A 144,179-nucleotide genomic window follows, 5' to 3' on the forward strand; every position below is an offset into this window, starting at 1 on the left:
GTTTTTGAATGCACCAAGAAGCTCATGTTACAAACGTGTGACACGCTGATGAATCATGTCAGTGATTGGGTGGAAGTCCTGAGAGCTGCCGTAATGACTAATGAATTGGCCATATCTCTCTGCTTTCTGTAGGTCCTGGAATTGTGTAGACATTATATGGATAGACTGAACTGCTTTGAAAATATACTATTTTAATGCATTTAACAAAACAATGATGGCTATACATTGGTTTAATGTTAAACATGTTTTGTTTATTGTTCACTTATCTCTTTATTATGACAGCGGTGCCAATGTTTATGTATATTTAATATAAATACAAATAGTTTTATTTAATGAAATAACTTGACTTGTTTTGTCTTATATGCAGTGATGTGTGAGTTTGCCTTCAAAAGAATTGCTGATGAATGGCTTTAGTGTTTTGTATGGAATTTAATATTTTAGATTCTTGGGGATTCGGCCTGCCAGGAATGTCCCTATGGAGCGACGGAGTCTATTGTACTGCCTATATTGTATTCAACAAGAGCTATATTATATGAAACGAAGCCTACATGCCTCGTTTTCTTCACACGCAGTTAGAATTTCTTGTAAAATGTCTTCCTCCCTTTCGCCTCAATATTTGCTGAATCTTTGAATCATTTCCCTTTATTATCTTCAACTCCTTTCACTCACTTTGTCCTCTGATTATTTCACTCTTCTGATGAGTGGCATTTTCTCTGAGCATTTTGTCTCCTGCTGACTTGCTCTGCTTCTTTCTCGGTCCCAAAAGAAGCAAGTGCGCGTGTCCGTTGATTTGTATTGCTCACTGGTTCAGAGGGAGCTGTAAAAACATGGCTTTTTCTTTTCTTTTTGATTACTTTTTTTCAATTTTGTAATTTTACTCCTTTTACTCACTAATCTGTTTCATTGTGTCTGGCTGGTGGGAAAATTCAGCTTTTTAGTGTTGAATTTGTGATATTCACAACATGAATGCCATGAACATCATTGCAGCCGTTTGTCTTCCATTACCGTGTAAATGCATTATGCAGGCATAGAAATACAGAAGCTTTAGCTGGCTTTAGGGCCCTTTGATCACATCTTGTTCCCTCTGACTGAAGAGCAAATGCTCAATAAGAAGAAAGTCTACTTTAATCAAATACACATTCAGGCTCTCTGCGTCTTCAAGTCGGGTAAACGCTGTGGCTTTGCCACCTGCTATATTTACAATAAACACATTAGTGAGGCAACTCCTTGTTTTCATTGATTGGTCAAGAAACAATGAAGAAAAATTGAGTGTTAACACAAGGGCCTTCCGTTGCTATGAGGATCGATAACACCGAGGAAGGAGATTTGTTCTCTTTTATAAAATGCATCAACTCAGAGTACATATTTATTATATACTCGGTTAGTAATTAATTGGGTTTGTTGTTTTATTTACCAACTGGATGATATTCCCTTTTTAAGTTAATGAACTCTGTTGATAATTATATATTTGATCAAGTATTTTCAGTTACACTCAAAAGAAAGTATTGTTAGACTCCGGGTTGGTTGAATGGTTGATGGATTGACTGACTGACTGACTGATGGTTGGTTGGTTGGATGATTGATTCCCTTATTCTAGATTCTTCTGGGCTTTTTGTTTTTGGTTGACTGGTTTCAATTGATAGTTGCAGCCTTGAATCATTAACAGTGTACACGTCTTTGAAGTTGCTTTTCCCCCCAATCTAATGACAATTCTTTGGCAAATCCAACCTTTATGAAGACTTGAAGGATTGTCAGAGGTTTAATCATATTGTAGCAGCTGATTGGTTCATGAATGCAACATGCATCCTGTCAAGAAACACAAAGAGACTGTCAAGAGCGCGTGTGTGGCTTTGTTTCCAGAAACGATCTACAAATAAACATTTGTCAACACTGAAGACATCCTGAACTTTTGCCGTGCCTAATATAAATTATTATCATAGGCATAGCAGAGCTTTTAATGTTAAGTCCAGTCAATGTTTTTATATAGCACGTTATAAAAAAAAACAAAAAAACAACCAAGGTTGAACAAAGTGCTTTACAGTTCTAAATGGAAAAGACATCATCTGTGAGGAAATATACAGTGAGATAAACAACACCACATATCAAGGTGTCAGCACTCAACTAGAATTGTATATTATATTTGTCTTCAGTAGGCACTAGAAGGTATCGAGAGACCGAGTGGTTCTAATTTGAACAGGTATGCGCTTCCACAGACTAAACCACAGAAAAGGTACGGCCACCTCTATTTCTGAGTCTGGATCTGGGAACTTTAAGCGCCATCATGTTAGCCGACCTCAGCGATTTAACTGGAGCATGGACATCATGTAAAAGCTCTGTAACGTGACTATGACATCAGGCAAAATCACTGACTTTGAGATATTTAAAACAAAATGTTATGATGAATTTGAATTATTTGACTTCAAGGAAAGTGTAATGTTCTGTGTTTGGGGATAATTGTGTTGTAAATTTACAGTCACTAACCTTACACTAGGGTGGCATAGCTCAGTTGGTAGAGAGGTCCTTCCCTATCGGAATGGTGTGTGAATATGATGACCTATGTAAGCCATTTGGAGGCTGCTCACAGTGCAGAAAGGCCCTATATAAGTGATCACCATGTGGCTTTGTATTGTTTTATTTTAGATTTAGACCACAGCATTTTTCTACAATACTACAATACAAAATATAAATCAAATTAATATGCAACTTCATCCTCATAAGAGGTTATTCATTCATTCATTCATCCATCCATTCATATCCAAATTCACTGACCTGTGTTTATGAATGGAAGAACCATGTCTGTGAAGCATTAGCTGTTCTTGACATTGTTTCTTTTTTCAGTTTTACATTAACCAAGTTGAATAAACACACTTTTATATTTCTTCCACTGAATACATATAAAAACATTATTTCACCTTTGGGTGGCTTCTTTTGTTGTCCTTTATCTAATTGCTTTTTAACTCTCACTTGGACAGAAATAAATCAATATAGATAAAGTTGATTGAAATACATATTCCTAAGGTCTTAGATGAAGTGTGGTAACTACCAAACGTGTTGTAAAATAGTTTACATCTATTCAGCAGCTCTTCAATTAAGAATAATACCATGAGTGAAATCACATGCACACTGGGGTTCATGTTGGCCTTTTGAATATAAATGTATTCCATGAAAGACCTGTGTATGCAAATATAAACTGCAATACTTACCAAACATTGTGCAGCACAATATGGACATTATAGTTTGAATCCAATGATTTGCCCAGTTATACTATTTAAAAGATTGAAGCACCTCACCGAGAGCCTTGCATTTACTCGTCAGGAGTGCAGTCAAGGGCAGTCAGCTCAATCCTTAAACTTCGAGCATGGGATCGTATAGCACTAAAGGCCAATTGTACCTTCCATAATGATCCCTGCTTTTATTGGAAACATGGCCCTTAAATCACTAACAGAGGAAACCTGTGCCCACGGTATAATGAGCTCAGATGAGAGGAGAGGAGAATGGCAGCCACCATTCATGATGGGAAAAGTGATGATTGGACCCATATTTCAAACCTTTGCCATACCAAGATATGCTTGAAGCACATTTGAGAAGCGTTCCATATGAAGTATGGTGTACATTAAATAGATGACGAGATAGAGAGGGAAGTAGCTAAAAATATCACAATGGTCTGAATGACGTACTATATAAATTATTTCAAAATGAAAAAAAAAGTGAAATGGTACCATAACAAATGCCCACCAACACTAGGTTTAACTCACCATAATAACTCGCTCTGATCTACTTTTAGCCACTCATTTGTCTTGATACGTATGTAAGAAACATTAAAGCACAGATATAAACCCTTTTTCTGTCCTTGTTTTTGGAACACAGCAAATGTGTCCTCTATTTCTGCATTTTAATTCTGATTCCAAAATTGTGAATCTGCATCCATGTAATATTAAAGTCTGACTGACAACACCAGTAGAAATTGTCAAATATCAGTGACTCACCTCCTGTATGTGTCTTTTATTTTTTTTATTTTGAATAATCTTTTGGACTGCTATGAAACATTTGGTTGAAAGGAACTTGGATGCAGGATTTGTAATTTTGAGTCACATCTTTTTTGGCTGCCTTTTGACTGTGATGCTGTGTGGGACTAAGCATGTCAGTTTTTCTTTTTAGTTTTTTTTTTTTAGACAAGTGTGTGTTGGAAGGCCTGCTTCAAACAAGTAGAAGGGGTGAGGTGGGGTTGGGTTTGGCAAACAACTGTCAAGTTGGAGACTGCAGTGACATCTCAACAGTGAGCATTTAAAGGGCATTAAATTGTCATTCAAACAACTACAACGGTCTCATCTAAATAGCGACGCAGCTTGCATCTGTTTCTCTTGTGTTATTAGTTCTTTTTAGCAATGTGGAAGTCAAGCATGCCACCGCCGTGCTCACACACAGAGACCTGGAGTCAGGGCTTTCCAAAACCATTGCTTTTATTTAAGTAAATGAAAATACACACAAAACGCTCACTTGCAGACTCTGCAGTCCTGCATGTCTCTTCCTTTTATGGGCAAAGATGTGAGGCAGCACACCTGATTCTCTGCCACAAGCAACAAGCATTGAAGTGACTGATCATTATTATATGTTTCAATAGCAAAGAAAAAACTTTTCATGGTTGAATAAAATCAAAAACACCCATCTTCTAAGTAAGCCTCAATGTCTGAAATCACACAATTGTGCTGTACATTTACAATGTAAACATGCAGGCTGGGCTGGTGGAGGGATTACTCAAATAAAGGATGGGTACATTTAAGCCCCTGTTACTATCACGTTCTGCTAAATAAATGCATTAAAGACACATTACAATAAAGGCACCATAAAATTGAGTGAGGCAAGGTGAAGGGTGGATGTTGCAGAAAGCCGGAGCATAGAGAGCATGACATCGAAATTGAAACATAAAAGTTAAGATGGGGACTTGAGAGAGGAAGGCTTTGAGATAGATGATTATGATGAAAGCAAGCGAGTAAAAGTGAAAGCAACATTAGAGAGGGTGCTATTAACGATAAGGATTGCATCCTCTATAGGAAACATGCTTCATAAATAAAGGTTTGAATGAGGATGAGCATAGACGCCGGCAGGAAGCCAAAGAAAACAACAGAAAGAAATGTTGTTCAAGGTAATGATGTCCATCAGGAATTATCAAAGTGTATGACGATGAGCCTGCTATGTTTCACAATTTGGTAGTTCCTTTAGGGAGCTATAGATCATTTCATAGTTACTTGTTTTATATAGTCTGCATCTGTCACACTTAAACCTTATTTTACCATATGAATTATTACACTCACTTTAAAATCACTTTTAAAGTGAATGATTTATTATAATGATAAATGATTTTACTTTCTGTCTTCAAGCATGATTTTGTAAATGATTTAAAGAGGAAAGAATATATGGTAAAAGGCATGCCCATGACTCCCAGATTTCTCTCCACTCTCCTGATGGGAGGCTTGCCCCCGACTTTGAAATAAGGTGTTCTTGTGTGCATTCTTAAGGTAGTACAATAAAGAAACATTTGTGATTATTTGCTTGGTTTTTCCAAGAAAAAAAGGGATTTATTGTAGTCGGGAGGGTTATGGTTAGGGTTAGCGCGAGCGCGAGCGCAAACTCATATGGGATACCATGGAGATGGCTAAAAAAAGAAAAATGCACAATGGGAAATTACTGGTCACAATCTTGGGAACAGAAGAGATTCAGAAAAGTTGTCTATACTTACTAAATAAAGCTGCGGGGAGGCAGCTGAGGAAGTAACTTTTGTCACCACAGTACCAGCTTTACAAAAGCTCCAGCCGATCACCACCTATTTAAATACTTTAGAAACAACACCAAGGAATTCTGACTTTGTCAATCACATAGAATACACTCATCCTAGTATTTTGCCAGGTCTGTTACACACACACACTCCCAACATTCTATTTTAATAATTAAAGGAAACATGCTTAATAAATGGTGTCTGTTACTTTCTGTCAAACACAATCCTCAGCGTGACCCATTAATAGATCAGCTGTGTGTGCAGTGCCATGTTTTGATTCTATTTGCATAGATTAAACCCTTGGTGTGTAGTGTCCTGGAAGAATATCACAGCTGCTCAGTATAACTTTGTGAATCAATGGTATTACCCCCCACTATTAACAATAAAGTAAAGCGTCATGTCGCGTTCTCAGAATTTGCTGTAATGGCACCACCTGGTGCTGACACTTACAGAAACGGCTACTTCTCTGTGTTGTTATCAGTGTTTCGCAAACAAAAGAGGAGAGTTTAAAGATCCCAGGCTAACAAGTCCATCTTGCCACTCGAAGGTGGAGGTTACACTAAATCTAAAATAGTCGTTTTGGGTCACGACTGTAAAAGTCCCACATTGTACAGATAGGCAGCCATTATAAATGTGACACTTTAAGTGCCACTTTGGCGGCACTCATCAGAGATGAGTAGACAGGTGTCAACCAATGCTGAGCGAAGAAGTCACTGTACAGATGGGGTGTAAGAGCTGCAAATTGGACAGAGGAGATTTTTGTCAGGTTTTATTTTTTATTTTATTTTTTTATGAAGACTGTGCTAAACTGTGTGTTTCCCCTGTGTGCTGAAAATATCACTGTCCCAAGCATTATTGGCTTTTGGCATTGCAGACTAAAATGAAATGAGCACAGAGCAAGACTTTTTTTTTTTATCTCACGATAGTGCATCATTGGCTGTACGAAGTGAAATTAAGGCAACACAAGTGAGTCATATGCGTACGCTTGGGTTTGACAAAATGTGACACATTTTGAGTCACAGAGCACAAACATTGTGGATGAAAGACAAAAGTCACAGGATTACTCATATCACACATGTTTTTTTTAATATTAAAGCCGCCAATACATTGTCTTCCAGACAGGCTGTGGGTCCAACCCCAATCTCACTTTGCCCATGTGACTTTGTATGTTTAATCAAGGCAACTGAACCCAAAATAGCACAATCCCAATGGAGGTTGAGTCCCTTGCATGGCAGCTGTCACCATTAGTTTGTGTGTGTGTGTGTGTGTGTGTGTGTGTGTGTGTGTGTGTGTGTGTGTGTGTGTGTGTGTGTGTGTGTGTGTGTGTGTGTGTGTGTGTGTGTGTGTGTGTGTGTGTGTGTGGGTGTGTGTGTAACTAACAATGTAAAGCGCTTTGGGAGGACTATAACAGTGAAAATAATGCCATATAAGTGAAATATGTCATTTATTGATGCACAATGCAAACCAAAGTGGAGATCGTGACATTAAAATCCTATGTCACAAAAATATTTGAATCAAAAATCGAGAGAAAACTCAAGCAAGCTTTAGGAAAATGCCAACTCAGTATTACCCTTGCATACTGATGGAGGCTTTTATGAGCCAACAGGATTATAAGAGTCAGTCACAGCTTGGGAGTAGAAAGATCACACTCACTTTTTTCTCAGTGTCATTGTTCAAAATAAAACTTTTTGCTCAATGGAGATAGAGAGCTGTATCTTTAGGGTGACATTTATTCCCAAGCCTGTTATTTTCCATGTCATTTCTGAGATGAAATCATAATAAAAATGAAAGAGTGGTAAAACTATGAATTACTTTCCTGACACAGATTTGTTAAGCTGGATGTATTGTGTTAGAATGACACCAGTCCCAGGCTACATGTGAAGCCAGACCGTGTCGCTCGGGTCCTGCACTTCATTTCGCACTAGTATTTCATCAGGATGAGTATAAGTGTGCCACAGTTTAAAAGTTGATGGATTCCCCAAGCTACCAAAGACATTGTTCATGTTGGTTTTCTTGAGAGAAATATATTTTGTGCCCATACCCGCCACATCTGTGACTGATGCGGTCCCACGTAGTTCAGAGGTCCGGCCTCATTTGCCATGTCCTGACAGCTTCTCCGATAACGAAAGTGTTGTCTCCACTTTAAATGACGGCTCTTTTGTCTCTGTCTTCCAGTGGTCCTGCTCCCAGTGGAGGATAATGGAACGGCTGTGGTTCTCTTTGCTGTTGCTGGCAGCAGCGTGCAGGGGACAGCCGTGTCCGAAACGCTGCATGTGCCAGAGCCTTTCTCCGTCGCTCGCTATCCTGTGCTCCAAGACGGGCTTGCTGTTTGTTCCCACCGCCATCGATCGACGCACCGTGGAGTTACGGCTTCAAGAGAATTTCATCACAGGTACTTGACAGTGTGTTTTATATTACAGTAAAATCAAGAAAAAGAAGAAAAAAAAAAAAAAAACCTGCAGATTTTAAAATGCTGCATTGACGGCACATGTCTTACGTAGCGTGTATGCTTGGGTTGGTTGTTTACAGGGAAACAAACTCCTGTCTTGAAGATAATTGGCAGCATATTTACCTTATTTCACAGTGCTCGTAACTTCGACAGTTTGTTAGCAGTGAATAGAAATGTTGGTTGGAGTGAAAACATTTCTTTGTTATTTTCTGCCTGACAATAAGCAATGTCTCTATTTTTTAATGTTCGGTTCAGCCTAACAAATCTCATTTATCATTCATTCTCTTCTCATATCAAAGCGCTGTCTTTGTTACTTTGAAACACACTTATTTCTAAGAGCTGAAGTGAATGTTTATCCTTTTATTGTAATCTGGATTCCCATTAGTTCTCTGTCCCACTGTTCACCAGAAACAAACCACACACAGGACATGCAAATCTAAAGATTATCAACCGCTTTTGAGCTGCCATTTGATACAATTCAAAATGTAGGTACCATTCTGAATGCATGATGCCTAAACATTAAATCAGAATATACATTTACATAAAACATATTATGTCTGCCACAACTGCTCAACAGCACATTACACGTAGTAGCACTTTGTTTAATACTTCAGGAATATTTTGTGTTCTGAGAACCCAAAACTACAAAATGGATCATGTCCTTTTTGCATCCAATGCCATTGAGGTAAACGTGTACAAACTAATGTGATTTAGGACAACTCCCTTTCCATAAATAGACCTTTAAAGCTTTTTAGTTGATCACATTTGCTTTAATCAAACCTTTGAAGTTGTCATTTGCAGTGATGAAGCATAAAAGTCTACATTGTGTCCTCAAGTTTATAAAGTGGAAAAGCTTCTCTATTTGGAATAAGTTGAAAATTAATATGGCTTGAAAACCTTTCCAATATAGCTTTAGTGGCATGATTCCAGTCTGAAGTAGTCGGTATCTTTCAACATCAGTCCAAGGAAGGAAACGCTGTGAAAGCAGAGACTTGGTTTATGGATGGCCAAGGCAGCTTGATGCAAGTGGGAAACGAAGGCTGGCATGTGTGGTCCAATTGAACAGATGAGCTACTGTAGCTCATGATATTTCTGATTAAATCACATCAGAATGTACAGGGATGTATGCAAATCTGCAATACAATACAAATCTAAACCATCTGAAATGTTCTCGAGGCACTGGTGTTATAAAGCATTGATGCTCTTCTCTTTTTTCACTGACTGATCTAATGTTATGTATAAAATCATTTGTATCCTGATGTTGTTGGGACTGACATGATAATTTTTCTACTTTTTCTGTGAACCCACAGCTGTCCGAAGAAAGGACTTTGCCAACATGACCAGTTTGTTGCACCTCACCCTGTCCAGGAACACCATCAGCCAGATCCTTCCCTCAGCGTTCAGTGATCTGCGGCGACTGCGGGCTTTACACCTAGATTCTAATAGATTAACTGTGATCAAGGTAAGATGAGTGGATTGACAAATCAATATCTAGGTGAAAAGACCGATGGATTAAAAGACGGAGAGATGAACCCATGTTTGTGACAAGAAATTGATAGTCGATTAGATCGCACACCTGACAAAATGTTCCTGTTTCTATATTGACCAATCCTCTCTACCTACCCAACCACCAGGATGACCATTTCAAAGGTCTGACCAACCTTCGCCATCTGATCCTGGCTAATAACCAGCTCCACTCCATGTCTCCCCATGCGTTTGACGATTTCCTGTCCACACTGGAGGATTTAGACCTCAGTTACAACAACCTTGACAACGTTCCCTGGGACACAATTGGGCGCCTCACAAACGTCAATACCCTTAATATGGATCATAACCTCATAGAAAATGTTCCTCAAGGGGTTTTTACCAACCTGCACAAACTGGCCAGGTAAGAGCACAAGACTGTGAGACCATATATCATTTTTCTTAGGTGCATCAGTACCTATACTGTTTGGCTGAAACATGCTCTCTCTTCCCTTTTTTATTTTCTTCTCTATTCCTTTGATTCCCCTTTACTTTGTCTGGAACCAGGTTAGACATGACATCCAACAAGCTGAAGAAAATTCCCCCAGACCCACTCTTCCTGAGAATCCCAGTTTATGCAAAGTCCAAAGGCTCCCCGCTCTCCTCCCTTGTGTTGAGTTTTGGTGGCAACCCCCTTCACTGCAACTGTGAACTACTGTGGTTGAGAAGGCTGACAAGAGAAGACGACCTTGAAACATGCGCCTCTCCCCCTGACCTCAGTGCCAAGTATTTTTGGACGATACCTGAAGAGGTGACCATTTTTTGTGTCCTTTGTGAATTGTTTAAAAAAAAAAAAAAAATAAACCATACATTAAAGCAGGGTGGCATTATCTGTTTTGCTTCGTAGGAGTTTATTTGTGACCCACCAGTTCTGACACGGAAATCACCTCATACTATGGCTATGGAAGGACAACCTGCAAGTCTGAAATGCAAAGCGAATGGCGATCCAGAGCCTGAAGTCCACTGGATTAGCCCTGAAGGACGACTTATATCCAATGGATCCAGGTATCGTTGTGCTCTACTTTTTTATCCCTGTGCCGTTAAATTGCACAACATCAATTGCAAATTACAGCTAATGTAGGGAAGATGTCCACCCAGGGAATTACATTCAGTAATGTGAGAAAACTGGCAAACTGACTGTGCGGGAGATTTAGTGTTTACATATTCTCTTATGCTCTGGTTCATTTAAGCGCTGCGTGTTGAGTGTAAAGTCAGACAGTAGAATCTCTCACATTCTTTTTGTCTTGGTTATATCATTTGGGTGTTGGAGCTTGACTTGTGTGGGCTAACTATGGAAGTGCATTCAAAGATTGTTGTTGAGGTCAAAATGTCCTCACCAATGACACATGTTTTCATCCTGTAACCTAGTTGGCACACTCAGATATGACTTTCTAGTTTTGCATAAACAACATCCGCAATAAAGTCACTGAAGATATGTTCAATTCCTTCCATTTATCCATCCTGAGTTCTATTCGGGAATACCCTCGTTGTAAATCAACAGTGCTAAACACTGCTCCACCTTGCCTCGGTCATTTGACTCTGCAAATATTTAAACAGGAGAGGCTAGAGACAGTTAACAACATAACTTTGATACAGAGCAAAGCCTGGGTTCATGGTTTTGTTGAAGGCTGACACTAGCATCAAGTGCTTGACACAGAAAACTACACGGACGAATGAATTGACTTTTGAGGTCACCCTGCAGTGAGCAAGTGGCTGTTGTGTTGGTGACAAAGAATAAAAGCATTATGTGACTTTGAAGTGCAGAGTCTTATTGGGTTTTTTTTTCGTTTTTTTTCTTTTTTCTTATCTTTCCTATCTGGGACCACAATCAAGCCTTTTTTTTAACGTTTTTATGGGTGTTTGAGTCAATTCAACTAGTGAAAATCATGATAGTTTGGTATTTGGGGGACTGAGAGCTGCTACGTGAAGTACAACATGGCTTGCTTATAACAACAACAAAAAAAAAGCACAATAAGGAAGAGAGTATTGGAAAAAGAAATAATTTAAAGTTGTAACTTTTTTAAAGTTCATTGAATGTTTTTCTCGTAACATTCCAATTAATCATTGATTTTTCTTTTTCTTTTTCAATAACTTTTTATCACATTGTCTGTTTTTTTTGTTTGTTTTTTTTTTTCAGAACTTTAGTCTTCCCCAATGGAAGCCTAGAGATTAATGTAACTTCCCCGAAGGACTCTGGGAACTTCACCTGCATCGCTTCAAATGCTGCAGGTGAATCAACAGGAAGGGTGGAGTTAGTCATCACAGCGATGCCCCATCTGGCAAACAGCACAAGCCGCACCAGGGATCCCTCTGAACCTGCACCTTCTGACATCCTTACCTCCAACAAGGTTGCACTGCCTAATAATGAGACAAGAGGGGCAGACAGGAGAGTTTCATTGGTGGAGCTGATGGGAAACTCTGCCCTCATTAGATGGAGCAGTCAAACTGCTCCATCTGGAGTCAGGATGTTCCAGGTCCAGTACAACAGCTCCGGAGATGACACTCTGGTTTACAGGTATGTCTCTCTGCATCATGTCTGCTGCATGTTTTTGGCTGTCTGTCATGTCTGTGCTGACTTTCAGGATTTTTGTTTTAGGGTTTGTTACATGGCGTGTGTGTGAGAATATTTGTGTGCAACTGTGTATAAGCTGTACTAGAGACGTCAACTGCGACTGCAAGGATGAGAGCAGATGATAGATGATACAAGTGGAGATTCGTGCCATCCAGTCAAAAATGTCTAATCAACTGAAATTATAAAGACATCTGTAGCTGAACAGAGCCATTGCCAGGATCGCAGACTAATTGAAGGCAGGGGCCAAATGTGAGGAATGTGTGTTGAGCAAGTTTTAATGATTGCCTACTCATTTGCAATATTGCTCTGCTAATGTTTCCATCACGTGCTATCATTGCTGGTATTTACATGATGGCTTTTTAACTGAGATACTCTGTGTTTGGTGAGCTTTCTTTGATTCTGACTTGACAAGGGGAAAGGTCGACATTACATTATTGTCAGATGTGAGAGTAATCGGCTATTTGACGAACAGTCAAAATGTAAGTCTCAGTTAAAAACTTTGTCTCAGGAAAAATGTACTCATGTATCAGTATAACCAGTTTCCAAAACAAATAAGCAAGTAACAACATACTCTCGCACATACATTAAACTGCCAGGCCATGTCTAATTGAAATGAGAGTGGGCAGGAATACAAGTGAGGAAGGCCATTTTGCAGTTAATCATTTGAGAGCCATTATAAAATGATGTGGGCCCTTGCATCTGACTCAGTGAACTCAAACAAATGATGAATAGCTTCAGAATGAATTATATTCCCACAACAGAGATGATATATTCAATAAACCATCATTGCACTCATATGGAGGACTTTAGCTAATCGAGGTTGTCACAGTATGACTTTGCATAGTCATGTAGAAATTGATCTGGAAAAGAAGGTTTTGAGATGCTGGACATCTGATGTATTCAACACAGAACTGAAGATACATGATGCCTAAAATTAAACAGAAAACATATGCTGATTTATTGTGACTTTCTCTGCTTGTACATGTTGCATGTAATCTGAAGTTATTGGGTCTGACTGTGACCCTTTTACCATTAAACAGACGTCACCTTCCTCAAACAGAAGAATAGGAAGGAAATACTATAGAAAACAGAAAGTATAGGGGGAAACTACTTACTAGTATTTTATACTCCAAGTCTGACTGAAGAATTGTTGGTTCAGCCTACATGTCAGTTATGTTTGTGAAACACTGTCTGCAACAATACAATAATACACTATTATATATTATTAAAAGCAAAATTATACATAATGTTTTACAATTAAATGGTAATATGTTGGCTCCAGCTCTCTGAAAGTCGAAGATGGAATAACATTTTATAGAAGTATGAGACAGCAGACCCATTTATTGTTAACTAGGGTCTGTTTCTTTTTAAATAAAAGTACAATTAAAAGATATGACTGAGTATCACCATGAAAATGTGTAGCCCTGTCTCTGAAATTATATATGAGCCTTTTATTCAAACGCTAGGCGGAATTAGTATTGTTTACCTAAAATGTCTATCTAATTATCAATATATTTTCCTATTAAAATTGTGTAGGGGTTACTTCACAATTGTATGCAAATGACACTGCATTACATATTAAGGGGAAGAATAAAAAACTACACTTGGTGTGGCTGTGGCTCAGTTGGTAGGGAAGGCCTGCTTTCAATCCCAAGGTTGATTGTTCAATTGTCCATTCCAGTCTTTCATTTTGTCAAAAGCAACACACTTAGCCTCATGTTTCTCACAATATTGTGTGAGCACCTTGCATATAGATGATCATGATTGGTGAATGAGTACATGCAAGTAACGGCAAATGTGACACGGTCTTGTAAAGCACGTTCAGGCTGCTGAGGCAGTAAAAATGCACCATGAAGGAAAGGTCATTACTCTCAATGTCCTTTTCAATTTTCTTACAAATATGCACTCATTGTACTACTTTCGCAATGATGTCACATCATACCACTGAGTCGGTTACTGACTGATTAAGTGATTCGAAGTCTCTTCCTGTTGCAAGAGCAAAAAATGTTCTGACACCGAAGGCTTTCAATCACATAATATTGTTAGCCCAAGCCGCCCAACAGGACAAGGGGAGGAGAAAAAAAATATAAAAATAAATACATAATGACTGATTCACAAATCAGATGAAACTGAAGTTTAGTCAACACCACGTGTTTGTCTTTTTCTTTTTCTTTTCTTTTTTTTTTTCTTTAGTAAAACAGAAGCAAACAGTATTAAGATATGTTAAAGCAGCACATAAACTACAAACATGCATTAGGCCTTTGTTATAAAAGTTGATTTCAGTGTTATTCTGAGTTCGCTAACTCATGGTACATTCATAGAGAAACACAAAAATCCTCCATGACCAAGTAAGGTGACCAGTTAAAAAAAAAAGAAAGAGAAAACTTTTTTTCTGTGGAAAACCTTTCTTATAGCTTTGAGGCTTTGTGCTGCTTTGGTTGGGGTTAGTGGATAAGAGGGAAAAGGGAAGGACAGAGACAGAGTGACAAACAGAAAAACGATAGCGGGCTAATCCACTCGCTACAGACTTGATGGAAGGGAGACGCACAGTGTCATTGGTTTGACATTGCTTGGTGTGACTTTACTACTGTGATGTTAGTTCATTTATACACATTTTGTGTTACTGACAGGTCAACAAAAGCAGTTGTGTAATTCCCAAAGAGGCTTCATTGATGTGGATACACATCTTTGATAATGCTAAATGCTATAGTGCTTCAAAAAAGAGTGTTTTTGATACAGTTGTTGATTTGTTTTGCACTCCTGTATTGAATGAAGCGACCATGCGGTGATGCAGTGGTTCGCTCTCTCGCCTCACAGCGAGGAGTTTGCATGTTCTCCCTGTGCATGCATGTGTTTTTCTCTGGGTACTCCTCTTTCCTCCCACTATCCAAAAAGCTGCATGTGAGGTTAGCTGGCTCCAGCGCCCCACAACCCTGCACAGCATAATGTGGTGTAGAAGATGAATGGATGTCTCGGTCTCTGTTAATGTGCATGGCAGTCGACAGTGTCTTTCTTCTGTCGCGCTCCCATCAACATCCAATAAATGTTGCAGCCGATATATTATTTTTTTCCCCAGATTTATGCATCAGTGGCTACAATAAACCAGTCAAGTTGTCTCGAAACATTTCTACTTAGAGAGAGTTTGATGTGCTGTGTTTCTGCGCAAAACAAGACCCCAAAGCGCTGGCAACGTTATTGCTTGCATATCTCTCCAACAGTCTGGGAAATCCCGGTTTATTTTCAATTCTGGAGAGTTATCATGTGTTAAGTAGTTGTCATGGTAACAGCCTAGTATCAGTTCTCATATCTTGTTATGAGTGACAGGTGGATTTAATAGTATCACATGAGTCATGCGACTATATTTATTTGTTACATTTTTGCTCTGATATGAAAAAAATATATTTCTCTGCCACCTGTGATTACCCAAGTAAATCAGAAAGGTCTTTGCTGCCCTGCAGAATTGTCTGATGAGCAATTTGGCCATATGTTTGATGAACAAATCTAATCTCTTCATGTTGATGCCAGAAACAGACACTTTGGCCTTAATTTGGCCTAGAAAAATATGTAAATTGAGGTCTGTACAGGGGGAAAATAATTAAAAATATAAATCATAACCTTATTTCTTTGCAGGAGAAGGCATGCATTTATCCAGATGATTTTACTACCAAGGAAGACTATTATCTTTTATTGCATTGTAACTCTCCATCTGCATCAGCGTGCATGCAGTTAATGATCATGAAGGTAAAAATGACAAGTTTTGACCGAAAGGTACCAAGTCAAGGGGTTTCTTGACCCACCAAAGTTAAAGTTGGAGGTGCAAAACTCTCCCAATAATGAAACACTTGGTCAGTAATCTGGAAGTCACTGTGTTACAAATGGCGGTCAAGCGAGGGGCCAGACTCAGGTGCCCTTGCCACTTCCTCTTATCACCAATGCTGGTGGAATTTCAGCAATATCGGAGGTTATAGGGTAGATTGTTTGGCAGGTGGGGAATGTCATGATTGCCCCTTTATCACATTACAATTATATCATTCCATCATCTGGCGACCATAAAGTAAGTGAGTGAACCATTAAATATTGATAAATAATGTATAATTTCATATATGGGCAGTTAAGAAAACGAGACTGATGGAGTGGTCATGCTACCATGAATGCAGAATGCACTAATAAAGCCAAGAAAATGTCAAAGATACCAAAGTTTGGGTGGTGTTTACATTCAGTTTTGAGACTAAACAATCTGTAAATTGTCACACAATTACAACAGCTGCTGTCTCCTGACACAAATGCTGACCAGAGAAGAAATAAAGGAGAAACACGGATCATTGATTGGTCCAGACCAAAACTGGAAGTCCTGCACCCATGGTGGCGAGGCTCGTTCACCCGAAGCTAATGGGGAGCGACAAACAACAGCGATATATTATCTTCAGACCAGATATCAATAAGCACCTTTTTCACTACTTCTTCATTACTTCTTCCTCACCACTTGAAATCTGCCCGTGAGATATTTTACAACTTTTTATTTCTGTGTCTGCTTCTTCTGATTAGCGGGGTTCGCTGTTTGTTTACTACCCAGAATGCATTGCACACGTCAAGTCCTCCCCCATCTCCTCACCTCACCCGCTGGAAAGATCGCTTGTGAAGGAACTACTTCCTCACTACTCCACATCTGTGAACAAGCCATTTTCCTGGAGAAAACAAATATTACACGACTCCCGCTTTCTTTTCCACATGTTTTTCATATTTGTGTACCCAAAATGCATTGCACTATACGCCACATCCTCTCAACCCTCACCCCGCCTGCTCAAGAGTCTGTTTGAAAGAGGACCCAGACCGGTGTTTTGAAGGGGACCAGATTCCCCTTGAAAAATACTGAACTGAGTTTGGGGTGCGTTCACATTTCCCAGAAAGTCCCTGAAGAGAACTCTGGTCCGCATCAAATGGGGGAATGTGAACACGCCCTTATTGTTTTGTGTTATTGGAAAAGGCTTCAGAGGCTTTGACTCAAGTCTGATTCAGTCTGGAGAGAGCAGGTATATAGAATTTGATGAATAGATGGACTAGAATACACTTAATCCACAAAGAGGCATGTGTGCGTGTGCCATTGTATGGCGAACGCAATTGTGCTCTTTTAGATTGTTGTTTAGATGATCACAGAATCAAGCGTGAAAATCAAGTTGTTTTGTGGGTTTAGTATTAGGATTTAGTATTTTCTTGTGAGACTTTTGAGAGTTTTTAGGAAGTCAGAGAGGATTCAGTAGTTAATATTAATGAAGCATTGCATTGAATAAAGAACAGGCTGTAAACACGACGCACGGCTGCATAAGTCAATCTTCTTTTTTTTTTTCCTGAGGTCAATACCTGATGATCACTGCAGATATGTTGGCCATATGAGGGTTGAAAATTCTTCAGAGGGCAGCCACCAAGGGCCTTTCTCTCCATGCTGAATGAATATTCAAATGAATTGATTCATCAGATGAACATTAAATTCTTCAGATAATTAATAACCCCTGAACTCACAAGGAGAATATTGTCCATGCTGAAATATTATTCAGCTGTTTTGAAAACTAAATTGCCTGCATATACCAAATGATAAAAATAAATCCCAATAGGAACAATTAACTCACTAAAACAATTAAAAAGGAGAGAAAAAAACTGCATCCATAAAAATCTCAATGAATTAGTGAACCTTCCACACTGAACTTTCAACCTTTGCCCCGATGGACAAGAGCCACTTGTGAGAGTTATGAGATGCAATTACTCTGCTCATCTCCATAAAGCAAGAGTTTTATGTCTGGCCATTAAAAACAGAGATGATGCTTCATATTAAATAGTAAACATTGGATTGAATAACATTGAAACTATTTTCAATCATAGTGAAATTTCATGTTCCATCCATGAATGACATTGTTTGCGTACAACAGCAGACAGCAAGGTTAAAAGCAGTGGCCGCTTGTCAGTGCTTTCATTTAGCGAGGTCTTTACTGACGGTTTGGTTTTGGTCATCCTTAAGGTCAGCACTTTCAGAGAGGAAAACTTTCAATTCTGTCATCAGTGTTTCATGAAAAGCTTTACGGTATAGATCGATTATATGCATGCAAACATGATACTTTGATGTCTGTTGAACACAGTGATGCAGGCTGCGATAGTGGTGGCATGTTGAATCTGAACCAATTAAAATGATTACAGATTACAGAATGTAATTGAGGCATGGATCAAGAGAGGTTTAGTGTTATCTGTGGGGTCAAAATCTAATGTTTTAGAACATGGCTGTAAGTCACTGAAATTAACATTGCTCGTCCTTTTTTCATTACATGATTTAAAAAAAGAAAGAAAAGCAGTCCTACAGAGTTCCAGAAGGGCCATTGCTTCACCTGAGGACTTGAATAGAATTATTCAGTGTGAAAAGCTGCTGAACGATGTAAAAAAAAAAAAAGCACTTCCTAATTTGTGGGCTCACAAGAAGCATAATGGTTCTACAGTACCAGTTCATTTTGCAGAATAGCAAAGAAAAAATCAATAGGAGCATAGATCATTGAAATAACATGACATAACAGCTATTGTGATACAATTGACAACGCTACAAGTCACATTGACCTCTTGGTCTCGTTACAGTGTTGGAGCTGCATTAAACTCATGCATGCACACTGAATGCCATTGTTTCACATGGAACAGATTTAACGTGCAAAACACGACTCTGTGATGCAAAACAAATAAACAAATGAGAAGCGCGTCTACAAATGTCAAACATGTTTTCCACAGCAGATAAGCTTTCAGTTTTGTAAAGAAACAGAAACACAAACAAAAAATATGTTAGATGTAGAGCAGCAGGTGTGATGCTGCCCACCTTCAGCTCTAGAGGCAAAATAACTATATTTGTGGTGCCCTGTGTGGCAAGGTACTTGCACCATATAGAGCATGAAATCAGATTATGGTTGCAGTTATTTCTGACTCCCTCCCTTATTCACAGTGGGTTTTTTTTGTCTGTTTGTTTGTTTTTTACCATTTTATTTTTTTTAAAAGTAAACTGCTGCGGCTGTGTATTAAACCATACTTACAGTTCCCACAGTAACGATATACTAAGATAATTTCAAACTGAAGGTTGATGAACGACAAATAAACATTTACATAAAGGTGATGATTTCAGTGCCAGTCAGTCTATATTTATAATTAAATATGATTGTTTGGATTTATAGGCAATAAAAAAATTCACTCTTTTGCTTATTAGATGTGGTTATTTGGAAATATCTGGCCAGTCTTTATGTAACATAAGGTGATTTGCACTCAAGCGTATCAACGGACTTTGATTTGTCACCATCAAATGCTTTTAATATGTATTAATAGTTGTAATAGATAATTAATTGTTCTACCCTGTCCTTGGTTGTTATTATCATGATTGAATTTGAAAAATGAAATGCCTCACATGTTGATAATCGATGCATTAGATAACACATATACATGGAATATGTGCAGCATTATAAAATAAATATAATTGAATCAATAAGCAAGTTATTATGGAAATATACCTTTAAGCTTTAAATGCATGATTATCTAGCCAGACCACAGAAGAGAGCATATTGTGAGGCTGAATGAAGTATATGTATAATGTATTATTCATCTATAAAAGTATAATTAAAGGTATACAGGAGGATTTTCAGGAATTTTAGGAAAGAACCGCCCTCTCCACCGTTTGAAAAAAATGCGCATGCGCAACGCTGTACCTGCTCCCGAGACGGAACGCCTACTAAAACGCGTGCGAGAGACATGCACGAGCCCAGTTCTCCTCGTGCACGCTCCGTTTACAAGTCACAAGTCGGCATCGCTCACACAAGCTCACTTTACAAGAAGATTTGCACCAGAGGGGGTGAAACTGTGTAAAAATGTCCGAGAATAATGCGTCGGGTCGGCCACCGGCTTGATGAGGACCGTGTGGAGTGAGCTGCGCGCAGGGACGAGCACGTACGACGGGCTTACGTCATATATCACCAGAATGATTGACAATTGGGAGGACCAGTTATTTTGATGATCCACCCGGAAGAAGAAAATCCTCTACTATACCTTTAATTATTTTGTATCGGGTAAGGATTTCTGGACCATTGAAAGCAAGGCGCGCATTTATTATTGCATTTATTATTTCAGCTGCATTTTTTTTTTTTTGTTTGTTGTTCACATTAGAATAAATCTGAATCGGGGGTTTGAGAGCATACTGCTCATACAGAATCATGAGTTCAGCATCCTTTGGAGGCTTCAGCATTGCACCAATTCTATTCTGAGTGAAAGGGAAAGAAATGAAGCAGCTATGACTGTGTGTGTATGTGTGTACGGTTTCTCTCGTCTATCTTTCTTCGGTCAATATCCATTAGAAGGAGTGAGGTATGAAGAGAGGGAGAGATGGGGGAGGATAATCAAGGGGAGGGTACAGAGCACTGAGGACTATAATGAACAGGAAATAGAAGAGAGAGCAAGCAGCAATGCATCTGCAAGGAGACATCATGAGAGCGTAGCAATCTATTTAGCTTTCCATAGGTTATATTATACAGTATTTTGTCAAACACTGCCATTAGGACCAATTGATAACGCTCTTGCTATTCCCCAGTCAATATTAGTCATTAGATCAAATAGGAAAATGGATGCAAGTGCATTATTTCTTTTGATGTTGCTTTGTAAATCAAGTATGAGATCTTCAATATAAACTGTTTTGTTTGAGTGGAGGTCTGTAAGGGATGGCCGAGAGACACACGCCTTTCTTACATACTGTATTTCTGACACGTTATGGTCACATTGTCTTCCAGTCTGTATCCATGGACCAGGGTTTTCTTTTTATGGAGGTTCTGATGGAACTCTAAACCATGAAGATGTCTCTCTGAGGCAGTCTGAAAACCTCACGAGAACTTCAGATCAATGCAATTATAGCATCAAGTGTGTATGCGTCTGTGCAGTTGTGTGTAATGCACCTGGATGATTTGGACACTAAATGACCCTATATCTAAGAAGCCTCCTCAGAACCCAACTGAAAGATTAAATCAATTCCTTTTGAAAAGCAGATAAATGAATGAAAAGACGAATGAATCATTGAGTCTTGATCTAAGTTCACTGGGCAGTTTCTATTTTTTATTCATTTCTTTTTTTTTTTCCAACATAGACCACTACAGAGTAAAATTGGTACATATTTTTTGAAAGATATTTACACTTTAATCTTCTCCACCACCTCGCCTTAAACCACGTGAAGAATGGAGAAGTTAATAAATTGAGGTGCTGCACTGACAGGCACAATTTGCAAGAGCATTTAATTGTACTTACTGATATTCACATGTGGGTATCATGTAGGAATGACTCAAATATAATATGATTTGGTGGATGGGAATTTCGAGTTCATGCCACGACTGGTCGGAGATGTTCCAGCAAAGTGTGGATTGACTCAATACTATCTTCATGTTAAGACTTGGGATGAACGATCCATGTGAATATGTTTACTTGACCAACTTAATGATCCATGGGGACAAGGTGGGGACAGCTCTTACATGACTTTACAACATGTAGTGGGGAAGAGTCTTGAAACGTGATTTCACAGAAACAAGGTTGTCCAGAGCATTGTGCAGGGCTTCTTTAACAGACAGTGAATAATATTGTGTACTTGGTGTGTAATGCAGTTTCAAGAGTCTGTACCTAAAGAGGGCAACACTGAGAACAGTTGATGGCTCTTGTGATTTGAATCATTTGTTCTTTGTGCGATCATTTCGCACGTTGGTCTGCAGAGTAAGTTTAAAAAGCTTGTCAGTCTTCAGTTTTGTAATTGAGTTTGATATTACTCCCAACATACACTCAGATACATTTTAGAATTGGGCAGGCTCCTGAACTTTTTTATGATTTAGAACTGCTACTGAAGTAAGTGATGTTTCAAATGGCTAATTTAAAGCTATAAAAAAAATGCCTCTGAACAATTTCAGGGGAATATATTAAAACCTGTTGTTCAGTTCTACTTTTACCCCAGATTGAAAGCTGACTAAACTAATAGCTCTACGAGTTGTTAAGGCATCATGTTCTCATGAATAAACTTAATTAGATATGCTCCAAAACATTTGGGCCTGTGCTGACTTGAGAGCTTGTTTTACAAATGCCCCAGTGTTGGGAGAACTGTTGAAGATTTATCATGAACTGCACAGTTTGTTTAGAACTATTAACTTATTTAATGCAGTTTCATATGTGCCATGCTTTCCTGGTACAGGGTGAATTCAACAATGGCACAGTGTCTGACTTCAGGTTTTCCTTATATTCCAAAGCCTCTTGGATATGCAGTTGAACATTATACTTGGTAGATTCATTTGGTGCCACATTTACAAGCTGAATAAATAACTAATCTACAAAGACATGTTTCTTCTTGCACCATTCCCACCTTATGTCACATTCTCTAGATTCATTGTCTCACTCCCTCGTTCCCTTGTCCTGAATTTCCCTTAATGTGTCATTCATAATTGCCTTAATCTCCATGGATTCGCAAAGATGTGTCACTGGTACTCAGTGTAATGTTTGTTTATTGGATGCATTTTCTCAGCAGAGACTGTGGTTTACTTTTTACTCTAACTGTCCCTGACACCTTTGTACTTGTAGTCTAGCAATTACCTGATTTTATTTAAAAAATATTTTCCCCTCTGCGATTTCCCTTTAAATATATAGTGCACTGCACAAGTTGTGAATGAATCAACTGTGGGGGATTTGTGGTTGACAACATAGGAGGTAATCTATCCATCACATATTGTATTTAAAGACACTTTTTTTTTAATTTTATTGTAATTTAATTGGTGTAAAGATGATAAAAAAGCAAGCTATTGTACAAAACAAGCTATAGCCACATATCTTAGGTAGAACAGGTTTGACTCATCTCATAAAAAGAATTATAAAATAAATCAGTCATTCGTTGAGATTGAATGATTTCAACGGATGCAAATGCCCTTTTCATTTCACTCTTAGACACATTCCGCACATGTTGTTGGATTTGAGAGTATTAGCAATATTTTAAGTGCAAATATGACGTTTTTAACATGAAACAATGGCTCGAACCACAAGTCACGGTGAAGGTTATAATTGAGAAAAATGATAAATCAGATCAGTGAGACACTTGGATAGTTTGTCAAGAAGGATTTAAAAACAAAAATGTTATTGTTTTTGAACAAAAATGGCTACAATGGCTTTAAAATAGGTAGAAATAGCTTAAAAACCTTCAGTTTCATGGGGGGCCACTGGCCTCCAAGGAACCCCCCCCCCCCCGGACACTACCTGAGTGTAGGCATAGATTTAAGGATTTCTCCACCTGTGTCCATCTCTGATAACTATCTGTACTGACAATGAACCTCAACCGCCACAACATTAACTTTTACTCTCAACTTTCTTATAGGAAATCCATTATGAAGCAAAGGTTTCACGACTAAGTATGAGCCTATAAGTAGGTGAGAGTTAATGGTCTGATAATGGCCGCCCTTTTTTTACTTGGAATTTGAGATATATTTATTTGATGTATTTTGTCCTCTGGTGAAGTAGCTTTAATCACTATGAGAGGGAGATGTATTTTAGCCACCTCTCCAATAAAACATCCAGCAGAGGAAGAATATGTTGTCCTTAAAGGAAGGTCGATAACTCACAGCCTCCAGACAAATCACACCCTATTATTAGTTAATTGTTCAAAGAAAGCGTGCAAAACTGGGATCCATTGTCAGTCCCTCAAAATCAGTCAACATTTGTAATACAAAACAAAGGCAACATTATGCTCGCATGAACACTTTCGCGAGTTTATTCAAAGACAAGCTGCTTCTGTGTCTGATATTATAGCATTAAGCAACACAACTTTGCACCTTTGTTTCTCTCTTTAGCTCTCACGTCTCTGTGAATTATTGTTATCTATTTATACAGGAGTTAAAAGTGTTGCAGCAAGAAAAAAAATTAAATGAATGCTGCATGAGTTTGTGTGTGTGTGTGTGTGTGTGTGTGTGTGTGTGTGTGCGTGCGTGCGTGCGTGCGTGCGTGCGTGCGTGCGTGCGTGCGTGTGTGTGTGTTCACTGTACGTCTGAGTGTCTCGCTCAGGACTGCAGAGTTGGCATTGGAATGCACTGCCTAATGGACACTGATGCTTCAGCATAGTGCATTCTGAGCAGAAACTGTCTTGATGGTACAGAGACCTGCCAATCAGATGATCCTGCCTGAGAATTAAAACCACAGCACATACTTTGACTAACTTCGAGCCATTCAACAAGCATGCAAAAACACACTGTAACCAAATGAAATGAAGGTATAGAACATAAAACATAAAACAAATTAAACGTTCCACTTCATTTTAATGTCCCATTGGAGCAACTGGCCCATTTAGACAAGAATGCCAATGAACTGTACGTCAGTGCTTGTAACAAAACGACCTATCAGTGAAAAGGACACTTAAATCTTTATGAGCTTCTAACAAGTGGAAATGGAGGTTACAATATGAACAGGTGTTTTGGGTTAACACAAGAAACAATTGGCAGTGTGTTGAATTGCTTAATTAATAGAGAGTGTAAAGAGCCCCGATCCGTGAAGCACATGTTTCCATCCATGTGCACACATGGGGGCTTATTTGAGTGCTTTGTGTATGTTACTACTACTTGCAACTTCACTTCAAATTCTGATTTTATTACACCGACATCCTGGATTTTTCTTTTCATATTTTTTTTTTAGTGTTTCTGTGTGTATGTTCACCCCATTTTTGTCTGGATCAGGCATATGAGATTGTGGCGTGTTTATGGGATTCAATTGTTGAGTGTGTCCACGTATGTTTATCCGTGTCTCTCAGGTTGATTTAGAGAATTCTATTCACCTCACATTTACCTCAACCTGGCAAGGGCGGAAAGAGGTCAGCTCTTTCACACAAGAACACCACACACGCGCACACAACGCCTGTGTGCGCGCGCACACACAAATACACAGTGCAGACACTGATCTAGATATCTTCATCACTTTTCCTTACTTGTCGTGATTTGTGGTTTTTGGAGGTGACAGATACATAAAAAAGCCATCAAACTGAGGTATTGGGGACTAAAACCTGCACTAATAGCCCTCGGATCACTTGTAATGAATTGCTGCTCTTTTGCCCGCTTTTCAGTTGCGTCTGCACTTATTCAAGGCTTATAATCCTCTGACACATTGCATGACAGCAAATTTTTTTTTCTCACAAGTGTCACAACAAACTTTGACACACATGCCTTTTTTTGTTTCTTAGTTGGAATCATCATGCCCATCAGGCGTTGCTATTTTCCCGTGCCATGGAACATTAAGTCAGAGGATCATGTTTTTTGTTTTTGGTCGACAAGAACACCTTCTATTATATTCAGAAATAACAGAATGTTTACATTGCTGTTACCCATTAAGCTACTGAGTGTTACATTAAGAGTACACTGTACTGAAATATGAATGAACTGAGATGAAATGCATGTATTAGTTGTTGACGTGTACGTAAGTGCATCTGCAGTTGTGTGGTTGTTTTTTGTCGGTACATGAGCGCACTTGTATGTTTATCTTTGTCCCACCATGTGGCCCATTTCGGTGTGGAGTTTGCATGTCCTCGCTAAGCGTGTGCGAGTGTTTTCCAAGTGCTCCAAGTGCTATTTAGTGACCCTAAATTGCCCTGAGGTGTGAATTTGAGTTTGTGATTGTCTGTCTTGATGGATGGATGGAAGATACCTTGAGGGTAAGAGTCAGGACTTTGTGGTTTTCAAGTTGACAGTCAATTTGATTTTTGATGAGGGGAAAAACAAAAGTTGACTCACACATATTTTAAGTTGTAACACCGTGACCTTCTTAATGCATTTTGACACAAAATACATTCACAAAAAAAAGATGCGTGTGTGTGTGTGTGTGCATGCGTGCTTGCATGCATGTCTTTGGGTAGCAATGTTGTTTCCACATCACTCTGGAAAGTTTGCAGTCATTTATTTATGTAGAAAACCTTGAGCAAGTCAAACCCTTTTTGCACAGGCAGCCAGTTTCCCGATCTATCACAGAGCAAATCCACAAACAGACACACTGACATGCACAACTGCAGGCAATTTAGAATCATGCGTTAACTTCAAATGCATGCTTTTAGATTGTGGGAGGGAAGAAAATTAACACACACAAGCACACACAACAACTCTATTTTAAATATTTGTTTTCTTTAGTCTTTTGATCAGTGGTCAACCTTGCATTGGATCTCTACTTGCACGCGGAACAAACAGTTTAACAGTAATTTTGTTCTGTGACAGTAAAACTGAAAATCACATGGACTGTTCTGTGGTGAATTGCATGATGTGGTTAATGAGTTTGTCTTGACTAGCCCCATTTCACACTAAATTGCAGAGTAATGAGTGAGCTCCAGCCAAATGTATATGACCTTGGAGCAGGAGATAATATATTACGTACTTCGTGAAAACAAGGGGAGATAACCCTTTACTGTTTTCCCGACTGCCAATGAGGTGAGTGAATCTCTCATCACTTAGTGTGAAACGACACTTAAATCTCCTGCTATTTTTTTTTCCTAGAATGGTCCAATGACTGTGTTCTCATGCACAAATGCAGAAATGAACATTTGACACATGGCATTTCAAAAGCCACCACTGATAACTGTGTTTTTGTGCTGACTGCTGATGGTGGTACTTATCCTGTGCTGATAATGTCACTCTTCACAGGTATGGTCTTTTTATTGCATCACCAAAATGACATGGTTTCCCCATCATAATACATCATACATCATACATAATACAACACAAATTCATATACAATCGCATGCAACTCACCATACCCTCCGGCTGCAGTGAGCTGTCAGTTTGCTGTTGGTCATTGTCAACTAATTGAATGATTCAGAGGATATGAATTAATGAGCTTACGGGGCGGCCTGACAAATGACTGCTCGGACACGTACATATCTGTGTATATGGCTGACAACGACCTGCCCGGAAACATGAAGAGACCCACAGACACACACACACACACACACACACACACATACTGTATGAACACACACTGACGCAGACACGTGCGCATATACATTTGCATTGCGGGTACCCAGCTGCTGCACTTGTGCCAATTGAATGCAGAACTAATGAGTCAGATCAGAGAGGTTAAGTTCAAAGACATTTGAAGTCATGGTCTGTTTAGTCATCTCTCTTTCTTATTCACGTCTGCAGCCTCGTTCAATTACTTCCTTTTTTTCATGGAACCATCTCCCTGGTTCTTTTGTTCTTCCCTTTCACATTTTGTGATACTTTTCTACTCAGTTTGTTTTGCCTTCATTACAATACCACAACATTTCTAAAAGTCTCTTCTTTTTTTTTTGGTCTTGGTCTGTTCCCCCTCTTTGAGTCAACTATTTTTCTCTGTCGATTTCTTATGTCATTCAGTCTTCAGTTCTACGTATTTTCTTTATCTTACCTCCTCTCCATCCTCGCCCTCTTTTGTATTCTATTCTCTAACTTGCACTCTTATCATTTCTATTCCTCCCATCCTCTATCCTTTCACCTGCTTTGCTTCCCTTTCTTCTCATATATATTTGCAGCGTTCAGCAGAATGCCGATGGCCGTCCGACCCATAATCCCCTTGTTTGGCCGTTCTCGTTGCCGTTTTCATCGTCGTCCCAAATCAATGCTTAATTACCCCGCGACACGCCTCCACCCCTCCTGTTTAGTTTCTCTTCACTGCATCATCCATCCATAACCTTGCTCCCTCACTAGCCCTCGTTCAGCCGACAGCTTCTCGTGGACAGCGGGGAGAGTAATTAAAAAGGACACATGACACCAGTGAGCAAGTGAAGGGGAGAGATGTGGAACGAGGGGAGGAGATGTAGGAGCCACAGAAGAGGGGTGAGGATGAATAAAAAAGGCAGTAGGTTAGCAGAGGCGACTGAGGGGCATGAGGAGGAGGAGGAGGAGGAGGAGGAGGAGGAGCAGGGCAAAAGAGAGTCTGGAGAGGATGAGAGGAGAGTAGAGGAGGGGATTTGGGCGGTAAGTAGGGATAAGCGACCGGAGCTGGTGGATGGATTGCATCCCATAACACTCAATGGAATATAAGTAAACAAAGTCTTCATTAATGATTGAGTTTCCGTCATGTGCTTACACCGGCTTAATATTCAAGCGTGGTTTATCTTTTTTTTAAGCTCTTTACTTGTGCTGAACTCAAGAATTTATAGTGTGACAGTGACTGGGACAATGACAACTCAGCCGAGGTAATCCAGAACACCAGATCACGTAAAGAAAAGATTATTTTCATGAGAAATGCTTCAGTTTAAGTAATTTTGGAAACACAGAGCTGAAAAATGAAACAGATTTCTTCATGTGAAGATAGCAAATTGAATACAATTGGAATTCTTTGAACACTTCATATCAGTTGACAATTGTCTTGATGGATTATCCATGTTGTTTAGTGAATTAATGAATCTCCGAGTGAAAAAGTATGAGTAAAGACATTCAGTAAAACAGTAAAACATGTATGTATACTTTTAATTTATTACCTTTTTTTAAGAATACAAACCCCGACATCCTCTGATTTTTAGGCAGGATCAGTTAAAACCAACCTCATGAGTCTCAGCGTGGACGCTTGTGGCAACCAAGATTTTAAATTGAAACACTGTAGTTAGTTCAGTTCATATTCACACCTGTTGCTGATTATCCACAAGCTCTTGGGATCACATCTTTGGATCTTGTTTCCATGATAAATGAGAATGTCGACTTAGAGCAGTGGTTCTCAATTATTTTCTGTCACGCGGTGTTCATCTGTAGTACTTCTTCTACTCTACTGGGTTGAACAGGCAGCCTGTTGATTAGTTTGAGCACTGCTGCCACCTAGTGGCTGGAGGCCCTTTTTTTTATTGTTCAAGCATGAATAAAGACACTAATACTGAAAGTCGCGCCCGCCTCGCGCCCCCCCTGACACCCCACCACGCCCCCCCAGGGGGGCGCGCCCCACCATTTGAGAAGCACTGACTTAGAGAGAGCCATGTTTATGTGTTTACCACATGGAAACAGGGAAGTGAAGAAGAATTGGGGGGGAACTTAATGGGGTTTGAACGACGGTGGCTTTTAATGGCACTGGGTTTGGAAATATTTGTGTATTTCACTCAATGCGAAATGTAGAGATTTACATGATTGGGCAGTTTTTAAAGAATATGTTGATGGACTGCAGTTACTGAATGTTGACCAAGGCACAAATCAGGGCGACATGTATATTGATCCTCCTCTATTGTGAAACTAAAGAATTGGTTAGGTTTTGCCCGTGGCTTATAAAGTATAGCTCATCCATACACAAGGCAGTTAATCTGAACCCGGGTGTTGTTGCATGCAAACCAAATAGTCCCAAACTCAAGTGGATTGATCTCAGAACAGCACAGCGGGTATCAAAGAAATAATGGATGGATAGTTTTGTTTTTGTTTTGTTTTTTTGTTTTTTCTGGCCGTATGTCATGCTAATAATTTGATGTAAAACACGAGAGCAGACAATTAACTAACTGTTTTGCACGGTAGGTTTTAATGTACAAAGTAATTATTTCACTTGCAACCAAGGTTATACACTTTATTTCAACAACATTAATTTTAGCTATTTAACAAGGGGTTGAAACTCGTTTTAATTTTGGGACCTCGATTTAATCTAAACTGGACCAAACTGGTGAAATGGTTGCATGGCTGGCCATAAATGCAGACATAGCTATAGTTCTAAATAGTAAAAGTGCAAAAGTGCTGCACTATCATCTCTATTCTTACTGAAAATTAACGACTCCCAGTGGATACGTTTGGAACTGCAGTTACATTTCTTGAAAAACATTTCCTTTTTGTTATATTAACATTTTGCGAGGTCACCCCACAGGCCAGATTGAATCCCCATGTGAACCTTTGTGACCTACATACTTAATAAATTAAAAAAAATACAGAGTTCTACCTCAGGAAATCAAATCATAATTGAGCTGAACTGGCCTGATGCCTTGCATCAGATCATGGTGGCACAGTGAGCCTGTGTGACGAGATACGACACAGATGCACCTTGACAAATGTTGCCAGCTGCCTCTCTTTAGGTTCAAACTCATGCATAAAAAGTCGCCCGTCTGTTCGCGATGCTCTGATGAAGATATGAGGCGAAGGTTGTGCATATCTGAGGTGAACAAAACCGTGTTGGCATTGACGAAGCCAAGCCGTTAACCTGCAAACTTCACATTGTTGTCGTGACGCAGGAAACTGGTTGATGAAAGGTTTCCTTTTTACATCACATCAGTGTGAAGCTGCCACCTTTTCTCTTTTCTTTTTTCCTTTGAGCTTCTGCTCCACAGCTCAAACATGCACATGGGTTTCAGCGAAAGTCGGAAATGCTAAAATTGTAATTTCCTGGTAACGCAGACTCTGGTTTGGTTTTGTTTTCCCCTCTTTGTTTATTCTATGCATGAGTGGCTCGGCTGCGAGCCTTAAACCAATAAAGCTGGGCAGGAATGAATGGATGCCGATGAACGAATGGAAAAATCAGATCACTGAAAAGAAAATGCAGCTGTAGCATTAAAACAATATGTAGTACGACAATAACGCCCTGCACAATCTATACAAGAAAATCAATGTTAAACAAGACAAGTTAACTAATTGCAGTCTAATTTAGTTCAGCCTCAATGAGACTAAACGTATGAAGCTTTTGTGACCTTGTCTTATTTGCTGCTGACTTGAAGTAACGCTAGTTCTTGTGAAATGTAACATATGCTAACCACAGTGATGAAATATGCAGTGTCATAGTTAACCAGAAACCGTTTTTTCGCTCATGACAATGGCATGGGTCATTTGAAAGTTAGAGTTAAGGTTATGGGTTATGTCTGTTTGCAAGATCGGTGAAATCTGTGATGAACCAACCTTGTATCAAATTAGATCAATAGAAAGTTGACAATTATATGTAAAGATATTTCAATCTGAAAGCACCAAACTTGAAAGCACCAAAATTGATAACAATATTTTGTAAAATGAAAAACATGAGGAGGTCTGACATTCATCCATAATGAAATAACAGAGGAAATAACATTCTGTGATATATGCAATGATACGAAATGATAAATATTGCTCTGATTGAATGAAGAGCAGTCACAGAAATGAGTTTATATTTGACTTTAGTATACAAACTGTCATCACAATGGTGCAGACCATGTTAAATTACCACATCACAACTATTACCTGTATATTTAGAGATCAATTATAAAAAAAAATAATATCACATGGAATAACTAAATAATAAGTAAAATATAGAATCCAATGTTCCTCGAATGGCCATGTAAAACCCTTTCAGGAGTGATTACCTTGGAATTTTGACTATGAAGAAACACAAGGGGAAAACATCACTGAGTTCAAATATAGAATAAATCAAACTATCCAATTAAATGAAAACCATTTTAACCTTGGTTTTTCCAACTTTGCATGCCTTAATACTTTGAATACATTGTGGGTATAAAAAAAAAATAATTATGCTGTCATGTTTTTTTTTTATTATATTAAAAACCAATTTTCTGTTATTTCCTAACACAATTTTTAAGCACTACTTCATAATCAGTGGAACTGTTTCAACCTTGAGCACTTTCCTGCTGCCGAAACCTTGTGTAGAACCTTAATGAATACTTAAAATATTTAAGATAGGATAATAAAATAGGATTTTCTGTGAGGTTTTGCATTAAGGTATTCAATAAAAACCATCCCTTCTACAAATTCGATTAAGCTATTTACTAGTCATATTTCTGCTGTTTAATTTTCTTAATCTATTTGTTGTATTTGCTGGTTTGTGTTCCATTCAGAGCAAGAACGTGGCATATGAATGCATATCGAAGAACATGCAGGTCATGTGAAACGTGCTTACAACCGAAATATTGATGTTGTGCTCTGTGGATGTGCTGGATATCACAGGAACATCCATCCTTTTTCCTGTGGTATAGGCTTGAAACACAACACCTCTTCTTGGCTCTTTTCTTATCTTTTACTGTCATTTTCCTGCTTGATCACTTCATTATTTATACCACTGGTCCCCCTCTTACTTCAGCAGGTGTCTTATTTATTTTCATACATTCTTGATTCCCACTATAAATAAACACCTGCCTCGAAATGTACGTATACAGTGACACCGGATTCTCTTGTCCTGGGCCATACATTTCTATTTTTCAAATGTGTGTGTTGTCCTATTAATACTCAGTATTGATTTTTAACAGCTATTGTATCAGCAGAGAACCCTCATTTCATCCTTTTAATTTATTAATTTATCTGACTGGGACAGTGCATATTAATGAACAGACAACCAGTGTTGTAAATATGCCAAATTTAGCTCAGAGCTAATTTCAATCTGCAGTCCCATGGCGCCAAAACATACCATACACAGAACATACATAAGTAAAGTTCTGCATTCCAAAACAAACCATACAACATACAATAAAATCACTTCTGCAATTATCCTTAAATTGCTAAAGTCAGTGCTTTATCACCCCTCTCTCTCTCTCTCTTTCTCTCTCTCTCTCTCTCTCTCTGATTCGCTCTTCTCTGATCTATGTTGATCACTTTATTTAATCCGTTTGACCTCATTAATGCACCATTGTGTAGTGACTGAACCTTTAAGAGGTTAATCTGCATTACATATGTATTTCAAAGAGTGTGGTTAATAAAATTGATGTGTATTATCTCTCCAAATATTAGAGCACAATAGAATGACTATGGACATTAATTAGTCTGACCTGAGAAACTAGAGACTTATTCAGGATTTTACTGCAGGTATTTAAGACTTCATGATACAACTTTATTTGACTTGAATAAAGATCACTTGTTGTGTAGTGGTGAATCCTTCTTTCAACCCATTTATTTGACCGTTTGCTGTCGTAGCAGCCAGAGTGCCTTAATAGTGACAAATATCTTGTCAGCCGGAGCTTTATATTGGCAGAACTTAAAAAAAATAAGTTCTAAAAAAAATTTATAAATATTGTATTATATTATATTATATTACATTATATTATATGATATACATTCAGGATAAAACATTGACCTTCTTAGACATGCGAGCATTGTACATTTGTTCCATACTTGTTAGCTGAACATTCAAGTTGAGAATCTCCAATATCTTACTATCTTTATAGCCCTAATATGCTCCTTTGGACCAAAATATGGTTTCTATTTGGAGAAGTCTTGTTTTGCTGGAAGTAGGTGAAGACAACACACTGTGTTCTAAAGGGATGAACATGAACGGCAGCATTACCCAGTCAACACCATTACCTACCTCCAGCAAATTGAGGCACTCTCCACTGATCTCACTCACTGGATATTTCCTCTCTTTCTGACAGCTCATGGCGACCATGTCTATATGTCAAAATATATTGAGTTCCTGCCAAGTGACCGACTGAAAACTCTAGTCTGATTCTTTTTTTTTTTTTGTTTTTCAGTAATGACTAATCTAAGAGTTGACTATTTCCAAACCAGTAATAAGATTGGAGTTATTTATCCAGGTTATTGTGTGTTACTATTGCAGCTACTGCCACAGCACATGTTGCTTGTCTATAAAGTTGCTTTATTACCGAACAGAACAGCCATAAATTAACTGGCTGCTCCCTCATTCATTCTCCTCCAGTCACACTCTCACACTCACACACACTCTCACACACACACACACACACACACACACACACACACACACACACACACACACACACACACACACACACACACACACACACACACACACACACACACACCCACACACACACACACACACACACACAAGCAGGCAGGATGCATCCCAATAGCCTCCTATCTCCTTTCTTATCCACTTTTCCTTAACCCCCAGAAGTGTTTAAGTGGTGGCCATGATAAGGAATGTTCAAATTATCTAAAAGCTGACGAAAGGAGGTTCAATGCTTCCGTTTTAACGTCATTTAGCCCAGGAAACACTGATGCGTCCTTTACCAAAGGAGAGGGTAAAATGCTGCCCCGCAATTCCTCGCGGCGACAACATTTAAAGGGACCTCCTCATCCGAGCGTTCAGGGAAACTTGTTTTTTCCCTATGACAGACATTCCTTACCTTCGCTGCCGTTGGATTATTATTCACCTAGTGGAAGTATTGTGGGATTCTAAAACCAACGTGAACGTCTTTCCCTAACTCCTTTAGGGAGTCTCCTCACACCTTTCCTTAACCCCGGGACATCATCCACGGCGATAAGGAAAGGAGTTAGGAGGACAATTCGGACGTCTCCTCACACTCACCTGACCCAACCCCCTTCTCCACTCTCAGCCAATCACATGCCAACTCATTTTTGCGGTGCGTTCAAGTAACACAAAAGAATAGGAACTCACAGACCGTCATCATTGAACCTTAATATTACTAAAGAAGCACAGCTGCAGAGATGCTACACTATGTTTGTAATTTCCGTTACCTTTGTACAAAGATATATTAGCAGGAGCCAGTTGGATCTGAATCCCTCAATGTCTGTTTATAGTCTGTCTCTCTTGTTAAGTTTTGCTTTGAAGTGCTTGATGGATCAGTCGAAAGTTTAAATATGACTAAGGTCACAGTGTTATATTGACAACGTAATAAGAGATCCTGAAAGATCTTGAAAGAGATCATAGTCAGCAAACACATTTGCATTTTGAAATTTGAAATTATCTTTCAAAAATTCTTGAACAAACAGGATAAACTAAAACTAAGAAATCTTATTTTCAACAGAAAAAAAGTCTATCCTGTTTCTGATGTAAATGAAATCTTGAAGTTGTCAGGATTTTCACTTAAGTCTGAAACAAGCCTTTTAGACACATTGTCTTTGGGGCCGTGTCTCATTTTGCACTCAGGCTCATTACTGGTAATGCGTATGCATTCTATATAAAGAAAAGGTGTGGTGCTCTTACTGTCTCTCTGAGTCGCAAGGTTTGCACTTTTATCTGGTAGTTTACGAGGCCATTATTGGAAAGTTGCCCTCTTAGATTAAACCCATGCTGGTTTGGTCCTCTGGAACACATCACTCTACTTTTCACCATCGACCTGGAACAATTTACACAGCACTCGAAAAATTAAATTCATTGGTGACTCTTGGTCATTTTAAACTGATTTTCTATTAATGATTTTGATATCTTATGTCCTGCCAAAAAGTACTTTTAAAGACAATTTTCAAGTCATATTACAGACATACATTATTTATTTGGACATATAAACATTACTGATGGGGTAGTTTAAACTCACATGTAAATGAGATGTTCAAACCATCCCATAAAAAGCCTCCAAACTTTTGTACAATAACTGGCAGACATACAGACATTCTCAGTTTGAGAGGTGTGTGAGCATTAATCGCAAAGTCAAAATCTGGGATCTCTGAATTACCATGCAGGCATTGTCGTCTGCTGTGCCACGATCGGTGCCTCTATCACATCGCTGCATAACAGTATGGATTTGTTTTGTTTTCTCATAACGGTAAAGTGAATGAATGTGGGAGGGGGGAAAAAACAAACTCGATAGATATAATCAATACATTTATATTGGTAATGACTTTGATGACAATGAATTATGGGAACTTGTTTTTAGCAGTTACTTAACAAAGGAACACCTTGATATGATTTTTTAATCAGTGTATGAATAATTACTGAACAGTATTACAGGGCATTAATCAGTTATTTATAACATCTGCCTAAGCCATGCGTACATGGAGATTAAGGCTGCCATAGGCAGAATTATTTCTATCAGCAGGAGCCTGAACACTGAATTAATACGTTTAAGTGAAATGGCAGTGCAGCTGCAGAGACTCTGCAACGTCTCCTCATCACAAACCAGCATGTTTTAACCAGATTGTCACTTGTACTCATTTCTCTTTTAATTTAAGATGATATCAACTCATATGTCAGTTTGTTAAAGTGCAATGAAAGAGTAATTGTTTCACAGTATATCATATTTTATGTTCAAAGACATAAAAATGTGCCCTTTCTAATTTGTCCCACAGTGATAAGTGATTTTGATATTTCATCAAAAAGAAAAGGGGAAAAAAAACCTGTGACAAACCTTTTTTTTTTTTTACTCTCACACAGATCTGCCATTATTTTTAAGTTAAAAGTGTTAACTGGAACATGGTGGTACAGTGATTAGTACTGTTGCCTTTCAGTGTCTGTGTCGAGACAGATAGATAGATAGATAGATAGATAGATAGATAGATAGATAGATGCTATTATAACAAATACAATCTGCAATCGATTTTGAAATTAACATCATTAAAACACTCTCAATAACAATAACGCTTTTTTAGAATATTTTTTATTATTATGGCATCTCCACTAAATAGATAAATAAAACGTCAATTCAGTGAAGCCATTTTGATATATTTATTTAGCTTTCCATTTCAGTAGTGGGAATAATTAACACGAGTTATGATGTTGCTGCTAATGGTGAGTTTCCAGTCTGACACTTGATGTAATTATCCAGCTGTATTCATCTCCTTTTAGTCCAAATGACATCCGGCAGACAAATATAGGCTTTCAGTGTAGTCCTCTTTGATCCCCGTTTACATAAACAGTTTTTATACATTTGGGTGAAGCTCTTATCTGCAGTGACTTACAATAACTTCAAAGAGGTGCACACATTCATTTCCATTTCACTTCCATTCATTAATTTTCATATCACTGAGATGTGAGCTAAAATGGGGTAAGAAATAGGGCAGGGGGGATGAGTGAGAAGTACGGTGGAAAGTAGAAAGTGAGAGAGAGAGAGAGAGAAAGAGAAAGCATTGAGATGGAGAGCCATGAGTAGGAGTTGCAGGTTAGAGTTGAGGACAGATGAAAGAAGATCGAGGAGAGGCGGGTAGAAGGAAGAGAAAGTAAAGAATAAAATTGAAGCAGAAAGAAAACTGTGAAGTGGTGCAGAAGGGCGAGGAGTAAGATAAGTAGGGAGAGGCCATGGAAAGAGGGGTGCGAAAGGTGGAAGGGTAGCGAAGGATAAAAGGGAGATTAAATCAAGGAAGGAAAATGGAGAGAGGGATCTCTCATTAAGAGAGAGAACACTGGCTCAGCTCCACACAGACGACCGACTGACAAGGGTCCCTGTGAAGAAGCTCTGAGACGCAACTGAGTCACCAAACAGCCAAACACACATCCACAGTCTTATTCATTCACACTGAGAGAGAAAGTCCCACAAAGCTTGAGGCAGCCTTTATGTTGTAGCTCAGTAGCTCAGTCAAACGCCTGTGATTTAAAACACATGTTGAATCTTGATCGTTGAAAGTAATGTTTACCAGTGCTACATCGAGACCACAGGTTCCACCGCCTGTTACCACTTTTAAAAACAAAACAAAAACGTTGACGCGAATCTCAACGGGGCGCATTGTGACTTGCATTTGAAAATCGAACAATCAAAAAAGCATTTTTGCCTTCTTAAATATGGCGTATTGACCACGAGTAATATCAGTCACTATTTTTGTTCTTGCAAAATACAGCTTTTCTAAAGTTTATGCTCTTAGATTCATGTCCAACCTGTGAGTTACTACATCAGAATCATCTGCCATTATTGTGATGAGAGGCATTTCTTCAGCCGGCTCAACACGACAACATGACTCGACATGATCTATGATGTATTGTACTCTCTCTACGGTGATGCATTCTGCACCTCCACCGTCTGCTTTTTACTAAACTCTGGTTTATTCAATATGTTGATACAATTTCTTCACAAGCATGTCCGACTCCATGATGTTACATTTTGTTTTGTGCTTGTGTGGTCACAGCGCTCCATCTCATCGCTCCATGGTGCAACGCAAGCAATGATGCACACACGACTCTCATTTGAATAATCCTCTATGCATGTGACGGCACTCATGGCGTTATTCTTTATTCACCTGCAAAACACATGCAGACCAAAATTAACATTTATTTCTATGAGTATGGTATTGAGCACACTTAATGGAGGCTCTTAGTAAATCAGGCCCCCAGACTGAAGCAGTATCATAATATGAATACCTATGTTTTAGTTGAATTTTGTACAGGCCTTCACGCTCTCTATTCAAGAACTGGTTAAAAAAAAGGCTCAGGTTGTGCTTTTGTTAAACATTTTTCCCAATCCTAGATTTGATCATGCGTCATCTGAGTGTTTTCATGTGTTGGCCGTTGTTATGGGCCTTATGTTTCACAACAATGTTTGGAGTATTTACCCACCACAGTTTTCTCTATTTATTTCCCTGTCCACTTTCTACCACTGGCATAACATTGTTTATGAGGCTGTTTTCGGTCTGCTTCCTTTTGTTAAAAGTCCACACAATTTTAGTGTCTGTGCCCCAAGGATTTAACTTTATTGACTCTACCCAAAGTACGTGCAGAATTTGGGAGCAAAAAAAAAGTGTTTTGTGCTGCTGGAATCAACAGCAGAAAGATCTGAATCTGAATCATTTGGTCTCTTTGGGAGTTTTTGAGGTAATCTTGAAGGATTATATACATATGTGGAGCATCGAGTTGGAAAAGTTTTTATTGATTTAATAGTTCCGCGCAATTCTGGTTGGTTTAATCTATTGTCTTCTTTTGATCCTTATTTTATTTGTTTCTAATAGAATCACTAGTGCTGTGATAAGTGTTATTCATGAGTATTTTTTTAAATGTTTGAGCTGCTGTCATGTCCAGGACTCTCTTGGAAAAGAGATTTGGAAACTCAGAGGGATTTTATTGGTGAAGCTTTGCAGATAGACAGATGCATATACATATCAAAGTTTACCTGAACTTTAGTAGACACACTCCTGGATGGATACTAATGTTGGAAATGATGAACGATGACTGGCTGCTGAGTTTTTCCTTTTTCCGGGCACTGGGATTTAACTCTGTCCTTGTGGTGTCTGTTGCTGTCTCCAGCTTTCTCCCAATGATCTGTAGCTTTGAGTTGGAGGAGTGTCAGTAGAGTAAACAATACATTTGATCCGGTGTGTTTCTTCACTGAATAACAGACAAATGAAGAGCAAGCGTGAATGTTTGTAAATAAAAGAAGCGATGTTGCTCTTCTGGGTGACCAACGCTATCGCAGAACCAGCTCTCCGTGGCTGGAAGCATGCCCAGACGATGGGCTGCCTGGTGCTCCAACAACTCCTTTGTGCCTGAGAAAGTATTGAGATTCTGCTCCTTTGAAGAAGAATGAAACAATATGACAATGTTGTTCGAGGGAGAAGAATAAACCACTTACTGGAGCTTGATGCCAAGTCAGGGTCAGAACTCTCTTCCCCAGATGGAGAGAAGATCGTCAGTCAGATCAGGATAATGGTATAAAGACACAAGAGATGTCCACGATACTCAATCTGCTGGATTGTGTTGTTGGTGATGATGTCATATCAAGCACAAATATTCTTCTGGAATAAAATGAGATCAGAGCAGAATGATCAGATTACAAGTCTTATTTTGAATATTTTTGGTTGGTTGGTTGTTGTTCAGTCTGGTTTATTGCTGTATTGTTTTAGAGGTTACTGGACAGTTATTTCTCTCTGCTTGCCAATAGATCGAGCTCTTCAGCCCAAATCAATATAACTTCTGATGTATAGAACATTAAACTTTGGTATAAATATTTATTATCACAAAAGATGACTTTGTAAAACTTTCTGTAGCACCAACATTGAATCACATTTTTTGAATTATTGAAAAGTATTACAAACAAAGGATGGATTTGCAGAATTTATGTGAACATTCATCTGAATTTCCATCATTTGCTTTCAGTTTTACAATGTCCTCTTGCTGTGCGCAATCAGAATGTTTCATTATCCTGTACTCAACACTGATTGTCAGTAATTATCAGGTGAAGTAAAATTGAAAAATAAGGAACTTTGTGACTGGATTATTTTGCTCAACAGATAGGGTGGGTGGTGAGGTGGAATCTGAGTGGGAGATGAAGAAGCTGCTTTTGTAGCGTTCGCATTCACAGAAACACTGTGGAGTCCCTCGTTTGCTCCACCGGAGTTGCTCAGGGTCACAATGCTGCTGTGCGTGTCTTTATCTGTAAGTGTGATCAGGCTATTACTGTAAGAGAAAGCTCAGTGAAGCAAACCCTGAGTGTGAACAGATCAACAAAAAATGCATACACTTTAGGGGAATATGAGTAATCCATGATTTATGTGTTAAATCAAGCTTTTTATGATTTCTATTGCTGTTCATGCATAAACGCCAATGTTAAATTCTGAGTTTCCCTTTTTGACTTGCTGTGTAAAGGTTAAAAATAAAGCATTATTGACCGATTGCTGATTAACTGATATGAACTGATTTTGATTGTTGTTTGCTCAGCATTTGGTTCCCCTTAATGTTCCTGATCTCACTACCTTTCTGCTGTTGTATAAGAATTAATATTGAAGTTGCTTCTCTGTATTTTGTTGTACTTACAAAAATAGGGTTATTGCGTAATTCCCATTACCATAGCCTGTTAACCTGGCTCATGCCTGTACGCACATGTATGAGTGAAGTTCACATGTATGGATAGCAATGAATCATATGATCTCATGCATGATCATGCGCGGGGTCAGTCATTTATTATTCAGGCAATAATGAGTATATTTCTCTAGCTGTCTTCCGCACTCACAGGCCACATTCTAGCTTTCTTCCTGTTTGTTCAGCTGCCTTCCTTTGTCACACATTTTCGTCTCTGCCTTGTCTCCATTTCCATTTACCTTTGCTTTCATTTCTGTCTCGTCTCTATTTCTTAGTTTTTTTTCCTTCACACAGCAGGAGGCTTCAGTAATGACCAACTCAAATAATCACCATATTCTTACACTCTTGCAAGGTTAGACAACAACTAGGAATGCAATTCAAGTCTCAGACACACACACACACACACACACACACACACACACACACACACACACACACACACACACAGCAAGTAGAGAGACGTGAATGTTTATGAGGTTAATAAACAAAGAGGTGGAGTGAGCAAGGACAGTAAAGTAGTGCGAGGGTGATAGATGGAGAAAAAGCTGCAGACGACAATAATCGCAATCTGCCAACCCGTCTCTGCTCTGTCAGTGCTCGTAATTTACATGCATTAATGTGCAAGCACATTTGAATGTGATCCGCTGTTTATGTATGACGTATGATGGGAGAAATAGTTATCAATTATTGAGGGGGGCTTTAGCTTTCATGCCGAGAGTGGTGTGTGTGTGTGTGTGTGTGTGTGTGTGTGTGTGTGTGTGTGTGTGTGTGTGTGTGTGTGTGTGTGTGTGTGTGTGTGTGTGTGTGTGTGTGTGTGTGTGTGTGTGTGAGAGGCACGCACACGCTGGTCCTTGATGTTGTCCGTGACGACCCGTTCTGATTTAATAGCGTTATCATATTCGCTGGCACTGCATTTACATAAGCCAAGTAGATTATTTGCAAAGACTATGTGTGAGGATGTAAACATGTAACCAAGCCAGCTCCCGTCAGTGCAAAACATCAGTATTAATGTTTCTTTCTTGCATGAAATATGCAGCTGGGTGTAAAAAAGAAAAAAAATGAAGGAAGGAAAAGTCCCCTTATACTTCATTTTTAAGTTATAGTTTCTCCATACTTCTTCATAATCGACATTGGTTTCTACTCTGTGCATCATTATTTTCTTTTTTTTTTCATTTTTCTCACATATCTATGTACTTACAGGAAACTGCTGCCTGGAAATGCATTATGTATTAATGCATTCATCACAAATTGAGACGGGGAAGAATCCTCAAAAACCCAAAAGAGGACTTGATATATTCCCAGGATGGGTCACTTATTGAAAGACTTTTGTATGCAATAAGAGAAAAGTAGATAATATAATTCACTGTCAGTCCATTGCCACTGTAGTTCTTTTACAGATTGCGTACATACCCTTTCTTCCACTTTTTCTTTGTTTGCACTTTATTTAGTTTTTTTGGTTTGTTTTGGTTTTTCAGTTCTTAAACCAAGGATGTCCTTTGTTTTTTAATGTGTACCTTAAACTCTTTTATGCACTATGTACTATATAGCAAGAATGCCTAATGTGTTTCCCTGATGAGGTAAAGACTAATTGGTCTAATGTGACTGAGCCCAAAATATAATTTGCAAAGTTTGATTTAAATGTTAAAAGTTCATTGGTTTATTATCTATATCCATTATTGTTATAGCTCTTCCAACAATGATGACAAAAATATATTATTGGAAAGGAGCCAATGAATCCGCAATGTATTAACATTTCCTATTGCCTTGTCATTAGCAAGTGCCTTGTTTATAGTGAAAGTAATACAGCGTGCAAGTGTTTTCATTTAGCAGCAGCTTTAAAACTGAAGCGCTCAGCAAGAATTGAAACACTGAAGTGAGAACATGTTTTTCCTGAGCCTCTAAAACCTCCATCGTGTATCAAGCACAACTTGTCATTGAACTCAAAGTCTATCCCAGCCCTTACAAGACTCTTAAGCCATTAACAAGCACCAGCCGTGGCCTCTCTCTCTCTCTCTCTCTCTCTCTCTCTCTCTCTCTCTCTCTCTCTCTCTCTCTCTCTCTCTCTCTCTCTCTCTCTCTCTCTCTCTCTCTCTCTCTCTCTCTGGCCCACTTAGATGGATGTAAAATTAGGCTTTAATCCTCCAACTGAACTAAATACATGCTCCCCAGTGTCAACACTTCCCATTCCATAATATCCCATCTCTCTTGCTTTCTCTCTCTTACATTTACGTTCCTTTCTTTTATGTTTCTCATTTCTTATTTCCCCCCCTTCCTGGATTTCCTCTCTGATTGATGTTCTAAATATAGTACATGGCCCCCACTGTCATCGCTGCTCTTGAAATTAATTTAATCTCCTCTTTCTATCTCATGAGTCTTTGTATCTGTTTCTCTCTCGAGTTCCTCTCCGTGGCTCACGGGCCATGGGTGGTTTGCGGATCAATAGTTTTGATAAATGGGAGGAAATCCACCAATTGCTCTTGGAAATCTAACCTATTAGAGCTAGTTCAGTGGCTAACTGGTTAAGAGTCTGTGTCTGTATTTGTGTGAGCACGTATGTGCCAAAATTACTGAGAAAAAAAGAGACGAGAGAAGCAGCAGATCGACGGGAGGTACTTACTGAGGTGTTCAGCTGTGAGCTGGAAGAACGATACAATACACACTCCCTGCGAATACCAATACCATGTGGACACTGCCCAGCATAACAGAAAGCCAATTTGATATATATATATATATATATATATATATATCGTTCAGATTACTGTTATTACTGTTGTTTATTCACAATATTTCCTATCATTGAGTCACAGTCACACATTTCCAGCATTCATTCATTTCACACCACCAGGCAAAATCACCAAATTGTAAGAGATGAGAGAAATGCTCCCTGCAATTACTTTACAAAGGCAAAACACCGGCATCTTGCAGCTTCCTGATTTGCATGCAACCCCCATACTCTTGCTCAATTTTGAGTGTTTCAAGGTCAGAAAAATACCAACACGTTGCACCATTTCTTATCAAAGTTAAAAGAAAAGAAGAAAAATGAACAAAACCCTCACAGGGATGTCGGCATGCTGAGCGTAAAAGAGTGATGGTACACACATGGGTGCCTGTGAGCTTCTAGAAACTGTCAATGGCTTTACATCGCCCCAAAACATTTCCATTGTTTATGATTTTGTCTATTTTTATTTTGGTTTTTTTCTGCCAAATTCTGTCTCCAATGTTTGATCACTTCCTCCACCAGCGCATCTAATTCCATGAAATAAGATTTCATGTTATGCTTGTAGGGACCCCATCCAATCAATCCATTGCAAATGATTGAACAGATTTGGAAACAATAACACAATCGTCTTATACATGCAAAACACTCATCACCTGCAAAATGCAGGCAAACCAAAAGTGCAATCGATTTGTGTGGGTATGCAATCGTGCATGTTTTTTACAGATTTTTGGGGGAAATCAGGCCCATCGACTTTTGCTAAAATAACACGCTGCATGGAATATGTCTGTTCATGCATCCTGCCTGGAAAATACAGTAGATGTTGTTGGAACCCGGCCTTGGGCTGCTGGTTCCTCCCGGTCCTTTGATCCAGAACTTGGTTGTCTGAAAAAGTCTCAAGACAACAAGATAAGTTATCATTCATTTGAGTAAATGTAGCCAAATGTAATGAGCAGTGTGTCGAACTTCCCGGCACTGACAGTTTTCTCCTCACCCCGACTTTGGGTTGGTCTTTTCGTAATCGGTCAATTTGTTTTTGACGTCTGTTACCAAGCGAAATCAGATGTTGCATGTTCGATGAAGCCGTGTGTGTGTGAGATATTACGTCCGGAGAAGCTAACGAGGCAAAATAATGAGTCTAAAGTTCTTCAGTCGTTCTTAGCTCAAGGACACCGTGACTCCCTAGCAAGTGTCTCCTGCAGGTGTTTCACATAACTGGTACGGATGTCTCCGTGACTCCCTGGCTCAGGATTTGCAGTTGTTCAAACATAGGGTATCGTTGTAGTTCAGAAAGATAGAAACCCAAAGATAAAAACTCACTGAAAAAAAACTACTGAACTCTGCAGTCCACTATTAGTCTATGGAGTTTCTGAATTGAACATAAATGTCAGTCATGAGTCACTCACTCACTCACTCACTCACTCACTCAGCAGAACAGCTTTTTAAAATAAGCTTTCAGGTCAGTTTTGATCAATTTGCCATATTGAAGCAGCATTTTTCTCTTGTTTGTGTGAAAAATCCAGTTTTAATTCTAAATGTTTATTTAATTTTTAGAATACACATCGCATGGCATGTGATGACATAATTTAACATGTTAGTGTTTAATAATACCTGTTGTAAAAATATGCTACAGTGTTTGTAAGTCTGATTTTTTCAAAATGTCTTAAATCATATAAAGTATAATCTGAAAAGCAAATTGAAACAAAATGTCAGATTTCCTGATAGTGTATACCTTCAATGAGTTAATTTCATTAACTTAACTTTCAACAAATCAAATCAACATAAAACAAATGTTTACTTGAAGTAAATACAGTTGTGCTTCTAAATTCCAATAAGAAAATTATGTACAACATAGCATTGTGGATTGGGATTTTAATTAAAGAGGAATTGTCTCACCATCATAACATGGGTAGATCGACGGTTTCACAGAGACATTATAATACATTGGCCATACATTGCAATCAGTAATATATCCACTGTGAGATAAAACCAAAACATTCCAACTAATATAGATGTTTTTAAATAAAGAACTCAAGACATTAATCATTGGAAGTAATCTCAAAAGAAAGCTGTTAAGTCATCCTCTCAGAGGACAAGAGGAACTCCCTGAAGGACTTGTGCAAGAGAGAGAGAGAAGCACGACCCACATTTGGGGGGGTGTACAAAGACATAGCGCCATTTCACAGCAGGAAGTGGAAAAAGACCTATTTCGTGAGGAATCTCAGCTCAGTGTTATTGCTGGAGAATGTTGTACAAGAGAAGCGGTGGAGAGAGAATGATGCCACAGCACATAAAAACCAAAAGGAAATGTGATTATGGGAATATATCCCAGTCTTGTGGGTTTTGCCTGGACCCGAGGTGCACACCTGGATGGCTCAACTGCATCCCGACCGATTAGAAACATTACTCTGCTCTTTAGAGACACGCTACACAATCCGCTGCGTATCGTTGCGGGAAATAACTCATTTGTAAGCTGGAAAACTTGTGTCATATACACAAAGACTGAGTTCCGGCTGTAGACCAGTGGTTTCCTAGGAAGTCTAGGAAATGCCCCATGGTTTTATGCTGAAGGTTCCTGGTTTTGTATGTTTGTGGGAGTGTGTGTGCATACCAATGTTTGGATTCACTGCAATGTTTTGGCAAAACGGAGATCATAGAGAGGGTATATAGTTTTTTAAGAGAAAATCAGGGAATTAAAGAAACAAGGTTGGGTACTATGACAACATTATTGTGCTGCTTTTACTGGTGCTTAAATGTCCCAATCTCGCTAACATCCATCTCCAAACTTACAAAGGCGAGCAGTGCTGGCATTAGTCTGCTTATAAAATGTTGAATAATACTCAACCAAATTGAATTCATGATGCTTTTCATCGCCGCGGCTTGTGTCGTTGAGATGCTCTGAACAGCCTTGGAGCTGCACTCGCTCGGGTTTGGGAGTGATTAGAGAAACACAAGTACGTGTGTATGGAAAGTCTCTCGACCTTGACGTTTGATCACTTTTGGATAATAAATATATTTTTCAAACAATTTCTTTTTCACATTGTCATCACTGTATTACTACAGTGTTGTAGTTGCTTGTCACTACTTCAGCATAAGTGAAGCAACAATCACCAGAAAAATTTCAATACTAAAACCATTCAGAACAATCAGTTATCCACTTTGAGAAATCTTTTTACCCATTTTCGTACTGCTTTCTATTATCTTTTTTTTTTTTTTTTTTTTTTAATACCAGTTCTTGGTAATGCCCAATTCAGTGTGTAACATGCATATTGTGATTGGCCAAGGGCTGATGAAGGCATCTGTGGTCAAATCTGCTGAATATTTTTTTTTCTCACTTGAGGAAAAAAGGCATACAGTACAACATTACATTGAAAATAATCATGCCGCTACCACCCCCCCGCCCCTTTGTTTCTTCACAAATACGATTGTATGTCTGTTACTGTCAAATTGTTACTCCTAATCCATTTTTGTCTTGCTTGGGCGTGCAAGTTCACAGCCTGTTAAAATCTACACGCAGTTCTGGTGTCCAAGCTTTCTTTCCATAAGAAAGCTTTTGTTCATCTGGGTGTTTTTTGCACAGCAATTTTCTTTCTCCGTCATTTCCATTCAAATGTACAGTTTTGCAGTCGTAACAGATAAAATGCAGATAGTGACAGGTTATGCTTGTCAAGCTGATTTGCATTGATACGCTTGCTGACAAAAACAATGTGTGTTAAAAACACTTCAATAGTTTATACGTGATGTTTTGTCTATTTATAGAATATACCGTGAAAGACTTGTCCTACTTTGCTGCAGCCAAAACAGTACAGTATCTTAGACATTTGAGTTATATGGTGTTGTAGCGGTTAGTGCTCTTGCCTCACAGAGAGAACCTCCTTGGTTTCATTCCAAGGCTTTTTGGTGTAGAGGTGTACATTCACCCTGTGTGTGCATACATACTTTGGTTTTGTCCCACAGTGGAGCATGAGGGTGAAGTTACGTGGTGTGAAGTGTGTATTTTCACCATGATGGACTCCAGATTTGCCTTCACCAGGAATCAGCTGGGATGGGATCCTGCAACCAGTATGGACATTGGGCCCAAGGCACAAAGGAAAATGAAACTTGCGACTTTGGTCTTCCCCTAATAGCCACCCAAAGCAGATCTACATCACCCAATTAGCGGGAATCATTCAGCCTGCTGAGCATGACATTTTATTAATATTCATAACGACTTTATTTCTGTTTGTCTGTCGCACTAGCTTGAACCGAATAAGAGATATGACATGGGACAGAGAGGAAGAGAGATAAGAGTGAAGGATGTGTTCATAATTCAGTGAGGTAGAATGGTGGACAGAAGGCCATCTGGGCAAGACTGCACTCTGTAATCCACTGCTGGTCTGCACAGACTGTTGGTCGCTTACTTGAATGTCCTTTCAGCAATGTTTGTGTGCTTATGTAAATGATCAGACAGAAACTCACATTAACAGCAACAGACACTTTTAATTTACAGATAAATAGCTGCAAACAGCTAACAACACAAGCGAAGGCAGCCTGCATTACAGATGGACTGAACAAAGTGCTCAGAGTATAATAATAACACCGACTGTAACCTCCACACACCCACCCAGCCTCAGCGGCTGTGCTGTTTCATTTATTCATGCATTATGTATATTCACAGCAACATTCCCATTATTGATTTTGAAATGTTACATTTTTTTATATTCTCAGGGTGAATGCTGCAGAACTTTATGGCTTTCTAACTGCCTCTGGGTTGCACCTCAAACACTCCAAACAACATCACCATCAGTAACTTTAAATCTGGCTGTAATCAAGACAGATAGAAATACCTCTCTTCGAAATCCAGTGTCAGAAAGCCATTTTCCTGGACAATGCTAATGTGGGGCCATGTCGCCACTGTATCGATACCAAAGCTGTTCTTTGAACTATGGACCCTGTGTGTGTGTGTGTGTGTGTGTGTGTGTGTGTGTGTGTGTGTGTGTGTGTGTGTGTGTGTGTGTGTGTGTGTGTGTGTGTGTGTGTGTGTGTGTGTGTGTGTTGGGGGGGGGGGGGGGGGGGGGGTCATGGTGGGGACGGTTGAAGAAGGGATTCGATATTGACTGTGTTTGTGTGGGTCTAAATCCCTAACAGAGCTCGCTGACCTCAGGGCGGATGCAGAGGAATGAGTTCATCCTCAAGATAAACACACACACAGACACTCTCCATCCAACACACACATATCCAGACTTTTCCGTCTGTCAATCTCCCCTCTCTCCTCTCCACACACACATGCACGCCGTTTGGCTGAATAATGGCCCAGTGAGTGGTGTGCCTATGGGGAAAGCTGTCAGTTTAATTGAATCCAGTATTCTCTATTCTCCCTGCCTGCTAATTGATTCTGTCGGGCTCTTCTGCTTGACAAAGAGACTGACATTTCCCCCTGCATGGTTGTGACTGTCACAGTATGAGTGGCTGCATGTGTATGCGTCTTTGGCCTTGCACATTATTTACCTAGTGCTACAGAAGCCTGTGTGCAAGAGCATCTATTTGTGTGTTTGAGGAACATTAATAATTTAAGAGAAAAGAGGACAATCCAGCTGGCCAAGTGTGCATATTTGTGAATGTTGCATGACCTCATGCTGTGTGCTCATGGGTATAAATTAAAAGCGTATTATCTAGGAGCACTGGCTGTAATAATGTGTTTATAGTTGTTAAATTTTCTACAGATTTTCTATGCCCTTGTTTGTTATGCCTGTAACATTTTCTTTTCCCCCATATAAAAAAAGCATCGAAATGCAACCGGGACTTGGGCAGGGGACATTTTTAGTATGATCCTAGAGTCCTGAGCACTACATCACGGTGCAAACAGAAAATACATTCTTATTCATATTGTTCATATGGTCATTCAAACTACATTCACACTTACAGATGTTTTAGATACTTTCCAGATAAAACAAAACATTTCATGTTTCATATGTTCTTTATATTTTTTTCTCATAAGTCTTATCGCTCTCAAAATATAAGAATTTTTTTTTTTTTTTATTAATTTCAGACACGCCAAAAACATGTGTGCAAGCAAGTACACTCACATCTGCACCTATATTCATATACACAAGTACATAAACCTATCCCTATATAAACACCTTATAGATAATCTATATAAATAATTCAATTTGTATATAGTCACACAAAATACATAATCTAAATCTGAGTACACCCACATACATACGTACATACATACGTACACACATAAGTCATATATGTAATTTAACATGCTTGAAAAGGGGTTGGAAGAAGTAAAACTATATATATATATATAGTTGGTTTTCAGTGAATGAGGTTAGTGCTCACACTATGTATACTGACCTTTTTTCCGTGTCTATCTTTGTTTGATGGTCTATCTTTATGGGCTAGGGAGCATTTTACTATAGCGTCAACAGGGCCTGCATCATTTTTATTTCATTACATGTCAGCAGTTGATGTATTGCATTCACTTGAGTTCAGACACTCCAGGCCCTCTTCGCTGCCCTTTCAAACAATATAAGATTGGAAGTGGAGAAAAAAATGAAAACACACTCCCCAACTAACATGCATACATGACAAACAGCAGGTTTTGACCAGAAAGCAACCTGGAAATGTCAAGTTGAAGGCTGGTGTATTAAAAAAAAAAGAAAAGACAAAAAAAGGTTTGAATAATTACTGAAACTGTTGTTGAAGAGTCAATGTCAGAGAAAAGCTGTGGAAACGGTCATCAGTTTCTCACTGAAAACTGAGACAGTAGCTTCCAGACAAAGGAGGTGTAGTGAATTACTCTTTAGTGATGCAAGGCAAACTGTCCGGATATATCAAAGACAGAATGAAGAACAAATTCACTTGAGATTCAACTGTTTCTGTCTCAAAGACACCAAAACTCAGGATGTCTACTGACACCAGAGACCAGTTCAAAATCTAAAAAATGACATCAGCTACATCATGAAACTCTGTTGTGTTTACAGAGGTGGCAAAAATGCCTTCTGTAATTGAATGAAGGTAAAGAAAAGCCAATTTACCTTTTAAGTAGAAGTACTCACTAATGAATTCAGTTTTGGATGCTGTATGTAAAATATGATATACTGAATGTAAGTACAACACGATAAAAGCTATAACCTTAATCTAAAGATCTAAATCTACCAGGTAAGACCATCATAAGGGAGCCAAAGACGCACATCTACGAAAGACAATGATGTTATTGCCCCACTCCCCAACACTGCTATATGCGATGTCACCTAATAAACACAACAATGGTGGACTTCATGCTTCAGGTCGAGCTGCAGAAGCTACTGATACTAGTTGGTTTAATAAGGTGATATATTGGATTGCTTGAGTCGGCTTTTATATTTCTAAGTACTCGGTATATTCTGCTTTAGTTCATCCTAGCACCCCTAAAGGCCTGGCATATGTACTACATGCCTTTAGGAATTGTGTTGAGCCGTGTTCATAGCGATGTGTAGACAGAATTTTTTTTTTTTAGAACGCCGAGAAAAACATATAATTTTAGCTAGTGTGGACGTGGCTGAAAGTAAGAGATGATAATACCACTGAAGACACAACAGTGACACCGAGTACTCTGTACATATTCTTTCTTTCTCTGGTTGCTATTGTGAGGTTGATACTATGTCAGTACAGCAGATAACCACTCTTCACTTATGCATGCTCCAACGCAATGAAAGCCTTATGAAATATGTAGCATACACACTGTACTGTTTGCTCTGTCTACACATTGAGAACATGTAATGATAAAAGGGTCAGCACACTACCTCAGGTGCAGCACAGGTCAAAGCACACAGACAGGATATGTTATGTTTAAATGACTGCCAGCCAGCTGGACAGCCTCGCAGCCATTTCCGACAGGTCCACATTTTAGTGTCTGTCTTGTGCCTCCTTGTCTATTTGGTTTTCCTCTTTCTGTCAAGCTGTCCGTCACTCAGTTTGTCCTCGGATCTGCAGACCGTGTCTCTGTATCTTGCTTAAATCCGTCCTTACCTCCTTCCATTCATCATCTGACTCCGTGTTGCCACTAAATCTGGCTCTTCCACCACAGCAGACGCATACACACACACACACACACACACACACACACACACACACACACACACACGCACACACACGCACACGCACACACTACATACAGTAGACACTAATCTCACAATAATCTCTGCTCAGATTATCTTTCTGTTTGCAGGGGTGACAGAATGGGAGGCAGTGCAGACGGAGAGAGGAGGAGAGATTAGAGTTATGGGTCACTGACTTCTATCTGCAGTTCATGCAGGCAGAAGATGTTCTCAGTTGGGTTAACTGTGCTGTGGTTGAGAAGGAGCGGCACAAGGCGTTATTAGGGAACATCCTGTGATCACCATGGCTCTCTCTGACTTAGTGTACAAATTCATTGGTGCTGTGTGTCCACGGTGGAAAGAAAAATATATCTCCCTTTATTGAGTATTGCTGTGGTTTAAAGGAATGCGCGCGCGCACACACACACACACACACACACATACACACACACCATTTGGAGTAACTTTTGGTTCATTTTCCTTAACTTTTAGAGGGTAAACAAAACAATTAAACCATTGACTTTTTTTTGTTGTTGTTTTCCAGCAGCACAGCAAATATTTAATGACATTGTTAAAGACAACCCTCCTCAGTCACTAAAAATGTCTTTATTCACTCATGAGCTAAAATCACTGTCACTCAAATGTATTTTATTATGTCTCAGATATGCCTTTTTAATAAAATATGGTTTGGTTTGAGTCTATTTATTGACTCTACAAAAGGCAATAAAAAAACTATTATTATTATTATTTTTATTTTTTTGTTTTTTAATTATTGTGGTGACATTCCTATTGCTAGGATTTCCAATAACTCTTTTTCAATTGTATTTATAATTGTATTTTCTTTTTTTTTCTTTTTTTATCTGCTTTATAGAAACTACTGGAATGGATTTAAAATATGATTGGCCGAGGTAATCCCAATCTATCTCAATTTGACTATTGATCATAACTTCATTCAGGATTAACTTCTGAAAAATGCAGATTTACATGTCGTCTATTAATCACCCTGAGCAAAAAGGAAAAGTAAATCTCAGTAATAGAAAATTGATTCAGAAGTGACAATCTATAGACATTTTTAATCATCAAATAGATGGAACGACGAGTGGCATTGTGTCTTGCTTCACTTGTTGACGTGTTATTATACGTGCAAGCTAATGCATAACTTACTTTCAAAGAGATTAGAGGGCTGCATGGTGGTGTAGTGGTTAGTAGGATTCTACCCTCAGCTTGATTCTCTCTGCAGTTTGCCTATGCTTATGGTGATTTCCCCTCACAGTTCAATCACATAAACACTAAGTTAACTGGTGACTCCAAACTGGTGGTGGACATGACAACATGGTTTTCTGTCTCACTTTGTTTGCCCTGTGATGAACTGCAACTGTACAGTATTTAGTGTGCCTTGAAAAAATGTTTTTTCCCAGCTCATTCCCCTATATGTAATCATTGTAAAGTGCTATTTTATTCGATTTTATAGAAACATCCTGCTCAAGCTTTAAGTCTCTAAGTCATTGAAATGTTCTCATCTGTTCTCAAAGTGAAGCATTACATAAGTCCTATATGTCTGTGTTTTTGTAACAGATTACTTCCCCTGTAGGACATTCGATACCATAACTGAGTAGTAAGGATGAAGAATTTAACCTGAATGACGACGAGTAGTGAAGAATGGGGATTATCCCTGACTTTTATCTGATGTTGATTATCCTTTGACCTTTGGCTCAATGAGAAGGTCAGACCTCACCCTTTACAGCAATATGTATTATTGATTGATTTGATGTTAAAGGACTCCCTGTACATATGGAAGATTAACTTGGTTCAATGAGGAAGCACAGAGACAGAAAATCTATGCATTGTCATTTTATAGGACCAATTTCCCAGCCACCTTTTGGGGATTGAGTGTCAGTGGAGGGGAGAGCACCATTGCACCATTTAATAAACTGACCTACTTATGGCTGTGCTGAAGTGCTCTTTGTAGAAGCCGCCCCTGTGCCTGCGCTTCCACTGGGCCAAGAGATACGTCAGCATCAGTTCCAGATCCAGACGTCACTCATCCAGCTGCCAAACCTTCCACCCCTCAATCACTCTGCATTGTGCCTCCCACAAACAACCTGCCCCCCAAGATATGTTCCATATTAAGGAGCAGGATGTCATGCTCAACTCCTGTCTGCCACAGAAGGAGGTTATTTCCTTTTCCCATGCATCCCATATTCAGCACATGGTGTACCCTCACTCGGTGAGGAACAGATTATTCGACTCTATGTCTGTTCATAACTCTGTGTGATGATAATCATCTCGTTCACTCAGAAATCATTTTGGTTTCTGAGGGCTCAGTGCAATGTTCTCAGCAGAGAACTAAGGCTGCTGTGACCTTTTCTGGTGAAAATACTACAGACAAAAATGGCACTTACATTGAGGTAATTCTTTGTGAATCAATGCTGGTTTTGTAGATTCACCAATTATCTTATTATAAGTCAGACACTATAATCTTTTTGGCATGATGGGTGAAATGAAAGGAATATAATGTTCCAGTAATGTTTTAGGTGACTACATGCCACCAGCAACATTGCTATACATTTCCAGCAACAAGTACCAATTCCAATATCTGGTGATGATGGTTGAGACAAAGCAGGAGGTCTGATGACTTTGTAATGTGTAAAAATTACCAAGAGGACTTTAAGGTGCATTAAGTAAATCATAAGTAATGTACAGTAGGTGTCAGGTTTGAGTTACTGTCGCATCCAATTAGTATTTACCTATAGTTAACCTCATGTGAGCAGGAACTGAGGAAGAAATTGTACATAGCACTGTCCTGGCACTGTTGCACTCTGAATATTGTAAATATTACTATGAGCATTTTTCTTCTTGGATATATATGTGTGTGTGTGTGTGTGTGTGTGTGTGTGTGTGTGTGTGTGTGTGTGTGTGTGTGTGTGTGTGTGTGTGTGTGTGTGTGTGTGTGTGTGTGTGTGTGTGTGTATTTTGTTATCTATTGGTCTTGAATAACTTGTGCAATGTTGAGCTGCTGTGATGACTGAATTTCCCCATGTGGGATTAGGAAAGTCGTATCATATTGTAGCTCATCTCATATCATCTTATGATATTGATATACCGTATTTTCCGCATTATAGAGCGCACCTGAAAATAAGTCACACCTGCAAAATGTAACAAAAAAACAAAACAAAACAAGAAACGTATATCAGCCACAGATGTCCACGTTGCAATAGGGTGAGAATTTCACGGCAGGAACACAGGGATTGCTCATATTTTCATCAATTCCCACAAATCTGTCTTTCATAGTGCTGGAAATTCCTGCACGCAGCATTGTGACGTGCATCGTGCGCCTGCTGCAAAGCCCACAGAGACACACAGAGAGACAGATACATAATCACCAAGCGTTTTATCTCTGTTGATAAAGTATTTTATCGGTTATTTGCTGATTGTAATTCTGAGGAGGCAGATTTCTCAGCCACGGATGCAACACGTCTGTCCGGGTTCATGTTTGTTCTGGTGGTTTTGTGCATGTCTAACCCTGCCTCTTGTTTCAGGCTCCTTGGTTTCCCCTCATGTCTGATTGCTCGTCCCCGCCCTGATGTCTCTCACCTGTGCCTGAGTGTGATTAGCTGCACCTGGTGCTTTTAATATATAAGAAACTTGTCTTGTGTGTTCTGGTGGTGGGTTTGTTCTGTTACGGTTAGGTGGACTCAAGGGATACTAGACACTGCTGTGGAACAAAAAACTTTCTTTATTCTTCAACTAAAAATCCAAAAGTCAGGTAGCAAAAAGTCTATGGCACAGGGAAGCTGCAGCTCAAGTGGGAGGACCACCAAAAAGCATGAAAGCTGCAGCACTAGAGGGCAGGGATACAGGCTTACTACACGTAGCAACACAGGAGCTCTCACAGAGAAACAAGGCAGGTTTTGGAGAAGCAGGGGTGCTAAAAGCAGCATGTATCTACATGCGGAAGTAGAAACTGGCGACATTAAGCCCGTTGACCAATAAAAATTAATTAATTAGCCGCATCGCAAAGCGCTGGAAGAAAGTCGTGGCTTATCGTCCAGAAAATACAGTGTGTGTATATATATATAATTTTTTTTAGCCAACAAATCAGTAATGAAAGATGATTTACTTTGCTGACATGTTTTGACTGTGTCTGCAGTCTTCCTCAGAGCATCATCTGACATCTGACGTGTCTGTCAACATGTCAGTAAGGAAAAGCATCTTTAATTATTAATTTGTCGGTAAAAAATAAACAATATGGGGGGGGTCCCTGAGCAAGACCCTCAGCCCCGCCCCAGCTCCCCCTGAGCGCTGCTCTGTATGGCTGCTACCAGATGGGTCAATTCGGGATGGAGTTTCCCCTTCTGGGGGTTAATACAGTGACATAAATGAATGAATGAATGAATGAATATCATAAAGTTAAAATGACAATTGATCATAATTCAGCTAGTATTTACCTGTTTAGTTAGTATACACCAATAATCCTGGTTATACTATGTTTATTATTTAAACTGCAGGACAAAACTACAGATGCTGGTTTTACGAGACTGGGTAGAATAATATTATATTGTTCTGGACCACTGAGATCAAAGTATACTCTGTGGAACCTGAACTCAAATGAGTTTGACACTATGAGAATAGAATCTTAGACAGAGGCTTGCTATCAGTCTAGCATTTCTTTGCAGTCTAAATCATTTTAGTGATGCCTCAATGCTCTACGATCAGGGCATTGTCAACTTCCAACAGGATAGATTTGTTTGATCATCAGATAAGGATGAGCACTCACAACGGCTTTGTGTTGATTTCCCCCTCAGAAGGCAACTCTACCTATAGTACGTCGGTAAATATCTCTCCAACACAAGAAACCCAATGCATCCCCTGTGTTTTTATTATTTCCTTTATAGAGGGATCAAATGTTCATGAAGTATCCAACCAACACTTTAAATGTCCAAACCAATTAAGCAAAGATCATTGCTTGGTGTGTGGATAACGTTAAACTTTCATTAGAAGCATTTTTAGTCATGGGTAGAGATTCAAAATATTTGTAATATAACTTTTTTTTTATTTTTTTTTATTGAGACCTTTGAATCTTGACTCTTTGAGATCTAACTAGTTTACAGAGTATGTTAAAGGCCTAGTGAAATGTAAAACACTACTTTGCAAAAAACGATGGTTGGGGTACTACTTATAAGGTTTCTCCGACTCTGCCCCACCACTGTTGTCGCATAACAAAGTTATTTGAATTTTTAATCTCCAGCCGACGAAACAGGGGGAATCCTTCTTCGTGGGCGTGACGTCAAGAGATGTGCAGATCTCGATCAAGTTTTTACAGTGTTTTGAAGTTATAGTCGGCGTTTTATGAGCCTTGACGAAAGATTGAGCATGGAAGAGACCCGAGAGAGGAGAAAAGGAGCACGGGCGGCGGGAGCCGCTAGCTCGGGCGGCTAGTAGACGATCAAGTAATACCTGGACTCATCTTCGGTGATTCCGCGCAGTCGGAAAAGCGCTTCGACATGATCCACGAAGCCGGGTCGTTCTGCCAAAAGTCAGGAGCCTCAAAGCCGCGGTGAAAACTGCCGGCTGCTGAGACGAGGAGACGAGGACGAACAGTCTTCTGCTTCCTCAAACATGTTCAAAACGGGGTCACCGATGGCAGAACCACCCATTCTGTGTCTTCTTCATCAATCACTGGATTTGAAATGCCCGATGATGATGAAATATCGTTAAATTCAGCCCTCTTCGTCGTCAAAACTCTGATCCGCCATAATGTAAACACAACTTGGGCGTGTGCACAACTTGTGACGTGACTCTATTATTGTCAGAAGCTCCGCCCAGCAGCGAAAATAGCGCCGTTTATCGGCTATTTTCTCGCAAATTGCCGTGTTTTAACATTTTACCCTTGGGCCAGTTAGCATAAAAATGTCCCTAGAAGCGATAGCCAGTGTTTTGGAGGTCGAATTTTCATTGCACTAGGACTTTCAATGTTGTAATACCAGACATTGTAATGGGGAACCTTGTGATACACAGAGATTGTTTTTCCTTCTCGGTTACAGAATTTCAGTGACTGGAAAGTGCAGCACCACAGGAAGAAGAACGTGATACTGTTAAATTTAATGTTGAGATAAAATAGATTCCCTCTGTGGTTAGTCAGCAAGTTCTTGAAATATGGCATGAAAAAAAAGCTGTCGGATTCGATTTGAACAGGCAAATAGGGACATATATATTTCACCCTGTTCAATTCACTTCATGTTTGAGAATACAACAAGGAGAGCAGCAATGGACACGTCTTTTTCTATAGCAAGTGCTCTTTTTCAGGGGGGGATCCCACTGTGTTCTCCTGCCAGCTGGAGCCCCCTCTAGCATGGCTTTCCAGCACATCCCGGTCCTGCCGCAGGCTGCTCTGTCAGTCAGCTGAGGCCGGTATACATTCAAAGGGATGCACATGAGAGGTTGGCGTCCCCACCGGGTGCCAAACAACATCATCTGGCTCCCTTAAATGCAGAGAAGCTGGCTTAACTCAGAGGCCCTCTGGACTGTTTGGCTCCTCACTTTGTAATCGATACACTTGCCAGTTAGCTCGTGGAAAAACCTCATTTTCCCCTGCTCAAATCCATATTCATATACTGTCAGTCACTACCCAAATGCTCTTGAGCAAATACAATCTAATAAGCAAATAAAACATGACTGGTAAATAAACATGGATACATTTTTCCTGGAACATCTGCTGCTAACCTTGAACCTGGTATTACACTCTCAATAGTAACTGTCACAATGCCCCAGTGCATAAAGGAAACAAATTATTTGTGAACAGAAATACCGTAATGCCACAGAGCTGGACACTCTCGGACTACGTTCAGCTTTGAATATCTTATCCATGTCCTGCTCACACTGTGAAGAAAGTCATCAAGGTCAAATGCCTCATCATTACACAATCTGAAATAACGCATACACCAACATGTCTTGATGCCCCTAGCGTGCTATAATTGCTTTTGGCACCCTGCGAGATAAAACACAAATAAAAATAGAAATCGAATCACAGCCTTCTGGTTATATGCCTCAGTCAAAATATTGACTCTCGGTTTACATCCTCATTCCTCTAAACTCATAAAAGATATATGGTGAGGATGACGGAGCGCTTCAAACGTGCACTTTGACTGCAACAACCTGGAGAAATGAAAAGTTTCAACATCTTCAATCCAACAGATTATAAATTCTGTATGCTGAAAAAAAGTTTCAATGAGAACACTAAGGAGTTTTAGATCTGATCCAATGTGTGGAGTATGATCATGGCTCTTAAATCATGCCTGGACTTTGAATAATGGAAGCTGCTTTTTTTGTTGTTTTTTTATCTCAGCACACTGAAGTCATAGTGTTTCGTTAGGGACTGAGCACGTAAGGCTAACACCCTACTGTATTTGTAATGTTTCTTTCTTTTTTGACTCCTGACGCGGCATTGAGCCCAATTTTGATGCCCGAAACGCTCAAATGTTGAGCAAATTTGGCACGCTCATCAAACTGCCAAAAAATGTAAGCGAATGTAAAATTTAAACCCCAGACTTACAAAATATGTATACCCCTGACCAAAATCCAACAGGAAGTCCACAATTTGCCTTTCAAAATTAGATTTTCACCCAAAAAGAGGCCCTCACGCCAACACTATCTCCTCTTGGAGAGAATTAATTTGACTCCCTAAACATGCTCAAATGCTCACCAAATTTGGCATGCTCATCACAAAAAATATAAGAAAATGTAAAAATGAACCACCAGAGAGCCAAAATATGCGCCACCGAAAAACACCAAAACAGCCACCGAGAAACACTAAATATGGAAGAGAGGAATGTGGTAGAGAGATCAAACCAAAACTCAATTATTCATCTCATCAAGACCAAAGAAAACACGTGCTGATATCCCTGACTTAAATCCAACAGAAGTCCACAATTTCCCTTTCAAAATTACATAATTTAAAATACAAAAAAAGGCCCTCACGTAAACGCTAGCTCCTCAAAACAGGATTAAATGACAGAGGAGACGCTTCTGATCATAAATTATAGCATTTATGATAGTTTTAACAAGGTGCCATTAACAGGCAGATGGCACTTATTGACTCAATACCATCTGTGTTGGAAAAAAACAACAAATAATAAGAAACATAATATATTTATTCAATCATAGAGGGTTTCAACAGAAAAGTTTGAGGTGCAATATTACCCCATGATTATTACTCTTATCATAATTCTGATGTCACAATCCACTCCCTTAATAAAGCCAAAAAACTTTGTATGGGTTTTCTGGACAAAATATTTTGTATCCTTAAATGCGTAAATGCTGCAAAACATAATGTAGTGCATTATTTTGGTTGTTGCGGAGTACGTTAAGAAGAAGGTATTATGAGTGAAATAATTTGTTTTCACAGAATTCTTTGCATCAGTAAAGCCAGAAAAACTTCATCTTTTCACCTCATTTTATTACTTTTGGAATTGCCCACAAGTTATGTCATCAGTGCTGAGGCTGCATTTTTATCCAATAAAAACATTGACAGTCATTGTGACCTAATTCTGTTTTTTCTAAGAATATTTGCAGTAGGAAGTAATATATTTAGGTTAAACTGTTGTATTTCTATGAAAATCACTTTAAACCTCAACTGCGGAAGTCATAAATTGGGAAGCCTGATTAGGCGCTTTGGGTTAACCCTTTGGGTCCAAAGAATTGTAACGGAGAGATTATGTTGACAGATGAGAAAAACATACTGAGGGCAAAATGTCTGAGTAAAAAACAATGGCATTAAAAGTACAGCTAATAGAATATGAAAGTGTTTATCAAAAGACCTGAGGGAGGGTTGAGCCCACTAAATGAACTTGCAAAGTGTAACAATTGCAGGCAGTATGTTGAAGATGCAGTATATATATTAATTGTATCGGGTGGTAGAAGTGAGTAACTGTAGTACACATCTTGTCCTCAGTTTGGCAGTTCTGAGTTGTATCCCTTTTTTTTTTTCCAGTGAGTAATCACCAAAAGCTCCAGACTTGTTATGTTTACTGTTCAATCTGCCGTTTCTCGTTTTGGACTGAGGACAAACCTCATGCTGGATTTGCAATATGGACAGGCTGACGTCAGGCGTTTGGCTCTCAACACATAAACATCAAAAGACTAACATGGACGCTGTTGTTTTCTTTCATCTGATTGTTGTTAAAAATTCTTCATTGATGTCATTGCACATCCCTAGCTGTGTGTGTCTTATATCATTTATGCACATTTCAGGTGACAGTATGGTGTACAGAAACATAAAATTGTAGATATCCAAATAATTAATTGTTTGTTGAAATACATTTGAAAATCAGTCTCCTTAACACAACCATTAATAAAAGCAATGTTGTCAAACTATGATGTAGTTTATTTAGTTGCAGTGTCAAACTAATTTTAGTTCGGTAGATCAATTCAATACAACTGGGCGTGATCTCAGTGGGGCCCAAGCAGCAAAAACATGGTGTAGTAATACTAATGTGAATGTCACAATTTTCTATTTGATCATTCGCAAAGAAATAAGAGTAAATTGTGAATGTGTGTAATGAATGAAGACCTAACATAAGGCCTGAATATTCTCAAGGAACAGAGTGACATTGGTCAGGAGCTTCCTTGGTCACACGATATCTCGACACACCCTCATCTCATGGCTTTCACACTGAACCTGTTTTGGTAGCAATATGGTAGCTTGCTGTAACTGTTGAATTACGCTAACAATGCTGCTATCTTCTGTTCAATTATGGCTCTCAGTGGTGTGCCATGTCCCCACTCATCTATTGGAGAAAAAAGAAAATAGCACGGTTATTGAATAACTGAAGATTATTTTCTCTTTGTCATTTTCTGATCATGCAAGGCCATTCTGCCACTAGAACAAACCTTCAAGTGATGCTGAATGTGTGATATCCCGGTTCTATGAGCTCAAACAGAAAACATATACATATATTAGCTCTCGACACAAGTGTTTAACTTTTAGGTTTTGAATTCTAGCATACTCCTTCCTGTCAAAACCATCAACAAGACACACAAATAAAAGAACATCTTTATCCTTGAGGATGGCTCAATATTTCTGTTAAAGAGTCCTTGTAAAAAAAAAAAAGGAAAAAGTTTTGTTTCTCAATAACACTCCAGGTTGAAGCAAACCTAAGAAGGCTTGACGACCTTGGAAGAACATATTGAGGCATTAATTTGATGTTTTGTTATGAGGGCCAAGCAGCGAGGGAAGTGGAGAAATGGAATGAAAGGAATCAATGGTTAAGGGGGTGAAGGAAAAAAAAAACACTTGCAGTTTGAAAAGAAGTGACACCTAAGAAATCCAAAGTGTACACAGAGCAGTGTCATGACATGGTATCCTAACACTTTCACCCTCAGTAAATCCACATGGGTCGTTGAGCAGACAATGTGTAAAGGATTAGACTGCCATCTTATCCTTGGTTTGCAACGGTACTGATTTTTACTGATGTGTCATCACAGATTATGGTAAAAAGAGAGAAAATCGACTCTGGCAGAGATCAAAACATTGTAAGATTTTCAATGACCAAGTAAAAAAAAAAAAAAAAAACATTATTCACATCGGTTTACTGAAATGGCTCGCAAGCTTCAGTCATATTAATTGATCCTGATTGCCGAGCAGCATCATTGTCTGCGACATTGTTTTCACCTGTCAGAGAAAAATAGGACTGAAAGATGATGAACTACTTAAAATACTCCTATAAACACACCAGTCTCACACAGGATACTACTAAACATGCTCCGCCTGGAGTCTCTTAGTTTTTTGTTTTGTTTTGGTTTTTTGTTTTTGTTTTGGTTTTTTTACCATCCAAACACAAAGTCCCACCTCTGAGAATAACCACCAATTCCAAGCCACACTGGCTAAAATAAACAGGATGCAACAGATTTAATCCCATCTAAAATTAATGCATGCTGATTAATATGTTTCAGCCAAGGGAAACAGTGACAGCTCATTTCTCTGCTTTTTAAAATATATTTTCCTAAGATATCATGCCATATGATTATATATTTGCCAAACATTTCGCTAGGCTTGCAGGGTGTGCAGAAGCAGGCTGATTTGATACTTTACCGACTCCACCTGACTCCACACACTCATTTATATATTTCAAAATATGCCAATTCCATGCGAGGGTCAAGCTTCAACCGTACAAGATGCTTGATGAGCCCGAGCTGATCATCTTCTTCTACTATAACTCATGTGTTTAACTGGCCATCTGGAAGCTGGAAACGAGCAGGAAAGGCTCCTAATGAATCAGGGTCATTGCTTTATTGCTGATAGTTACGAAGAGTTATGACAGTAACTAACTGCTTTTCTTCAGCAATGAAAAAATGATTAAAGGATAATGCAGCTGTGGCTTCGTTGGGAGAGTGGACCGTCTCTCAGTTGGAATGTTGCAGCCGTTTGTCCATATGTGTAAGTGTCCTTGAAATGAAATGATGAAAGAGCAGCTTCGATCAGGTTTGCACAGTATAGTATAGGGCGTTGCAGGATGAGCCCCCCCCCCACCTTTCTGGGGTTTTTTGGGGGATTAATATACTTCATGTATTTTTATTCAAACCATACGTTATTATTGATTAATGGAATCTGCTCGTGCCAGTTGAATATTTGTAATCTAAAATATCTTTTAAATCTTTACAGATTCCCAGTGGAGTTTACTTTATCATTTTATTTCATCTTCACTTCCATTTGGAACATGCCTTACTAGTACTACGAGTAGACATTTTGGTTCTCACGAGTATTACGAGTGAGGTCAAAAATGCCTTACTAGTGCATCCGGGAGGTTATCATTGAGTGGCACATGCCTACTAGTTGGGACAAGTAGAGTTACCAGAGCAGCACAGTAGTTCACTAGTAAGGTTTTTTTTGCATACCAGTAGGGCAAAGGTGGCACTACGAGTGGAAAAAGAATTACAGTGGCTTGCAAAAGTATTCATACCCCTTGAACTTTTCCACATTTTGTCACATTACACGCCACAAACATAAATATATTTGATTGGAATTTTATGTGAAAGACCAACACAAAGTGTCACACAATTGTGAAGTACAAAGAAAATTATACATGACTTACATTTTTTTCCACAAATAAAACACCGAAAAGTGCAGCATGAAAAAGTATTCCGCCCCCTTTTCTCTGAGTGCAACCAATTGCCTTCAGAAGTTGCCTGATGACTGCTGAATGATTGAATGTTGACCTAATGACTAAATAGAGTCCACCTGTGTGTAATCTAATCTCAGTACAAATAGAGCTGTTCTGCGACGGCCTCAGAGGTTTGTTAAGAGAATATTGGGGAGCAAACAGGACCATGAAGTCCACGGAACACGCCAGACAGGTCAGAAGTAAAGTTGTGGAGAAGTTTAAAGCAGGGTTAGGCTATAAAAAGGTTTCCCAAGCTTTGAACATCTCACGGAGCACTGTTCAATCCATTATCCGGAAATGAAAAGAGTATGGCACAACTTCAAACCTACCAAGACACGGCCGAACAAGGAGAGCACTGACAAGAGATGCAGCCAAGAGGCCCATGGTGACTCTGGACCAACTGCAGAGATCCACAGCTCAGGTGGGGGAATCTGTCCACAGGACAACTATTGGGCTGCACTCCACAAATCTAGCCTTTATGGAAGAGTGGCAAGAAGAACGCCATTGTTAAAAGAAAGCCATAAGAAGTCCCGTTTGCAGTTTGCCAGAAACCATGTGGGGGACACATGTGGAAGAAGGTGCTCTGGTCAGTTGAGACCAAAATTTAACTTTTTGGCCTAAATGCAAAACGTTATGTGTGGTGGAAACCTAACACTGCACATCACCCTGAACCCACCATCCTCACTGTCAAACATGGTGGTGGTACAGGGAAGTTGGTCAGAGTTGATGGGAAGATGGATGGAGCCAAATACAGGGCAATCTTGGAAGAAAACCTGTTGGGGTCTGCAAAAGACTTGAGACTGGGGCGGAAGTTCACCTTCCAGCAGGACAACGATCCTAAACATAAAGCCAGGGCTACAATTGAATGGTTTAAAACAAAACATATTCATGTGTTGGAATGGCCCAGTCAAAGTCCCGACCTAAATCCCATCGAGAATCTGTGGCAAGATCTGAAAACCGCCGTTCACAAACGCTCTCCATCAAATTTGACTCAGCTTGAGCTGTTTTGCAAAGAAGAATGGGCAAAAATCTCAGTCTTTAGATGTGCAAAGCTGGTAGAGACATACCCCAAGCTGTAATTGCAGCAAAAGGCGGTTCCACAAAGAATTGACTCAGGGGGGCTGGATTCTTTTGCACGCTACACTTTTCAGTTTTTTTATTTGTGAAAAAATGTTTAAGTCATGTATAATTTTCTTTGTACTTCACAATTGTGTGACACTTTGTTTTGGTCTTTCACATAAAATTCCAATAAAATATATTTATGTTTATGGTGTGCAATGTGACAAAATGTGGAAAAGTCCAAGGGGTATGAATACTTTTGCAAGCCACTGTACAAGGAAGACACAGTTGTTCCACTGAATTGTCTTACTCGTGAGGACAAAATTTACTAATACATGGATCTTAAGTTGGATATCACATTGTTTTGTTAAGCTTTTAAAAACCTAATAAATATATTTCTCAAAAAAAAAAGTTTGATGTGAAGGATGTCTAATGAATGCTCAAATGGATTACCATATGTACACTAATGATAAGTTAATCTTCTAATATATGTGTCTTAATATAATAAATGTTAGCCCTTCGGAACAGGGCATCCCCCTGATCCCCAGATTTTTGTCTCTCCTGCCACTTCCTGGTACCTGGTACTTCAGTCGAAGCCCCCCGCCTTCATAAACACTTCATAAACCACTGCGTTAGCGCAATCTGAGATTTGTCTTCAACTGTTGATTTAACAAACAGTAACTTCTTACGTCACATATGTGTCTGTCTCTCTGTGTGTCACACACATCGAGAGACAGATGTTGATGGGGGGAATGAAACAGAAGAAAGAGAGATCTCTAGGGAAGTTGGATGGAAAATGAAAAGAAAACAAAGACTGGAGCAATAAAATCTCAACACATTCAGCCAACCAGCTTCACCTTAAATTACTGAGTCAGTTCCCTAGGGAGAGCCGTCCTACCTCGAAAGGGCAACAGGCCCGGGCCCCAAGCTCATAAGGTCCCAATGGGGAAGTCCACACAGAATGATAAATTATGTGGCACTTATTTTTCATAATTACAGCTTGTAACATCAAATCCTCTCCTGCAAAAAAAAAGATAACCTCTACAAGTGATTTTGTAAGATTGTCATGTTTTCAGTTGTGAATTATTTCTCTGAATAATGTCAAACATTTTTTGCAGCTTATTAAAGTGTAATAGAGGTTCACACATCCCCCCATCAGTCCCGCCATCCACGTTGAGTTTCGTGACACGTCTCATGTCATTTTTCACATTGTGTCCAATGCGATGGACAAGGTGTGTGTTTGCTGCAGGGACTCTTCTGTTAAACCTCTGCCCTCCTTTGTTCTGTTCTGGGCTGCCTGCACTGGAGGAATAATTGGCACATAAAATTATTAAAAAATGGCCAGGGCACATTTTCATAAATATTCTCCTGACGTTTTGCTTAGATCAACAGTCACAACCCAAAGCTCTGGATCTGACTTTGCGACAGTGCGTGTGTGTATTTTGGCTGCCTGTGAGCTGCTTGATGGACAGTATTTACAAACAAAACGTCTTCCCATCGTCAGTCAACCTGACCGAATGCAGACAGCATGAAAATGTCATGCTCATGCACAGACTGATGTGGCTTTATGACCACGCTGGGCATGAAAATGTCAGGAGTGGTCACAACCACTCAAGAACATGCACACACACACACACACACAGGTCCAAGCTGTGCGGCCCCCCTCGTCAACCCGCTGCTGTAACACAAGCCTCTAACGACTCTGTCACCGTAGCCGCCCGAGACAAGACAGTAATGACATGCTAACAAAGCAGCACTTCTAAGAGCAGGTCTATTAGCATCTATTAATGCCAATTGTGACAACAGACACCAGAGTCCACACCAGGGTAGACTTAGCTCGGTGCCCATTTTTGTGTCACTGTGAAGACATTATGACATATATTGAAACACTTTATTTTCTTTCTTCTGTCTTTCTTTTTTTGCACAGTTACATTCCCTTTGTAATTTAATTGTGTGAAAATGAAAACTAAAACTCATGCGAGGTACCCCGGAATTCACTTTCCACTGCTACAGGCATGAAGACCAGTATGTGCTTCATTCAGCCGTTTCCAGACTGATCGAGCAAACCACCATAATCCTGAACCACCTTGGTGGGTTTGGGGTCAGTGTGGACTTGTCTAATCAGCCGACCCGCCTGTCTTGCAGGCTTCCTCCTTGGTCAGACTTTGACCGGCAGCTCTGTCAACACTGGATGTGGTAAACGTTCTCAACTTGAGGTCGAAACAGTGTTTGGAAATGCACCGGTTGTCAATTGAAACACGGCCGCGTCCGTGAAGCAAGTAGATTGTGCAGAAAATCCGGCATAATGAAACCATAGTGGTATTGAACTGAGATGAGAGAGCTTCTGCTGTGCCTTGAAGTGGAGGCAATCTGTCTCCAATTTGCATGAAACAAAACTTAACCTTTGTTTACCTCGCTTTCATAGACCAGCACAAAGATCTCCATGTAGAACATGTAGATCAGGTGGGAAAATGGTCCAAATGCCTTTCACTGGGAAGCATTTCCAATGGCTCAGTCAACAAGTCAAAATGTGTTTGCAACGTGTGTGGCTTGGAATTGAAATAAAAAGCATTTTGAGTTGAGGTTGAAGTGGAGCAAATGGACTGAAGTTGAAAACCTTTTACTCACACATCCATCCATCAACCTATCCATCCATACATCGATCCATACATCCAGAGAAGTTGAATTTTTGATTATTTTCTCACGTACAGTAGCAAAACAAAATATATACAAATTCTTTTTAACAGTCTCTCTACGGAATTTGTTTTCCCCGTTTAAAGCAGTTAGAAGGGGGAAGTGCACAGTTAAGTTGTGCTTTGTAGCAGACAGGCAAGGAATAACCAGGGGAAAAGACAGCAATCTACTGTAATTACTCTACTTTGTACGCAGTTGTGTTGAACGCTGTTAAGAGATGAAAAGCCAAGACAACAAAACCGATAGGTCGCATTATGGGAAGGGGGGTGAATCATGTCAATGTGAATCATCTGTAGAGATAGGTGAAAGAACAGACCTGGTGGCTTTCAAAACACATTATCGAGAGAATGAAGACGACTCCAAACCAATTTCTCTCACAATACAGTATCTTGCCTTAACAACACATGCGGCGATAGCGACATTACCACAGTTCCTCTGCATACACAGACATACATGTGCTGTGACAGATTGCATTCTGTCACAACCATGGGGGTGGGCATGTCTTGCTCCCCGGTTCCAAATGGTCAGTGTGAAAGCTCATTGGGCTCACAGTGGAGTTTGAACATAGTATTTTGAGAGTGAGGAGTAATTTGCAGGCATCGTTAACACCAGGAGACTTTGTAGTGAACAGTGCAGTCTTTATGTAACTGTAAATCTATGCAGCTGGTCTTGAATAAAAATGAGAGTACAGAATAAGAGCAAAAAATAGAAACTGTTATATGATGAGGATGAATGATCATTAAGTCTTCAAGATAATTCTGAATAATGAGTTTGCTTTGCCCTGCAAAAAGTGGTTCACTGTTCAGGCGCCCTGTGGCCTGAACCTACTTTGTTTTTTTTACTAGTAATGGCTGTAACCATGCTGTACATGAAAATGTCACCATTTGTCATTGATGTCTGTGTTTATGTTTATTTTCCAACTCTAATGTCGGATGTGACATTTCCAATATTTTTGTGTTTTTTTTTCCTTTTCAATTTTACTTAATTTATCGGGAAAATATAAATTGCAGATTTGCAAAATATTGAGATATTCCTTAAGATCAGATGTTTGACCTCTTTTTTAACATAATTATCCCAAATATAATTATTTGGGATAATTATATATTATATATATTATATATATAATAATCACTATAGTGAACATTTTTGATCATGTCAACACAGCTTTTCCTTTGTGTAAAGAACTTGGGGTTGGATTCATTGCAGGATGACTTGTCTACTAAAAAATAATCATTGTTGGAGTGTTATCTTAATCTAAAAAAAAAAAAACACAGGCGGATCACATAGCGTGCTGTAATCCATTCAATTCAAACAGAGAAAATGTTTGTTTGTGTATTTAAATGGGTCTCATCTCTTAGCTGTTTGGAGGCGCACACTTGTGTGTACTGTACGTGTGTTTACATGGGTGCCTGTGAGTGTGAGGGTAAACTGAGTGACAAAACAACTGATTGCTAATCTCTATGTGTGGTGTGAGCATAACAGTCATGTATGCCATTACCTGTGTGTGTGTGTGTGTGTGTGTGTGTGTGTGTGTGTGTGTGTGTGTGTGTGTGTGTGTGTGTGTGTGTGTGTGTGTGTGTGTGTGTGTGTGTGTGTGTGTGTGTGTGTGTGTGTGTGTGTGTGGGTGTGCGCGCGCGCGCGCATGTGTGTGTGTGGTTGAACCCATTAATTGAATTAACCATCCAGTATGATTGCGGTGTCAAATGGGTTTGCTGAAGCACTTCTGCTTGGCTCAGCAGCCCTTGTCCTTTTTGTTTTTTGGAAGGTTTTTTTTAAGTCATGACACACTTGCACAAGACCCGAAACTCTCAGCCACAGTTAATTATTGATCGGTCAGAAATGCTGCATCAGTCGTCTTGCATCTGCAGAACTGTTGATGTACAAAAGACGAACATATGCTGACTGATGAGCAAATTAAAGGCCTTATGCTGAAGTCATTAGATACAAGTGAAGTTTCTGCATTCATTTTTTTATATTTTTATATTAAACAGAGTAGAGTGTGAAATAAACCTTAAGATGTTGAAGACCAGCATTAAGGTGACAAAAAAGTATGTGCGCTTTCAGCACATTTTCAATTTGGATACTTTTTTTCCGAGCAAAGCTAATCCGAGTCGTTAAAATGAGGTGTTTTGCATTGAATTTAACTACTCCATCCCAGCCACTGACCTTTTAGACCTCATCTCAACAATGTCAATGATCTCAGTTGAAGTAGTTTCCAGAATAATTCCAATTTTGTTCAAAAAAACCCATATAAGTTCATTAATCCAAAATTATTTCACAGTTCTTGTGGATATCGCAAACCCTTCTCATTGTAGTTTTCATGGATTTGAAAATGTGAAATAATTAATGTGCTCTCAGCATCATAGTCTGCTCTGCATGTAGAGCAGACTTTCATGAGCTCATTTTTTCTTGTATTGCTGCATTGTAGAGACACCCTGTGTTTATTTGATCATTCTCACGTGCTTGTCTTTGATGCAAAACATTTCCACGCATCCAAAATCCATAGTTCATGGAGCAAATGTTGGTGGAATCTTGAGGTGTTGTTCAATGTGCAGGTAAACCTCAGGCAAATTATACACCACATGTAAATTATGTGATAATCAAATTACTAATTCAATGTGAGTCTAAATTTGAATTGTTGTAATCAGAGACATAGAGGTTAAAGTTTAAATCCGGCTGTTTTATAATGAGAGATATCAAGAAATATTCAGATTCCATCAGGCATGGCCTGGTTGACTGAAGGAAAAGGAATACTTTGCATGAAAACAGATGTTTGTTTTTTTTTGTTTTGGTTTTTTTTAATGACCGGCTCTCAATTGGAAGGTTGCAGGTTCGATCTGCTCCTGTCTGCATGTTGAACTGTCCTTGAGCAAGACACTGAACCCAAAACTGCTCCCAATGAATTGATTAAGTACCTTGCATGGCAGACGCCTTGGTGTGTGTGTGTGTGTGTGTGTGTGTGAAAGGCTGAATGTGTATAATAGCGTAAAGCTCTTTGTGAATTGCTCAAGGGTAGAAAAGTGCTATATAAGTGAAATCCAATCACCATTTACCATTTTACTCTAGTGTGGAGATGGGAAGAAAAGAACAAAATGGCGTTTTAACTTGGATTTGGCTGCGCCCAACTCAGTTTTGCTGACTAATCAATCACAAGTTGTTGTACACCCTTTGATAAAAAAAAGTTAGGCCCAATAGATGATGTGTCTAGAACAAGCTCCAACAAGTCCCAAACCAGAGCTATGAGTAAATGTCATATTTAGGATAAGGGTGAGTTGTCAGTGGCCGAAGATGTACAGACGTCAGGCGGAATAATGGAACAGACTCCATCTCGTCAGGTCAGGACTTCAGATGCATGATGAGCAGAAGAGATGACGCTGCACGTTCTATGTTTAGTCTGTACTGATTCTATTTACACTTCGGCTATGACATCATTTCTATGTGGGATTCTTTTTTTCTTAGAAAAATTTTAAGAAATTTAAACCAGTTAGTGAATAAATCCCATCTCTCCATTAGTCGATTCGTCCATCCTTTATTTTGCTACGTCTATTCTCAGCTCAAAGTGGGGTGAGAGGTCCTGTTATACAATTAAAAGACCATTTCATGGATTATGCATGTTTTTAAAACCATGGAGGAAACCGCCGTAGCCTCAGGAAACCCATACATGCACTGGGATAACATGAAAACGTACACAAGAGTGCTAAACAAAACAACACTGTGCAGCTCCGCATGGACCTACCCTAGGATTCTACTTCCACTGTAGCCTAAACTCCGCAGTTTCCTTAACACAGGGGGGTGTGACTGTGATAATTTGTTTAATGAGCCACATAATTGTAATGTGGAATAAAACTAATCAAATCAACACGACAAAGAGCTCACTGAAACAAAACCAATTGACAACAAAGTGGAAAATGTCAACAATTGATTTCCACTGTTGGCGTTAAACACTTGAGCTTCTCCATGAGGCTCCTGTTTCTGTCAGTCATTCGAAGAGTAACACCTGCTTCAATTCTGTTAAACTATTCTGTTCAAATGCCTTCACACTCTCCTCTTGTGGACATACGGTTGTATCTCTACAGCTTCTCACACGAAGAGTTTGACTAATTCCTAACTTCAGCCTTCAGATTCACTTCAAATGACTTTGCCATCTTAAACTTTTTGAGTTGTCATTGTGGGGTGTCTTGAAGTTATACATAGTTGCCACCCGGTGATGAAGTCAGAAGTAGTGAAACCATCCCCGTCCCCCCCCGTCTCCATGACGATTTAATTAGAATCAGTCACGACTTTTACATAATGCATTTTTGAGTCAGACTCTTGAGGGCACTTTCACACACCTCACTTTGTGTCGTGACAAACATGACACATATTATCATAGCAGCAAAGTGTGGTGTAAGTTTAACCACTCAGTTACTCATTAAAATAGAACACAGCGTGCCAGACTGCACATTGCGGATTTAAGGATATTTGCTTGAGGATTTAAAAAAATGTACATTACCATATCTGGCCCTGCCTCTTTCCAAGTAGCTTTCCTCTTATGAACCCTGACAGTTTTCTGTGTGTGTGTGTGTGGTGCGTGTGTGTGTGCGTGTGCGGGGGGGGGGGGGGGGGGGGGGTCCATTCCATACATAGCATATTAGGGATGGGGCCGTTCCAATCCGGTATCGGGTTCTAATATCAACGTACTTCATGGATCTGAAATTTCCGATCCAATCTGCGGAGATTTCCGATCCATGAAGACTCGTCTGTGTTTTACTGTTGCTGAAATGACTCCACATGAGTTTCCCTGCTGGCTGCTCTGCTCGCAGGCTGCAAAATGTGGAATGGATTTCCTGAGCGGAGCCGAGTTTCAATGAGAAGCGGAGTAATGAGTCAGGAAATCCATTCCACATTTTCCAGCCAGCAAGCAGGCTCGCATGGTGGCACTGTGCTACCCAACTTTTCATGGCAACATGTCCACTGTTTGGACGTATTTTACGATCAAAACACCACAAAGCAACACAGCAACATGGATGTTTGCAAGGCTGCTGCCGCTCTGTCGCCAGACGTCACTGTTTTAAAATGCCAGCTCGCCAAGGAGAACGGCACTGACCGCGGCGTCAAAACAATGAAAAGAGAATACATGCAAACATTCCTACATTTCATACTTTACTGTAGAGAGGAGTTTATTACAGCCTCATATAAAGTCAACAATAATGATAATAATATTAAACCAAACAGCTCTGGTATCTGAATAATATCGGTATCTGCAGATATCCAAATTCAGGTATCAGGGTCAGATCTGAAGTGAAAAAATGTGGATCGGTACATCTCTGCAGTACATACATAAATGCGCCACTCGTTCCCTTTATTTTCATCTTTAGATTTTTGCAAATATCAGAAGAGAAACAAACATCCATTGTATCATTATGTTAAAACACCGCAGGAGAATTTCTAGCAAGTACATTTTGAAGTTTATTATTTTGAACACAGGTGCCGTTTCCTATTATAGGCTATTTTCTTTAGTACCTCTTTAAGAATTTCCTGTGGGAACCCCAGCACAGCTTTGCTCACGAGTCATGCTGTTACCCTTCGGCAAGACATCAGGGCAGTCAAAGTTTCTTGGTTCAATTCCTATTAGGAGCGCAGTCCAGGGATCCTTTCAACATTGCTAAACAACAACACAAGGTCAGACATGCAAAGAGAGAAACACACACACACACACACACTCTGCCAAGTTGTGCTTGCTGGTGGAGGTTCAATGCCATCGATGAGCTTGGCACTGAGACTCGGCCAGCCAATACTCGGCTGCCCACTGGCTTTCACAAACACAAACACAAACACAAGCGTGCACACCCACCTCCCATCAGGGCTATTTCACTCTGACTATACTGAAAAGCTTGGCTGTCTCCGTGCAGAGGTCGGAATGCATTAATGAAAAGAAGCTGAGCAGACTGCACCTTGGAGACGAACCAAATGACATAGAAGGAAAACATAACTTTAACAATACATAGCATTAATATGTGGGTGTTTGGCAGTACCAGATATTATGTGAATGATCCCAAGAGAAGGTATTTGGTAAAAATAGGCAGCTCGTGAAGCAAAGGTGAGGCATGGCTCCCATTGATCAGGAAGACTAGTTTTCTCTTTTCACTGATGAAAATACAGTATAAAAGAAACAAATGTACAGAGTTTAGTTTTTGAAATTCTGATGAGAAACTTCACAAGAAGAAAGTGTTAGGAAGGTGTTTAATCTGAGAGTCGTGGTTGCCAGCAGCTGAGGGTTGAATCTGTTTGTCAGATTCACAGACGTGTGAATCCCACCTCTGTGGGGAAATAAGGCCAGTGAGATGCTTGGGAATGTATAAAGATAGTGTATGTGTCATTGTTGGAGTTTCCACATTGTAACGCTCAGCACAATGTAAGGGGGAAAAAAAGTGCTCTGTATTGCACAGATTGCTGTCGTGATGAAGTGACAAAAAAAGCTTGACAGCCAAGGTGAATGTCGGAATGAATGTGTGCAGTTTGTTTGTATTTTTCATTTCCCTGCACGACAGCTTTCACCGAATGAGACCAGCCTTATTGTGTATTGTCATAGTCAGGATTGTTTCAAGACTGTGGCAAGATTGTATAGAATTATTGGCATAAAGGTAATAATTAATTTTCCTGTCTTGATGTATTTTACTAATACACATTATTGCAAATATCATGGGGTGAGCATGGAAACTGAAGTAAGACGGTTAGTTTGTCACGCTCTGGCATAAGAAGCACCATGACCGAGTTTCTTTTTTTTTCCTTTTAAATGGATGAGCATAATGTGACTTGAAATTTAAACATCATTGGAGCGTCCACTCCTGTGAGACAAAAGTGTAAATACACTGTATTGCTATATAAGGAAAACACAATACAAATCTTAAAAAATATGTATTACTTTATTAATTACATTAATTAAATGTATGTATTTATTTATCTATCTATCTCCATCAACAATGATGCTTCTCGGTCTTATCTTATTTCCTTAATAAAAACATACTTCATTGTTTGTGTCTGACCCACTTCTCTCGTTGACAGTAGCGTGCAGTTGTAGTTCAGTGGGGGCCATGGATCAATCAATCAAGCTCATTTCAATGATGATGCCAAGGCTAGCGTTAGAAACTGAGGGCGTTCTGTCAATAACACATCAAATTTGATTGGCTGATGATACTGTCACTCAACGTTTTAAGTCAATAGCAGCGTCCAGCTTCAATCAGAGGTTAGTAACGCTTTCCTCTGCTAGCCCCGGCAGACGAAAGCAGCTGTGATGCATTTAGAGGACATAAGAGATTTGAGCTCCACAGAATATAACCAGTCATCTTCTGGATAAACATTGCTAAAGTCACTAATTGATTTCAGACACAGATTTCAGAATCACTTTTTAATTATTAAAAAGAAAAAGAATCTTTGACTGCTCGCCTTGCTGCCCCTGACTGCACACCACTGCTCATTGATGTGGATGCATGATCAACATATTTGTTACAAGGGAAGATTTACTTTGAAAATACTGTGAAAGATTTAGTGTAATAGCAACTAATTGAAGAAAAACTAGATTTCTTTTTCTGTAGTCACCTAATGGCCCATGTAACTCTGCATTGTAAGCCTGAAACAGAATTGAATGCTCAGCTGACCAATTAAATACTAGAACTTGTATGAGGTGCGATAGACCACAGACGGTTAGTGACGAAGGACTCAATCGTCACTATAAAAGATTTTTATGGGAGTTATTTAGAAAAAAAGTTACATCTGATATTGTTTGGATGACATGAACTGATGTGGTCTTCTCTTTTGTCTCGTCCATATAGGATGATTCCATCCAGCAGCAATGACTTCTTGGTCCGAGATCTTGCCCCCGGACGCAACTATGACCTGTGTGTCTTGGCTGTGCTTGACGATGTCGTCACATCACTGACTGCTACCCGTCCTTTGGGCTGTCTGTCATTCACAACCGAAACGGCATTCAGCCATTGTGAAGAACTGCGCAGCCACTTCCTGGGTGGCACAATGATCATCATCATTGGAGGGATTATTGTTGCTTCGGTGCTGGTGTTCATTATCATCTTAATGATACGATACAAGGTTTACAGCCACCATGGAGCGGGCCATGGGAAAGGCGCCATTGCGGCAACCGCGCCAAGACCACAGAGCAATGGACAAGGAGGAAGCAATCAAGTCCAAGTCCTCCCTCGCTCTGCCTCAAAGATGACTGACAGTCAGGATGACCAGGCCCAAGCAGCGTCAAGGGTCATGTCGCCTAGCAACACTCTGAGAGACACTGTGGCGTTGGTCGAGGAGGAGAACAGTGGACGGAGCTCCATGACAAGGACTGACTCCTCAGCCAATGAGGAGCTGCTCTCACCCACCAAGGCCCGCTTCGCCTCCAGAGTCGCCATTGAGATGAAAATCAGACCACCATCTGTCGCCAAAGAGTCCACCTCTCCCAAGGAATTGGCAGGTAGTAGAGACACAAGGAGGAGCGATAGACATAAAGGATGTGCGCACCAGAGCAAGGAGGAAGCATTTCAGAGAGGTGAAAAGAGGAACTGAGAAGTTGACAGGCAAAAGAGTGCAGGGAGACATGAAGAGAAGGGACACAAAGAAAGACAAGTCAAGCTGAAAGAGATGGGGGACAGGAGGTAGACAATGTGCAAGTGAGTGTGTGAAACTGAGCGAGATAATAGCCAAGAAGAGAACAGTGAGAAACTGAGTGAGCGTGAATGAGACAATGAATAAATGAGACACAATCCTTGCATGGGAAAGATGACGGGAGAGACAGAAGGGGAGAGCTAGAACTGCATTTGTGTGGCAAGGTAGATTTATTCCCACACTTTTTCAAGACATTTAAAAAAGGTTCTGAAAAAAAAATTCTAAATTAACTAAACAGTACAGCCAAAGACTTCTTTTTTTTTTTTTTTTTTTGCCAATTACCAGGCTTCACTTCTGAACAAAGACATATTAGACCAAGTTAACTCAAAGAACTTATTGAGGTTTTTAAAGAAAATTGTCTTTCGAAAGTTTAGACAAAGAAAACACTTAAATTGCTCAAATGAGTTGTATTTTGACACCATGCCATCAACGAGACATTTTTAGGGTCTGTTCCAAAGTAGAATATGATTTGCAGTCACGTTTTGTTTGGGTTGACTTAGAGAATCCTTTTGAAATAGAGGTGAGATCAACCATCACAAAACAGCAAATATTATTCACCTCATTGTCAATCATGCATCCTCCACCCATAAACTATTTGCTTTGAAACTAGCAACCCTGGGCCCCATTAAGAATGACATATTCGAAGAAGCGAACAGTGAAAAAGGGTGTTACTTCTGTATGAAATAAATTGACTAAATGCCTAAAAGATCTGCATTTCTGATTAAATGGCGACATTTGAATCAAAACTTGATTCCAAATGCTCAACCCTTAAGCATGTATGTTTTCAGAAACTTACAGTATGGTATCCATATTGGTGTAAATAATAAATGAGCTCACTTTTAATTTCTCCTTTGTCATTTTTACACTTTGCAAGGTTATCCCACGAGCCAGATTGTACTTCTGGTGGGGCAGGTTCTAGCTCACAGGCCACACCTTTAGAAGTATCTGAAGAGTAAAAAGGGGGAGAAAAAACAGTTTTAATGTTAATATTTAGATTCATGTTTATTTATTTATTTATATAATATGTATTTTGACACTGTTTCCCTACAGATACACACAGAATTAATATACCACTGTACACAATGGATATACTTATTTTAAATCTTTACACTCGAGTGGATATATCGATGTTGATGATGCTGTATATACTCACAGTGTATACTGTATTTTGCCCTTGAGGGTGCTCTTTATGTAAATCCAAGCATCTTGTTTTGCAATATATTCACTCAAAGTGTACTTTAGCCTCCCCAATGTTAACGAAACCAAGTCCTAGCAGACGCATTACATAACGAGAGAACATATCACCCCACATCTATTATGAATGCATATACTGCAGGTGTGCATGCTGTGATATGACTAGAACATGATCGTGAAAAGGAGAATTCAACACACCCAGAAATAACTCCTCTTGGGTGCTAGGTTAACAGAATTAGCAGTAAGTAGCAGGAGCAGTCGCCAGAGGCCAGAGGTATTTGGGTCCATCTATGCATCACTATATGGAGGATCTGTGGTTATAAATGTAGAAGGAAAGAAGCAAAATGGGAGAAAAACATCAATAGAATGTGCACAAAAGAAAGCTGGATGACCTTGGACAATTCAGCCAAGAAGAGTGATGAAAACATGCCTCTCTAACACCAAGAAATTAGAAAACCAGAGTCGGTGCTGCTATTGAAAAGTCATTTCTGAAGACGTTATAGTTCCTGACGGTGGAATATTAACTGATTTTAGTGCAAGACTTGGGTTGTGACCAGGTTCAAATTAAACCTCATCTAAACTCACTAAGTACTGCTTGAGCTATAGGCTTTCAGTAATTTGTTGGTTTTCTCAGGTCTACTCATGGATCAAGCTCTGCCAGCATCAAAGACAGTATTTTAATAATTCCTACAGCAGTTGCTATTGACCTGATGGCAGACAGTCGCTCTTGTAAACGCCTGGCATAGTACTGAAAAGGAAAGAGATGTTTTATCTGATTAAAGTGGGATGATTTATTTAAGAAGATCATCTTGCATTTACACTGATGATCAAGTTCAGATTTATAATGTGTGACAGCATAAAGTTGCACAATTACTGTATATTGTTTTAAAATTATGCTGCATGCAATGGCTGATCGAAATGTGCCTTAATGTAACACGGTCTGGCAGCAGGATCAGAGTTCTTTTTTTTTTATGCAATCAAGCCTCCTTTCCATGATGTAGATCTTAGAAGTGATTTTAACTTGCATGTAAAGCTTGAGTGAAATGCTCTAGCATGCTGCTATAATATGGATTGGCAAAAATGTTTTGTTTGGTTTTTTTCTTTTCCTGTAATAAGCCTACTATTGTCCACTTCCTCTTTAACACTAATCCACTCCAGACATGGAGGTTTTATTGGAATAGGTACACTGTTTGACACAAGTGGTTTAAACAGCTGAGTTGAAATATGTTATCTGTGGTTAATGTGTCATTCAATTGGCCCCTGTGAATGGGTTGAAATGAGTTGTCATTGAGCCACACACTGATAGCAGAAAAGCTCTGTGCAGAGAGCAGCAGCTTTGCCAGCAGGTTTACGATAAGTTTTAACCTTCATGAACCTTTGCAGACTCTTCAATAAGCCTGTTATTTTCAGCACAATCAAATACGCTTGGCATTGCTCTCAGCTCAAAATCTAATTGTGGTATGAAATGAGCTGTGCGAGCAGTTTTTAATTGTCCCTGGATTGTGCTCAACTTAAATGTCATGTAAGACTCAGACTTAGGTTTTGCACAGTATCGGATACTTTGCAATACAATTACACAGGTTAACTGGCATTGGGCAATTGTCATTGGTACTGACTGGTGAAAGGGTCCAAGGCGGCGAGATGGCGCCTAATCCAAAATGCATGCAGTAATGTGACTAAAGTTGCAGTCATTACGGCCATGTTTGCGTTAACATAGTTGAGTTCTCTTCTAATGAAAGGAAAACTAAAGTGTGGGTGGTGTTAAAGCAGCCTCTTCTAAAGCCTTCAAGTTTGAGCTGAGCAGGCTTCTAGAGTTCGAAGCAGGTCTCTTTTATAAATGAGACGATGTGTCTCATTGGGAATACCTGTATGATAAAAGATTGGAAAAAAGAGAAACCAAACAAAGGACATATCTAAAATCCTGACAAATGATAAACATTTTACAAAATCCATCCATTTTTTATAGGTGAACCTCTTGAAACCTGAATAAAGCCATACAGAGTGGCTCACCTGGACACGGTCTCCCGTAGTTTAAAACATAACAACTATTGTCAAAGTTTCCACAAATATTTCAGCAAGTATGCTGAGTGGTGGATGGGCAAATTGGATGAACAAAAGAAAATAGTTTGGGAATGCTCATTAAATCTGCGACAAGATGGGATTTGGAGAACTAATATGAAACTTGCTTGAACTGCTTGAAATGTATGTTGCTGGATTACAACGGTGCCACCATATGCACCAACTCAGGCATTTCCCCCTATAGACCTAATTAACACTTCCAACCTCACATCAACCAGTCAAAAAGTTGCCACTGCCCTTTTGTGTTCTTTGTTTCTTTGCTTTGATTCCAAGATCGTTGGCACTTTGAGGGCAACCCACAATGAGGGCTAATACTCCTGTGTTTGTACAAAGGCGGTTGGGGTTTCTGAGGGTGTAACTGTGTCTGTGATCTGTTTCACTGGTTGCTGCATTGCAGAGAAAGGCAACATTGATCTGATCAGAGAGAGCGCCGCAGTGACTCAGAGAGCCTGAAGAACAGAGCAACTGACAGCTACACAGAGAGACCCCATTAAAGGCCCGGGGTTGTCAAAAAATGTGCCCCAACATAATAAAAAAAATAGGTACATTGTGGGTGATGGTTTTTCCCTTTGTTGGTTTGCCGTACGCAGACTATTTTGTGCACATTCATAGAGGTGAATTGGATGAATCATTTTGGATGTGGGTTTGTGTGTTGGATAATATTTTTAAACAGGCTTCTTTTTATTACACAATCACACACAAAGACACACCAGTAATAAACACAATGCCCCAAAATTTAACCTATGTTAATGCAATTGCAATCACAAATTGTCTGCTGGGAATCGGGCATTATATGTTAATGCATCACTACAATGCCACCAGATTGGTAGTTTTGAATTAGTATCCAGTTATAAATCAAAAATATGCTAAAATAGAACGTACCTTTTGCAAAATCTGTCTGCTGCAATCTGCCTGTTAGTAGTTTTTATAAGCTCTCTTGTTGATGCTTGGCCTTGTTGTCATTAGGATAGAAATCGTTTTTTTTTTGTTTTTGTTTTTGTTTTTGAGAACAGGTGTTCTGTATCCTGTGTGCAATTGAAAATGCATTAGGAACTGCTGATTAATTCAATCAAATGAAAATAACAAACGTGAACCACCATTTGACTTTCAACTAAGTGATGTAACTTAAGCTGAACCTAATGAGTGAATCAGTCATTGTGCTGAGGTACAATTAAAGCTAAAGCAGAAGGATTTTTCAAGGAACTAGTTTTTATCTCGAATCTACTGAAGTAACTTTGCAACTCCATGATGGCTTTCTCAACAGCTGTAACACTTGCTAACGTGTCAAATCCTTCTTTCTTTGTATTTCCAATTATCACTTTTGCTAAAATACATATTAAGGTGAGTTTTCCCACAATCCAAGACCAAGCAATTTTTGGAATGTGAAAGCATTCATTTAAATTGAGTTTTCATTTCGAATAAAATAATGAAATTAATTATCATCCTACAGACTGGGAAATACTGTCTAGGTAGGTTGCTATACCCAATTAGCCAACAATTATACATAGAGCAGACAACATTTTGGCATCCATGGTGTCACCTTGGAGCCGGAGCTACATTTCATGACGCGGAGATTCTGTGTGTGGATTCAGCGTCGCCCTGAATACTGAGTGGGGAATTTTCTGTCAGGATTAGCAGTAATTATATGCCTGAGTCAAACATATTATGATTATGTCAAGCAAAGTGCATTTAGTTCAATAACTATCACGCAAACATTAAATTTGAGCACCTGCATGCGTGCCTCTGTGTTTAATAGTGATTTTGTGTTTGCGGACCATATTATGTTACGTTGCAGGGGCCAAACTCTGTGCACTGTCACATTGCGGTGACCAAAAAAAACATGTCCCCGCGAGGTAAAACGTTTATTTTGTGAGGCATTTAGGTTAATTTTAGGGCACGCCCCCAGGTCACGCATATGCGAGTCTCGAAAATGACCTCACACATGAGTAACACAAGTGTGAGGGTCGGCGACCAAATCACCGCCATTCTGTCCGTGCACTTTGAGAGTTGTTATGTACGTGGTTTAGCCTTGGGCCGATAGTACCAATGTTCCCACAATGTTAGGGAGGGATCGGAAAATAGTGGAGGGTAACACAGGGACAAGTGTGTGTCTGTGTGAAGTGCAACTGCGTGTTCTCCCTATGGCCAATCCATGACCCTGTCGCCTGTCTGTCCTCCATGTATTTTAATCTATCATCATTCCTTTCAGTGTCATCCCGTATGCCCAGTCTCATTCTTCACTGCTGCCTGTCTCCCTGAATCGGCTTCTCAGCCCCCCCCCCCCCCCCCCCCCGTGTCTCTCTCTCTCTCTCTCTCTCTCTCTCTCTCTCTCTCTCTCTCTCTCTCTCTCTCTCTCTCTCTCAGCTTTTTGTCTTCCTCCTCCTTTTACCCATTTTCTGGCTGTCAAGACGTTTTTGCTTCCTCGTTTTCCCCATTATATATATATATAGATATATATTTTTTTTTTTTTTTTTTTTTTTACTGTGCTGTTTAGCTTCATTTTTGTCAGTGTTTTTCTCTGTTTCTCATCATTTCTCTCAATGTCTCTTTCTGCCATTCTGTTTCCTTCCACTTCTCTCTCTCTCTCTCTCTCTCTCTCTCTCTCTCTCTCTTTCTCTCTCTATCTCTCTGATTCTCGGATGCCTCCAGCAGCAGACGACAGGCGGCCTCGTAGTGTCGAATGGAGAAACTTTAAGATCTGAAGGTCTCTAGGCCTCATAAAGAGATCCAGCCAATACTACACAGAGTAATGACTGACACTTTAAAACTTCAGCACCCCCTGATCCTTTTTCTCTATATTCCTACAATTGCTTCCCTTCTCTCGCCCCACTCCTCCTAACCTACCCTTGCCTGCCCTGGCCCGACTCCTTTGCAGAATCTTGCCCTCTGACCCTCATCTTTCTGCTGGTTTGATCTCATCCAACCACAGAAATAAGGACAGTTGATGTTAATTTGGTTTGTTTTTGCTTTAAAGCTAGATAGTATCCTTGATATTCATGCCTTCACCATAACTCGATCAAAGCAATGACATTTAATTTATGGAGCTTACAGCACAGAACAATTACTGAGACAGCAGCCATTAGTCAGTTAATGGATTAGTTGATTGATAACACTTTTCGCACATTATAATGAAATTATTTTGATAAGCGATTTATTGTAAGTCAGTGTTAATTAATCGTAAGTGCCACTGTCAAATATTGCTGACATACAGCCTCTGTTTTCAGGCTTTGTGTGCTGGTAAATTCACTCACACTTTTGTGGGATGGTGGTTATTTGAGGACGCAGGCTCTAAGCTTGAAGTCATTTTTAGGATTTGATTTTTCATTTCAGAGACAATCCAATCCAACTGTAACCTTTGGCTTGAGGAAACGATGAGTTGAAACTGATTAACCAATAATGAGGATTGTTGCAATATTTTTCACTCAAATCAGGGTCGACTGATGAAGTTTCTGTGGAAACTGTTGAGTCTGTTTTTTTTTTTCTAAAATAGAAGAAAAAGTAAGATAGATTCTTGGCGCAATAAAGATGAAGGATTTTATCATCTTGTGCTTCCTTCCTAAAAGTCCCTCCTGCTGCCATAGCCCCCCCCCCCCATGCTCTTTTGTATACTATTTCTGGGCCATATTATCACTCGGTTTCTGTCTGTGTTTGATCCATAACATCCCCGTCTGTGTTCCTGTGCCCTTTTTTTTTATTTTTTAACTTCAACACTCGCACCATGCCACAATCATTGCACACCACCTTGTACTCTCTCTCCTCGCAATCGCTCCATCTCCTTCATCCATCCTGCATGGTAACAAAAGTGATGGAGGAGCGGGGAGAAGAGTGGAGGGTGATTGAAGAGGAGACGGTGAAGATGTGCAGCAGGTTGTGATGGATGAATACGGTCGAACACATTAAGAAGTTTGTGCTTCATTCTTGAACTGACACAATGAGTAAATGCAGTTTAGAAATATTGCCTCTGACATATACAGTTAAGAAATGCTCTCCTGACAATCGTACACATCGCAAATACCTGCCGTGGCAATAAACTGCCGCAACGAGCACAGCTACATTACTCTCCATGCTGCTGCGCGTCTTCGCCTTCCCTTGTCTTCAAACTTTTCTGTTTCAGAGGTTTATTGTTGTGTATTTAGTTACACTATTCGCCACATCTAAAGATACAACTAACAGGTTTTTTAGGGGTTTAAAGATTGTTTAAAAAAAGAACACATGTAATGCCTGTAAATTGGTATGTTCAAGACACCTTACGTTCTTGGCGTGGCGTAAACACATCTGATAAACATCAATATTGGAAAGACAAGTCAGATTTAAATCATTCAAATTCACTTCTTTTTATCCCAAAACTGGTATCCATCATAGAATATAAAAGACAAACAGACCTTTATACAGCTCCACAACAGATAGATATGTTACTGTTATCATTTTGAACCAGAGCTTCAGTTCTAATTGTATTTTTCCATCATTATAGGTCCATCAAGTTCAATCTTCAATGTACAACGTGCTCGAACAATTCCTAATTACCCCTCAGTTTTTTCCCCCACATCCTAGATGTGTTATTGCATTTTTAAAACTTGGAATAATATCCAAAATTAATAAAGACAAGTTGAGCCTTGTAGCTTTCCAAACATTCGCCTGTTTGGTTGCGATGTTGTCATAAAGTCAGGAAAAATACACTTTTCAACTTTCGCTTCCAATATTTCTCATGCTACAAGGTTTGACTTCATCATCTTTCCCCCGAGGGAGGTGTAAAGTCACACAAACACAAATGTTTTACCTGTCTTGTTTAGCTTTTCTTCAGCTTCTAAATCAAGACGCACAATGTGAAAACAAAATATAGCAGGCGCACTGAGACTTGTATAAATCTGCCCCATGGTTAGGATTAAATCCAACTCAGGTTATTACACTGTATAAAAGGTGTTAAATCTCCTGACAAGTTTATTTTCCTCAAGCCAAATAAATCCATTGCTATTCATAATACTGTCCTAACCCATGTCTCCTATATCCAAGTTCTATGTATTTGTGTTTTCCACCTTTTCTGCTTTAATTTCTGAGTGGCAACTGGAAAAAGTTATTCACAAAAGTTAAAGGCTGATACACTTATTTAAATGCTGCGGTAAAAAATGTTGTTTGGTCACATTCACAACAAACTCAGTTGACTCCAATTGTCTCAAATTAAGACATCTTTTTACATGCTATAAATACCTCCACCTACTTATGACTTTTTATCGTGTTGATATGCTCAAGTAGATCAGGTGTTTCCAAATGCAACACCTAAACTTTTTATTTTATTTTTAAATCTGCCATCTGACATGCTGTCTGTTCTGCTCCAGATCCCTGCTTTATTTTACCTTTTTTTTTTTCTCTCTCAAAATATTCCTTTAGAAAGTGATACTACAGCCTGGTCCCCATGTCCATATCGTGTATTTCTGTTCCTTCTGCTTCATGCTGCATTCTCATAGGTTTTCTCACTCTTTTCTTTCCTAGAACCCTGATGATGCTCTTCTGAATGGTCAATATGGAGACTGGACGTATCTATCAGGGAGAAGCTGGTGAAAACTCTGAAGAACACACAAAAAATAAAAAGCCCTATAGCTCATCTTCCTGTATCTCCCGTTTCCTGTACCTATGCCATTTTCTTTCCATGGATCTTTCCATGGACTTTTAAATCTGTAGTCTGGTTTACATTCAAGTGCTTATCCTGGTTCTCATGTCTGGATTGGACAACCGTGTCACGGCCGAGTGTTTGTTTGGGCCTTTCGCAGGATCAAGCTGTGAGTGTGACCATCTTAATCATTTTTACTGCAAAGATATTTTCAGCCTTCGTCATCTGTATCGATGGGAAATGGAGACACTCTGAGTCACTTAATTTATTCAAATGACATCGTGGAGAAGCCTGTGGCTATGTTTCAGAGTAAAAAAGGACAGAAAAACATGGATAACTAAATGTGAAACAACATTGGATTGGTATTTACACTCAATGGATGTACAATCTGATTGGCTACGCAAATGGAAAAGGAATAATACCACGAAAATGGCTACGGAATACCTGTTACACATTTAAGGATGGCTTTTCCTGAAGCCAAATATGACTCCTATGATCATTCACTCCAAGGAGCTCCACTCTATTAATCTACGCAGAAAAAAAGCAATTTCGGTGAACTGAACTTGGTTGAACAAGTCCTGGCTGGGCTAAACTGGAGCTTCATCTCAACTGGAACTGAACTTGCATCTATTAATCTGAATTATATCTCTGGAAAGCACCTAGAATATAGAAGGAAACTTGAACTGAACAAGTTTTACACGGACAGGACTGGATAAACCTTGGCCCAGCCAAGCCGAAACTGGAGCTGACCAGAGATCGGAGGCAGGCTAAACTGTGTGAGACTGTCCGGGCCTGTTGTCAGCCTGGTCTATGTGCCCTCAATCTTTTGCTTTCTGCTGGAGGGAGACCGACAAGGGAATTACGGACCCTAAAGAACCTCTCTCGCATCTCACCAGGCCCACTTAAACAGGTGAGTAATCTGCTAATTAGCCCGATTAACCTTTCAAACCAAAGAGCCAGTTGAGAAGCCTTCACAGCCAAAGACCTCGACTGATTAGCTTGTGAGATGCGGCAAGCCTACTCACAGTCACCTTGGCCGAACCACCAGTGCCAGGTCTTGCCCCTATAGTTTGAGGCACACTTACATGGTGCTCGGTTTAATTCTGGAGTGGTTTGTAACCTAATGAGGGTAATGCTTTAACGAGCGCCCTAATGGCTGTCAGGGAGACAATTAGATAACCACATTGGCTAAATGGTCTGGTTTGTTACTACCCTCTATGGACTATATCACAACGGGTGACAAGAAATGCAACCCCCCCCCCCCCCCCCCCCATTTGTTGCTGTTTCAGTGTCTGACTCACTCTTTATCTTGTATCTCTCTCTCTCTCTCTCTCTCTCTCTCTCTCTCTCTCTCTCTCTCTCTCTCTCTCTCTCTCTCTATCCATCAGATGTCTATTTTTTTTCCCCTGCCCGCCCGAGGCAGCGACTGAACACTGGTGGAGAAAATAATATGTTGGAAGAGGATCTGGTTATGAGTGAACAGCACAGCCTCAGGGATAGCCTTTGCCTGTACAACAGGGGGTCAGCTGTGTCTTTTTTAGTCACTTAGCACAGATGTTGATGTCTGATGCTGTGTGACTAAACCCACCCAGACCCCAGGCTACACAGCTTTGCACTGTGTAAAATTAAATGAATCTTTTATCGGAGGTAATCGTTTGCATAGTCTTAGAAATCATAGATCGTTGATATTTAGTGGACATTGAAATACAAAAAGGTATGCATGGCAATCAAGGTTATTTTCTCTAAATGATTGACCTTCAGTCTGAGTTTGCATGTTTTCCATGTGCAGGCATCAGTTTTGTTCAGGCTTTTTAAATGATCCCTACAGACCAATGATATATTGAATACTAAGCAACTGGTTGTCTCTCATGTGGTATTGATGTGTGTGTATGTGTGATTGTGTGTCTAAAATGTTTTTTGGACTGGCCACCTGTCCAGGTTGTATGCTGTTCTTCACCTAAAGTTAGCCTTGATTGGCTTCACCTCCTGCACAACCTGAAGTTTGATGAAATGGGTCGGCAAGACAGATGGATTAATTCAGTATCTGGCCTATTAAGTATTCAAGACATGACAGTGAATTTCATTCTTTGAGACCTCTTGTTTGTTTTGTGCAGTGTTGTAATTCCCGAGAAATGCAATTAGAATTGATGTTATCATCATTTATGGACTATTATCTATTCTTGTCAACATTATTCACTGTGACTGCACTTCAACTTAAAGCACAATTGTTTCTGGAGTTGTTTTTGTACTGTTGTTCGGTAACTATGTACTTACCAGTGTGATTCACTGATTGAATTTCCTTGACAATACATTTCCACCTGCAAATATCCCCTGGTTTCAGTCACATAGTCGTGAATACAGCAAAAAACAAGATATTCCTCACAATCCCACATTACTTCTTACATCTTTGGTACCTGTATCAACACTGCTACCATGGCCTTTGGTTCTTGACACAGAAATATGGGTGTGATTAATTTCCTAATTCAGTGGATCACACCAAACTAACCTATTAACCAAAAAAAAAAAAGAGTCTGACCTTTGTTTTGCTGCTATTCACCCTACTATGAGCAGGATATGTAGAAGAGGTGCAGCAACAAACAGATCTCAAAGCCCCATTTATAACATTAATGGAGTAATTTAACACTAATTTCTGTTGTGTTGAGACTGGAAAATGTAATAGAGACATTATTTTCTCGCGTGACTGATGATTATGAGAAGTTGCAGGACAGCTTGTAATGACACCGTCTCCAGTTTTAATTAACATTTCAGAAACAAAGTGACACAAGAACTTTCATTGTTCTTTCGGATGAAGCAATAGCAATGAATCACGCAGTGTTTTACAGGCTGCATGAGACCCAGAAGGCTTCTTAACGGCAGAGTTTTTAGTCCTTACACGTTTACTACTCTCGAACTACACACGTCTCTGCAGTATCTCCAGCTTAGCTGGTGACAGACTCTATGCATGAAAACACAAAACCCAGAAAGAAGGGGAAACTTGTGACAAGCTTAAAAAGCAAAAGTAGTGTCTAATTTACTTTATGTCTTGGTCACATTTTTTTGTTGTATCCACTTGTTTCTTAAGTTGGGATGAAACAGACTGCATTTCCCACTGCACTTTTTTTGTGATATAAGATCTTCATAGTTATTGTAATGACACTTTCAGATTGCACAGCAGGAGTTGTTGCTCAATATTGCCTTAATTATTCCATTGTTGCATAATACAACATTATGGATAACAACAGATGTATTCCATTGTTCTCTTGTGACAAAACTCTGAATGTCAGATTGATTTATGGCTTTGTTTTTCTCATGTGACAGGCATCAATGGAATTCTCAACAAAGCCGGCAGCTTTGATTTATCAGAGCACAACATAACCAGTCCAAGAATTCCCCGTTTGGATGGATGGCTTCTGCCTACAACAGTGGTCTGCAACTTTTGCAACCAAACCACACGGTTTTGCCCATTTTGGATAGACATTAGGAGTAAAGACAATGGAATCAGCGTGTACAACTCAATTGGTTTTGCAATCTCACACCTGAGATGCCATATTCATCATGGTCAATGTGCTAAATCAATAGTGCCTGTTGCATTTTATGTGTCTAAGATGTGACGCTCAAACATCAGCAAACTCAGCGTCCACATGTATGTGCATGCAGTATCAAATGCGTGCCCACATTTGCACCTGGAAACAGTTTGGAATGTTGTTTAGCACATTCACCTCTATTCAGCCACATATCAAACATCCAGATCCGTCTCCATTCAATCAAACTCTCAATGGCCCTTTTTTTTATTTGGATTCTTCAACGATCACAATCTTTGCAGGTGCAGAAAGAAACCAGCAGATATTCACTGCATGTGACACGTTTAACTGAAATGCATTTTTTTTTAGCCATTCTTGTTTATAAATGTCACATTTTGCACTCCGAGACGTGAGATACGGGTCCATTGTGTGCAAGAAACTGATAAAAGTGTTAAAACCCACATAAGTGCCAAAGAGCCACAGGTTGCAGATTATTGATCACATGCAGTGACATGGGAAGCAAAATTCACAACAAAGATACTAAATTATGGATATTTAATTGCAGACAAATAAAATCAGGCTCTGGTGAGCACGTCATTCGGCCCTGTCCGCAATTAAGTGTAGCGGTCACCAAGACTTGTTAAGAGGCTATTATCTTGATTGAATTACATCCATCCTGTCGAATTACAAATGGTGGAGTATGGTCTGATGAAGCAATGCCCACACGGATTATCATTTCCGTATCTATATAAAAAATTTTACATAATTGAGAAACTAATTTAAACCAACGGTTGAGCCATAACATAAGAAAAGATGGATGTATTCCATTGTGCCAGACAGGATTTGACATCCTTCCTTCTCATAACAATAAGCCATAAACTATATTTGATATGTAGAAAATACAAAAAGTATGAGAAAACCAGGAAGTAGAGGTGTCATTAAAATGGCATATATAATATCTGCAGGGTGGTTATTCGCACGTACAATTCACAGTAAGCCATACATTCATTACATCAGTTTCTCAAGTACATGTGAAATATTGATATTGACTATTATTATGACTGCCTATCATGATGTGCTTTATTTTAAAGGCCATATTTATACTACAACGTTTCAAGCAAAAAGCAAAAACTTTTGCTGTATTTTGCCACTGAAATCAGACGTTTTTGAAAACAGTCCCCAAGTTGGAACTTTTTGAAAACACTCCCACTGTCACCATGGAAATAGAGGAAAATGCAACTTTTTTGGAATGCTGGTGCTGTGCATGCGCACCACAGCTATAGTAAATAGTTCTTCTGCACGTGGGTTGGTAGATGGACAATAGCAATATCAGCCAGGCCCATTCCATATTCATATCGCATTTAAACTCTTATTAAATCTTTTTACACTATTGACCAGTTGTTACATTTTGAGTTTCACTATATTTTTAATTTCAGTTTGGGCTCAGCACTTTTGTTACATCGTCGACCAGTTATTAAATTTCAGGTTTTATTACATTATATTTTATTACAATTGGGGTCAGTGTTACATATCAGGCGCTAACATGCCTGTGTATACAAATGTCCTTGAACTTGCCATTGTTGGTATTTATAGTGTACTCTTCTCTGCAAGCATGTGTATATGTGGTTTCATTACAAAAACAAACAACAGCATCCACTAGTGGCACAACATGAAAACTACATAGCTTTAAGCATTGCTGCCATTTCAGTGTAAACAGACTTAATTTTCAAGACATTTCAAAGGGATGCATTTTCACTTGATGTGTTGTGTAAATGGGGCCAAAAAAGACCAATTCAAGTTAGATTTTTTGTTTTTCACTAATATTTCTCAAAAATTTACATTTGAATCTCGGTAGATGCAACATGTATATACAGAGTGAATCATTTTATAATGACTTAAGCAATGATCTAAACTTGACAATGGCATGAGTTTGTTCCACCTGATCAAACAACATCCATCCGTATCCATTTATGAGAGCAACTCTGTTCTCAAGCAACCAGTTTTCTTAAAAGAGGCTTAAATGCTTTGTGAGAAACACACAGACTGCAGCTGTTGTTGTGGTCTTACGGTACGGTAGACACATTTTCATGCAAGTTTCTGGCATCTTGGCTGATGGGCCATGCTGTGACTTCAATTTAGGCTGCATGTCACATCTGGTTGCTGATGTGTCTGTGATGAAGCTAGATGTGGTCATGCATACGTTACTGCATTCGTAGAAAAGTACCAAAGACCCTGTCAAACACACTTACTTGTCACTCTGCGGAGTTCTCTGACACAACACTGTTTTAGATTGTCTGCTTTAAACTGTGAGCATGAGAGACAATGTAGCTGCAAATGGAAAAGCTGTGTGGATTACATAGACTGGTGACAAGGTCAGGTGTCTTTTTCTTTTCTTTTTTTCTTTGGAGAGGTGGAATTTGGGATTTTATTTATTTATTTTATAAATGAAGGATATAAACAACTCATATTTCATGTGTTATCATAACATATAATGTTAGATCCAAAAACATTGTGTAAAATGTGAAATCAGGTAACGTGATCATTGTGGTGCAGTGTTGTGCCTCAATGTGTTTTATTGCTTAGAATTTTGCAACCCTGATTTGTAAAGCAAAGAAGGTTTATTTCTACTCTGAATGGGATGTTCCCTTGATGTGACATGGGAATGTAGCATATATGTGTTTATTCCTTCTTTGTGTTGGGGATGTGTGGATGGTGATTAAAAAAACCTGGAATTCTACAAGGGCATTGCTCAAACAATGGCTGAGATAAGGGAGAGGGTAAAAAAAAAACTGAGAGATGTAAAAGGAAATAAAGCAGGGAGGAAGGTTCAATAGGGAGAACAATGGGAGACAGGGACAGATCGCACATGGAGAGGTGGTGGTGGAGTGAAGGGGCACAGTGTGAGAATGTAGGGAAGACTTGTTAAAAAAATCAAAACAGAAGAGAGAGAAAAATTCAGCGAGATCATTTTAAAATCTGGATACGTATGATTTTACAGTGGAGTTTAAAATCTTCATGGGTGCTGTGGTGATCTTATCGAGCTTCGTGGAGTGAGTTATAGCTGCAAGAATGAAACGGGACAGAGTGCCTGTAAATGATGGGTCGCTTATTAAAAAAAGAGGAGTAATAGAATAGGATGATGACAGGAGAGACTGAAGGATGAGAAGAATCAACAAGGGAATATAGGGGAAACCAGTAGAGGAAGTGAGTGGGACGTGTGGAGGATTATTTCGTGCGTACTGAGCTTCAGCTGCATCGTCCAATGAGGTGTTCCACTGCTCTTCAGAAAGCAAACACTGTAGTATGAATAATAGATGACACAGAAGACATGCACACAATGCATGTTTATTTTGAGGTTGTTTATTGTGTGACTCCTCTTCCTTTTTTTTTTTTTTTCTTCATTTTATCCAAAGGCTGAAAAACCTTTGTTGACAGCACAACATGTGATTTGCTCTGTTCAGCAAACGTGTCAACACGTGGACATTTATTAATCCAGCCCAAGAGACCTTTGTAAAAACATGCAAAAAAAGATTTCTGTTTTCGTATATTTGTCTGATGATGGCCTCACAAAGGACATCATTATTTTGTCTCATACTAAGTAGTTATCCTTTTATAACTGATGAAAATATTATATTTTCTGTAGTAAATAGAAGCAATGGAAAACTAAAGTTGTTGGAATTAGAATATCTTATATTGAGATTTGTTGTGAAGAAATATCAATATATATAATTTTTGTGTGATTCAGTCGATTGTTCATTCCTTTTATTGTATTTCAAACACAATGAATATAAACAACATAATGAGTACAATGAATACTGAAAGAACATGATTGAAGCATGAGTAGTATAGTGCAATCTTTCCAATGAAAACAGTAACATGACAAGAAATAAATGGACAATGATGTGTTGATAACAATCATAACTCACCGAATTCTCAAATGATTTTTGAGCAGTTTGTGTCGCTACAAATGGCAGACATGTAGTTCAGGTGCAGGATGCTGTTTTCTATGTGACCTATAACTATAAATATAGCAGAGTGAGATTGCTTGTGATACACACTCCTGTATGTGTGTGTGTGTGTGTGTGTGTGTGTGTGTGTGTGTGCGTGTGTGTGTGTGTGTGTGTGTGTGTGTGTGTGTGTGTGTGTGTGTGTGTGTGTGTGTGTGTGTGTGTGTGTGTGTGTGCGTGCGTGCGTGCGTGTGTGTGTGTTACATACGCATCTTCATTGTGGATTATGTTCGTTCCTGTCACTCTCCACTAAATAATCATTATTTAGAGCTAACGCAATGTTTTGCGCAGCTTCTTGCGCACACACACACTTTAAAACTTAACGTGACAACTTGACACAACAACCAATAAATGATGGTTCACATATTTGTTCAGTGTGCTGCCAGAGCAACCCTGACACCCTTTGTCAATCAGCTCACTAATATCTAATATCAAATCTGTGAACAGCTTTGCTCCTCCTTACCCATCTGAGCTGATTCAGGCTAAAACACCAACTCGCTCTCTCAGGTCAGTGAGAGTGAAGACGAAGTGTAAGCTCAGAGGGGAGTCATCGCCCCGAAGTGGTGGAATGACTCGTCTGTCCATCAGACAGGCTTCTTCCCTGTCTGTTTTCAAAACACATGTTAAAACCTTTGACACCATGTGAACCATTACTTGTTTTTTAATACATTTGATATGACTCATGATTTTACGATTTGAATGTGTTTCAACTATGTCAGCTTGATATGTATTGTTTGTATCTTTGATCTATGTTATAACAGGTGAATTGTACACTGTGCACTTTTACATCGTATTTATTATATTTATTATAATCTAGAGTGTTTTGTAAAAAAGAAAAAGAAAAAATTCCTACTTTCTTGCTAATATGTACAAACGACATCTGGACAGCCAATCAGACCTGAGGGTCAGGGTGTTATAAAATCAACATGGAGAAAAAGTTAATTTAATTTACAATTATATGAAAACGTTTATATTTACAAAGTCAGCTATATATATATATATTTGCAAACACTCCACTTTAATTTTAATTCATGTCACTGAACAGGAGAGAAGAAAAGGCTTTCAAAAAGCAGAATGATCAATCATCAAGGGCTCTTTTTTTTTTTTTTTTTACCAGGACAAGTAATTAGAACCACCACAGGGTGACTGTGTTGTCCACTGTGCTGAATATTCATTCAAATGCTTCACGTGAAGAACCCTGACCAACGTATTTACAAGACACCCGGGCCTAGACAATACCTGACTTTGTGTTATCCACACTAACAGGAGACAAAATGTCCACCTCCCTGTGGTCAACCGTGTACACACTACGAAGAAATGAATCCAACATAGCGGAATTTATTAGTTTTCAATTCAGTTCAGGTGAATATCAAAATATATGTATATAAATAGACACACACACACACACACACACACACACACACACACACACACACACACACACACACACACACACACACACACACCCACCCACCCACCCACACACACACACACACACACACACACACACACACACACACACACACCCACCCACCCACACACACACACACACACACACACACACACACACCCACCCACCCACACACACACACACACACACACAGTATAAAGGTTTTCTGAATTTCCAATCATGACTCGTCAGTGTCTGAATGTCATGATGAAGATAGTTTCATTGTATATTATGTGGTCATTCGATAATTGTTGCTCCATGATATTAATCTGAAAATAAATGTGAGTTTCTCGGCAGCATAAATCCTTCAATGAACAAACCCACATAATTAAAAATAAAAATGACAGAATAGTTTATTGAAGCTTCTATCAAAACAAGAACAGTGATTATACATCTGAATGCAGGACTAAAAACAGCAGTGCTATGAACAATGAAATCATAAAGGGTTTTCCACCGTTGAGTACAGAATCTGTTAATTCACCTGGAAGATCTGGAGCAGAAAATTCTCCTCACTATCCTTCATAGCTACAGTATCTGCTTTCTACACCAGTAGTCAGCCTCATGCTTGACCTTTGGTTTTATGTGTCACGCACAAGAATACAACATATCACCCAGAGCTTCTCCAGGCCAGTTTTAATACAAAAGAAGCATGTGATGTTATTGAGAGATCATACCTGAGGGATTTCTGGGAATCATCGCTGAAGCCTTCAGGAGTGCATTTTACTTTGAATCTTTGAGTTATTGATGTTTTTATAAGTCATCCAAATGAAAAAGTTGGCATTTCAGCCTGTTGTCCACCTGGGAACAGGATCTGGAAATCTGTGAATACTAAACAACCAGAAGAAATGGAGCTTGCGCGGGACTCAAATCATATTTTTCTTTCAGGGCAGAGCTGAACATTCAAAGCCACTCTTTTGTATGCAAACATTTGAGAGCCAATGGGATTTGTTCTGCAAAGAACTTACTCTCAGAATCCCGGTTTGTGAAGGTCAAAAGCATATTCTGCTACTTGAAAGCACTACTGTCGATTTGGGTATTCAGTTGAGGTCTTGCTGATTCCACTTATCAGGCGTCACAGAGTGATTTTTGAACATGAATGTTAAAGGTAAAAAATTAAAGAAAAAGAAAAGTGATTTTCATTTTCAATTCTCTCTTTTATAAATATCTTTACACTTCAGTACGGGGTTAAATATATAATGTACTGAATGCTGCAGCATATTGGCATCATTTGTTTACGATGGCTGACTGTTTCAGACCTGAATCAACGTCCATGTATATCCATTTAAGATGGCTGAAAACCTTCTTTTCACAGATGAATTGGATTGTTCATTTGTGTATTTCTGCACGCCGAAATCCATTTCATGTGACATTCATCTTAAAAAAATAAATAAATAAATAACTGATGAAAAAAAATATGTAAACGTGATTAGATCGTTTCGACCCTTCAGGGAAAATGTCCTTTGTCCAGCTCTAAATTGGTTCCATGATTAAATCAAGCAACATATATGTGCAACAAATGGATTTCTCGACACAGTTAAATACAGTTGTATTTTTAAAGCACGTTTTTGAAAGCACATATATGCAGGGTGTGATTTGCTGTGAGGCTTTCTCTTTATATCCTCTCTTCTGGTAATGTCTTTGTTGTTGTTTTCACAGGAGGAATTGAATTAATCTTGCCCTTGTCGTGATTAAAGCTACTATACCAGCAGACTTGTTAGAACATCAAATAAATCTCAGATAATCTTATGAGGGTAGAGCTTTCACCTCACACACATTAGCACACAAAGTAAAACTCGCATGAGTAACTCTAAACTCATGCCTCGCTCCATTTGCCTCCCACCGAGTACTACATTTTGGTTGGATGACAGATTCCCTGTACTTTCAGAATAAAGATACAGCTCTCTCCAGCTCATTCGAACACGGGAAAAGGCAGATGACGGGTGGGTAGAGGCTGGTTCTTCCACCATTGTAACATCAATTGCAGTCTTGCATCCAATTTTGTTTATATTTAATAGTTTTATCACACATTGGATGTTTTTCAGCTGCAGTTCTATCAGGGCTGGGTTACAGGGTAGCATGACTGTCGGGAGGATAGGTCCAGTAATTAAAAATAATTCTTTATTTTTGAGCATTTCCTCACAGTACATGCTTATTACAGAGATCAACCATAACATTAAAAGTATTGACAGTTGAAGAGAAAAACTTGGAATTTCCTAGTAGGTGGGCGATATTATGTTGCAGTCCTGCATTTTATCCTGTAATTTGTTACAAGCAGAAAACTAGGGACATATAAGGACCATACATCTTTGACTGAGACCTCAAGGCTCGTCAAAATTGTGGCTTCTGTGGAGTTTTTCCTTTCTGTATCTATCAAGAGTGGTCTAAGGAAGGAAAAGAGGTGGACCAGTGACGGGGTCCTGGGTATTTAGAATGCGCTGATGCATGTGCAGATTGAAGGCTGGCCGCAGTCCAATCCAACAGATGAGCTCCTGCAGCTCATGCTGCGGAAGTCAGTGCTGGTACAGTGCATTGCAGTTGGTTGTGTTTGGAGCAGCCGGGTGGGGGCTTACACAACCGTGGGCAGGTGGTCAAAATTTGATGGCCGATCTTTGGATACATCAGTCAAAAAATGCCAAAAGCAGTTTTCCACCGTCTTGTGGTCATGTTGGGCACATTTCATGTGCTTTCAATGTTGCTTACAAGGTAGTCGTGATGGCATGTGTCTCGTCGATCTGTTAATGAAGGACTGCTGATGACAATAGAATAACTTGTGCAAAAAATTGCACGTCAACAAGTTCAACCTAAAGGTGAAATATTTTCTGTTAATCTCTCAGAAAAAAAACATTAACCTCCATGTTTTGCCCTTTAAACACCAAGTGAACATATCTGGTAACTTGTGCATCTATGGCTGCTTTTCTTGTAGGAGGGAAAAGGTTTGTGCCAATTATTGGTTTTATTTTTGTTTATCCTCTTTGCATTAGCAAAGCTTCTTTTAAATATATGTCTCATTTGCCATAGTCGGTGTGTTCTCAACAAAACATGTTGTTCTTAACAAAACATGGGTAGAATGCATGCGATTTCAGTCGGTTCGAAAGCACTTTGCAAGAGATCCAATTGTACTGTATTGTGTTTGACATGTAACGGTGTCTTTATGTTAACTTTTAAAGGTTTTAATGAAAGAAATATCCTTCAACAACAGCTTCCATGTTTTGGTATTGAGGGGGAAGTGAAATGATGTAGAGACTTCAGAAAGATTGCAGTCTTGTAGGTTTTATACATGTAAGTGCTTGGCCGTGCCCTATTGGTTTATTGGCAGATTTAAAAGCATTGGGCAAATAATGATGGCGAAGTAATAAAGTGAGTTTTGAGGGACAAGCTTCGCATTAAAATGTCAGCATGAACAAAAGCCCTGTAGTTACTTTTATCCGTTCTTGGTTGTCGCTGCTGCAAGCTCGGTATATGACAAAATTTTGACAACCGGGTATTTATTTCTCCTTAAAGTTTACTTATTTGTCATTTTCAGAGGCTTTTAAGGGTCATTAATTTGACATACATATCGTGATGTCTTTAATTATGCATCATTCAGTTTGAATGAAACCCTATGCACATGTTCCATATACACCAGAGGACTGCACATGACACTAAATATAATTTAATTAGACCCATATATCTGGTGAAATGCATTCTCTGATGTTGTCATTTGCTCAACATTAGCTTGTTGGGGGCAATAGTATACATGTATCCTAATAAGATGAGACACATGTTCAAATTCTTGATGGGGCATTTGCATGTTTTCGTTGTGGGTACCTGCATTTCCTCTCAATACTCCTCTTCATTCCCGCAGTGCAAACAGATCCTTCTTATGTTAACGTGTTTATAAGTTACCCTGTTAACCTGCTTGGACTGGTGACCTTTCACGCAGTGTCGGCTCCAGTCAACTAACATCTCGAGATAAGTGTATGAGAATAGATGGATGTTGAATTATGATGAAAATTTATGTAAGAGGACAATATCGCTTACATCAACGCGTAGGCCGTCTTTAGAGAATGCTTTCATGTGTCTTTGGCAGTATAATTCATTAACATGTTGCTGCAGATTAAGAAGGGCGGGCATCGATGTTATCGCTTGATCCAATGCTGAGTTCAATTTGTAGCCTTCCAGAGAGCAAAGGGTGTCCCCTCAATAACCTTGGATGTTGTCACAGGCTACAAAGAATGCCAAGAACATGCTGCTAACTCATTTTCTTGCTATGTCCAATCCTTTGCTATTTAAAATTATACTCCATGAGTGAGTAATAATACAAACAGTATGGTATTAAGAATAAAAATGGATACCCGTCAAGAAAAACATAATTAAGTGCTGGGTTGACGTGTGCAATAGGAAATAGGGGGTCAATTGTCAAGTTGAATTGCCGTTTGTTCGTTTTGTGTTCAGTTAATGAATTTTTCTACTGTTCCAGGTTCTCAGTGGTTCCTGAGCCTTTAAGTTGCTTTAAGCATTGCGGCTGATAACTGGGATAGTCACCACTTTGAAAGCTTTACATCATTCACACACCAGTAACAACAACAAGCAAGCAACATGGCCGCCTCCAGCAGCTCGCCTTTATTGCTGCTGACAGCACACAGAAATAAGACAAATAAGCTCCTCAACACATACAATAACCAACCAAGCAGAGTATGAAACAAAGTTCAAGAACTATAATTCATGTTCATTCTGGAATTACACACATTTGCTGTACATTTGTTTCCCATGTCTAAACATTTTTATAAGCACTGTTGGAAAGCTTTATGATTATAAATAGCAAGTCTGTTGTGTTTAAGTGCTGAGAAGAAGAATCATAACTTATGCCTCAGAGAATGGGCAAAAACGAGATGAAAGAAATTCATGGCGCAAATACTGAAGGAAATGGTAATGACTTTTAACTTCTTTTTTTTTTTTTAACAGCTCCTAAAGTGGAACTTTTTAGAAACACTCCAACTCCAATGTAGAATGGGAAAATGCATTTTTTTTTTTTTTTGAAAATGCTAGATGGAAACAAGGGAAAACCTTTCTGAAACATACCATAAGCTGTAGTAAATAATTCTTCTGCATATGCACAAGAAGATGGACAATAAGAACAATGTTCTCCTCCAGAGTGTCATGACTTCCAGTCCATATTCTCCTGGAACTTGGTAGTTTTATAGTTGAGAGTCACAGTAAAAAGAATCCAACTTCATCAAATGCCAGAATTGTGTCCGTGTACTCGCCATCATTACTGTTTATAGCATACTGTTGTCTGCACGCATGCGTGTGTGTGGTTTCATGACAAAAACAATCTACAGAACTGACCTGTGGTCCAACAGAAAACCGCATTTCCAGTTAAACTGGCCAGATACTTTTTTTTTTTCCATTTTGCTTTTATTTGTGAGAGGGCTGGAGGCACCTGTTTCATCCCTTTAACCAATAACACATAACAATACTTTGCTGTTTCTTCCAACTTCTAAATGAGCTACTTGAAAGTCGTTCCAGGTTTCTCCCAAGAGGGCCGCTTACAATGTGACAGCTAATAATTTTATTGCGCTCACATCGCAGTAGTAATGAGGCAAGCAGTCAGACATTTGTTCAAGCTTAACACGGAGAATTTTGGGTTGACCACCAGCCCTCCATTACATTTCCCCCATAAATCTGTAGGCACAGAGTCAAAGGCATTTAACAATTTCTTTTAACAAGGGAGACTGGCAGCTGACTTCACGCGTTTTTACACATATTTACAGATTCAAGGGTTGTGTTATTTTCTCAACACATTGATTTTGAGAAATCGAGGTTGAGGTTTTTTTTTTAAGTACTAGCAGCTTTATTTGTAAGTGAAAATATGACAGAAATCAATTATAGGTTGACCAGATGTGAAGTGAAAAAACTGAAAAACTGTGGATCTCAACAGTGTAACAATTAGGCCCCGTTTACACGATAACGGATACGAGTGTATCCGCAAAACTTTCTTCACTTTTAGGAGGACCGTTTACGCAACACCAGTCTGAAGACCCACTGTATCTGCATAGTTTTTATACCGGATCCCTAGGTGGAAAGATTCTTTCACGTTTGAAAATTCCCTCTGCAGAGACTGTCGGAGGCAACAGAGCCCTGTTACTGCACATGCAAGTCCCTCCCACATGATAAACAGTTCCTTCAGCTCATACACCAGTAACAAACATGGCGGCCCCCGTAGTGGTATGACTCACGGTCCGTGTTCTAGTTTTATTGTCGATATCGGTAGTTTAAGAGTTGAGACTCACACCTGATAGCATCTGATTCCACATCAGTCCATTTGGATGTCGTGTTCTCTCGAGTTTGATCACCTTTATTAAGATATTGTTCTCTGCACGCATGTCTGTGTGGTTTCATTACAAAAACAAACAACAGCACCCTCCAGTGGCCTGGCATACAAACTACATTGTAGTCAGTGTGCTGCTGCAGTATAAACACAATCCTTTTATTAATGGAGTAGTTGTTATCACATGAAACGTTGTCATGTATACGGGGGCTAAGAATCATGACAAACAGAAGTTTCCAGGTTTGACATGATTGTGTACCCACCGGCTGAGTTTGTGACTTAGTTATGAAGGTCGTACGTGTAGCACTATCTATGTTTGGAACTAGATCGATGGCACTAAATAATACGGTTTGGAAATGGTTTCATATCAATGCTGCACAGGAAGCAGCTGTCCTTTAGCGAGTTAATGTGGATGAAGAGCTCCTCATAATCTTAAATGTGATCTGCTGCCCAGGGGAAAGACACAGTAAAGCGGTGTTTAGCTCTGTTGCTTCTTAGCAAGAGGATTCGCATACAAATCCAAGGCGGACTCTTTCTGTAAAGCTTCGGCTTGTTATTCCTGCGACTGCTTGAGATTTCTCTGTTAAATTCAGCTTTTTTTTCCAAACACATACACATTTAGGTAAACAAGTGACTTAGAAATAGCATTGGTGTGCTGATGTGTATAGTCTCTGTATTAACGCAATGATTGGCAGGCAGAACATGGAAAGACACAATCAGCTGCTGATTTGATCCAAGTAGTTGATAACCTACTCAAAAACCTAAAATCATTATAGTTTTTATATTGTTCTGTGTTTCTCTTTAGACTATTACCTTGCAGAACACACTTTTTCTGCACAACTTAGGCCTGCTTTTATTTTCCCACAAATGCAGTCATATTATGGCTTTATGAGCGAGCTGTTCCTGATGCCTTAGTTTAGCCTCAAAACAGATCTTCACCTAAACATGTCCGCTTTTCTTTTTGCCATTTGGTGCTTTACTTTTTCTTCTTACATGGAGAAGAAGACCTCATGATGTGGCTGTGAGAAAAGAATATTACTTACAAAAATATTGCCTCAGTCTTTACTATATATATATATATATATATATATATATATATATATATATATATATATATATATATATATATATATATATATATATATATATTATATTATATTATATTATACATGCCTTGTGGGGACATGTTTCTTTCCCCCCGCAATATGGCTATGTTGTAACACACACACACACACGCACACACACACACACACACACACACACACACACACACACACACACACACACACACACACACACACACACACACAAACACACGCTATTATTCAGGTAAATATCACATTTCGTTTTGCCAGAGGCGGGAAATATGGAATTCACAGGTGTTGATAATCTGTGCTTTACGGTTAGAAACTGTCAGATCCCTCATATTTTTGCACAAGGAAATTAAGTTGATGTTTTCTCTCTCTTGTGTGCAACTGAAGATCCATGATGTGAATGTGTTTTGGGGCCTAGTTTTTCATTCGCTACAGGTGTTAGTGGGCCATTATGTTTTGATTTGTTGCATTTGAGACGAAGACAAAATGCAGGCAAAAACTAAAAGTGTGCAAACTAATTTTTTTTTTCCCTTTCTTTTGTGTTTTTCAGACCCACCGATAAGGAAGAAAGCCACACGTCTGACGTTGAGCAAGACAAGTGAACCATCATGAGGAAAAAAGGTTGAAGGAGCAGGGTACCAAATCACATCAGTCATTATTGATATCATCCACCATTACTCATCTCACACATCACTGTTACTTTCCATACTGAATACATTTCAATACACTGAAGATTTGAGGTCCACACCGCATAGTTAAACCTGAAGAGAAATGCTGTTTGAGTGTAGAAAAGCACACAAGCTGCATTGTTGACATCGCAGCTCTCTGGCGTCACACATCTGCACCACATCTTTTCTTCATCAACGGAGGGAATTTATTTGCAGGCATGGTGATTGTTAACAGGTCTCATTTCAAATAATACTCACTTTCTTGACAGTTGCATCTTCATGTGTGTCTGACAGACACATATTTGTATTAATCAACAGACTATGCTCGGTGCTCTGTACTAGCATCAAAAGGAATATGTGACCCACGTGTTATCTCGGATATAAACAAGCTGTGTGTGTGAGCACGTGATTGCGCTCACTGCTGTGCCCTTGTGTCACCGTCACTTTCATCATCATCATGAATGTTACAGCGCCCTGCAGATTTTTGAGGTGGTAGAACAAGAAATAGACGGAGAACCTCAAACCAACCCAGAAGAAACACACCAAAAAAAAAAAAGAAAGAAAAAAGAGCAAAACTGAAACAAATTATTCTTCTTCACTTCCCCCCCTCCTGTGTTCCTCTCACTGTTTCTTTTGGGCTTTATATTTTGTATGTGTACATAAAGCAATTTCAAATCTTATAGTTTTGTACATGTAATTTTTATGGTGTGTGGATATTTTCTAATAAAATAAAACAAAACAAAAAAAGAATTACTTCCTCCTTACTGTGTCTTTGTGATTGTTTTCATTTTATCCATAATCTCTAATTATACTGTAGTACTGCACAAGACGTGACGTGGAGCTATAATTACCCATTTTCGAATTGCCATGTATAATTCTGTCGATACAACTGGTGTTAATTTTCCCCAGGAGCTGAAGATAAACAGTGTACTCACTTCACTTGGGTCGGAATAATTAAATGTTTCACTGATAAATGTTTGCAGTTGGATGATATTGCAAATGCAAGATGTAAAACAGAAGCCAAAAAACTAATCATGGAATTCTGCTGAGTCGACAAGCTAAAAACTTTGAGTCTGGAGAAAAGTATGTAGATATTAAACTCTGACCACACAAAGCCATTATTTCATCAAAGCTGCAATTTTTGGTTCCAGGGGTGGCTGACCTCATTCTCCCCTAAAGAATTCTGAAAATTTTTGGGGATTGTTTGAGATATAATCACTTCCAACTGCAATCAATTATCAGCATTTTGAGATGCAGCCAATAGCCTAACAGTAGGTATGTGACAAAACCTGCATTCAGCGCGATAATTGTCTCTTCATCAGCTGCTAGTGTATTTGTGTTGCGTGGAGGGCATGCCAGGAAAAGCTCTGGTTTGATTGTTTTGCATTGGTAATTCTGCGGGAATTCTTGCTATGACGTAGAGTGACTCTCCAGCTGTCGCATCAATTTCAGATTTTTCAGATTGGCCGGTTCTTCAGATTGATCGACGCAATTGAACATTTATGTGCAATTCAACTGCTGGACACTCCCTCCTGGTATAAGTGAGAACATTCCAAGGTAAAATGAGATGATTTACTATGTCCCAACTAAAAGCTGATGAAGTTTCATTGAAATCTGATGATCAGAAAAACTTTTATATTACCCGGGGACATCTTAAGATGTCATAAATGAGATATTCCTGGTAAAACGTTTCACCTGTAGGGCCGATAACTGAGCATTTTTCAACAGTGCTTTGTCACTGCAGATGAGGCGCATACGATCACGGATCACTGAGTAACGGATTGATGCTTATTATGCTAATTAGTTCATCTAATTTGCTCAGATAATTCTTTTTTTCAGTTAGTTTTCATATAACGGTACTATCTTCTCAATATACTGAAAATTTCACTTGATTATCTTGACAAACAAAGAAGTTCTGATACATTTTCTATTATTTGATCTGCAATCACAGTTTTCAAGGAAAATCAATGGAAAATAATCACCATGGAAAGCGATCATAAAATTGCCATAACTGTATAAATATATTGGTGTCATTGTGTTCCTTGTTCCATGCTGCATCAAGATTTGTTACAAATATGTTTTTTTATTAATATTTACACAAACTGTTGTGCACAATAGAAAACGTGGGTCTAAATGACACCGAGACCATATCTATCTGTACACTATATCACCATCCTCACACTCTAAAGAACAAGAAATCAATGTGCCATTGCCTTAAACCTGGAGTCAGTTGGTCAACAGCCTCACAGTGTGATTGCACCATGAATGCGTCAGATCACACCTCATTTAAATGCTGGTGCACCTAATAGTACTGAAGTGCATATATGCATTTATTTTATTTACTTTGTAAAGAATGTAGGCAGGTGTAAAATCATGTAAATCCATCATGAAGCCCTTTAATAGACGTCTTATTTTGCACCATTGGACACCAGCTCTAAACATGCTACTGTTACTAAGAAGAACTGGAAGTGATGACGTGGCCCCCACATTAGGTCTGCCTCGGCAATGTGGAGTCCGGCTGGTGGTTAAGAAACAGGATGAAGAAGCCATTTCACCAGGGCACTATCTACAAAATGTCTATGGTCAGTTCTCAAAGTTGGTTGCAGAGTTACTTCAAAAACTGAACAAAAATACTGAGAAGACAAAAATACTGTTTGTAAAACAAATGCTTCATCCTTCATCCAATTTACATTTTGTTAATGAATTTAAAAAACACACTACTTTTTGAAGGCATTATTGCTTTGCAGTATTAATTGACACACATGCCTAAAACAATTGCAGTTGTGTTGTGGGAGGGAGGTGATGAGGCACACCTGTATCTCATCAGGGTGTGATTGCCTCCCTCCCCTCTCCTGGGAGATAAATGGGAGGAGCCAGAGAGACACACTGGAACACTGAAGCAGCATGAGCGCATGCTGCAGAGCGACTGAGCATTGGGGAAGATAAAACACAGCAGTGTGGCAAAGAAGAGGAGCTGGCTGGTGGGGGATGGCGACAGCAGGAGTGTGCCTGTGCTATGCTGTGTTGTGTTGCGTTGTGTTGGCTTGAACAATAAAATGGTGAACTGGAAAGCTGACTCGGTTTCTCTGGGCCCGTCTGCAGCTGAGAACCCCAAAGAAGTGTTTATTCTGTATAAAAATAATGAGTGTTGGTTTGAAACTAGCACAATGTTTTGTTCAGAGGTTTGCATAGGGTGTGAACTCTGGGGGGGGGGGGGGGGGGGGGGTGTCTCAATGAGACAGAAGCACCCCTTAAAATATGATTTGTGAAACTTTGGTGCGGTCTCTAAAATATTGATAAAATGCTGTTTTTTTCCGATGAATTAACTTTTTGTTCGTTTTCAGTTTTGTCATGATCATGTGTACAATTAGGCTATTTTTATTTGTGCATTAGGGTGAATCATCACTCTTTCACTTTATGTAAAGGCAACATTTTAAAGGGTCTTTATCAGTGATAAAAAGGGCTTTGGGCCAGATATTGTGTGAAAAATGATTGGGGATGAAATGTTTTAGACTGTGAAAACACTACTTTTCATGTTTAATTTTGTCAAATTGTTTAAAACACAATTGTAATAATTGTGCTCTGCAAGTCTGTCCTACAAAGGCAACACTAATGTATATATTGAGCAACATTCAGACACAAGGCGTTTCACAGTGTTTTGCAAAGAAATAAAAGAAAACATTAAAGCAAGGAACTCAAAATCTTAATATTAAACGTTTGACTATGAATTACTTTAAAATCTCACATTCTTACCCTTTTTATTGGATCAACTGCATTTTTTTCCCATTTTAATATTTGACACCCCAAATTTTCCACAAATATTACTTCTTGTCTTCAGAGAACTCCACTCGTTGCGCTATTTTGGGTGCCTTCGAAAACGACAGACTCACTCTATGCGCCCAACATAGAAATAATAAATTGTACGAGCGGAGGAATCACCTCATATAAAGGTGCTATAATTGTTCTCACTGATGACATCACAGGTATACGTGTGACACAAAAGCTTGGTTACAACAAGCTTTGTCATCTTTTTAAGGTCGGTGGCACTTTACAAAATGCTTGTCTTCCATTCCCACAAGTTAAAGCTTCGTAGAAAAACAGTTTCTATCACTAATCCCATCTCTGTTAGTGTTGCCTTCCCCCCCCCCCCCCCCCCCCCCCCCCATCTCTTCCCAACAGTCACCTGACTTATCCCTCGTTCGTTCCTCTCCAAACTGCTCATCTCGCCGCCTCCCTCCTGCTCAGCAATCGTTCTCATCTTTAATACCCAGTCCCCTCTGCACAGCTCCATTCAGTTTTCCAGATGTATTCCATTTCTCACTTCTCGAACCTTCGGTCTTTGGCAGACAGCCAGCTCCAGATCAGCACTCCATATCTGTCGCGTCTTTTTCCATTTGCTCCTGTCACCACCTGTTTGCTCTATCTCTGCTCCCCTCCTAGTTTTTTTTTTTGTATGTCTTCATATGTATAAAAGGAGCCAGATGATGTAGAATGGATGTGGTGTAATGAAAGGAAAAGTAACATAAGCGGAAAAGGAGAATGTGTGCTCGAAAATTACTGCAACACCATGAAAGACCGAAATAGAAGAAATCGGAGAGAGGAGAATGGGGGAGAGTGAACACACTCATCCCATGAGCTATCAGCAGCTTGAGAAAATGTGGCACCTGGGGTCTCATTCCGGGAAAGATCCTAATATTAAAATGTGATTCATGTTTCACTTTTGGAGCTCTATAGCAGGGAGAGGATTTGATTACACCAAGAAATCAACACAGCAGAGTCGAAAACATCCTGATGAGTCATTATTATCATGAATTAATTACTAAACGGTCACCTTTGCATGAGCAGACGTTTGAAAGTTTTCCCTCAAAGAAGTATGAATAAAACAAAAGGCATTTATTCTGCCAACACCCAATCATCATTGCTATGCCATTGTGTATTAAAATAATCAGTTATATTAGTGAATTCATTAATTATACCTCAAGTCAACATACCTTCCAAAGGATTAATCGAAAAGTGTTGGTGGACTCAAGTAAATAGTTTTTCCTCTCATTAATATGTAAATATCATTCAGCAAGCTGCTCTAAATATAATCAGACCAGCATCCTCACATGAGTAACACTTCATATACATATTGAAATCCATGTCATGTTTTTGAATTAATGTTAACCAGGAATACAATTAGAAAAGGCTACTCATAGACATATTGTATGCTTGCATAGGGATAAAGAAGAAAACAAATACTGGAACTTTGGTGACAATGTCCTTGGTTGTGTGAATTATAAGTATGGTTGGGGGTAAACTCTTTCTCTCTGATAGGTCGAATACAGAAAGAAAGGCAAAAATGCCTGAAACGTGTAGCCTTGGATGAAAAGCCTTGAAACTCTTTGGTACGCTCAAAAGCAAATCCTAAGAGCACACGGAGGCTTAACACACACACATACACATATACTCCATACAAAATCAACATGCATAAAAATACAAATTCTCATAAGCACTGCATGTTCGCAGCACTTTTTGAAATGTAAATGGAAAGCACTTTACAGTAAAGACAATGAATGGAATAATACATACTTAAGCTGGGAGCTACATAGCTGACAGGCACAGAGAGAAAAACTGTGGTTAACTTGAGTGTGCATGGCTTTTATTTGCACATAATCACGTACAGGGAGGCCCTCAGAGACACATTTGCATATAACACAAACATCTTTAAGTTTGTTTTTAAGAATTACACTCAGGAAAGTGGTTTTAGGCATGCCTGGGGGACGTCCACGCATCTCAGTCAGGTTTCTGTCCACACCACCACAGCACTGAGAGAGTTCTTGTCAAGGTCTTCAGTGACATCGATTTGAATGCAGACAGTGACAAACATTCATTCATAGCTGTACGTTGAGCTACACGTGTCACGGAACTGTTTGCAGTCACTGGTGAACCTGACACTAGTTTGAAATTAAATTAAAAGCCAGGGTCTTCTTTACATCAGTGGGTAATTTCAAATCTGACCTTGAAAATGGATGCATATATTGTGATGAGAATATTGACATCTGTCAACAAAAATGTAAAAAAGAAAGAAAGAAAAGAAACCCTGGTGGTGGTAATGATGATAACAAGAAAATGAGATGGACAATGAATAACCATAAGTGATGATTATGTGTCCTTATGTGGTTGCTGTTATATAACATTGCTTAAAGGTGAACTTTATGTTTTAAATATATGTAAAAGGGTCGGAAAATTTAAATCCTTCTGCTCCCATTCATTAAAATATTGACACATAAGTAATTGCGGGAGAAAACAAAATGTTACATAAATGTGCTGATGAATAAAATTTACAATTTCACACCAAACTGTGGAGTTAAAAAGCAGAGAAAATACCAGGAAACTTGTGGCCAATGACTCTGACATGAATCTTATCAGCTATAAAAACAGTAAATGGATTTCACTTATAAAGCACGTTTCCGCCACCCAAGCAGTCCTCAAAGCGCTGTACACATTCACCCATTCACATCACATTCACATACCAATGGAGGCGGCTGCCTTGCAAAGCGCTCTTTTAATGAAGAGCAATTTGGTCAAGGACACTTCGATATGTGGACATGGGGAGATGGAGATTTTAACCTGCAACTTTCCGATTGTGAGAGGACCACTCTACCAATGGGTCCACAGCCGAGTCACAGATGACTTACCTGAAGGATATAGCAAGAATTTAAAGTGCCGATGTCTCCGGAGGATTCAGATGAACTGATAGATGCATTTTATCTTCAGTAGTTTGGCCTCCCAATTATGTCTCTACTGGTCTTCATGAAAGATCTATCTCACCATTTCAGTTCATGGCTGCTCAGTCCTCACAAAGGCCAAGGAAATCAAACGCATCGGGTTTCTGTGACGATACCTTGCCATGCAGAGAATTTACTTCAAAATACTATTATGCAGCTACGAAACTCTGGTTTCGGCCAAAAGATACCTTTCAGGGTGTTGCGTTATTGCTTTTTGTTTGCAGAATCGAAGCAGATATCGATTAACCAAATATTAGAAAGAAGTTCTCTGAAAACTACAGCGCAGTTCCAACACTGATTTACTTTAAACCGACACTGAAGACCTTTTTATTTGCTGCTTTTCAGTAAAGCAATTATTAATTCCCACTGTATCTTTACTGGATGTACTTTTTAGTTGCATTTTTTTAAACCTTTTTAATTTTTCATGGCTTGTATCTTTTTTTTTTAATCTCCCCTTGTTTTTAATCACTTTCTCTCCATTCATTGATGTTCATTTATTGTCATAAAGCACTTTGAATGTCCTTCTTTCGTGCTATAAAAGAAAATGTTGCTTCTGAAGTTTGCTCTGCACACCACATTTGTCTCTTTCTTGGATGACAAGAAACATTTTTTCATGTGTATTTGAAGCCTTTGCCCGCCCTCTCAATCGCTGGCTGTTTTCTGTTTCCCAGATGATGCTTCCCTCTTGGAACGAGACCTCAGGAATAACTGTAAAAGAAAACATTAGACGACATACGACCAGCATACTAGAGATAGATTTAAACCCAGGGTGTCAGGGAAATTCTCATTACAAGTGTTTAAGGTTCCATCCGCTTCCATACCCAGGGGTGACCATAACTTCAGCCAGGTGTGATATGCATTTGAGGATTATTCGGGGATATTTTCTGATACCATCTACTCAAAAGGAGCCTCACCTATTTCGTTTGCAATTCATGTGCTTCATTTTAATTTTTGGGGTGCAAAATGGTTTTGAGGAATGACAGATTCAAACAGAGGAACGTGTGGTTGACTTAAGCCTGAATTTGTCTAATTTGCTGATATCCACAAGGCAAGCTAAGACTGCTGTAGCTGTATGTTGAAGAGATAAAAGGCAGGGGAAGTGTGCAGGGTGGAAATACCTCAAGAGTGAGATTTACATCGTCCCCGAAGAGCTTGTGGGATGGTTGGAAACCATGAGATTCATTCTTCTCCCACACATTTGCAATATAGCATAGAAGGGGTGTCTGTATTGCCTATTACTTGTATCTTTATTAAACAAATGATCCAGCATCCATAGCCACTATACGCTGTTATTAGCCAGCTGTGCAGGGGTGAGAGAAAAGTAAGTAGCTTTTTGCTGCCAGTAATTTTTCATCCACTACCGAATGTATTAATGAGCCCGAAACATGCAACCAGTTGGCTGTGCACTGAGGTTTGAGATTATTTTATCGCAGCCTGAAATCATTTGCATATGACTCAATAGCGATAAACACAGTGGATGGTCTTGTTAATTGAACTCCTCACTCCTCAGATCAGAGGGTGCAGATTTACGAGTATAAGCCCCGCTGACATCAGATGGCCACAGGGACCTAATAAACTATATGTTATTATTATTTAAAGCAACGATTGATGGCAGGTACAGTGTGCTACATTCATATTCACCACAGATATAGGCAAACCGCTTCACTAAAATTACTTCACGATGCAAATAGGATCCCATACACTTCACAAACACTATATCTGAAAGTCTAATTCTAACTTTAACCTAACTGCAACCACATCCTGAAAAAAACATAAACTAGTGTGAGGAATTGTAGTTTTGACTCCTTAAGGTAGGTGTAGTTCTATAGAGCTGTAGTCGTAGACTGCTCTGTCTCCTTGACCCACAATCCGCATTCCATATTGAGAAAAACATTAAACTTTTCAAAATCGTTGAAGGGTGCAGTTTGAACATGAGCTATAGAGATTGAGAAATTCGATTTGAACTTAAAACTCTTCACTCTTCTTTATTTTGTGGAACCGATTCAATTGTGTTTTATACACAATTGTGAAATAAAAATCAATCTGTAGTGAGATTTTTTTTATGCCTCCATGTCATTTTTGTTCTCAAATAGTAAAACTTCTATTTTCATTATATCTCCTGTCCTGTGTTTCACCATGCTCATACATAAACACATGGTGTGATTCTTCTGCAGTATACCATGGCAGTTGTCAACTCACACTGAAAGGTAATATTGCCTGCTCCTCTAAAGTCATGTGACTAGACAACAACAACAATTTTATCAGGTACTGATAACATATTTCCATTGTATTTTACCTCTTTACTGTTATGTTGTTTTTGACTTCATGAACAAACAGAACAGTCACATAGAGAATGTTTGATAAATTAAGATTATCATTACTTTTATTATGAAGTGCCCCAGAAAGTGTAAGATTACTCATGGAGTTTTAATACTTCCATTAGTCAGAGATCAACTTCCCAAATTGAATTACTGTGGACCTGGACCTGGACCTAATTACTGCGCACGCGTTCACACGCACACACACACACACACACACACACACACACACACACACACACACACACACACACACACACACACACACACACACACACACACACACACACACACACACACGTATACACATGCACATGCACAGAGAGAAAATCATTGTTCCAATAGTTAGACAATATGCTGATGAAGTTAATAAACTGTCACACTAATATGATTAGGAACAAAATGTAGACGGCTTGAAATTAAAATGAGAAATACAGCTTTTCTACCTTTTGTGTAATTGATTTTGTATGAAGTTACATTTAATTTGATTTGGTTTATTTATTCATTTCGAATAAAAAATTTAAATTAAGTGAAACATTTGGAAAGAAAAAAATAAAAATAAATAATGAATCCAATTTCAATATAATACACATTTAACTGTTTGAAAAGGGATAGGAAGAAACCTCGGCTTATCAAGTCCTACCCCCATAATCTACTCAAAGGAGACATATCATGCAAAATACACTTTCTAATGGTTTAGCCATTTTGCCACCGCCCCACTGGTCCCTATTGTTGAGTGAGGTAAGGTAGTGGGGGTGGTTTAATTCTTTCTGAAGCAGAATGCTCATGTGCATTCTGTTTTTTCACATTGTGACAGCTGCAGGTGTTCAGCTCTGTCAATAATTGTATGAACAAGCAGAGGAGTTGATTTTTACCGCCTCAGTCTGAGCCTGTGAAGACCCAGTGGACTAATTTTATTTTTAATGGGAATCTACAACAAGACTTCGCAAAGTTTGATATGTCACTCCCAGCACTGAGAACCACACTAGATTCACTGCAAAACTTCTAATAAAGCAAATGTGGGAACTGTAAGTAAAATAGTCTAATTTATATGCCTTTATATTACTTTTTGAAGCACCAGGCTGGTTATTTTTGCAACAGCTGAGGCTTTTTTTTGTGGTTATTTGTTTTGGGTTTTTTTTTTTTTTTTGGTTTATTGTGAGGTATTGTTCATGTCAGCAAAGTTGTGCCGCGAGATACTGTAGGTTAAGGCTTTGCAGAGTCTCAGGTCTGTGTATGGGCTTAATAATTGTGAGGTGACTTTTTTTATTTATTTCTATGATTAAATGGAGGTTCAGGATATTCTCCTGTCTGCTACTAATTGTGATCATTGGTAGAGGCTCATTAAATCATCCCATATCAGTGTGGCAGCACATAGTTAGATAAGGTCATAGTCACTGAGGCTGGTCTGAATAGTCATCTATTTGCTGTTGAAACAGCACATTTCTTTGTAAAGAAAATATTCAGTGCAGCTAATTAACATATTCAGACAAACAATATGTTTTACTAACCATTCTGAAGCATCCTGCTGCAGCAGCAGAGTCAGAACTTCTTCAGGAGCTTCTCCTTCTGGGTCACATTCTGGTTCTTATTGGTTTGGTTGAACAGCGTTTCTCCATAACTTAGCAACAGATGGAATGTAAACAATAGCACATGGCATGAGGAGAAGAAGTATTTCCTCCTCTTCTCAAGATGGGCATGTGAAGTGGAGCCAGTCCGGCTCCCTGAAACCAGCAGATTCTGAATGAAGCTCGAATGGTCAAATATTCAACTGGCTGAAAATCAAGGGCAAGCTGGATTTGGTGCAAAACACTTTGAATACAATGTTTGAGGACCAAAATGAACCATGTGAAAGTGTTGAAAATTTGCATGATATGACTCCTTTAATTTAATAATGCGGACCCAACCTGTTATTTCCAGTTCATCTGGTCCTACAATTAATGCAGTCTAATGATAATTTAAAAACATTTAAAGCAACCGCTGTTGCTGCTGCCATAATCAGTGAATGGCTTCCATCCAATCAAATAATTTTCAACCAGCTTGAACAAAACTATCCCCATGAGTTAGATTTTTGTCTTCTTTCTGAAATATTCCTTGAATCAAATGGTGAATATGTTAACATGAAGGCAAATGTTTGCATGCAGACTCTTCATGCTTCATTATTTAGTCCACATTTGACTTTTTCATGTGAAGAAGATTGAGTGAGATGAGTGCTGGTGATAAGTACCTCCGCATTTTGAATGGAATACCTCACCATTCCTTTGGCGTGTCTCTATGGTAACAGGGGCTGAAACAGTGAGAGGTTGATGATGTTCCACCTCTATTTTCATAAAGATTCACTCCTTTTCTCCTTGCTGCGCCGGTGCCCCTCCACGTGACAAATATCGCACATCGCACAATAAATGGAGGCTGCCTCCCAGAGTGGAGTGACATGAATACTCCACGAGAACACACACATGCGAGTGGACTGATCCGTCAGATGCCCTCATGTTTTCCAAATGCTAAAATAGGTAAAATGACTCACTAATGCTGCTTTACATTTTCTAGAAGCCTTTCATTCAGAGCCTTTTTGCCGAGGTGCAGAGCAGAAGTAATGAAAGATTCACTCATTTAGGTCTCTGCTGAGGCAATGTCAAGGACATCAAGTTCTTTTTTCTTCAAGATGGCAGCTCTCAGCATGAAAACTGATTGATAGATGGATAGATATTTTATAAAACCTATTGTACATCAAATTTCTTTTTCTGTATTGGGTACGGTAATTGCTGTGTAGAAACTTCTTGAATCTGGTTGTCTGTATCTTCTCCCTGATACCAGCAGGTAGAACCAGGGTGTGTATAGTCCTTAATGATGTTGTGCACCTTTACAAGTTCCTCTACTATTGCAATGGTATGTTGTTAGGATGTGGCTCTGCTTGGAAAAGGATGTATGAAGTAACAATCACCTGGTGAGTCTGGGGGAAGTGAGGGTTCTATTAGTAGTTCTTAGGCCAACAATATTTAAACAGAAACCCAAGACACAACAACAATGCAACAAACAAGGGCCAAACAGGTAATGCCCAATACAATTATACAATGATTGTTTTAATATAACAAAAAAGCAGCTTCTCCTCTTGAAGGCTATTAACTAAAGTTTCAGCCAATGCAAATTTACTAAATACAAGTGGAGGAAGTCTGTGAGATTACCTCCAGTCCAAACAGCACACTGTCACACACACACACACACACACACACACACACACACACACACACACACACACACACACACACACACACACACACACACACACACACACACACACACACACACACACACACACACACACACACACACACAGAGAGGCAGAGGCGAGGCAATACAGCCTGTGGGCTGTAACATGTGTACATACAGTGAAGTCATGTTGTTCCTGGGAATGAAATGTAGCATTATATTTTTCTTGATACAAAGAAAGACAACAGCTTCACTTCTTGTAATTGTTGCGAATGACGGAACGCCACAACCCAGCTTTTCAAGGTAAATCATTTGAATTGAGGAATTATGAACAAAGCAGAATTGTGCCCAAGCGAACACGTCCACTGTGTTTCACAGACAGTCAAGCAGGGACAGAATGAGTCACTCATTTAGATCATGCCTAACTACCTGCTACCTGGTTCCACACAGCGGTTTAGTCATTCTGAATGAAGGCTTGATGTGTGAATTTGTTCCTGCCTAATAGATTGTGGGTTGCAGGTGAATGAATCAGTGACTGATAAAATATCCAATGGCTGTGGTTAAACAACCAAAAGCGATGGAGTTTTGAGAGAAAACCTAATTGTTATGGGAAGGAGGCAGGAGTGATGAAGGGAATTGTTTGAAATCAGCAGAGCTCAGTATTTATGATAAAAGCACCTCTTTGTGTTTTTCATTTCATCTTCGGCAGACACCCATCAGATGTGTTTTAATGAGGACGGCTCACAGTGCGAGATAACTGAAAACTCAGCTCGTTCCTTGGATTAGCTCAGGTTGGATGCACACCACGAGATCCCATCAAGTTTAGTTCGACTAATTAAACCCAAAGTTACCATCCTCTTTGAGCCCAAATTTTACAGAAGAGGGAACGGCTGTGAGAAACCCACAAAAGGCAACAAGATGTATTCTGAAGAAAAATAAATAAATTGTGAATTTGTCCATAGAATTGCATAATTGGGGCTAAATCTTGTCAAACCGTGTAATGTTTGTCCACATTTGACAGGAAATAGCAGGGGGCTGTAGTGATCTGAATATGTATCTGAAGAAACAGCAGGGAAAACTGTTCAACCAGTGCAGTTTGCTGATTAGTGTCACACTTCTGTGTGCGCCACTGTCAAGGTATTGCATTACATCTGGTGTCACACCTGCACAACAGGACGTCACATAAAACAACCTGCATCATTAACAGAATTGTGCACCATCTCTTCTTCGGATGTATAGCCGAAGTATATACATGTACCGCTCTCTCTTTCTCCCTCCTGAGAAGGAGAGAGAGAGAGAGAGTGTGAAATAAAAGATGTATTTCTCATCTGCAGCTGCTCATCATTTCTTTTGGTATGTCCGTGATGTAACTTTGCAGTGGGATGACTCAGTGATCAGAAATTAGGGTTATCTTTTTGTGCTGTTGCAGAATCATTCACACACACACACACACACACACACACACACACACACACACACACACACACACACACACACACACACACACACACACACACACACACACACACACACACACACACACACACACACACACACACACACAAAATTAGACAATCTGTAGAAAAGCCAGGTGTGGCTGAAATCATCTCTGAATTCAGGACCATCACTGACACTCTGTTACCCTGTCCGAACTGTGCTGGATTATGGTTGAATCGACTCAATATTTGGGGGGGGGGGGGTTCTTCAGTCAAGTTGGTCCAACTATTTTCTTTATTTCTTTATTTACTTCCTTTCAGTGAATAATAATTTACTAGCCATTCATTTGAAGCGGTTTTTCTGCGACGAGGTGTTATTGACAGCATTCTGAGAACACTTGAAAACTAATTCAAGCCATTCTTTCTTGAGGGATCAAATGACATTTGGACATCTATAAATTCATTGAACGCTACCTGCTATGACTGAAAACAGTGTCCCTGTCGAGTGCAGCTGTCGGCACTTGAGCTCAACAGCTAGCTGAAATTCTAAACTTTAAAGTTTAATTAATTTACTGCTGCAGAACTTTCATAGATTCATAGTGCTGCGTCTTTCAGGGCGGGATTTCTGGCTCAGCCACTTCTTCCATTGCATGTCTCTGTATTGAATACTCTGATGCACGATCCATCAAACGATCTCTCTCCTAAACATACCAGAAAGTAGCAGATCACTGGACGGAAGTGTCATTTCTCTCACCCTGCACATTTTGATGCCCAAGGCTTAACCACTGTTCTTACTCTACTGAACCACATCGTATGGCTTAGGTTCCTTTCACCTCCATTAACAAGTTTAATATGGAGTGTGCAAACACACTTCATATTCGGACAGTATCTGTACAAGACAGACAATCACAACAATGATGAAATGCCTCTCTCATCTTAATGACCAGGTTTTGGGCTTGCTCCTTTCTTTTGACTCATGTATTTCCCCTTTTATTTATGTTGTTGTCTGTCTCTCTCAGTGGCATCATTAGAAAGATCATATGATAATCACTACCTAAAGAATCAATATTTCGTTCTTGGTCCATTTGAAGGACACATGAAACTAAGGCGTCAATAGAAGACAAGAAACAAACAAAAAAAAACACTTCGTGTTTTGCTGTTGAGCTTTGTAGCAGTCAACAAATCACTTTATCATGTGTTTTCTATACCACTTTATTAAACAGGTCAAACCCTTTATCAAAGAGTAGAGAACTTTATTCCTCCCCAGGGGGAAACACAAACTTACAACAGCTCAAGGTAAAAGGTGCAGAACTTATAAAACTAAGGAATTAAAATATGTATACATATGTAAATATCTAAACAAGAGCAAAAAAGAGCACAAAATATAGAATATGTTAAAAAAAATAAAAAAATAAATAAAACAATAATCCAGTAAAAAGAAAAATCCTCTAAAAATAGAGTAATAGGTTTGCTTGAGGTGATCACTGATGACGAGGAGTGAAATGCAAAATATAAAATTACACTTTTTTGTTTTTTTTACCTTAGATTCTAAAACTACAACACCACAGCTGCCCAATAGGACTGTCTTTGGACTCAGAGTTCCTGAGAAAAGCTTGCGCAGAGAAAATGACCATGTTTGCCACATGCTGAGAGCAGATAATCCATTTCAGCTTGATGTCACATGTCAATATATATGGTTACCAGTATTGTGCAAGTTACAACAGGTGATTGCCAGTGTATATATCAGGCGTCATGTATTTGAAAGTTTTCTAAATAGTGGACCATAAACTAGAGTTCAAACAGTGTCGGTGACCATACTACAATGTGCAGTTCAGAAATTCAGACATTCAGAATTAAACTAAATTGTTTGCTCTGAGCATTTCACTCTGAATGGCCTTGGATGTAAATTGCAAATTTCACCAAGCACTGTTCGTAAGTTTAGTTCAGAAATGATGAAAAGGCTCATTTGTGCTGTAAAATTATTCCTAGATTTGGTATGCTGCCTTTGCCCTATACTAAATTATTATTAACTTCTCTTTGCAGTTGCAGACTTTGATGCATTAACGCAGCACTTAGTTGGAAAGGGTGGATGATAATGTGAACATTTTATTGAGTAAGACAACATAGCTTGAAGTGTGTGTGTGTGTGTGTGTGTGTGTGTGTGTGTGTGTGTGTGTGTGTGTGTGTGTGTGTGTGTGTGTGTGTGTGTGTGTGTGTGTGTGTGTGTGTGTGTGTGTGTGTGTGTGTGTGTGTGTGTGTGTGTGTGTGTGTAAAGTCATCTATGAGATGCTGCCGAACAAACAAACAAACACACAGAAAGAGTACCTGTATAGGCACACAACTCAAATAATGACTGAAATGGGTCTACTATAAGGGTGCTGACAACCCTGATGGTATAGTATACAGCAGGGACACAGAGCTGGAATCATATTGCGTCTTCCATTGATTAAACTCCCTGGTCCATCAAGCTTTCTTACTTTTTTGGTTTGATGCTGGACTTCCTTAAGTTTTTCACACCAAATTATATTTACTATAGGCTGTTGGGATCCATAGGCAAAAATAGAGGCTACTTCTCACACTATATACATGCTATGAATCTGCTTTGTATACTTAATGCCTTAATATATTGAATGCAACTGATGATACACTACTGGTTTTACATTTAAGTTTATTCTAAATGTTTAATTTATCTCCATTACAAACACAAGGAATTCTATTCTAAATCTGAAAATTAGTTTGTTTGTTTTTTTGCTTTTTTTGTCCTCAAAAATCAAACGATCAAATAAATATTTATGGTGGAAAAAGGCATCCGTCTCACCTCCAGATTATTTTTTCCACTTTGCCCCCCTGAAGATCAACAGTGCTAAGAGGAGGCCTGCTCCATACTTTAAATGTCAGTTGACAGAGTTTGTTATGTATGCATTGAAACACAAGGTAACAAAATAGAAAGTCCCTCTTGCAAAATTTTCCATGATTATACATTGTTTATTTCCTTCCTGTGAACTTGGCTGAACGTCCCTCCAGCACCCAAGTTCAACTCACTTTGCACTAAAGAGAAGTTCATGCTCGGTATGAGACAAGCTCAACCGAGCGAGCGCTTCAAAGGAAAAAGTTCAAACACAATCCAACAACTTATGTGAACAAACACTGTCAGAATGATCAGAATTAAAGAAAAAATAATTCCATGTGAAAGAAAATGGTGACAAAGATCTTGGAAATTAAGCTGCCACTTCATGGTCTAAAAGGCAGTGAAGCGTTGAGATTGATATACGGATGGCAGACTGCAGATACAGTCCTTTTATATAAAGATAGAAAGATCAGAGTGAGTGGTGATGGCAGATAAGAAATGATGGCCCTTCATGGCACGCACGCACGCACACACACACACACACACACACACACACACACACACACACACACACACACACACACACACACACACACACACACACACACACACACACACACACACACACGCCTGAGATGACTTTAGCCACAGGCGCTAACATCTCAATCAGGTCCCCCCACCCCGTCTAATCTCTGCTCTGATTGGTTGACCGGATTGCTTATCTGTGATTGGATCATTTCGATAAAGCTGTCCTCTGACGAAACTCTGATGACTTGTGAAACTTTCTTTGTCATTTTTTTTCTTGGCTTTCATCTTTCTATGTCTGTCACATGAGTTAAATGTTGGTATTGCTCAACATTGCTGGTGTAAATGAAAGAGCAAACAAAACGGATTCAATGCAATCTGAGAAAGAAAACTACTGTTAGAGATTATTTCTTAACCTGATGCAGAACAGCTGTGTTTTAAAACACAATGAAACAACGCTTAAGTTTGATACCCATAAAGAAATGAAAGACCCATCAGTTGTTGCTGCTTCTTCATCCCCTCCTGAAAAACTTGCAGGGGATTGCGTTGGACAGCAAATTACTTTCAAAGCTCTGCCCTCTCTCTGCCTTTGCTACTTTCCATTAACAATAAATAGAAGCTGGCCTCTTACTGTCAAAATCAACTATGGCCCAAAAACAAACACCAGTGTCTCTTGTCTGTCCTAACTTTCTGTCCACCTGTTCTCTACATAAAGTTAAACCATTTAGCTGTCCCTTTACAGAAGGAAAATGCTGTTTGGACACAACATAAGGAAAAACAAACAAAAAAAAGTCATAAATTCCAAGTTTTCTACTGTAAACAACATCATATTCAATACACAACACCTAATTCATGTAATTTATCGCCTAGTCTGTGGTGTAGAAACACTGTATTTAAATAAGAGAGATGGCTTGAAATTGTTTTTTGCTTGTTTTTTTAAAATATGTTCAATGCCTGTCTGCCACCTTTGTAAGATTTACTGTTGACAGAAAGAAATGTCACCATTTGGAGCCATTTAATAAGTGAAGAGAGCTGTAGAGTCTGTCACTGGCAGCTTGCTTAACCACATAAAAGTCTGTATACCCAGCATGCTTCTAACACATCAGTGATCCTACACAAGAGTGTTTGGGATATTGATGAGCTATGTCTGTGTCTGAACTCACTGAGCAAAGTATATGCTCACATAAATGCTCAGAGAACTCCTAAGGAGAAACAACAAATATAATTTTACTTTATGTAGCTGGCACAGTTGTGTGACTGACTTCACTGCAAGAAGGTGCTGGGTTTGAACCCAATGGGTCACAAAGCTATTTAATCCAGAGTTTGCATGTTCCACAAATATGATATTATTAAAAAAAGAATAAATATTTAAAAGGGTAAATAGATAAATCTGTAAGACTGACATGTTTCTGATGCACTATGACTCGCATGACAAAAGTCCTCCAAATATGTCTCGATATTTGTGAAGCTCTTGGTGGATTTCATTCTCAGGGAGTGACAGCCGAGTTGGATATGGGCTTTACCTTGTAAAGGACAGACAAAAGGGCCTGGATACACTCATTCTTTATTCTAATGCAAGCTCATAAACACTGACCTAACTTTTCTGTCCGGTCAAATTGATCCAATGGTACACAAATGGTAATTAAACCACAGAATGTCTGACTTTCAGCCGCTAAATAAAATTGGTACTGGTGCTCATAAACGTGTGTCCTTGTCCTCAAATATATTCTACTCCCTGATGTCAGCGATGTAAGTAAGCTCAAACTGGACAAATAATCCAAACTTGCTGTCCAAAAGTGCAGATGTGGCATAAAAAAAAATCTCCCCCTTCTGACTGGTCCTATGAGAAACTAATGTTTGCAAATATTTCCTAAGTATGTATTGTGTTAGAATTATGATGTTTACATGATCCCCGAAATGTGACATTTGCTGTACAGACTTACAAAAACTGTTGAAATTGATCAAGCCCAGCCAGGCCTGACTTGTTATGAATATCTTAAGAAAGGACACTGGAATGTATCGGGGGTGGAAGGCATGCAACAAAAGGTTGATTACAGTTCTTTGTTTATGAAAGGCCGGTGACATGCGACGGGGGTTGGGTACAGCCTTTTGATTGTGTGAAGAACTGGTAAGACAAAGGCCCCCACCTCAAACATCCCCCGCCTTGGACGGGGAGCCGCCTCCAGGGTGAGGCCAGCTGGGAGGAGGGGCTCAGATGGGACACGGGGAGGAACGCAGCATTGACTCTCCTGCTCACTCTTTTTCTGACTGCTCGCACGCTGACGAGGTGGCCCTGAAGCTGGAACCTGCTCAAGGTGGACAGCTTTAGGGCCCAAGAATATTCTTGTAAAGGCCGGTATCTTTTCTGTCTTTTATAATAAACTCCTGTGTTAATCCATTCTCAAGGTTTGTAGGTTTATAACTCACTGTGTAACTTTTTCTCCCTTCCCGGGGAAAGATGGTCACTCCCTGTCTGTGCGGATTCGAAGGACCCAGACTTAGACAATTGATACCTACCTTATTGCATCAACTGGCATTAGAGAAACTGGCTAATTTGCCTGGAAACAGTTGGAGCTGATGCCAATTGAAATCAAAAGTATTCCGCCCCCTTTTCTCTGAGTGCAACCAATTGCCTTCAGAAGTTGCCTAATGACTGCTGAATGATTGAATGTTGACCTAATGACTAAATAGAGTCCACCTGTGTGTAATCTAATCTCAGTACAAATAGAGCTGTTCTGTGACGGCCTCAGAGGTTTGTTAAGAGAATATTGGGGAGCAAACAGGACCATGAAGTCCACGGAACACGCCAGACAGGTCAGAAGTAAAGTTGTGGAGAAGTTTAAAGCAGGGTTAGGCTATAAAAAGGTTTCCCAAGCTTTGAACATCTCACGGAGCACTGTTCAATCCATTATCCGGAAATGGAATGAGTTTGGCACAACTGCAAACCTACCAAGACACGGCCGAACAAGGAGAGCACTGACAAGAGATGCAGCCAAGAGGCCCATGGTGACTCTGGACGAACTGCAGAGATCCACAGCTCAGGTGGGGGAATCTGTCCACAGGACAACTATTGGGCTGCACTCCACAAATCTAGCCTTTATGGAAGAGTGGCAAGAAGAAAGCCATAAGAAATCCCGTTGGCAGTTTGCCAGAAACCATGTGGGGGACACAGCAAACATGTGGAAGAAGGTGCTCTGGTCAGATGAGACCAAAATTGAACTTTTTGGCCTAATTGCAAAACGTTATGTGTGGTGGAAACCTAACACTGCACATCACCCTGAACCCACCATCCTCACTGTCAAACATGGTGGTGGTACAGGGAAGTTGGTCAGAGTTGATGGGAAGATGGATGGAGCCAAATACAGGGCAATCTTGGAAGAAAACCTGTTGGGGTCTGCAAAAGACTTGAGACTGGGGCGGAAGTTCACCTTCCAGCAGGACAACGATCCTAAACATAAAGCCAGGGCTACAATGGAATGGTTTAAAACAAAACGTATTCATGTGTTGGAATGGCCCAGTCAAAGTCCCGACCTAAATCCCATTGAGAATCTGTGGCAAGATCTTAAAACCGCCATTCACAAACGCTCTCCATCTAATTTGACTGAGCTTGAGCTGTTTTGCAAAGAAGAATGGGCAAAAATCTCAGTCTTTAGATGTGCAAAGCTGGTAGAGACATTCCCCAAAAGACTTGCAGCTGTAATTGCAGCAAAAGGCGGTTCCACAAATTATTGACTCAGGGGGGGCTGAATACTTTTGCACGCTGCACTTTTCAGTTTTTTTATTTGTGAAAAAAATGTAAAGTCATGTATAATTTTCTTTGTACTTCACAATTGTGTGACACTTTGTGTTGGTCTTTCACATACAATTCCAATAAAACATATTTATGTTTGTGGCATGTAATGTGGAAAAGTTCAAGGGGTATGAATACTTTTGCAAGCCACTGTAGATGAAGAAATGGAAGAAGTTGACATGGTGATTAAACAACTCATCTCGTACTGAAAACCAAACCTTTCCAAACGAGTGAAAGATGTTTTGATGATTTTAGTACATTAGACAATTAATGGAAGAATATAACTTGCATTAGCACAAAGTCTCCAGCAGAGTTTAAGGACATGAACTATTGGAATGTAGACAATTCAATAGGCCTGTAAAAAAATGTTAAAAGATAAAGTGAAAAAATAATTTTTTGGAAGAAGAGAACTGTTGTTGGTTTGAAAACTGTTTTTTAATCATTGAAGCAACACCATTGAATGCTACAACATATCCTCAAGGACATGTCTAATGGGCGCCAGGGACTGATTTTTACTGACTTGAGAGCAAGTAGTGCTGTAAACACAATGCAGGATGTGACTTTTACATGTCTGGTTAATGTTACAGACCACTTGTTGTGTTTACTGTTCTGAACGAAATGCATGACCTGACGCAAAACATGCATTTGATATCCATGGAAGACACATATAGCATATTGAATAGTAAACATTTTTCTTTTTTGTTCAGCCAAGTGCGAAGCATGGGACAAGATCTTTGAATGTAATCAATAAGCTGAGCACCTCCATCTCAAATATTCTATCTTAGATGTGTCTCTTTGATGTGTCTCAACAAGTTACTTACATTTAATAAATTGAATAAATGTTGGAAAACACACAATTATAAGCCTTTTCATTTAATATAGTAGTTTCAAATTGACAAACATTCGAAGAACCATCAAATAATTTCAGTTTGGTCAAGGCCTCCGAAATGTGCAGCATTCAGAACACTATCAATATAATCAAAAAGAGACCAAATCATTTTTAATGAGTTCTCAATCAAATAATATTCACACTTCACAAAATGCATTGTCTCACTTAGGCAGTGACACTGTGTTAATCAAGAACCAAATTCAGGTCAGCTGCACTGAAAGGTTTAATATCGCTCCCTTCATGTGAGAACCACTTGAGGAAGCATTTCAAAGAAATCATGTGATTGAATTTCATGTTTTTTCCCCCTCCTCATTAAAGTAGGACATTTTATTCTCCAAATGTTACATTAATTATACATCTTCACACGTTAGCTGCAAAGTTACACATCCCACCCTCTCTGGGAGTTTTAAAATAGTTTTGCCTCACCACCATACAAATATACTGGGAAGACAAGCAATACAATTTGTAATTTTTTTTTTGTTCATAAGTCATCATATGTGACCTCTTTGCTTCACTGTGGTTTTATATATTACAAATTCAACCAAATATTAAACCTTGTATCTTTGACACAGAGGTCTGAACAGCTGGATTTACCTGCTGTTTGATAGTTGCAACAGTATCTGGCTGTAGTGCAGCAGAAAGCTGTACAGTTTGTTGCAGGAAGATATTTCAATCTGGCATCAAAGTGCACACACATATTCTTAGTTGATGCTGAAATTTTGCACAAAAAAAAAAATAAAATATATATATATATATATTTATATATATATATGGAGGAATCATTGGATGGAAGACAATTTTCATGAGCGAAATCAGCAAGACGGACTGTTCTAATTGAAATCTTGATAATACAGCTCACTCTCAGAATTCCAGCAGACGTTCTCCCCTCACGTTTGCGCCCCTTAGTCGTTCCTCCCCAAGCTCTGCATCAAACCGACCATGGTTTTCAGCCGGTGCCCACCCAGCTGACCCCAGGCCAAGGGTTGGAAAGGGGTGCCTTATGTCCCCTTATGGGAGTGCTTGACCTGGCAATCCTCCTGGATGACCAATGCCGACTGAGTCCCACCCACAACCCCGACCGATTCCAGAGGCAAGGGTGGTCAACCCCTTTTGACGTCTCACTTGCATATGAGGGCATAACCATAGTCGCTATAATCTGGTATAATCTAAACAAATGTAGATATCCTAGTCATGAGACAGTGAAGTTATATTGATGCTAGTTTGTGTGTTTATGTTTTTCTTGTTGGGTTTTGTCTGTTCATTTCACTTTCATTGCAGCATTGAGGGGGTATCTTATAGCTTATATCACATTATTAATCTGACGCACTAATTTTGGAGCCAATCTGTACTGAGAGGTTTTGCTCATCGTGAAATCAAATCTCTTCCATCCTTTTGGGCTCTCCTTCACGAGCCATTATGAAAAACTGGAGCACTGTTATAAGAATGTTAATGATAAAAATGCTAAAACCTCTACCTTGTTTTGCTGCATCAGTTTCATTCTTCTGTTCAGTTCATATCAGATATCATCTCATGTCATATATGTTCAGATTTTTGGATTACCTAAACATGCCTGTATGCAGAAGCTGGAACTAAACATTTTAAGTTGTGCTCATTGAACTCCAGCTCTTTTCCCCTCACTTCAAAACAGAGCAGATTAACCACGTTCACGGTAAACTTCCCGCTGTGTAAATATTGCCATGTCACTTGATTATGCAGCTGTGGTTGTTTCGAGGAGCAAAGCTGCTGCTTTCTTTTTCGTTTCTTTTTTTTTTTTAAACAACAGATGAAACGCACAAGATGAAAGCGAGACTGAAATGACGGAGGAGGGCTGGAGGAAAAGAGAGGAGGAGTACAGGCAAAAGAGGAGGGCAGGGGACATGTTAATCAGATGTCAACGTACGGCCATGTACACATACTGTATTCTAATGAAGGAGCAATTCAGGATTTGTGCCTTTTTGTTCTCCTTTCATCTCAATGGGTCCTCTCTTCTCTCTTCTCTCTTGTTAAATGATGTGCACTTCATTTGGTTTGTGCTCATTTTACTATATCTTGCAAATCGGTTCAATGTCCCAGAGGTTGTGTCCTATTAGCTGTTAGTGAAGTATAAACTGCAGTGGGAGGGCATGAACTCCTTTCCCTCCCCATGTTTCCTCCTCTATGGTCTTCTTATCAGCTGAACGTGCAACTTAATTTCACTTTTTTTTTTCTCTTCTGCCACACATTTCTTTCTATATTCTCTCCACCTGAAATGTTTCGTCATCGTTTGCTCTTGCTACTCTCTCATCACTCGCTTGCTGCACCTTCTCCTCAACACCCCCTCAAACAAAAATGTGTTTTGCGTGTATGTATGTGTGACAGTGCGACACACGTTCACGGCGCAGTGTGTTTTCTTCGATAGTATTTTGGCCGGTCAGGATCCCAGTTCTTCCCTCACATGGGTGAACACATTAAAGAAAGAGAGAAAAGAGGCACTCCTCTTTCTCCCCTGCTCTGGCTCGATATCCATCTATCTTTTCTGCCATCTGCAGGTGGCTTCACAGAAGAAATGGAGCAAGAAGACCTCCAAGTTAGATAAAGAAAAAAAGAAAAGAAGTGGAGTCTTGGCCTGGGACCAAGTATGGGTTTAAATAAATGAGCATTTTCAAGTGTAGAAATGACGCAGAGATGCTGGAAAGGAAAAACAACATACAAAACATTGTTTAAAGAACATTAGACACTCCCACTGTTAATACAAGCACCAACATGTCCCCTTTTACCTGTTATATTACTTATTCATCTTTTACATGATATTTTGCCAGGTTATTAATGCTTACTGTGTTCCAGTAAGTGTTTAGGTTTTCAATGTGTGTATATCTATAATGGAAAGGTGTGGCCAGATGAATGGGTTTCACTTCTGTTTCACCCTGAGGTGCCAGAAGTGAAGAAAATATGTCATCACTCCCTCACCTGCTTGCTAAACCTTTTAGCGAACGTGCGCTCCTACAGGTGAATCAGACATGTTCCCTTCATGACATCATGCAGGGAAATACCAACTCCCTCTGGAAGTTGATGCTCCCTTTAAGACAGGTAGATTAACTCTGCCCAGGAATATTTTGTGTGTTGGACCTCTAACACTTATGTCACATTGCTTAACCCAATTGCATTGATATTTTTGCATTTGCCTGTCTTTTTGTGAGTGGCAAACTTGCCATTGTGCCAACTTACATTAGTTCAACGTCCGCTGGGAATGACTCAACCCCTTCAAAACACAACATTCATGAATGATTGGATGGATAAATGGTGTGATAATGGACTCCATGGAAAGTACAGAGGCAACACAGTTCTCGGCTGACCATTAACAACTGTGCCCTAAATTACTCTGTGTGTGTGTGTGTGTCTGTGTGTGTGTGTGTGTGTGTGTGTGTGTGTGTGTGTGTGTGTGTGTGTGTGTGTGTGTGCGTGCGTGCGTGCGTGCGTGCGCAGTAATTAGGTCCATGAAGCTGATCTCTGGCTAATAGAAATACAGTTCAGCTGCCAGATAGATGGAAACCAACTAAAGCGTAGAAAATCCTGCACACATGAAAATCCGTCCATAAATAACACTGAGATGCACCACAGCTGTGAACACTAATACTACGCACAGACGGGCAGACACACAAACATCAGTCAGTATATACGTAAAATGGAAAATCATGATGTGTTTAATCTGGGTATCCGTTTGCCGATTTGTTTTACAAATCAGTTTCTATGCTTAAAAAACAATGTATAAACCTCATAAATCATTGTGAATGCATTTTTAATGTATGTTTATTATAATAGCACTCAATACTAAAACACCCACAAGCAGCACATTTGTATTTTCAGCATGTCGATCAGCTCAAAACATCAATTTTGCATCTGTTTCATAGATGCAAACCTTTAAATTGTATGCACTAGCACGAACAGACTATTGCTTGCCTTAATGTTATGTCGCATCAGGTGTGGGGTCCAAATTATATGGAATAGATTAATATAGAACTTATCAAAATGCTTTGTTAATGATTGTATTTGGAGTTATCACGTTTATAAGGGAGGTGCTTCTGCAGAAATGCTGCTGGCAATGTGTGGAGAAACATTTCTTCAGCTGGCTCCCCAAGACTTTTGTTAGCAGACATTAATATATTTAGGGATCACAATCATTTCTAAATCTCTACTGTTGGTATCGTTTTTCTGACAGTGTTCTCTTTGTGACCGATCATCTCCCATAATTTCATTTTTCAATTTTTTTTTCTGAAATGTTTGATAACATTTTCCACCGCATCACATTTTATGACCGGATTAACAGAGAACCCTTTATTGGAATGCTCTTGTTTGTGTGTGACATCACTCATGTTGTTATTCTGCGTTGATCACCATCAAAACGTGTAAAAATGTAATTTAGAACACATTAAATAGGATCTAACTGAAGCTTGTGAAGCTTTTATCAGACACTTTGCGAGGTGACAAATCAAGTCTTTCTTGAGGCAGGACAAGCCACCACCATCACAATCATTCATTGAGTTTTAGGTCAAATAGTTTCAAAGACTTTTCAAAAGCTGGACCTCTGAGACATAAAGATCCCAGAGAAGAAGTTCCCCAGGTGGATAGAGAGTTTTGAGATGAAGTGAAAACCGGGAGCAGCTACTCTATCTCCCTGAAGCTCTCTGGCTGAATTGTTCGCTGGCATTCTGCCTGCACTGGATGTGTGCTAAAACCGATAGCATCATCCTATCATTGCACTCATTAGGAATCTGAAGGCCGCAATATCATGAAAAAATGAAGATTAGCTTAGCCTTAATTTGGTAAAACAGCTAGGCAGTTAGCTGGCTGTTTGCCACTTCAATAAGACTCAACTTTTGCACATTATTATCACATCATTGGATTCACGTACAATTTAACAACGGCTTACATCAGAGAAGCCTCTTAATTTCAGACACAGTAATTTTTGCTGGCAGGCAGCCACTTTAAAAGGGATTTCAAATCAGGATTTAAACAGGCACAAAGGGATTTTTTTTTCTTCCTCATTAGGGCCCATGGGCTAATCTGATCTAATCATGGCTATCTGCTAAGCAGGAGGCATTGCTCAACTTTGAATTTCCAAGTCAAGTTGTTTGGGCACAATACCAAACCAAGTGACTAAGCACCAATAATCTCTGAAACTCCGTGATCCCACTGAAAAAAAGCCATGTTCTGGACTGTAAGTCGTACCTAAGGATAAGTCACATCTTTCAAATGGTGAAACTAGCAAATGAAAAGTATTTATTTTACCATGCAACTGCACCCTCAATCAGCTTGGACCAGAACTTACTTCTCAACAAACAAATCTGTGGATTTGTTGGTCCAGATCTGGTCGTGGAGGTTTGCAATTATGGCCCACGAGTTTTGTCTTTTTACTGTCATTTTGTCAGATGAGACATATTTGGTCGTAATGGAAGATTTTTGCTAATGTAGCTACATTCTATTGTCTTATATTGCCATGGAGTGGTGTCAGGTGGTATGTACTTGTATATTTTAACTGGAAATGATTACAATCTCAACAAAAAGTCAATTTTAATGAAACATTCTGGTGCAAAATACAGTGAAATGTCAAAAAAACTTTATAATCCTTTATAACCACCTTGCTTGGAAGGTTTGTGGAATTTGTTTAGAGCCTCTTGCAGGTCAGTTTTGGCCTCCAGACCTTCCCTTCCCTTCCCTTCTCTTCTCTTCTCTTCTCTTCTCTTCTCTTCTCTTCTCTTTTCTTCTCTTCTCTTCTCTTCTCTTCTCTTCTCTTCTCTTCTCTTCTCTTCTCTTCTCTTCTGCTGTTAAGTGAAAGTGAAGTGCAGGCTATATATATATATACACACACACATTTTGATAAGGCTGCTTAAGCAATATGAAATGCGGGAGCGAAATTTGCCCAACTTTGTATGACTTCTATATCGAGTTTTGTGTATCTGGAGTGGCACTCTCATCACCGCACATAGGAAATAATGGCATTCTGCCACATTACTAGATGGTGAAGAAACTAAGTACTAAAGAATGTCCCAAAGATACCTGACCTATACCTGTTTAAATCAATGAGGCAAATTCATGCACCTCACTCCCATAATTAGCGCTGGTTTTGACTGTAACACTGGCAAGGATATAAACAAGGTCCAAGAATGACACTCTCATTCCAGGCTTGGTTGAACGTGTGTTCAAACCAGAGGTCCAGAAAGGAAATGGTAGTTCCAATCGCTGCTGATTAAAGTGTTGCAGACTTATACTGGGATGAAGAGGATGCCAACAAGAAGAAATTTGATTGACAGGCAGTTTGTTACTACTCCAATTAGACAAGTGTTTACAGCCTTCTGCTGTGTGCTTGTGTGGACTGTGTACACCGGTATAGGTGTGTGAGACGCAGCTCTGTGTGTAGAGTGCACAGTCTGAGTGTATTGCAGGGTTCACAATTCCTTCATTCCTCCTGGTCCTCTTGCCTTTAATTGGTGTATGTTGTAATGACAGCTTGGTGCAGATCGACATGCTGACAGACAGGAGGGAAGTTACTTCAGCTTTTATTTTCAGCACAGCTGTCCACTTGTTATATCACAGTCAAATACAGCATGTTGTGGATTATTTGGTTTAAAAAGAAAAAACAAAGAAACATTTAAATTTCAAATTGAGATTGTTTTAAACTCAGGTTAACCTTTGTGCTCATTCCGGTCTCCACTGGATAAATTCAAAGATGACCAAAAGCCACAGAAATGTAGCTTTGTGGTCATGTAGTCATTACTCTTGCCCCCAGGACTTCTGCACTATAACATCCAATAACAGATAAGAGAGAAAGAGAAACAAAGTACGGTATGCTTTGGTGCGTGGCAAAACAAGGGTACCTCAGTGATTGCACGCATTCTCCAAACAGGGTACATTTTTGTTGGTTTCATTGATTATGATTTCTAACACAAGCTCTGAAGTCAGCTGCACATTGAAAGTTGAATTTATCTTGGAAAAGGAAATTAGCACTCACTTTGTTTTTTTAATTCTACAAATACAATATCAAAATAAATGTAGGCACCCTACGCTTGAAGTTAATAGCAATGGTCCAGTGACAAGTTGAGTCAATGCAAGGTAACAGAGGTTCTCATTTTAAATCATGTTAAAGTTACACCCACATACACACACACACAAGCGAACATGGCTAAAATGCTAAATAATTTATATTTTTTTGGTTTAAAACATGGAATATTGAAGTGAAAATGATGAGTGTGATATGACTCAGTACCACATTAACTTCAGTTCAGAGACTGCAAATTAGAGTCCCACCATAAGCTAAATAGGTACTCAGTGTCATTAACACAAGTATTACCTTTTTAAAAAAAAAAAAAAAACCTGCCACAAGAGTTTTATATCCTTCCTGTCGTGTTCTGGTCAAATCTGACCATTTACAACTAAAATACTCATAAATATTGTGTTTTGCATCTGATTGCCTCATGAGGCCTTATGATATCCTCCACACTATGCACTTGAACATATAAAAGTGGTGATCACCTCTTTCATTGAATTTTGAGTGTTTTAATCAACCTTGTTACACCTGTGGTATTCCCGGTTAAAAGTGACCGCCATAGGAAATGAATGGACTGGCCTACTATATTCAGCCATAGTGATCCTTCCACATGAACCAAATTCCTTATGATACACTCTATTATATCTTCACACAAACTAGACAGGTGTCGGTTATGTAAACCCATCTCTTTCCCACACTTTTGTGACTATCCCCCATGTGAACCACACCTTCCAGACTAAACAATGTATCACATCTTCACACAAACTAGACAGGTGTCTAGTTGTTTGTATGAAGATCAATGTATGATCTTCACACAGAGCTCATATATATATAGCTTTATATAGCTTTTACTCTGAGCACAATGAGTAGGCAATTGGCCAAGCGATTCTCTGTCGAAGAGGTTCTAGTCCAGCTTTTTGGACATGATGAAAAGGGCACTAAAATTCAACCAGAGATAGAGAAGGAGGTATCGGAAGTGTGAGACAACACAGATTTAGGAGACCCAGGAGATCCAGACTTTGAGGAGACTGACCAGTCAGCAGATGGAGAAGGAGAGGCACCTGAAGAACAGGTACCTGAGGAGACATTCCAGTCCGAGTGGACACTTGCTCTGTTCTTCATCCCACCAGGAGAGTGGAAATAGAGCGAGAGTGGAAAACATCATAAAGATGACGCCAGGGCCAACACGGTATGTAACATCTTATGTGGATAACATCAATTCCACCTTCAAACTCTTTTTACCAGAGTCCATTGAGGGAATTATACTGGCGATGACAAACCTGGAGGGGAAGCGTGTGTTTGGGGACACCTGGAGAGAAATCAACCTGGTAGACCTCCAAGTCTACATCGGTCTGTTGATTTTAGCCTATATTGCTCAAACTATGAGGCTACAAAAAAGTCTGTGGGATGCAGAGTCTGGCAGGCCTATATTCCGGGAAACTATGTCCTGACAACAGTTTCATGTCCTTTCAAAAATTATTCAATTCGCACACCAGCCTCTGCCAGTCTGGTTAGGAGTGTGCAAGCCCCAGCCCCAGCCCCAGCCCTGGCTGATCTCCCCCAACAAGGACATGGGCAGAAAACGGAAGCACTGTGAGCTCTGAGCCCCCAGAGACAACAAAACAAGCCTGAGATGCTGCACATGTGATGCCTATGTTTGCAAGGCCCACTCTGAGTGTCACATGCCACTCATGTGCATGGATTCTCACACACACACACGCATGCACACACACACACACACACACACACACACACACACACACACACACACACACACACACACACACACTTTTTACATTACATGTTGATTTTGTTCATTTTGTATTTTTCACTGCAGTTATTTTATGTCTAATTCTATAAATTGATGTTAAACACAACGCTGAGACATTGTTCACAGCTAAAGAATGTTTGCATAACAATTTGGTGTTGAAAAATGTTTTTTGTGCTAATTTAAGAGCAGTTAAAACAGACCGGTCAATTTTGACCGGGAACACTAAAGTAAGGGGCGGGAGGTGAACACGACAGGAGGGATATAGTATTATTGATATTCACAGCAAATAAATTGTGAAATCCAGAATGTGTGCAGTGAATCTGTAACAGTGACTTCAAAAAAGGGTCAATATTCAAAATACTTTGGAGACTGTGTGTGCGTGTGTGTGTGTGTGTGTGTGTGTGTGTGTGTGTGTGTGTGTGTGTGTGTGTGTGTGTGTGTGTGTGTGTGTGTGTGTGTGCTTAACTTTGAACTCAGCTGACTGAGATTATGCAACACACTGAAGAAAAATCCAACCTCGGCAGCAACCATATGGTCATTCTGCACAAGAGGTCTCGAGAGTGACTCTTTTTACCCCTGACGAACTCAGAGTGCAAAGTGAGCTGACCTGTCAATAATGTTCAACGTTGCTTTAAGGGATGTTGGGAACCACTGACATGATTGACATACTGTGTCCTTATCTGTGGTCGAATTTGGAAAGTTTCAGCTTGGAAGAGTCATGATGAAGAAGGTTGCATGAAAATATTAATGAAACACTTAAAAAGGTTTGTTTTACCTATATAGTGAGCAATTAAGGCAATCGATACTCTGAAATTATAGTGACTTGTCACCAGGCCACAAACCCTTACTTTGATAAATACAGTTCTTTAAGTAAATAATACAATATTAATAAGTGTCAATTAACTGTGGTTGCACTGAATAATACCTGTGTATTATTGTGTATATCCTTCTTTTTCTACTCTGCACATAAGAAACTGCTAAGCACTAGTAACCTTCTATCAGGCATCAGCATTTATTTCTAAAGCAGTTTGGGTTACAGTGACTCATCAATTGGATCGGACCTTATGGCCAGCTTTCACTCACTACATGCATCAATGAGTCTTGGACCCCAATGACCCTGTTGCTGGATCACCGAAATTAAGAGGACTTTCTATTTTCTATTGCTGCTTTTGCTCTGTTGTTGATGCCGTTCTGTGTATTCAACAGGTCAGGGTCACATCTAAGGTAGCAAAGGAAAGTTTCAGACATGTGCTTGTGTATCTGTGTGTGTCTGTTTGCAAGTTGGGATAGCTGTGTTTGAATTGTGTTGCATGCCTCAGGTCTGTGCACTGCTTTGAAGTCTGAGAGCTGTGTGCTTTTGATATTGAGGGCATTTAATAACCCGTTCTCACTGTGTGCTAGCAAACGTGTGTGCATGAATGTTCAGCACCAAAGGTATTCAATCTGCCCTGCTCCTGCAATGAACGCCTGCACGCATGAGTGTAGGCGTGTCAATTTGGACACAGTCGAGACTCACTTTTTGGCACTGAACATCGTCATGGCTCGTGTCATCACTTCATAAAACGCCTTCTTTGAAATGCACACATTTGTGAGCATGAATACATCAACTGAATTCCATGCTGCCTATGGTGATTAAAAGAAACAAAGCAAAGAGAACCTTCACAAAAGTCTACGGAGTCAGATAAAGGAAGATGCCAACAAAGAGAGAAGCAGAGGCTATATAGATCAGCCTGTTTGTTTTTATTGCATATAAAAAGATATGGCCGCATAGATGTATAATTTATAATGACTTTACATGCTTCCAATGCTCATTTCATGTGTGAAGCTTTAAAGCTCTGTTCATACAATGTGTGCCAGTACTTTCCTTTCATCAAGTTTGTGCTAAATAAACTTCTTTTCCTAAGAAGTTGACCGCGGCCTGGTTGTTCAAAACTGGGTTATCGTTTAACCAACCATTAACTTTAACAGCACTGTTATCTTGTTGTTCAAAGTTAACATTGGGTTAACTTTAACCGAGTGTTAGCTTGACGTTAAAGCTAACGCATCTCCGGATCTATGCTAACTCTTTAATAGTGTAAATAGTTAATAGTTAAACCTCACCATGGCGTTCATGATGTCAGTTCAACAAAGGAAGGCTAGGGTGGACCGCAGACTTAACTTTGATATAAGTTAATACTGTAATGAAGAGTTACACCTTTATGGAAAATGGCCAAAGGAAAAAGAAAAAAAAAAAGAAAAAAATATATATATGCATGGAAATTAACCTAAAATTAATTACTATCTCATTCCCTCGTATTATATTTTTTCACCAATGCCGCTTCCATCCCGTCATATTTTCTGTTATGGAGCTTTGAGATTAAATGATGCGGACCACATTAGATAGTAGTGTTTTCTAACTAAAGTATGTGAAGTCCAGACATTTTAAACTCACCATGGTCGAAAAAGAGAGGATCTAGTTCTCAGCAGCTTCAAATCATTTATTCCCTCTTTGCCATACACAAATGAGACTGGGGCTTTTTTTTCAACATTTGGGCACAACATAGTGAATTTCTGCTCCTTTCACTTTATTTCTGGACGTGTCTGAATCAAATCAGAGAAATGGAGGTGTAGAATCATAGAACGCAGCTCTGCACCCGTTTCCAATGGCAACCTATGTAAACACACACTGATAGGCAATAAAAGTTCTCTTTCACATGACGCGCCATTAAAAGGTACATTTATGGCAAAAAAATCCAAGGTTTCAATTACAGTAGTATGTAGTTTTGCTTTGTAGTTACTGATGAACCAAAAGTATGGCTTCATTATGAAGAAATGCTGTGGAGCGTCTCATAGCGGAGCAACGCAGCCTCATACAGACTCTCCCTTCGTGGCCACCAGTAAAGAATCTCGCGGCCAGAGATTAAATGATCTGGTTCCCTCGCTTTATAAATTTGAGGTAACGACTTATTATGTCGTTCCCATGAATTATTATTTTTCTCTATGACCACTCTGCGGTTACGTACAGTCCACTTTCTATATCGTTCTCTCGGGTCAAAATTTAAAAAAGATGAGGCAACATGATGCGTCGTCCAATCATCCCAGCTCAGTTTTCATGTTCCCCCTTTAATATCCAATTAGCAACGTCGTTTGTCATGTTTTATGGTAGTTTTATTATCGAGATGAAAACACTGCGCTGCCGTCCACCACAATGCTCAAGACAAAACGCGGGAGACTTGAAAGTGGGTGGAGCCTTGGACAGAGTGTTGTTAACATCACTGTTAACTTTGACGGCGACATTAACTAACGGGATCACTAACCATGTTTTAAACAACACATATTTAATGGTCGGTTAGCTAATGGTGGGTCAAGGATTTAATCGGCGGTAAGGGCTTAACCAGTGGTTAAAATAACCAAGTTTTGAACAACCGGGCCCAGTAGATCACAAACGTATTTTCGTCTATTACACATACATACAGTATTTGAGATGTCTTATCGTTGAACACATGAGTCAAGATGAATGCATGGCCATAACGTTTTGTTTATTTTAAATCATTACTAATCAATTTATTGGAGTGCACCATTCTTGAACGAGCATTAAAGAAATGTAGTTCAGGTGTGACGGAGCCAGAGTGTCTGATCCACTGGTTTCCCCGGTAACTGTTGCCCCCTTTCCCGCTACTTCAGTGGTTGCTAATCATTACGGCAGAATTTTGAAATGAGAGAAAAACGTGTAGCGGTACATGTACATGCCATCCAGCCCGCCTGCTCATGAATTATGAATACGATAACAGTTGAGGGCTTACACAGCGGTGTAATTTTAGTACTTTCACCCCACGGCAAGGAGATCCAAGAGTTGGGGTTTGGAGGCTTCACTGTGTGGATTTTTTATTTTTTTTTGGCATGTTTTCCTTGTGTTTGTGGTGGTTTCTATGGGGGCCCTGCTTTCCTCGTACAGTCATGATGGATAGACTATGGTTTGTGGAAGCAGATTAAACCTATCATGTGAAATAGCACAGGTACAGAGGTAGTTACAGAGTCTGGCAACAAGAAGTAAAAAAAAAAACTTGCCTGTAAACAATTGTTTATTATCAATAAGTTATTAAACTTATAGAATTTTGAAATAAGTCTCAAACTGTCCAAACTAATTGAAATTTTTGATTAGAAATATACAATCATAGTCCAGAGTGACACTATTAATGTTACAAAAGGATCTCAAAACAGGTTTCAAACAGCAAACTGAGTTAAAACACAAATTTATATACAGACTATACTGTTCAGAGTGTGATGCTATATGTTTATTAGACTAAATATCTACTTTTCTCATTCTGTTATCTTACTATGTACTATGTGTACACTGCTTCAACGAAACAAATTTTAACTGAATCACAAATATGGAGCTTAAACAACAGTTGTCGTCTACCTTCTTTGCTTTTTCTCCGAATCATTTCTATATTTATTTCTCAGTTTTTACTAAAGCACTTTAGCTTGGTCCTCAAACACTATTCCTTGCTTTCCCCTGTCCTGGTTGTCCTTCCTTGTCTGTTCCAGCTTCTTGTTCTCTCTCAGTCCTCCTGTGCCACTTCCAGCTTTTCACTTCTTTGTCTTTTATCTCTTCTCAGGTAGTCTCTACTCTCACCTCCCAAAAGATTGCTACACACACTGCCTCTCATTATCTCTCTGAATCTTCTGTCTATCTCAGACTCCCACTGAGCCCCTGCTCAGAAATCTTGTCATTACAAACTAAAAAACATCTTTTATCCAATGTGGCCTCAAAACAACACACTGCCCCATAACACATGTGTGCACATAGAAATTACATCCAAATCAAACATTATGCGGAATGCCTATCAGACGCTGATTAAAATACACATGACCTCTATATGTATGATCACGATTATGCTGGGACCAGTACTCTGTTTAAATACAAAAGTTGGATTTCACTCATGCACTGCTTATATAGCCCTCACACACACAAATATATTAGAAAATACCATGTCTGTTTGACCCTTGTATTTCGAGTGTTCTCTAGATTCCCAATCGATGGTAGAAGAGCTGACTTGGAAGAATTCTGTGTTTTGCTGAAGGACACTTGAGCAGGCTGGATGACTACTGTCATTCAGAATTGAACAATGTTCCTGCAGCTAAGGGACGGTTTCCCAGGTCAGTAGCGTAAGTCACAGTGTGACCCGTGTGTTTCCAAATGTGTGTCAGTGAACTGTCCCAACGGCTGGCTGCAGGGAATGGATGGCAACAACAGGGGTATCTGTTATTTTCGACAAAGGTTCAGAGTCAGGCTCCCATGATATTGCAATATACTTCAGTGATTTTTTTGACTTATCTGGTACGGAGACAATATTTACATGTGTGTCTGTGTGTTTGTGCGTGTATAAGCCGATATGGGAACAAGCCAGCAAGTCAATTTGTCTAAAAGTGATGAACTGTGAATATATCAATAGCAAGTTGTTGAGCCACCATAGAAAATGGGGTCTAGCGTGTCTGCATTGCAAGGTGTGTGTCCCAGCACTCGCTCTGCTTTCTGCTTTTAATCTCATTTCTCCCCCCATCATCTTGGCTTTGTAGGCAGATTAACACAGGAATGGGATCAGCCTGGATTTGCTTTCCTTTTTAGGATACCAAGAACAGGTTTCTTACTCGGCTTGTAAATTTGCATCACATATTATAAAATCCTTTTATTTTCCCTGCCTTGTACCATATTTCTGTTGCTGTTTGTCGATTGATAATTTTGGTCTCTCCCTGCAGCTTCCCTACTATAAATTTAGTGATCATCTTTGTGGTCTTTCCATCACTACAAGACCCTCTGCATGCTGATTACTGCTATGAATGGAATAATGAATTGCTTTCTTGCATGCACTTTAAAGATAAATACAAGTTTATGTTCACAATTTAACTTTTTGGTTCCCTCATGAAGTGAATCTTTGGCCGGAACTGTCCCTGAAAGTATGTATGGCAAATATTCTTTCAAACAACGGGCACAAAACCATCATATTACTTGAGTATATATTGTCATTCCTGTGAAGACAAACGGTTTATTAGATTTTCAGCTAACTGCAAAATTATGCAAGTTGTTCAAGCCCAATGAATGGTGGAAACAGAACAAGAAATGGGTCGACAGCTTGAAGCTGTTCCCTGGCAATGGAGGTTGATCAAGGAACACACTGTGGTACCATGACCCTTGTGAGCATCAGCTGAACTGTATTTTTTAATAAGTCTGTGAATACAGTAATTGGGTCCCTGGTTGATGTCACCTACAGTGCCATTCACTATCAGTCGAAGATGTGGAGGCACTGGTATAGCTGTCTTTTCAAAGTGACTGTGTAATTGTTATTTTTTGTATTTTTGGTGGTGTTTGTTATATTGTGACCCTCTGTCTTTGGACCTCGAGTCTGTAATAAAGCTGAATTGAATTGTATTGTACTGCAGGAAGTGGTGTCATGCTGTAAAAATGGTGAACAGCGCAATTACTGATGAGAGAGAGCGAAATTGCAAAAAAAAATAAAGTCAAGGTGTCAGATTGATAGTTTCATCATCAAGAACCTCTAGTAAATGGAAGGAAACTCTGACAGGATGAGGTCTGGCCGACTGAAAGCCACAATGCATTCAGAAATGAAGTTACAACAACCTCAAGCAGCTAAATAGTAGTCATAGTAAATAAGTGAATGTCAGTTTCAAACGTGATGAGAAGATTTGGAGTTGCAGGTTTGACAGGACAAGGTGGATCAAAAAAGCCACTGATGAGACGTCAGAATAACACAAAGAGGATCATCTGGGCTATGAAACTCCATCAAAGAATGTATTATGGACTGATGAATCAAACTTTGAAATCATGCATGATCTGTGTGCGCTGTGGAGTAGCTGAAAGGATTGTTCAGCTGTTACATCTTCAGAAAGGGGCTACTTTGATGAGTCAAGAGCTTAGAATTCATTTTTGGTTTACAAATTGTTTCCATGATATATTTTTGAACTTAAAATGTTTATTTGCTCAATGTTTTTATTTCATAGACAGTCATTAAACTTTAAAACTATTAAAATGTTTGCTCATATGAACACAAACGTACATTTAAATTCAGTGTTTTTTAAAGTTTAAAGTATATTTGTAAAGTGCTTTTCACTGATAATCAGTAAAACAGAACATACAAATGTTATAAAATACAGTAAAATGAGAAAAGTATTTAGCCAAAAGCTTTCTTAAATAAAAACGTCTTCAAGTGCATTTTAAAAGAACTTGGGGAATCGAGCGTGAGGAGACAAGGGCAAGTCGTTCCATTATCTGGGAGCTATAGCGTGAAAGGACCAGTTCTCCCAGGTTTTAAAGCTGGTCTTTGGAACTTTCAGGAGACTATGGCCTGAAGATCGGTGCATCCTGATGTGTCGGGCCACAGCATGCCCACAGTGCACTGAAGGGCTTTACCATGCAACACCCGGGAGGTGAGAATAAAAATGTCAAGGTTGATTACAAATTTGACTGGGAGCCAATGAAGATTTGATAAAAATGGGGGTGATGTGGGCTGTTTTGGGTGAGCCTGTCAAACGTCTTGCTGCTGAGTTTTTGTATGACCTGAAGTCTGCCGAGGACGGTTTTATTGAAGCAAGTGAAAATGGAGTTGCAGTAGCCAAGGCGATACGAAATGAAAGCATGGATGAACATTTCAATGTCTGGTTTTGACAGCATCATCCTCACTTTAGAGATATTTCTCAGGTAGTAAAAGCGGTTTTTGGTCCGTTGTTGGGAGTCGTCCTTCAAAGACACGGCCGGATCAGGTTCCTGAGGGTGGTTCTAACAGACGAGCCCCGGGCACCAAGGTGGGTTTTGATGAGCGGAATCTTTTTATCAGGAGCAATGATCCGAATTTCAGTTTTGTCAGCATTTATCTGGAGGTAATTTGAAAGAAGCCAGTTATTTAATGCAGATCACACAATTCAAAAACAGACAAAACATGACTCTGAGTCAGTGAAGAAAGTCTTTTTTTATGGTTCAGCCTTTATTCTGTAAATTGGACAGACTTTTCTGTGATTTAATGTTGGCTTTCAACACATTCAACTTGTTTTCAGGGAAATTGACATCAGAAGAATCATGAAGGGAGTATATGAGTACAAGGGTAAGGGTGCAGCAAACCAAACCAAAAAGTGTCTCAGCAGTTAAGGGAGAGTGAACAAGCAAATGACTCAAGCACAGTGTTTAAAGGAGCCCGGGCACTCAGGTGTGTTAGACGTGCTGAAGAGCCCTCTGATTATGTAATTATACTCTACTCCACCCTTTTCCGTGACTGCAAAGATGGCCACCGCAAGATAACAGGAAGTAAACACAAAAAATACAGAGAAAAATATGTTTAATAGGAAGCTGCATTGTGAAGAATGTTATAGTAAAAAGACCCTGATGGTTTCCTAGCTCCACATGCCCACCCAAATTGCTGGCAAACCCTTTCATTCATTCATGTTTTTTTGTTTTTCCAAAGCCACTTACATTCGCACATTATGTTGAGTAACACACTGAAGGGCATATTCAGACTAATACACAGCCAGGATAAGCCGAAGACTAAACAACCAGTCTAGTGGTTGATTTACCAATTAACTCACTAACTACTAACAGCTGTTGTGGATGTTGTTCTCATTTTGGCTTTTTATCCCTCTTTCTCTCAGCCTGCCTTTATTTCTCTGCAGCTCTTACATCTCCCACTGGCATGGAGTGTGTGTGTGTGTGCGTGTGTGTGTGTGCGTGTGTGTGTGTGTGTGTGTGTGTGTGTGTGTGTGTGTGTGTGTGTGTGTGTGTGTGTGTGTGTGTGTGTGTGTGTGTGTGTGTGTGATTTCTGATGAGGTTAAGTACATGATTAATGGGTCTATCTAACAGCATTTACACTGCACTCATCTCCACTTAACTACACACCGCAGCACACGCACAGATGCAGGCACACACCTCTCCTGCATCTCGTCGCCAAGGGAAACAATATGTAAATGATATGTAGATGACAGGGAGTCAATTAGGAGACCAGAGAGCTATGACTCTGCAGAACTCCATTAGAGAAGCACTGATCAGCTCTCAGGCTGAATGTAATTCGTTTCCCCTCGTTCTAGCATCCTCGACTGTCGATCATCTGCATGCATCTGGCTACGTGTACAAACAATGCATTCAGCAGAACAAACATTGTGTTGCAGTGAGTGAACGTTTGTGTTTCTGAAACAGTGTAGCATACACTTGAAAGAACAGAGATGGTTAAGTTCAGGTTCGGGTTAAATACCAAGTTATGTTGGCAAAATAATATATGTTTTTGTGGATTACATTTGTCACTTTGTGCGACTGAACTGAAAATACACCACACTTGTGGGTCAAGCATACTTTGTGGCAGCTACATGTATCTAAAATGGGTAAGGTGTGATTTTGGGCTGAAGTTACAATAAAGTTAAGTTAGATTGAAGGGTAAGGGATAAAGTCAATATGGAAAGGCTTTTCAGAGCCAAGGAAATGCATTAGAACAAAGTCTTCACTAAGATAATGCTGAAAGTGTGTGTGTGCATTTGTAAAGCCCTAAAGCCATCAGTGGATCACTGATGAGCTGTGCTTTGCAGCTGACAGGCAGCATTTTTTAGCCTTATCTCCTAAATGAACTTAGCATAATATCACACAATCAAACAGTGGGTGAACCCCAAACAAGTCACACAAGAAAACAACATGATTAGTCGTCTATTGATGGCACACAGAATCAACTTGAACATCGTATGACATTTTGTGAAACTGTTTAAATGTTTGTATGATAAAACCCCACTGTTATTATACAAAGCTTCAAAGTCAGCCTCTGAATTTGACTCTGATTTGATTTTTTTTCTGATTTGACTGGAAAAGGACAAAGGGAAACACTTTAACATTCCATTTTAGAATGTTAATATTTTAGTAATTTGAAAATAGACTCTCTATTCTGAATGTATTGTGTTTAAACAAGTGTATTTTAAGCTGGTCTTTTTGCTGAGTTTGCAACACTGGCAAGTTATTTTGGAAAATGTGGTTAAAGCACCTTTTCTTCTATTCTACAGAATCTAAAAGTAAATGAATGTATTGTAAAATAAATAATAGAAGCATTAACATCCATGTTGAAAATGTATCTTAGCTTTCTGAATATTTGTAAAATAGGGAATAATCTGACTTTAACTCAAAATCAATCTTCTTATGTGAGTAAAAATTGATTTGGTCTTTTAATAATTTACTCAATTCAATCCAAACTACCAACTGTTTCACTTAAATCCAACACATCATGATCAGTTGATACATGGACTCAGCACTGATTTCATGCAGCAAAGCATATCATATGTTTTTAGTCCTTTCTCAATATATTACAAAGCAGTTAGAAATGTCCCAGTAGAGTTCAAACAAGAATTTGGGAAACCCTCACTGACCTCACCCCATGTGGCTGTAATATTACTCTGTAAATGTTATAATGTGGCAAATGAGGAATTACAGGGAAGGTCTTGGACCAGATGTAGTGGGTGACCTTGAGAAATTGTGGATCAAATGAAAATTAGCTTTCATGATTTACATCATTTTTGCCATTTTACTTTGCTTAATGTGCATAGTTCATGCCGCTGAGGTAACACTACCTTAATTGGGTTGACTTGCAGAGCAATTATTATCTGGTAAGGTCAACGACATGTGTATCTCCAAACAGTTCAATCAAGCCAACTGGTCTTGGATCTGTGTTTCTTGAGCTTGTATAGCTACAATTGACGGTCCATTTTAGGGTAAAGCTGTGCAGATTTAAGATCAATGTTTTAAAAAATTGCAATCATTTTCAAACAAAAACATGCAAGAAACACAAAAACATGCAAGAAACACGAAAACCTGAGTGTAGTGCATCAAAAGCATCTGACTGACTGCTCTTTATGAAAGATAAGTATCAAGTTTATCAATGAATCGAGTAGAAAATATGGCAAGGCCCTCCTCAACAGTCATAGTTTTTCACATGGCCGCTCAGAAAAATCAATAGTCCACTCCTGGACTTGAATTTAAACAGTGTAAACGTTGTTTGAATTTAAACTCTCACAATTCACTTCTTTTTTTTTCACAATAAGAAAAAGTATAAAAAGTGGAGGTAAGTTTCTGCCCGTCTTTCGACCTCTCTTCTTCTCACCAAAAGTAGGGCACCTGACTTTAGTGTCCAACTCTAAATAGAAGTCCTCATCTCTCTTTCGGTCTGACCTCTTTCTCATGACCTGTTCTCGTTTCCTGCATCCGATTGCCATCACAATGAATGTGTACTCTCCATTTCTCGAGGTGCAAGGAGCATAAATGGACAGTTTCAAACCTTTGCCTGTTGTCCCATCCCTCTCAAACTCCCCAAACCTTTTCTGAAAACATTTCATCTTAAATCATGCATGACTGTACCTTTAGTCACTGGTAAAGCAAATGGCTTGGAGGACTGAAGCACACCTGTGTCTACTCTATTTCCTTTACCTATTTTTCACTCTGTGTGCCACAATGGAGTTAGGGAAATGTTTACTCTCTTCCACTCTTGTGTCTGTGGTTGCTCTATTTGGGAGGCTTTTTCTCTTTTCCTCCTCCTCCCTCTCTCTGTTTTCTGTCTGTCTAGCCACGCAGTTAACAAGCAACTTGTCCTCATCCGGTCTTTTCCTCTTTCGATTCTCCC

The 144,179-nt window shown here is 39.3% G+C and overlaps 1 protein-coding gene across 1 annotated transcript; it reads left to right on the forward strand.

Moving 5' to 3' along the window:
• Positions 1 to 7,972: 7,972 nt before the first annotated feature.
• On the forward strand, positions 7,973 to 82,021 carry LOC308136566 (leucine-rich repeat and fibronectin type III domain-containing protein 1-like protein; the record flags this gene model as incomplete). Its single annotated transcript, XM_080504933.1, has 8 exons — positions 7,973 to 8,165; positions 9,533 to 9,684; positions 9,857 to 10,110; positions 10,254 to 10,497; positions 10,594 to 10,751; positions 11,884 to 12,261; positions 75,206 to 75,855; positions 81,969 to 82,021. 8 exons carry the CDS (start codon positions 7,973 to 7,975, stop codon positions 82,019 to 82,021), a joined length of 2,082 nt encoding a protein of 693 aa, XP_080361059.1.
• Positions 82,022 to 144,179: the final 62,158 nt, after the last annotated feature.

This window comes from Blennius ocellaris (assembly GCF_963422515.1).
Source record: "Blennius ocellaris genome assembly, chromosome: 2".
Lineage (NCBI taxonomy): Eukaryota > Metazoa > Chordata > Actinopteri > Blenniiformes > Blenniidae > Blennius > Blennius ocellaris.